Genomic DNA, 143965 nt, shown 5'->3' on the forward strand with positions numbered 1-143965 from the left:
ACCCCTGATACCCATATTAATCTTGTGTTATTATATTATTATATTAATCTTGTACTGTTCTATAATATACCCAGGCATTTATCCTCATTAGACAAAAAATGCTGGAGCAACTCAGCGAGACTGGCAGCATCTCTGGAAAGAAGAAATGTGGGATGTTTTGGGTCAAGACCCTTCTTCAGACTGATGTGAAAACCACATCGGTCTGAAGAAGGGTCTCGACCCAAAACATCACATTAGTCTGAAGAAAAGTCTCGACCCTGAATGTCATCCATTCCTTCTCTCCAGAGATGTTGCCTGTCCCGCTAAGTTACTCCAGCATTTTGTGTCTATCTTCGGTTTAAACCAGCATCTGCAGTGCCTTCCTACACAGTTACCCTCATTGACAGGTAGATGTCAGTGTTGTGTTAGGACTGGACCAGACACAGCTGATTTTGGGAGAGCAGATTTTCAGCTCTACAGCTGGGGTGTGTAAAAGCCCCAAATCCTTTTGCTGTATCTACAGTAGTGCTCTTAGCTGATTCCTAATGTCTTGTAGTGTTAATAGGTCTTTCTGCAAGCAGGTTTCTGTGATGGTGGGGATCTCAGAACCCAAAATAGGAAAATCTCATATTTACTTAAGTTTAGAAAATCTTTAAACATAGATTGATATCAAATTTCTCAACTGCATCCTGACTTTGGAAAACTTTGGATGCCAAACGCAAATTGGAGGAACAGCATCTGATATTTTGCTTGCAATCCAATGGTGTGAATAGAGATTTCTCTAACTTCATGTAACCCTTGCATCCCCTCTATCTCCATCCCCCTCCCCCACAAGTCGTACCAGCTTCAAATTAGGTTTTATTTGTCTCATTATTTGTACTCATTTTCACCTAGCATACAGTTAACAATGGCCTGGATCATTATTTTTTTTTTTGCATATCTTTCATTAATTTGTTCTATATCTCTCTATATCACCATCCACAGTATACCTTGTTTCCTTTTCCCCTGACTCTCACTGAAGAAGGGTCTTGACCCAAAATGTCACCTATTCCTTTTCTCCAGAGATGCTGTCTGACCTGCTGTGTTACTCCAGCTTTTTGTGTCTATCTTTGGAAAACAAGTTTTGCTTAGTTTAGTTTAATTTAGTTTAAAGATATAGCATGGAATAGGTCCTTTCGGCCCACTGAGTCGATGCCAACCAGCGATCACCTGTACACTAGTACTATCCTACACACCAGGGATATTTACAGAAGCCAATTAACCTACAAATCTGCATGTCTTTGTAAAGTGGGAGAAACATGGAGCAATGGGTGAAATCCCACATGGTCATAGGGAGAACATACAAACCCCATGCAGACAACAATTGTAGTCAGGATTGAACCTGATCTCTGGCACTGTAAGGCAGCAACTTTGTCTGAGGAGCTCTGTTCCACCTACAGATATTGTTACATTGAACCACACTAGAGAATCCTTTGATTGTGCTCCCCATCCAAGCGGCTCTTGGGGACTTCAGGGATCTTGTTCAAAGATGTGAGGTTTGACTGGGTGAGTGAAGACGAGACCCAAACCAGAGGTCTCCGTTTGTGAGTCACGGTGCCCCCAATTCACACGCAAGTGAGGAATTTCTTCTCTCAAGAGGATCAGAAATCTCAGGAATGCTCTCTCCCAGAGGGACCGGGTGCTAGAGTTAGAGAATATATTCAAGATGGATACAGATTACTGGAATAACTGAACGGGTCAGGCAGCATCTCTGGAGAACCCGAATTGTCATCTATCCATGTTCTCCTGACCCACTGAGTTACTCCAGTACTTTCTGTCCTTTGTTGTAAACTAGCATCTGCAGTTCCTTGTTTCTACATATTGAAGGTGGAGATTGACAGACTGCTGGTCTATAGGGGAGATCTTGCCTTTCCAAATGTACAAGCAGGAGAATGGGGGTAAGGCTAAGATCAGACCAGCCATGACCTTGCTCACTAGTCAGGGAGTTGTATAGCATAGAAACAGGCCCTTCGCCCACGTGGCTACTGCTAACCATCATGCCTATCTATACTAATTCCACTTGCCTGAGATAATTTCATATCCTTCAATGGCCTGCTCTTTCAAGTACCTGTCCAGATGACTCTTAAATATTGTTACTGATTCATAGATTAAGCTCAAGGAGAGGAATGGCTTATTTCAGTTCCTTGTTTCTATAACATACTACATCCACAGAGGGGGGTTTATGAAAATAAAATCCTGCAGCTGATGGAAATCTGAAATGGAAATGGCAAAGGTGGGATGTTCTGCCTGACAGGTTGAGTATCAGTGGCTCCATCGTCTGCCAAGGAACAGGACGGAAAGAGCAGGAGGCCATTCGGCCCTTTGAGCCTGAACGATCATTCTATGATATCATGACAAGTCTGATCTTCCACTGAAATCTAGGTAGTTGTCCTGTAACATTAACTGTTGGTGTTGTTCTCCTAGGTAGAGAGTTCTAAAACTAGAGGGCATAGACTTAAGGTGAGAGAGAGATTTAAGAGGGACCTCAGGTCCAACTTTTTCACTCAGATGGTTAGTATCTGGGATGAGCTGTCAGAGAAAGCTATAGAGGTGAATAGTATTATGAGATGGGATCTAGGGAGAACTAGCTAACTAAATACCAAATTTGGCTTAATTGTAGGTGGTGATGGAATGTCATTTTCCGGACTGGAGGTTTGGGACCAGAGATGTGCCTCAGGAAGTGGTACTAGACCCATTGCTGTTGTGATTCATTACAATGATTTGGATGAGAATGCACAAAGAATGTTTAGTATGTTTGCAGATGACACTACAATAGGTGGTATAATAATAGTGGGATAATCGGTGATATGGTTATCAGGAATTACAGCAGGATCTTCTCAGCTGGGCAAGTGGGTCGAGCAATGGCAAATGGAGTTTAATTCAGAAAACTGTGGGGAGTTGCATTTTTGGAAGTCAAACCAGGGCCAGGACCTTGATGGTAAATGGTAGGGCTCTGGTAAGTGTTGTAGAGCAGAAGGATCGATGACTAAAAGTTCATAGTTCCTGAAAATGGCATCAGTCAGGGAATTGAGTATAGAAGTTTGGACATTATGTTACAGTTGTACACAACACACGAGACATTGGTGATACCACATTTGGAGCATTGCATTCAGTTTTAGTCATGCTGCTATTGGAAAGATGACATTAAGCTGGAAAGAGTGCAGGAAAAAAATGAGGGTGTTTCCAGGACTTGAGAGATTGAACTGAGGGGGGGAGGTTGACTAGAACTTTATTCCTTGGAGTGTAGGAGGTTGAGAGGTAATCTCATAGAGATGTATAAAATCATGAGAATAGATAGGGTGAATGCAATGTATTTTGTGTTGGATAACGGAATCAAGAACTAGAGGGCATAGGGTTAAGGAGAGAGGGGAAGGATTCAACAGTGGCGCCCTTTTCACACAGAGGTGGTGAGTACATGGAATGAGCTGCCAGAGGGAGGAATTGAGACAAATACAATGACAACATTTAAAATACATTTGGGCAGGTACATGGATAACAAATCTTTTGAGGGATATGGGCAAACAAATGGGGCTAGCTTGGATGGGGTATCATGGTCGGAGAGAGATTGGGCCAGTCTTCCACTCCTCAGGCAGTCCCTCAAGATCCAGGAAGACTTGTTCCACTCCAGTTGCATACCAATTGATGAGGAGCCGCAAACCCATCCACAGATGGGCCAGGACTTTGCTAACGGGCCGAGTGGTTGGGGGGTGTTTAAGGTGGTGTTCTCTTTCCACCATTTATGCAGTGAAACTGGGAGCTCCTGATTCATGGACCAGAGGTTCTCAACCCCATCCAGAATGCTCCTTCTCCACTGGAAACATGAGGCACTGTCTCAGAAGGAGATATCCATCATTATGGATCACCACAATCCTGGCCATTCCCTCTTCTCACTGCTACCGCCAGGAAGAGGGTGCAAAAGACTGAAGTCACATACTGCTACTCACATGCTTCAAGTATTAAAAACAAGAGGTCATAGGCTGAAGGCGAGAGGAAGATGGAGTATTTTTTTTACTCAGAGAATGGTTGATTGCCAGAGGAGATGATGGAGTCAGATACAATCATTAAGTTTAATAGGCATTTAGACAAGCAATTGCGTAAGCATAACAAAGATGGATACGGACTTAATGCAGGCAAATGGCATTAGTGCAGGTAGGCATGCATGCGATGGGCCGAAGGGCCCGTTTTTGTACTGTACACACTATGACATTGACTGATACACTGCACACTGTGTACACATGATCTACATATATAGTTGCACTGTACACACAAAAAAAATCTTTATACACGTATGCTGCATCAACACCAGTGGAATTCCCCAATGTACAGGGTAGACACTAATATACTGTACATAGATAGGTCTGTTTCATACAAACTGGGTGCATGTTCATGTTTATGCACACGCGCATGCACACACACTCCATTGAGAAAGAAAATTGCCAAGGGTACATTCCACCTTCTGTGCTTAAATGAAATAAAAATTTAGTAAAGTACTGAAAGAAATCCCATACAATTCAGCAAGGAAAGGTGGCACGTTCGAAGATATCTCGTATTTATTTTCATCACAAAGAATGACAACAAAGATCAAGAAATGAAAAGTTATAGTACAAGCCAAAAATATAGTACAAGGCAAAATATGGTACAAGGCAAAAATGTAAAAAGTTAGAATTTCTCCAGATACTTAATAAAGAAAACAGAAAGTGATCATGAGGAATTAATAATGGAAAGCAAGGGGGTGGCAGGTTGTCAGCAGGTATTTTGTATGAAAGGAAAGGAAACCCATACAATTTGGCAAGGAAATGTGGCAAGTTCTTCTCTGTAGGAGAGGAAATATGTAACTTTTCAGCTACAGCTGTACATTGGGAATTGGAAAAGAGGGAAGAACTTAGGAATGTTAGGATCGCCAGGATTGAGAGGGTTGTTGGGACTGCAGGCGAACAAATATCAGGGCCCAAAAAGACTTCATTCTGGGGTATGAAAGAAGTGGTTGCTGAGATAGTTGGTGCATTGGTTTTACTTTTCCATAGTTCTCCAGATTCAGGGAAGGATGCACGAGATGGAAATTTGTTGGGTCAGAGCAAATCCAGATGTGCCGACCCAGGTTTGAATTAGATCTGACATTCCGAAAGGGGGAGTCGGGTGCTGTGGGGACCAAGATGATCCGTTGTTACTGAAAGTTTGCAGGTGAGTAACATTAGGCTTCAAAACTTTTATATGCTTTGAAACATTTCACATCTGAAATCAATACAAATACAGCACAGGGTCGGGTACAAGAAGTAGATTGAGACTAACCCAGTTGTACAGCGTCACATTCTGTTTTTACTTCTGTGTGACAAGGAACAGCAGAAAATGGCACTGGATTCTCCGACATTTACCTGATCATTCCAGCAGCCTTTAAAACCAGAAATCTGCAGCCATTTCCAGCTTGATGTCACAAAAATCAAATCCTGCAGATGCTGCACCACCAAAATAAAACCATGGAGATAGTCCTGCGGTGTCAGGCACATCTAATGGAAGGTCATCAACTTGAAACCTTAGCTCTGCTTCTCCCTCCACAGATGCTGCCTTACTTGACAGATCATTTCCAATGAACTCTGTTCTCAGTTATTTTATCTCATGATGCTTGGTCCATTTACCCTGGAGCAGAGAGGTGAAGAGCATACACTATATTGTGGTAAGTGAACTAATGAGTGGTCTAGAGTGGATCGTATAAACGTTTCCCCATACCCAGCTGTGAATAAAATTAGACGACACAAATTTAGGGTGAGGGGGAAGCAATTTAGAGGAAATTTAAGGGAGAACCTCTTCACCTAGAGCGGTGAGTACCTGGAATAAACTGCCTGAGAATTTGGTGGAGAGCATTTTAATCTCCATTTTCTCTTGAATGCTGAAGGTTGAGGGGAGACCTGATAAAATATATAAAATTATGAGAGGCATAGACAGTCAGAATCTCCCCCTCCCCACAAGGTGGAAATATCGGGCATATATTGAAAGTGAGTGGGGCAAAGTTTAAAGGAGATGTGCGGGGCCTTTAACACAGAGGATGGTGGATGGTCCTAAGGGTGAAGGTGGAGGTAGCTACGATAGTGGTGTTTAAGAGGATTTTAGATAGGCATGTGAATGTGCATGGAATGGAGGATTATGGATCATGTGCAGGCGGAGACTAGATTATCTCAGCATCATGTTTCGCATGGACAATACGTGCTGAAGGGCCTATTTCTGTGCTGCACTGTTTTATGTTCTAAAACATGTCTCAATGAACACTGGAATTGCTCAGACAAAGAAGGTAATGCAACAATGCTGAGAGATGTGATTAATAAGGATAGGTGGGCCATTAGTCATCGTGATGCTGCTGGACAAAATTGCCTCTTTCCATGCTGTATGACACTATGATGCTATAGCAGAGAAACAGGGCCTTCTGTCCAACTAATCTTTGTTGATCGTAGCCAACAGAACTGTGGGTGGCCCATATCTATCTAAACCACCCACCTACGTACCTGTCCAAATGTTTTTGAAATTATGTGATTACTATCTTCCTCTTCCGGTAGGCGGCGCGGCTCTGGCCAGAAGCGGCCTCTGCAGCCTGTCCGCGTTTTTATTATTTTTTGTCTGTGTTTTTATGTAGTTTTTGTTATTTATGTTTGGGTGTGTGTGTGTGGGGGCGGGGGGGGGGGTGGGGGGGGGGGGGGGGGGGGAAACTTTGAATCTCTCCCTGCACTGGAGACCCGACTTTTCTCGTCGGGTCTCAGGTGTCGTTGAGGCCGCAACGAGGAGCGGCCTCCAACGGGAAGAAGCCGGGGACTCTGGCGCCGACTCACCGTTGCCGTCGCGGAGCTGGCCGAGTCCGGAGCGGGTGGAGCGGTGGAGGAGCGCTGCTGCTGCTGCTGCTGCTGCTGCTGCTGCTGCTACCGGAGAGTCGGAGGCTCCGGCGACAGGTCTGTGGACGGCGGCGCCGGGAGCCCACGGCTCCCTGGAGGGAGACCGCTTTTCGGGGCTTCTGCAACGGCGAATTCGCAGGGTCGAAGAGCTCCTGGAGCGGGGCCTACATCACCGCCCCGCGCGGCTTGGAATGGCCGCGGACTCTGCGAGCGCACACCGGGGGCTCCAACACCAAGACCCGGTGTGCGACCTCGCACCACCCGGCGTGGCTTTAATGGCCGCGGGACAATCGCCATCGCCAGCCGGGGGCTATGACTTTGACATCGGGGGGGGGGGGGGGGGGGGAGTGCAGTGGAGAGGGACGTGGAGAGATAAGTTTATTTTGCCTTCCATCACAGCTATGTGATGGATGTTTATGTAAAATGTAATTATGTTGTGTCTGGGGTCTATTTGTGTGTAATGTATGGCTGCAGAAACGGCATTTCGTTTGGACCTCCAGGGGTCCAAATTACAATTAAATTGACTCTTGACTCTTATAGGTTTTCTGGTAGCTTGGTCCATATACTCAGCACCTTGTGTATGAAAAATCTTCTGTTCCGGTCACCATTAAATCTTATAGGTGTAGATGCACGGAGCTGGTTTATCAAGTCCGTGTCCACATGAAATAATCCACAATGACCGCATACTCCCACCCATCTTTCTCTAGCGCTTCCATCTTACAATGCTCAGCAGGTCACAGAAAGATTAATGTCAGACGCGATAAAGATTACAATGCAGGTGCAGTGTTCCAAAGACGAGAGGACTTGGTCAAACCACACTAAATCGCATCACCCTCACCAGTGTTGGGTCTTGAGTGGTAAATGTAAATAATGGAGGGTACAACTGTAGGAGCTGGAGAGCAGTGAGGAAGGTCGGCTGCTGCTGGGTTTGAAGTATCTGCTGTGTGTGAAGTATCTGCTGTGTGAGATGTTGGGGATGATCACATGAGCAGATGAGCCCTGATGACTTGGTGCTCAGAGGTCATGTCACAAGGCTGAAACGGGGAAGTCCAGAATCACGTCTGGTCACACCAGCTCCGGTCCACAGATCAGGGAGAGTAAGGTGGAAAGAGAACAATTCAAACTCTGGGCCCAGTTATACAACCGGATCCAAGTCCACACACCAACATGATGTATCAGGTGGCTGAGATGTAGATGTTAGATCAATGGCACAGATCACTCCCGTCATGCCGTAGCAGAATTAGGCCATTCAGCCCATCGAATCTACTCTGACATTCAATCATGGCTGATCTATCTTTTCCTCTCAACCCCATTCTCCTGCCTTCTTCTCATAACCTTTGGCACCCTTACTAATCTAGAACCTGCTAATCTTCACTTTTAAAATATTCATTGACTTGGCCTCCACAGTCGTCTGTGACAATAAATTCCACAGATTTTCCTCCTTTCAAAAGATACGTCCTTTTATTCTGAGGCTCCACCTGGACCTAGACTCTCCCACTAGTGGAAACTTCCTCTCTATATCCATTATATCCAGGCCTTTCATTATTCAGTAAGTTTCAATGTGGTCACCCCCCCCCCCCCCCCCCCCGTCCTCCCCACCTCTTCATCCTTTTAATTTCTATTGAGTATAGGCCCAGAGCCGTCAAATGCTCATCATATGTTGACCCAATCATCTCTGGGATTATTCTCCTAAACCTCCTCTAGCCCCTCTCCAATGCCAGCACATCCCTCCTCAGATGTGGGGTCAAAAACTCCTGATTTACTCACCATCCCAGCAGCCCTGAAGTGAATACATTTCTGAATACATTAATTGATAGTTGCTCATCTGCAAGATGAGGTATCTTGCAGCCACCAAGTCTCAGGTCTTCAGCAGTCATCACATCCGTGCTTGGCTTTTGCACTTCTATCTTTATTGGAGAAAGGAAATATCCACAAACTCAACACAAGCCGAGTTTTTTTTTCCCCCAAAATCTTTTTGTGTTGAGAGGTGAGGAATGAATGAGCAAGGCGTGTCACATTCGAGCGAGATACCTGTTGGTGCTTCACCTGCCGTGGTATTTACAAATGCATCCATGATGTTGGGTGAAAGCGCTCAGAGACATTCATTCTGGCCTCGCCAGACAATGCCCGGCATCTCCCGTCTGGCACTTTATGATTAGATATTTCTAGGTGCCTTAGGATTCAAAATGACAACACATCAGGAAACATCTGGCGAAGCGCAGAATCACAGTGTATGGTATCACAGAGAGCTAAATGCCAAACGGGATCAGTTAGATTTAGAAGAACCCTCCACCCTCCAAACACAAGCCGCCAGGTTTGTGTTCAGACAATGCCAGTGTTCCCTTCCCCCTGGGGAGTGCCCCTCGCCCCACGCTCTAGGACTAATCCCATGCAGCTTGGGTTGCGCTCAGGTCCCCTTTCTCCAGGCCTGCAGGCAGTGAGCAGGAGGGCCGCGGTCAGTCGGGGATGGGCTTGGCTTCTCCTGAACGCACACGGGCCTGATCCACAGCATCCAGCAGGTTCTTTGTGTCCACTGCCAGGGTGTGCGCGGCTGTCAACATCTGCTTCTTGCACTCTTCGCTAAGCGAGGTCACCGAGTTCTGCTGGGCCAGCTTCATCTTGCTTATCAGATCAGCCAGGTCCTTGTTTAGGAGCTTCTGAGTCCCCTCGATCTGGAAGAGATGGGAAACTCTCACCCTCAGTCACACAATTGGCAAACGCAGGGCATGGAACTCCCCTGGGGTCTACTCCTGTGGTAACAGTTGCTTTATTTTTAGAGATACAGAGCAGAAACAGGCCATTCGGCCTACCGAGTCCATGCCGACCAGTAATCACTAGCACTATCCTACACACTAGGGATAATTTACAAGTTTTTTTTAATGAAGCCAATTAACCTACAAATCTGCACGTCTCTGTGGAGTGTGGGAGGAAACCAGAGCACCCAGAGAAAACCCACGCAATCACAGGAAGAACGTACAAACTCCACACAGGCAGTACCCATAGTCAGGATCGAACACGGGTTTCTGGCGCTGTAAGGCAGCAACTACCACTGTGCCACTTGCATAGTCCCAGATGGGATGGCCAATCTCTGCGGCAAATGTTGCGGTTGTGAATGGAGGTAAACGTGTTCAATGCTCCTCCTCACCCTCCAACCCAGGGGCTGCCTGAGGGGGCAGTGAAAGTCTCCAGAGATGTGTCTGAAGCTTTGCACAGTTTGTGTCACCCAGTTCTGTCCATAAATCATTCTAAACGCCTAATATCGATCAATCCATCAAATCAGCACAGTGAAGCGGCTGGTAGAGCTGCTGCCTCACAGCCCTGGAGACCCGGGTTTGATCCTGACCTCAGGTGCAGTCTGTTTGGAGTTTTCACATTCTCCATGTCACCATGTGGGTTTCGTCCAGGTGCTCTGGTTTCCTCCCACAACCCAAAGACATGCGGGTTTGTCGGTTAACTGGCTTGTGTGTATTGACCCTAGTGTTTTGTGGGATGGATGCGAAAGTGGGATAAACATAGAACTAATGTGAATGGGTGATCAATGGCCAGTGGGGACACGGTGGGCCAAAGGGCCTGTTTCCATGTTGCGTCTTTCAATGAAATACACTGGCCAGGGAAGCCAAAGAGGGCCCAGTTCTGAGAAGTATTAGGTGATGGATTTGGGGAGGTGAAACAAGGAAAAGGATAGGACCTTGGAGAGGAAACTCAGTGACCTATAAAACATATATAATTCTTAACCGATTGGACAGGCTAGATGCAAGAAAATTGTTCCCGATGTTGGGGGAGTCCAGACCCAAGGGTCACAGTTTAAGAAGAAGGGGTATGCCATTTAGGATAAGGGATAGGCCCTTAGGACTGAGATGAATAACCTTTTTCAGCCAGAGAGTTGTGAATCTGTAGAATTCTCTGCCACAGAAGGCAGTGGAGGCCAATTCTGGATGTTTTCAAGAGAGAGTTAGATCTAGCTCTTAGGGCTAAAGGAATCAATGGATATGGGGAAAAAACCAGAAGGGGGTACTGATTTTGGATGATCAGCCACAATCATAGTGAATGGCTTGAAGGACCGAATGGCCTACTCCTGCACCTATTTTCTATGGAGGCAGGAGGATAGATGGACATGGTGGTGACAGAGGGTACAAGAGCAGGGATTTTACGCTAGAACAGGCCACAGTAAGGGTACTGTGCGCAGCTGTTGGGAGCCCGCAGAGTGGTTGTGACCTGGGTTGAGTTATAGTTAGGACAGTGTCCAACCGGACTGGGGGATGGGGAGAATTAATTAACATGTACAAAATAATGAGAGGCCCAGTCAAGGGGAATAGAAATAACCCATTGACCTTCACAGAGAGAACAGTAACTAGAAATTTCTGTTCTATTTGTAAACGGTTTAAAGGAGAATCGAGGCCAGTATTTACACAGGCTATCACAGACAGAGGTGAGTCACACCTCTGTGGGAGAGGGACGGAGTAGGCAACAGGAGGAGACTGTTTCCTACTCCGTCCCCTGGCGACATTTAAGGAGAACCTGAATGAGCTTATGAGCATCCCCAAGCAAACAGTCACAAAGCTGGGAGGAGGCATGGACCAAACCAGTCCATTTTGGCCAGCATGAGTAGAATGGGCTGAAATGCCTCCCATGCCATGAACTCTGCCACCTTCCCTTTCCACCTGATACACACCAAAATTCTGGAGCAACTCAGCAGGTCAGGAATAGATGTTGTTTTGGGTCGGAACTCTTCTTCAGACCAGGGTCTGACTCTGATCTGAAAAGTCACCTATCCATTTTCTCCACTGATGTTGCCTGACCAACATTTTGTGTCTGTCTTCAGTATATCCCAGCATCTGCAGTTCCTTCCTACTCCGTACCACCCGTCCTCCTGCAGAGCTCAACACAAAGTGCTGGAGGAACTCAGCGGGTCAGGCAACATCTAGTGGGAATGAACAGGCAATGTTTCAGGTCAGGACACTTCTTCAGACTGATTGTAGTTGGAGAAAGCTGGAGGAGAGAGGTGAGGGCAGGACAAAGCCTGGCGAGTGATGGGTGGATACAGGTGAGAGGGTGTAGTTTCAGTGCACAGTTGGAACAGGGTCACTCTAGGTCTGAGATTGGGCCAGAAAACAGAGTGCTGGAGGAACTCAGCGGGTCAGGCAGCATCCGTGGTGGGAAGTGGAAACTAATGTTGTGAGTCAGAACCCCTCTTCAGACTGAGCAGACTGAAAAGAAATTGGGCCATCGGGAGATGAAAGCACACTGACTTCATTTGGAAACGTCTCAGTGCATGGGGATAACGATAACGAACACATCTCTCATGGAGGCCCACCTCAGAGACAGACCGCAATGCTGGGACTGCCATCGGCGAGACTCACCTCTGTCCGTGATGAGGCAGGCAGCTTCGGCAAGAGCTCGTCCACACTGCTGGTCAGGCGCCGAAGATTCATACCCACGGTCTGGGAGCAGGAAGGAAGATGTCAGGAAAACAGAAGGATTCATTGGAAAAGCCACGGCAGCAATGGCCATTCATATTTGCTTCTTTTTACAAGTGGTTTTGCTATTACGTGCTATTATATGATAGTTACGCTCCTAAGAAACCTCACAAAATCCAAATTTGTGTTTTAAACAATATTGTGTCCGTGGAGGAAAAGTGTTTAGGCGCCAGAGACTTGACGTTCAGACTCACAATAACAAAGTTACTTTTCTACCGCAATTTTTGTTACTACAAGCCAAATATTATAAAGGCTGCATGTTACATTGTTCAATAGAGTATCCTTGCACGTGGCACCAGGAGCAATTGCTTGTCAATTGCAATGACCACTCATGGTGAAACTGACAGACTGTGTTCTCAAGAGACAATGGTGTCTGATTTCTGTAGGGAAGTTCCTACACTGTCCAAGACATTTCAATTCTCTGCATTTACAAAGTATCTTTTACCCACTAACCCACTAACATCACCACAGTTAGGCCAGGTTTAGTGGCTGAATGGCCTCCTCCTTTGTTACAGCTAAACCCCGGCCTTGGTTTTACTCTGAGTTGTCCGCTTCAACCCCAAGCTTGAAGAGGCAGTGTGTTGGATGAGACATCAATGCAAAGTTCCCTGAAGCTCTTCATTCAACAGGCTATAACATGGCTGAGTGCTTAGCCTCTGTTCCTGGATACAAGCTCTGTATGAGATGTCAGGCCAGGCCTGGTATCCTCTGCAGGGATAAATGATTCCCTGACACCACCTCAAGAGGAGGCTAGGTCCTCTATGTCCTGGGTGAATTCCACCTTCAAACCATCTCACCATAAGCCGCAGATGGTCTAGGCATTCACCCTGTGAATGCCTCCCAGCCGTGAGGAGCTCCCGATGGTTCAATGGTTCTTTATTGTCACGTATGCACAGCACAGTGAAATTCTTTCACACAACCCACAAATGCGCAGCCGCCACAGTTTTGGCGGCACGATTGTTGGGGATGTGGCGGATCTACACCACACCTGCCGCGCCAACCTCTCACCTTCACCAGGTGGATGTACTCATCCGTCGGCAGCTGGTACACCTGGTTCTTCAGATGCAGCACGGCCTTGACCAGCTCCATGACCAGGGGGTACACCTTGTCGTCCGTGCGGTCCAGGTTGGCTGTGGGAGCTGCCTGAATCGGCTGAGCAAGCAAAGCAGAGAAGGGATGGGAATAAGCGCAAGTCAAGTTGTAGTTCCTCACATTAGTAAAAACAGGCTTTGACACTCTCACTGAGGGGAGAAAACATCAGCGGACAGAGACTGGGCTAGAAGACCTTCACTGGGGAGGATGTCAGACCTTCACTGGGGAGGACACTGGGCTGTGAGACTCTTACTGAGGGGGGACATGAGTGGACCTGAACTGGGATGTGAGACACACACTAAGAGGGGGGAGGACATCAGTGGACATTGGGCAGTAAGACCCTCACTGCGGGTGTGGGACATCAGTAGACATGGTGACTGAGCTGCGAGTCCCTCACTGAGGGGGACATCCATGGACACGGCCACTGAGCTCCAACACCCTCGGGGACTGGGGTTTATCAATAGACATGGTCATTGGGCTTTGACACCCTCTCTGAAGGGGGGCATCAGTAGATACAGAGTCATTGGGCTCTGAGACCCTCAGTGAGGTAGGACTTAGTGGACATGGTCCCTGAGATCTGAGATCCTCATTGAAGGGGACATCGGTGGACGTGGTGACTGAGCTGTGAGACTCTCACTGAGGTTAACAGGATGAACCAATATCTTTTGACCAGATCCATGTCAGTGTTGAAAGTTCACATACAGCTGCGCACAGTGTGGTGCTCGTATCCGAGCACCGCACTGTGCGCAGCTGTATGTGAGCTTTCAACACTGGAGGGACCCATCCAATCGCCACATCCCACACTCTGCGGGGGTCCCGGCGTGCTGAGTTATGAGCGGTGGTCTGGGAGATCCAGGCCGGCTGGCACCCCCTGATGGGTTGGTCTCCAACCTCTTCATTCAACTAGCAGAGCACTGGTGAACAAACGCCAGTGGCACTGTCACACCTTGTGGGCACCGTCCTAACATGGCACAGTCAGGAGGTATTGTGTAAAGCAGGGCAGATACTGGGAGATCATCAGTAGCTGTCTCAGTCCACAGACTGTCTCAGAGTACAGGCCGCGTGAGACAGACTGTGTGTAAAACCAGACAGTGTGGGACAGACTGTTTCAGACCGCAGGTGGACAGTCTGTGTCTCAGACCACAGGCAGACATAGAAATATAGAAACATAGAAATTAGGTGCAGGAGTAGGCCATTCGGCCCTTCGAGCCTGCACCGCCATTCAATATGATCATGGCTGATCATCCAACTCAGTATCCCGTACCTGCCTTCTCTCCATACCCCCTGATCCCCTTAGCCACAAGGGCCACATCTAACTCCCTCTTAAATATATAGCCAATGAACTGGCCTCAACTACCCTCTGTGGCAGAGAGTTCCAGAGATTCACCACTCTCTGTGTGAAAAAAGTTCTTCTCATCTCGGTTTTAAAGGATTTCCCCTTTATCCTTAAGCTGTGACCTCTTGTCCTGGACTTCCCTAACATCGGGAACAATCTTCCTGCATCTAGCCTGTCCAACCCCTTAAGAATTTTGTAAGTTTCTATAAGATCCCCTCTCAATCTCCTAAATTCTAGAGAGCATAAACCAAGTCTATCCAGTCTTTCTTCATAAGACAGTCCTGACATCCCAGGAATCAGTCTGGTGAACCGTCTCTGCACTCCCTCTATGGCAATAATGTCCTTCCTCAGATTTGGAGCCAAAACTGTACGCAATACTCCAGGTGTGGTCTCACCAAGACCCTGTAAAACTGCAGTAGAACCTCCCTGCTCCTATACTCAAATCCTTTTGCAATGAAAGCTAACATACCATTCGCTTTCTTTACTGCCTGCTGCACCTGCATGCCTACCTTCAATGACTGGTGTACCATGACACCCAGGTCTCGCTGCATCTCCCCCTTTCCCAATCGGCCACCATTTAGATAATACAGACTGTATCTCAGGGCCCAGGCAGACGGACTGTGTCTCAGAGCTCAGGTGGACAGTCTGTGCCTCAGACAAAAGGCGGAGAGATAGTTTCAGGGCACAGGTGGATGTATTGCCGTAGACCCGGCTCACTTTGTTCCGAACACTCACCGGCGGATTCTTCCTCGGAGGTTTCTCTGGCGCCACCGTGAACTCAGCTCCAAAGAAAAAGTAATTGACATTAGTCAATGCCAAGAGTAACACACACATTTCTAGACTTTTAGAGACACAGAGTGGAAATGGGCCCTTCAGCCGCCAAACCACAATGACCAACAATCACCCCGTACACTGACACTATCCTACACACTGGGAACAATTTACAATTTTAGTGAAGTCAAGTGACCTACGAACCTGCACATCTTTGGGATGTGGGAAGAAACCAGACCACCTGGAGAAAACCCATGTGGTCACAGGGAGAACGTATCAACTCCGTACAGACAGCACCCATGGTCCGGGTCGAATCTGGGTCTCCAGTGCTGTAAGCCAGCAACTCTACCACTGTGTCATAGTGTCACGTGCACATACACACATACACAGACTGGTAGACACACACAGACACATGCACACACACAGATTTCACCACTGGACACCTGAAACAAACTCAAAGATTGGGGTCCAGAATCTGCCCACAATTCCTAGACACACAACACTGCCTTCAGCGCCCCCCCCCCCCCCCCCCCCCCCCCCCAGTCTGAGAGCATAGAGAAGGTCTGAGCCCTGGCATCCAGACACTGGTGATCCTAAACACACTGTTCCAAACTTGCTGCAGTATTAAATACATTGTCATTGCTATTGCCAAATGAACTGGAGGTTGCATTGGGGAATGTGATTGATTGGGAACAGGAAAGGGTTTAGGAATAGGATTGGAAACAGGATTGTTGGGTGGAAAGGAAAGAGAGATTTGGAAATAGGATATGGATAGGAAACAGTTTATGAATAGATTCGGGAACAGGAAGGAGGTATGGGATTGGGATTGGGATCTGGAAAGGGGTATGGGAATGGGAATGGGAAGAAGAAAGTGAAATGAGAGTAGGATTGGGAACGGGAAGGGGAAGTGAGAATGGGATTGGGAACGGAAAAGGGTAAGGGAATGGGAATGGAAACAGCAAATAAGTCTGGGAATGGTGGTTGGGAGTAGACTGGGAACAGGCTTGTAAGATCCCACATGGTTTCAAAGGCCCTGACTACCCCTTTGCCACACAACCGCTCTGCAGACTGTTCCACAGGAGTAAAACATCTCAAATCATTCCCATGAAGTGGTACTTACTGTAGCACGACTCCGGGTCACTCTCCTGAAAAGAAAAAGGAGAGTTGGGTTATCTCAGCAATGATTAGCTTACTTAACTTCTAAAAGCCCTGAAGTCAAATAGGAAACAGATTTGGCAGCTCAGAACTGGGTCTCTCAATGGACCATAGAAACATAGAAAATAGGTGCAGGAATAGGCCATTCGGCCCTTCGAGCCTGCACCGCCATTCAATATGATCATGGCTGATCATCCAACTCAGTATCCTGTACCTGCCTTCTCTCCATACCCCCTGATCACTTTAGCCACAAGGGCCACATCTAACTCCCTCTTAAATATAGCCAATGAACTGGCCTCAACTACCTTCTGCGGCAGAGAATTCCAGAGATTCACCACTCTCTGTGTGAAAAATGTTTTCCTCATCTCGGTCCTAAAAGATTTCCCCCTTATCCTTAAACTGTGACCCCTTGTTCTGGACTTCCCCAAAATCGGGAACAATCTTCCTTCATCTAGCCTGTCCAACCCCTTAAGAATTTTGTAAGTTAAGCAAAAAATGGTCACCACCCAATCTGTCACCTCATGGCCCTGTGTACACCCACGCACCATTTGAGTCATGGCATGGGATTGACCCTGGGCCAGTTAGGGGTGCAGAGGGCATGCAGGTTTAAAACATATCCCATTACACCAGCAGTACTAGCGGTCAATGCAGACGAGACAGTGGGGAAAGATCATAAGTTAAGTTAAGTGATATGGCCATTTGGCCCATCAAGTCTACTCTGCAATTCAATCATGGCTGATCTATCTCTCCCTCCTAACCCCCATTGTTCTGCCTTCTCCCCATAACCTCTGACACCTGTATTAATCAAGAACCTATCCATCTCGGCCTTAAATATCCACTGACTTGGCCTCCACAGCCTTCTGTGGCAAAGAATTCTACAGATTCACCACCTGAAACTGAATGTGGGTATTGGCATTAGTCCAGATGTTTCACTAATGTTCTTAGTCTAATACTGGGACTTATTTTATGACAAAGGCTGAATGAACATTGAACTTATCTGGTCGGTGCTGTGCAACAAGACGTTAGAGGGGTTGGTTGGCTTTTTACAGGTTAACACCCATTATGTGATATATATTCAGTCACGCACCTCGGCATTGTAGAGAACAGTTAAAAAGTTGAACTGCTGCAATAACAGTGGCAGTCTCTGCAGGCTTACATCTGTCATAATTTGCACATCAATTAACATACTTGACTTTGAAAGTAAATCACATTGAAGAAAGAAGACTTACGTTTTGGGACTGGTTATCATTTGGAGCCTAAGGGAGAGAGAAGAGCAAAAGTGAATTCTAACACGGTCCTAACAAACACATGGAAAAACAATCTGGTTTGAACAAAACAATCAAGAATATCCCTGGATAGACCCAAAATGCTGGAGTAACTCAGCGTGTCAGAGAGCATCTCTGGAGAAAAGGAATAGGCGTTTGGTAAGGGTGTCAAGGGTTATGAGGAGATAGCAGGAGAATGGGGTTGAGAGGGAAAGATAGATCAGCCATGATTGAATGGCAGAGTAGACTTGATAGGTTGAATGGCCTAGTTCTGTTCCTATAACATGAACTAATGAGATGATGTTTCGGGTCAACCTTTCTTTAGACGTCTTTTTAAACATTGTGATGTTATCTGCCTTAACTACCTCCTCCGGCAGATCGTTCCATATACAAGTCAAGTCAAGTCCAGTTTATTTGACACATACACATACGAGATGTGCAGTGAAATGAAAGTGGCAATGCTCGCGGACTTTTGTGCAAAAAGACAAAACAACCAAACAACCAAACAAACTATAAACACAATCATAACACATATATACCTTTACATCATAAATAATGGAAGGAAAAACGTTCAGTAGAGTTAGTCCCTGGTGAGATAGGCGTTTACAGTCCGAATAGCCTCTGGGAAGAAACTCCTTCTCAACCTCTCTGTTCTCACCGCATGGCAACGGAGGTGTTTGCCTGACCGTAGCAGCTGGAACAGTCCGTTGCAGGGGTGGAAGGGGTCTCTCATGATATTGGTGGCTCTGGAGTTGCACCTCCTGATGTATAATTCCTGCAGGGGGGCAAGTGAAGTTCCCATAGTGCGTTCGGCCGAACGCACTACTCTCTGCAGAGCCTTCTTGTCCTTGGCAGAGTAATTCCCAAACCAGATGGTAATGTTCCCGGACAAGATGCTTTCCACCGCCACTGCGTAGAAGCACTGGGGGATCCTCGGAGACACTCTGAATTTCCTCAATTGCCTGAGGTGGTAAAGGCGCTGCCTTGTCTTACTCACGAGTGCTGAGGCGTGTGATGCCCATGTCATATCCTCGGAGATGTGGACTCCCAGATATTTAAAACAGTTCACCCTATCCACAGGATCCCCATTTATCCTCAATGGAGTGTACGTCCTCGGATGATGTGCCCTCCTAAATATAAAGTATACCTACCACCCGTTGTGTAAAAGTGTTTCCCCTTAGGTTCCTATTAAATCTTTTCCTCCTTGCCTTAAATCTATGCACTCTGGTTCTTGATTCCCTGAACCCTTGTCCTATGGTTCTTGATTCCTAAAGAATATGTTCTCTGGTCCTTGATTCCTGTCAACTGTTTTAGAAACATAGAAACATAGAAAATAGGTGCAGGAGGAGGCCATTCGGCCCTTCGAGTCAGCACCGCTATTCATTGTGATCATGGCTGATTGTCCCCTATCAATAACCCATGCCTGCCTTCTCCCCATGTCCCTCGACTCCACTAGCCCCTAGAGCTCTATCTAACTCTCTCTTAAATCCATCCAGTGACTTGGCCTCCACTGCCCTCTGTAGCAGGGAATTCCATAAATTTACAACTTTCTTGGTGAAAAAGTTTTTTCTCACCTCAGTCTTAATGATCTCACCTTTATTCTAAGACTGTGGCCCCTGGTTCTGGACTCGCCCAACATTGGGAACATTTTCCCAGTATCTAGCTTGTCCAGTCCTTCTATAATTTTATATGTTTCTATAAGATATCCCCTCATCCTTCTAAACTCCAGTGAATACAAGAATATATGCTATATTCCCCATCAACATGCAGCAGAATTCTTCCATGAACTGTCTCCATCCTGAGTAAAACCTCGCAAGGTGGTGTAGTCACACATTGCAAGTAATAAAGTGGTGTCAAAGTGCCACAGAAGGCTGTGGAGGCCGTCAATGGATATTTTTAAGGTGGAGATTGATCGATTCTTAATTACTTAGGGTGTCAAGGGTTATGGGGAGAAGGCAGGTTGAGAGGGCAAGATAGATCAGCCATGATTGAATGGCGGAGAAGCCTTGATAGGTTGAATGACCTAATTTGGCTCCTACAACTTATGGACGTGGTGTGACCATGTGGAGCTCCTTACCAGCAGCTTCTCTTCCTTCTCCAGCCACTTCTTATCTTCAGCCATTTCCCGTTGTTGCTGCTTGATCCTCTCCTGGAGCTTGACCTGTTCCATCTCCCAGAGCTTCTGGGCATCTTCTTTGCTGTTAATCTCTCCGATGAGATCCGCTTCCTAACGGCACAGGGAGATGGTCAGACTTTCCCACAAATGTGAGAGAAAATGTTGCTGAGTTTGCGGTCTTGGAGCAGAGGAGGTCATGTGAGAACATGACAGAGGTTTAGTTTTGTTTAGAGATACAGCATGGAAACAGGCCCTTCAGCCCACCAAGACCAAATCAACCATTGATCACCCGTTCACTAGTTAGAGGGCGACATGGTGGCGCAACAGTAGAGTTGTTGCCTTACCGCTCCAAAGGCCCGGGTTTGATCCTAACTATGGGTGCTTGTCTGTCCGAAGTTTGTACGTTCCCCCCATGACCTGCGTGGGTTTTCTCTGGCTTTTCCGGTTTCCTCCCACACTCCAAATACATACAGGTTTGTAGGTTAATTAGCTTGGTATAATTGTAAATTGTCCCTAGTGTGTGTGGGATAATATAAGTGTGCGGGGATCGCTGGACGGCACGGACTCAATGGGCTGAAGTACCTGTCTCCACATTGTGTCTCCACACTAAAGTACAAAACCTGTTTATCTTGGAGTGGAGGAGGCCAAGGGAGGTTCGGTTTAGTTTAGAGATACAACGTGGAAATGGGCCTTTCAGACCACCTAGTCCACAAAACCATTGATCACCCATTCCATCTTATCCCATTTTCTTATTCATTTATTACATTACTATTAACTTGCATCTTTGGGACGCGGGAAGAAACCAGAGCACCCAAATGAAACCTGCGCGGTCAAATTAAGAATGCGCAAACTCCACACAGATAGCACCCACGGTCACGATCGAATCTGGGTCTCTGATGTCATGAGGCAGCTGGTCTACCAGCTGCAGGTGGACAATATTATGAGGGGGAGGGTAATACAGTAGACAATAGGAATCTATTCCTCATGCCAGGTCTAAAGCAGAGGACACACTTGGGGGAAGACATTTTTCGTTTAGTTTAGTTTATTTTGTCGGAGGATGCAACGAGTAGATAATATCCCGTAGCTCTTCTCTATGAAAGGCAACAGGAGGTTACCCCCTGCCCCAGGCCACGTTTTACTGCTCATCAGACTGTCGTAGGATCATTCCAAGTACACATTGCCTACAGTTCAGGGGTACTTGACTGGTGACTGTGGTTGGAAACTATCAAGCCGATAGATAGATAGATAGATAGATAGATAGATAGATAGATAGATAGCCTTTTATTGTCTCTAAGTTACAAGGGGCAGCATACTCTTCCTTTACTAGGAGGTTGGTTCTCCGAGTTGGTCTGACAGTTAACCCAGACAACACACACATGCATGCACGCACACACGCACAGATCACGCACAGATCACACACACACGCACAGATCACGCACAGATCACACACAGATCACACACACACATAGAGATCACGCACAGATCACAAACACACACACGCACGCGCACAGATCACGCACAGATCACGCACAGATCACGCACAGATCACACACAGATCACACACACACAGATCATACACAGATCACACACAGATCACACACAGATCACACACACAACTACATCACCGTAGCACAAGTCAAAATGCAAGCAGGCTGCTCTTACCTGCATACTGAGTCTTCTAAATGGTTTTGTGGGGTGAGTCTGTGTGGAGTCACCCGGTGCCTCACTACTGGGTGAGCAAAGTATGTGTGGTGAGCTGGCACAGAGGGACTCCGGAACCTAAGCAAGGACAGACGGCACACAGAACATAGCAATCAGCGACATGGCAGCGCACACAGGTAAAGCACACGGGACACGCAGAGCCAACACACTGCTGGTTCGGCCACAGTGGACCATAACATCGTCTACCCCTCTCTCTCTGTGATTTCTTGGAGTCCAGCTGGCTGGGACACTCAACGAGCATAGACATCTGGAAGCGAAGACTGGACAAGCGCACACTGAAGATGCAACAAACTGGTGTCATCTCATGTAGCATTGTTGCAATAGGATATGGTGCCGGCTCACCTGTGGGAGATCCAACACCTACTCAACCCCTTATCCACTTCACCATGTCAGGCTTGAACCTGCCTGCATCACCCCTATCCTACCTCAGCCATAGAACACTATGGACCACCTCTTGCACTACCATAGACTTATTTTCTAATTGTGTCAATTTTTACTGTTCTTTTTCTTTTTACTGTTCTTTTTCATTTCACTGTTTTGTTAGCATTTATGTGTAATTTATATATAAATTATGTTTGTATGTGCCTAAGTATATGTGCCTATGATGCTGCTTTCATCGTACCTGTACCTCGCCATACTTGTGCATATGACAACAAACATGGCATGGCTTGAATTGTTCCTTAATTCAACATGGCCCCTCAGAATTAGTGTGACAACTGTCTTCCTCAGCTGAGAGCCAAGAAAATGTTGTGAAATAATCGATGAATCATAAATCCCTGACAGGTTGTCCCCGGGCACAAATAAAGCTTATTTTCTCGACCTGTACGGTTTCTTGTGGACTTATGGTGTGGTGTTCTCTGAATCTGTTATTCTATCTCTGGATCTCTGGTGAAGCTTGCTTCCTCCTGTATAGCCCTCCTGAAATAGGTCAACACCACACCAGGAAGTCAATCCCCATAACATTCGCTGGAGCTGAGATAATGTGGGACTGAGCTTTACGTTATTTTAGCTGCATGCAAAAAAAGAATGGAGAAGACGTTCATAGTATCTAGGAGCAGAATTAGGCCATTCGACCCATCAAGTCCACTCCAGCATTCAATCAGGGCTAATCTATCTCTCCCTATCAACCCCACTCTCCTGCCTTCTCCCCATAATCCCAGACACATTGCCGCTGTTTCAGGTGAAGGAGGGAAACGCATTCATACACATGTTTGACCGACCACAAGCCCTTCATGATCTGGGCTTTCCACTTGCAACGGCCAGTTTAACCAGTGGATACACGCTTCCCCAGGCTGTCACCTACTTGGAACTGAAGTCCTGGGTTCAAGAAATACATTCCACGTGGTTTCATTGAAGATCCTCTCGTTCTTGATGGCTGGAACAGATACCAAATGCAAATAAATTTCATTCTATTCACAAGCAGATGACGGAGTAGGCAAATCTGACCCTCAAACCTGCCCCGCCATTTACTATCCCCATGGTTGATTTATCCCAAGCCTCAACTCCCCTTCTGTGCCAGATCCCAATCGCGCTATATCCTCCACTGATTGACCACTGAACCTGGTCTCTACGAGACAAAATTCACCACTCTGTGTCGTTAGCACGTCCCATCACAGTTGGGACCTCTGTTGTTTGTGATATATATATATAAATGACTTGGAATATAGATGGTAGACAAAAATGCTGGAGAAACTCAGCGGGTGAGGCAGCATCCATGGAGCGAAGGAAATAGGCGACGTTTCGGGTCGAGACCCTTCTTCAGACGGGTAGGTTAGAAAGTTTGCAGATGACACCAAGATTGCTGGGGTCACAGACTTTAAAGAAGGTTGTCAAAGTGTACAGCAGGATATGGATCAGCTGCAGAAATGTGTAGGCAAATGGCAGATGGAGTTCAATTGAGTGAGTGTGAGGTGTTGCACTTTGGGAGTTCGAATGCAAGGGGAAAATATGCAATTAGTAGCAGGACCCTTATCAGCATATATGTACAAAGGGACTTGGGGACCAAATTCATAACTCCCTGAAAAGTAGTAATAGAAGAGTGATAAATAAGGTATATGGTATGTTTGGCTTAATATGGTCGGGGAATTAAGTATACAAATTAGGAAGTCATGAAGCAGCTTTATAGGACTATGGTTAGTCTGCATTTGGAACACTGTTGCCCCAAAACAGGAAAGATATGGAGACTTTGAAAAAGTTGATGTCTGGATTAGGGGGTATTAGCTACATGGAGAGGTTGGACAGACTTGAGATTGCTTTCTCTGGAACACCTGAGATTGAGGTACCAGATAGAAATATATAAAATTATGAGAGGCATAGATATGGTGAGAGGGGCAAAGTTTAAAGGAGATGTACGGGTCATGTTTTTTTCAATGGAGGGTGGTGCGTGCCTGGAACGTGCTACTGGGGTGATGGAGGAGGCAGATATGATGGTGGTATTTAAGAGACGTTTACAAGACAATACAATACAATTTATTTGTTGTCATTTGAACCTCATTGAAGTTCAAACAAAATTTGGTTTCTGCAGTCATACAACAAGAAAAGAACCAAGACACAATACAATTTGCACAAACATCCATCACAGTGAATATCCTCCTCACTTCACTTCGGGTCTTGATGTTGGAGCCCCCGGCGGGCGCTAGCAAGATCTGTGGCCATTAAAGCCGCGCTGGGCAATGTAAGGCCCCGCTCCAGGTCATTTTCAACCCCGCAACTCGGGCGGGAGAAGTTGCCGTTGCAGGTGCTCCGAAAAGCGGTTTCCCACCAGGTACCCGCGAGCTCCCGATGTTACCGTCCACCGGGCCTGCGGCTGGAGCCCCCGAAGCTCCAGAGTCGGGTCGCAGCCGCGCGCCACCACAGCTCTCCACGCTCCGAAGCCGGCCAGCTCCACGAAGGTAAGGCCGCAGGCTCTGCGACTGGAGCCCCCAGGTCGTTCCGGTTGGAGGCCGCTCCACAGTGCTAAGCCCCAACGACAACGGAGACCCGACGGGGAAAAGGTCTGGTCCCCCGTACAGGGAAAATATTTTAAAGTCCCCCTCCCCGCCCCCCACACATACCCAGTTAAAAAAAACACTATAAACTACACTCAACGGGACAAAGAAAATTTAAAAAAAGACAGACGGACTGCAGAGGCCGCTGCGACATGGGTCGCGCCGCCCACCCAACAGATAGGCACATGGAAATGCAGGAAGTGGAGGCATATGGATTATGTGTAAGCAGATAGGAAACAGCACAGACATTGTGGGCCCAACGGCCTGTTCCTGGGCTGTACTGTTCTACGTTCTATGTTCTAGATATATTAGCATAATCTTCTAACAGCCTTTAGTTTTATAGAATTTTGCTTTTTGGAAAGTGGCAAAAGTTACCCCATTGTGTAAAAAAAAGGGAGGAAGAGGGAAAACAGGGTGATTAGCCTGACATCACAAGTAGGAAAGATATTAGGTGAAGATCCTCGACAGAAGATTGTTCCGTCTGATGAAGGGTTCCCACTCGAAGTGTCACCTATTCCTATCTCCAGTGCTGCTGCATGACCTGCTGTGTTACTCCAGCATTTTCTGTCTACCTTAGGAAGGATACTGGAGTCTATAATAAAGGAGATTCGGAAATATCAACAGAATAGCACAGTTAACATTGACTTCTATAAGGGAATGGGGCGGAGGGCCTGTTTCTGTGTGTAATGGCACTACCTTGGGTGGGGGTTCGTTGATGGCCAGCGTGATCTCGGGGTTCCTCGTGGTTATTCTGCGCTCAGTCCAGTACTTGCGCTCCTCCCGCTGCTCCACCTCAATCTGGTGAATGTCACTAAAAGAGAGGACGGAGATGGTGAGACACCGCACCACACACAAACCCAGCGACACACAGACCAGCTCAACACACTGCAACCACAGAACCACTCAGATCAGGTGCAAAGGTGCTTGGGAGTGGTAGTGCAGGATTCCCAAAAGGTTAGTTTGCAAGTCGAATGGTAATAAGCAAGGCAAATACATTTATTTCGAGAAGACTATAAAAACAGGGATGTAATGCTGAGGCTTTATAAGGCACCGGCCAAGACCTTCATAGGCCCCCCTCGGTCATGATTGACCATGGATCATGCATCTTAGTTGTTGGCTACTTGCTCCAAACCTCGGCTAGAGCAGTGTCGCTTGTGGCTGAAGAGACCAATGCGGGAGTGACAAAGGTCACATTTGTGTGTGGTCTCTGGTTTGTTGAAGTTGCTGCGCTCCTTTCTGTGTGCCCGCTTGTCTGCCGCTGCATCAACAGTTTCTCTTCCCCCGTTTTGAGATACTGGTTCAGGGTACCTCTCCACCTCGTGCGGTCAGCTGCAAGGCTCTCCCAGGACTCCACATCGATGTTGAGGACCTTCATATCTCTCTTGCAGGCATCCTTGTAATGTAGCTGGGGGAGGCTGATGGTTCTCCTCCCAGATGTCAGCTCTCCATAGAGGATGTCTTTTGGAATATGGCCATCCTCTATGCGGTGGACATGGCACAGCCACCGCAGTCTGCACTGCCTGACTAGAGTGTACATACTGGGATGGCCAGCGCGAGACAGGATCGCAACGTTGGACACTCTGTCTTGCCAGGATATGCCCAGGATACGGCGGATGCTTCTCAGGTGGAAGGTGTTGAGTCTTCTCTCCTGCCTGGCATATGTAGCCCATGTCTCACTGCCATTGAGCAGCGTGCTGTTGACACAGGCGTTGTAGACTGCTATCTTTGTCTTCACTGTCAGCTTTGGGTTGGTCCACACTCGAGTTTTGAGGCGAGCGAGAGTTGTAGCTGCCTTCCCGATCCTCTTATCAATATTTGTGTCCAAGGAGAGGCTGTCGGTGCTGGTGGAGCCGAGGTACGTGAACTGATGGACGGTATCAAGTTCGTGATGACAGGTGGCGCCTCTGTATCCTGCCCCAAGACGTTCGTCTTCTTCAGGTTGATGGTCAGCCCGAAGTCCTTGCATGCCGGATAGAAGCGGTCCATCAATGACTAGTTCCTGCTGGGTGTGGGACCCAACTGCAGCGCCGTCATCAAACACCATGTCTCTGATGAGAGTTTCACATACTTTTGTCTTTGCTCTGAGGCGGGTGAGGTTGAAGAGCCTGCCATCTGATCTAGTACGCAGGTAGATCCCCTCTGTTGCAGTGCCGAAGGCATGTTTCAGGAGCAGAGTGAAGAAAATCCCAAAGAGTGTGGAATCGAGGACGCAGCCTTGTTTGACGCCACTGCGGATGTCGAAGGGCTCCGAAAAGCTGCCATTGAACTGCAATGTCCCCGTCATCTTTATGTGGAAGGATTCTATCATGCTCTGCAGTTTTGGCGGGCAGCCGATCTTTGGCAGAGCCTTAAATAGGCCACCTCTGCTGACGAGGTCGAACGCCACGATGAGGTCAATGAAAGCAACAAACAGGGGAATCCGTTGTTCTCTGCACTTCTCCTGGGGCTGGCGAAGGGAGAAGACCATGTCTACTGTTGACCTTCCAGCTAAGACCACATTTGGAGTATTATGAGCAGTTTTGGGCCCCATATCTGAGGAGGGATATGCTGGCTTTGGAGAGGGTCCAGAGATTTCTGAGAATGATCCCCGGGATGACTGGGCTGAGAATGGGGTTGAGATCAGCCATGATGGAATGGCCGAGCCAATGATGGGCCAAATGGCCTAATTCTGCTCCTAGTACTGATGAGCATGAATTCAGTACAATACAACCCAGCATCATTCAGACTGCTACTCTGATGAAGGGTGTCCTTTTGACCATGAAAAATAATCTGCCAGATGAACCTAGTGGAGAAGGAGGTATGATTAATGTTTTGAGACCCTGCACCAGGAGCGAGGGTGTGGTGGGGAGATGGCCAAGGTGAGAGGGTGGGATGAGGCAGAAACTGGTGTGTGATAAATGGAACCGGGTGAGGGGGCAATGTGGGCAGATGGAGGCAGGTGAGGGGTGGAAGGTTGGAGGCTAGAAGGTGATAAGTGGAGATGCTGGAATCTGACTTGTGAGGAAGATAAGTGGAATCAAATGAGGGAGGGCTGATGGGCAACTGGTCGCGGGTGGGCAAGGAGATAGGAGTTCTAATAGGCTATGTGTGGGAGAAGGCCACATGGAATCAGGTGTGAGATGGGTAAAGTGGGTAAAGGGGCAGAGACTGGCCGCGAACGGCACTGACCACTGAACTGACTGCTGCTCAAGAGACGTGGGCACTGCACGCTGGACTCAGCACTACCCACGCTGCACAGGCAATACCCAAAGTACACGGGCACCGCTACCCACATCACCTGGGCATTGACCACATCGCATGGACACTGACCGTTACCCACTCTGCACGGGTGGCATCCACAGCATGTGGCAGCTACACTGGCTCCTTACAACATCACCTGGGCAGTGACCACACCATCTGGGCATTGACTACCACCCGCACCAGACAAGGACTGACCGCTGCCCTTGCCACCCGAGCAGTGTCCACGGCCCACAAAGGTATCACCATCTAGCCTCTACCACCTGCCCACAGTACCACACCATGCGGGCACTGGCAACTATCCTTTTCTCATGGGCACTGACCACCCTCGCTAATTTTGAGCTAGCACCAACGTAGCAATGTTTACTGAAGCCCAATGTTGAGTTTCTGATATAATATCGCTCTTTAATTCAACATAAAATTGGGTGTAATTATTTGTACATAAATGTAAACAGAACATTGCAAACCCTCGGTGGGTCAGACGGCATCTGTGGAGAAGGAATGTTGACGGAATGGGGCTCATGGTCACAATGGGTTTCCCACAGAGGAATCTCTGTGTGGAGTATTACTTAGTATACCATACATGTGAGGCCCATCTCCCACTGGCCCCCAAAGAGCAGGAAGTGAAAGAGGACGGAGGAGGACGGTGAGACTGGTGGATGCTGGAGAAAGGGCAGGCAGGTATACTTGGGGAGGGGATGTCTAACCCCCCACGCATTCACGGTCGGCATCAAGTCTGATCATTTACTGTAAAATCAGTACCCCATTCCTTTTTCCCCATATCACCTTGATTCCTTTAGCCCCAAGAGCTAAATCTCACTCTCTCTTGAATACATCCAGTGAATTGACCTCCACTGCCTTCTGTGGCAGAGAATTCCACAACTCTTTGGGTGAAAACTTTTTTCCTCATCTCAGTCCTAGATGGCCCACCTCTTATTCTTAATCTGTGACTCCTGGTTCTGGACTCCCACAACATCGGGAACATTTTTCCTGCATCTAGCCTGTCCAACCCTTTAAGAATTTGATATGTTTCTATAAGATCTCCTCTCACCCTTCTAAATTCCTTGCGGCACCACATTAGTCACTACAGGTGCACAACCTTTTATCCGACGATCCAAATAACGAAAACCTCCGAATAGCGACATTTTTTCAGTCCTTGAAAAAAGGTCCTTGAAAACGTTCACGGAGGGCAGCCCACAGAGGTGACAGCGGAACCTCCGGTCGGTCCTCGAAGAAAGGGGAACTAAATCCCCATTCATAAAAGAGAAGGTGAGGGTATATTGCGCGGGAGGGTTAATAATTGACAATATGCTGCTGTCTGCCCGCTGAGTTAAAAAGTTCCCATGGTAGACTCACGATACACAGTGTATCGTGAGTCTTGCGTGGGAACTTTTAAACTCAGCGTGCAGGCAGCAGCAGATTGTCGCTCCCTTCAGTTTCACCCCACCTACACCCCTCTGCTTCCCGGCCATGTGTGTGACCCCTTCCCTCCCCTCTCCAGCTCCCCGTCCATTGCACCGGCGTGGGGGCTTTGCACTGTCTTCACATCGGCAATGCCAGTCACCGGAGACGTCAGGACCAACGGGACACCGACCCCCAGGCCCACTGCAAGCACGGAGATCCCAGAGACCCACAGCCAGCAGCAGCCCAGCCCCGTTCCAACTCCAGAGGAAAACTGCAAACTAGCGGGAGACATCGGGACCACCAGAAGCCGCTCCCCGATGGGCCGCTACGGCGACAAGTGGCAGTTCGCCCACAGCCCGAGCTGTGCCCCCTCATCAGGACATCGACCCCCAGGCCCACTGCAAGCACGGAGATCCCAGATCAGCAACTCCAGCCTAACCCCGCTCCAACTCCAGAAGGGCAGAAACTGATGGTGCGCAAGGTGCGTCTTGTTCTTGGGGTCGCGCAGCTCGGGCTGCGGGCGAACTGCCACTTGTCGCCCTAGCGGCCCATCGGGGAGCGGATTCCTCTGGAGTTGGGGGTGGGGGGGAGGGGGAGGGGGGTATTGTGCTGTTTGATCGCCCCCTACTATCCCAGGGACAGGGAGACAGGACGTTCACCGAGGGCGGCCCGCAGAGGTGACAGCGGAACCTCCGGTCAGTCCTCGACGAAAGGGGAACTAAATCCCCATTCATAAAAGAGAAGGTGAGGGTACATTGCGTGGGAGAGTAGGAATCCCAAGATAAAGTTGAGTGAGCGTTCACCGAGGGTGGCCCGCAGAGGTGACAGCGGAACCTCGGGTTGGTCCTGGAAGAAAGGGGAACTAAATCACCTTCATAAAAGAGAAGTGGAGGGTATATTGCGGGGGAGGGTATATCGCCTACCTGGAAGAAACTAGACATTTTTTCCAGGATGTCGTCTGCTCACCAAAGCTCACATTTGGCGCCTCTGCTGCACACGGATATAAGAGTGTGAAAATGTCGCCTTAGGCCGCCTTAGGGCATGTAGCCCCGCTAGGGTGACATGAGTGCGGGAGGTGATTCAATGCTGCGGTCACATTTACAAATTCAGGAATTCATTCAACACACTGCATTTCATACAGACATTTATTCTGCAAGAAAAAACTACACTGAAGACTCAAACTCGCGACCGAGGAACTGCCGGGATCAAGGCGCAAACTCGCGACCTTGCGGATATGAGCCGGGCACTCTACCACCGAGCCAGCCATTAAAATCTACGCTAAAAAATTTCCATTCCGAAGACCGACAAATTCCAAATTACGAAAAGTGTCTGGTCCCAAGGCTGTCGGATATAAGGTTGTGCACCTGTACCTGCAATTTTGAAAATAACCCATTAATTCCTACTCTTTGCTTCCTGTTTGCCAACCAATTCTCTATCCATGTCAGTACCATGCCCCCAATACCAGGTGCTCTAATTTTGCATACTAATCTCTTGTGTGGGACCTTGTCAAAAGCTTTTTGAAAGTTCAGATACCACATCCACTGACTCACCATTATTCATTCTGTTGTTCCATCCTCAAAAGATTCCAGATTAGTCAAGCATGATTTCCCCTTCACAAATCCATGTTGAATTTGACTGATCCTGCCACTGCTTTCCAAATGAAACATTGAGGTGGGAATGGCCTGATTCCTGGCTGGTTCTCTGGTGATTCCTGCTGCGAACAATCCCAAGTAGATTGATTTCCCTGCCCCAGAATCTCCTGTGCATCACTCTCCACCCTCCCTCGGGTCCGTCACCAGGTGCCCTGTGCTGACCCTGTGCCTACCTCAGCGAGCAGACGATTTCCGTGAACTTCGGTCTTTCCCGAGGTTCGTAGGTCCAACATCGGGTCATCAGGGTGTAGAGGGTTGGGGGACAAACCTCCGGCTTCGGAAGCCTGTCACCTCTTTCCAACACGCCGATTACATCCCGGTTTTCCAGCCAGAAGAAGGGCTGCTTCCCAAAACTAAGGATCTCCCACATGCACACTCCTGTAGGACAGAGAGGAAGGGTCAACAGAGAGGTCACAGAGTGGTGGGTGCTACCATCAGCCTGGGATGCACCAGGTGGTCAGGCGTGGTCACAGAATATGGTCCCTTGAGGATATTGAGGGAAAATCCTGGCTGGCTGGCACCAGATTCCCCATCCCGTTGTTTAGTTTAGTTTAGAGATACAGTGCAGAAACAGGCCCTACAGCCCAGCGAGTCCACGCCGAGCAGCGATTAACACTACCTTACACACACTAGGGACAATTTTACATTTATACCAAGCCAATTAACCTACAAATCTGTACGGCTTTGGAGCATGGGTGGAATCACGGGGAGAACATACAATCTCTGTACAGACAAGCACTCGTAGTCAGGATCGAACCCGGGTCTCTAGCACTCTAAGGCAGTAGCTCTACCGCTGCGCCACCGGGCTGCCATTCTAAACCCACTGTTCTAAACCCAATGCCTCTACCAGCAAGGACCAGGAAAACTGGTTCATGGAAACACCACTCCTCCAGGACGTCTGAGGGGTGCATTTTTTTTACAGAACGATTGGTCGTTATCTACAACATTGCCGGAGGGGTTCGTGGAACAGATTTGTTCACTGTCTTTAAGATGCCTTTGGGCAAACATTTAACTAGAACAGGCACAGAAGGACATGGACCTAACATGAGCAAATGGGAGTTGTGTAGATGGGCATAAAGGTCGGCAGGTGAGAGGGTCGGTTTCTGTGCTGTCCAGCTATGACTGAGAGGATGACAGGCTGGTGTGTGGGTTAGTGGCTGGGGAGAGTGTTAATGGCTAGAAAGCGGATTAGTGGCTGGGGAGGCGGTTAGTGGATGGGGAGAGGGGACAGGCTGGGGAGAGGGCTAGTGGCTGGGGAGGTTACTGGTTGGTGTGATGGTTATCGGCAGGGGAGAGGGTTACTGGCCGGGGGAGAGGGTGACTAGCTGGGGAGAGAGGTGGGGAGGGGAGTGATCTTGTTTGGCCACACTCACCAAACATCCAGACATCACTAGCGGCTGTGAAACGCCTGAAGTTAATGGATTCCGGTGCCATCCATTTAATCGGCATTCGCGTTACAGATGCTACAGGATAAATGTGGAGAGTTAATTAACAGCAACTGAATGGCATCCAAACTGTGCTAAGGTCCTGCCTTCTTCAAACTTGCATTGTTGGTGGTTACCCGAGTGCACCTTGTTGACTGTTCTGCACCACCCACTTCAGGGCAGGGACAGCACAGGTAGACCAAAAGTGAAGCACCCTCTACACAGTCCCATCACACATTTTCATGGTTAGACTGACCGTGAAGCTCCCTCTACACTGCCCATCACACACTCCCACAGGTCGACACAGACTTCTGCGGCGAGGAAGAGACTGTTTTCCAGATGTACATGGAGTGTGAGAGGTTGCAGCCCTTCTTCGACTATCTGAAGAGGCTGCTCCTCAAGTATTGGGCTACATTTGGCCTCCTGATATTTGGCCACCCGGTACAGGGTGGGGAGGGTCGGGAGGGAAGGGAGGAGATCTCCCTGTCGGTTTGCTCCTGAGCCTGGCCAAGATGGCCATTCGCGGGGCCTATATCCATGCCCGCGTGACCCTGGAGAGGGAACACGCGGTGTCCACGGGCACTCTGGAGGCCTTCCGTGAACGCTGGTCGCCACGGGAGGTCGAGTATAATATTGATAATGTTGACGTTATTTTACTTTGATAACTGTTTGTTTGTAAACTGCCAATAGAGGGAGCTTTTGGTCGTGTTACTTTCTTGGATTTTTGTTTTGTTCTGAATAAAAGCATTTTGTATTTAAAAAAAAGGGCCAGGCACTGAGAAGGGGTGAGGACATGATTGTCAGTGACATGGGGAATGGGGTAGATAGAGCTAGCATCGAGTGCCAAAGGTGAGCAACATCGGAGGCAGATACAATTGCCACCGAATGGCATTTTTGGGGTGTGAGGGCAGCAAGCAGGTACTGGACACTACCTTTATAGTAACTGTCCTCTTCAATGTAACGAGAGAGTCCAAAATCGCCCAGCTTCACGCAATTCGGAGAAGCCACTAGAACATTCCGCACAGCTATGTCCCTGTGGGAGAAATGAGGAGGATTAATGTCTTGGATTGGGAAACAAGGAAGAGGGTAAAAACAATGGGAAGAGGAAGCAGGAGACGGCAGTCATGGATCTGTTACAGCATGGAAACAGACTCGGCAGCATAGGAATAGGTAGCGTACCAGGTCAGAACCCTTCTTCAGACTGAAGCTGAAGAAGGGTCTTGACCCGAAATGTCACCCATTCTTTCTCTCCAGAGATGATGCCTGGCCCACTGAGTTACTCCAGCATATTGGGACCATTTTTGGTATAAACCAGCATCTGCAGTTCCTTCCTACACACACATCTGACGATCCTGACCTTGGACACATCCAATAACTGCCTCCCTGACCCTGTGGGGAAGAGAATTTCAGACATTCCTCACCCTCCTTGGTTCAGTCTGGAATGGCTTGGTTTTCTTTTCCAAGGATACTCTTGTGATGCCCTCCATGCATGATGGAAAATGCAGCAAAGCAAAGAGCAGCCTTTGCAAGGTAACCATTAGCCCGGTAAGATCAATTGTGAAGTATACCAGAGACAATCGCCATTTCCATCGACTTCCACAGTCTACTGAAATGTTTAAAATATTGATGTAGTAATCACTCTGTTTAGTTTAGTTTAGTGATACAGTGCAGAAACAGGCCCTTCAGCCCACCGCGTCCACGCCAACCAGCGATTCCCGCACACTAGCACTGTCTATCCTACACATTAGGGATACAATTTTACCGAACCCACTTTACCTACAAACCTGTACAAATCTTTGGAATGTGGGAGGAAATCGGAGCACCACGTAGTCACGGGGAGAACGTACAAACTCCGTACAGACAGCCCTCGTAGTCGGGATCGAACCCGGGTCTCTAACGCTGTAACACAGCAAATGTACCGCTGCGCAGCCCGCACTTTTTGTGCCCTGTTCCATCCAAGATTGTCCCACCATCTCACACCTGCCTCAGTGCAAGAGTACACAGGGCTACAGAAGCAGTAAGTTGTCTCCTATCAATGATCACCAGCCGCAGTCTTTATTGCACCATTCCCTGCCCGCATTGATCAGGTGCCTTGCTATTGCTATGTGATCGATGGGCTTACCGATGCACAACCTTCACACCCTCCAGGTAGGCGAGGGCTTTGGATATCTGCCAGGAATAATCGCCCAGCGTCACCACTTCCAGGGTGGCTCTGTTGCTGACCAGGTAACTCTCCAGCTGGGGGTGAAACAGAGTACAGGTAGGATGATCACCGAGAGGAATGCACAGTGTTGGGAAAGGAAACTTTGCCCCTGTCTAGGGAGAGGGTTCCTGGGGGCTGACCACAGCCACGAGGCCCTGCCTCCTCATGGCCTCCCTGCCCTTGGCTTTCACTACTGTCGTTGACACCCACAACGTCGTTGGGAGGGCATATAAAGGATCATTCCCTGTCCGACCTGGGGATTCCAGGCACCGCAGGGAGCCAGGCCTCTTGCCGATCCCTGTTCTGGATACCGCAGGACGCTGGTCGCTGGGAATTCTTGCCACCACTGGGATCCAGGAACTTATCAGTCATTCTACCTGTGACCACTTCACACTGCGTGGACAGAGGTTGTCTTCCAAAGTTTAGGTTAGTGTAGTTTAAAGATACAATGTGGAAACATGACCTTCGGCCCACCGAGTCCGTGCCATCAGCCACCATATACACTAGTTCTATCCTGCACACGGGACAATTTACAGAAGCCAATAAACCCTACAAACGTCCATCCATTTCTAACGCACTCTGAGGCTCATGGTTCCCCTGACCATTGGGTTGGATCATCCCATCACACCCCAATCAGTCGGCTGGTTGGAAGAAGGGTCCCGAGCTGAACGGTCCCCCATGCTTTTTCTCCTGGGATGCTGTCTGACCCATTGAGTTACTCCATGACTTTGTTCTATCTTTGATATAAACCAGGATCTGCAGTTCCTTGTTTTTACACCCCAACCACTTGCCCTTGGGGACCATCAGGAGACTAGCACTGATGGTCTCATTCATTTAGTCACTGTATGTTGAGGTTGATGGTGAGGCCAACCTTTGCTGATCATCCCTAATTGACCCCTAGTTGGGGGCACTTCAGAGGGCAGTTAAGAGACTGTGGTTCGAGCCGTATCTCATACAGAGGGGGGGGGGGGGGGGGGGGGGGGGTCAGGGCTGAAGGTTCCACCCTCTCCCCAGGGAGACAGTAGCAGACCAGTGGGTTTGGCACCTCCCTCTCAGACAGAGCTGACCAGTTGGTGCTGGCACCGAGAGAGGGTGGAAACGCAACCAGACCAGCAGCGCAAAGGGAAGGAACAAAGGAGGACCCGGCGTGCGGGGACTGCCGTGAAGGAGGGGAAAAGCAACTGGGACCTGCCATGGGGGGACCACCATGTGGGAGGGGGAAGGGGGGGAAGAACAAAGAGGGATCTGGCGTGGGGGGGGGGGGTGAAGGGGGTATTTGTATCTTTGCAAGCGCCCTTTCTGGCTTGTCACATGGGACAATAAAGTATTCTATTCGATTCTAATATCACACAGCTGGAGACGGGTCAGACAGAGGCAGGGGACCGGCAGACAGTAACTCACTGTTTGACACCCCAAGGTCTCTCCACCATCAAAATAGCACGAGTCGGGGGTGTGATGGACCACTCCCATGGTCTGGGTGAGTGCGGCTCAAACAACTCTCGGGTAGCTCAACGTCCTCCAGCACAAAGTAGCCGTTCGATCGGCTCCCCACCCACTGCCCTAAACAATTCCCTCCCACAGTCACCAGAAGGATCGCAGTGTTCATTATGGTGGCTCACCCCACCTGCTTTCTCAAGAGGCATTTAAATATGAGTGGCAAGCACTGGTTTTGCCCAACATAACCGTATCCGGAAAAATGAATAAGCAGTACTAGCTCAATACTGTAATTAGCTGTCCAGCCTCCCATCAGTACTGCTCCTCCCACTGTGGAGCAGTTCCGGAGTATTGCCACTCCCACAGTGGCACACTCCCTCAGTCCGACCTCTCCCACAGTGTAACAGCCCCTCCCACCGTCCCAGCGGTTGGACGTGACACTTTAAGCTCCTGTTCTATCCTGCCTCTTCCCCTGGACCATCCGGCAGCAGGCTTCCCCACTCACCTCTCCATAAGGATACAATTCCATGATTAGCCAGGCTGGCTCCTCTTCAATGATCCCGATTAGCTTTACGAGATGTGGATGGTCGAGGGGCTCCATGATTGCTGGGGAAAGCGAAGGGCAGGTCACTGAAAACGGGAATTTATACAATGCAGCACCCAACCATCTCAAATCTAAACAGCATATGCTGGAAATTACAGAAACGTGATCTCATGAAGACAACTGGCAGGTAAAGTGTTGAGAGACAGAGGGAGGAAGGAAGGGAAAGGGTGACAGAGGGAGAGAAAAATACTAAGAGAGTGTAGAAACAAGGAATTACAGATGTGTAGGAAGGAACTGCAAATGCTGGTTTAAACCGAAGATAGACACAAAGCTGGAGTAACTCAGCGGGGCAGGCAGCAGTCTGAAAAAGGGTCCCGACCCGAAACGTCACTCTTGTTTCGAAGGGCCGAATGGCCTCCTCCTGCATATATTTTCATTCCTTCTCTCCAGAGATGCTGCCTGTCCCGATAAGCTACTCCACTTTTTGTGTCTATTCAAGGAATTACAGATGCTGGTTTATAAAAAAAAGACACAAGGTGCTGGAGTGCAGCATCTCTGGAGAACACGAATAGGTGATCTTTCCCGACTCAACACATCACCTATCCATGTTCTCCAGAGATGTTGTTTGATGCGCATAGTTATTGCAGCACTGTGTCTCTTTTTGAGAGGGAGTAAGACAGAGAGTGGACTGAGAGAGAGAGAGTCAAGGCAGAGAGAAAGAGAGAGATACACCGTATAAAAGAGGTGTTGAGACAATGTGATGATTCTTTGATGGTTTTGATGATTCTTTACAATGTGAGCAATGATAAGACTGTTCTGAGAGCTCCACCTGTTGGTCCATGCCATGGACAGGGTTTGGGAGATTCCTGAATGAATCTCTTCAATCTACAGATGCGGGAGCCCAGTGTATTGTGTAGATGCTGGTTTCTACCAAAGATGGACGGATCGCTGAAGACGAGGAATAGGTGACGTCTCAGATCAGAACCCTTTTTCCGGCTGAAGTGGCAGAGGTGGTCGACTATGACTGCAGACAACACTCCTACTGCGGTCTCACCAACATACTGGGAGAACCACAGCGTGCAGTTACTCAGACTGCAGACGCATAACTCGAGAGGCAAACTAACATTAAACTGAGCATCAGAGGTCACCTGGAAGAACTTCAGAATACCACGCTGAAGAAGCATCCAAACAAGTAGATCATGTGATAGGAGCAGAATTAGGCCATTCGGCCCATCGAGTCTACTCCGACATTCAATCATGGCTGATCCATCTCTCCCTCCTAACCCCATTCTCCTGCTTTCTCCCCATAATCTCCGACACCTGTACTAATCAAGAATCGGTCTATCTCTGCCTTAAGTATATACACTAACGGCCTCCACAGCCTTCGGTGGAAAATAATTCCACAGATTCACCACCCACTAACTAAATAACTTCTTCCTCATCTCTTTCCCAAGTACTTCCTTAAGCAAGACATAGAAGGATATGGAGCTAATGTGGGGCAAGTTTGATTAGATAGGTAGTGTAAATAGTGTAGGTAGGGTGAGCTTAGGTGGGACATCTTGGTCAGCATGGACAAGTTGGGCCAAAGGGCCTGCTCTGGTGCTGTATGACTCTAGGACACTACAATCGTCAGTACGGATGTATTGGGCTGAAAGGCCTGTTTCTGTGTGTACCGATCTACGACGCTACTCTAAAATCAAGAAACCATAAATGCTGAAAATTCAAGATAAAACCCCAGAATGATGGAGCTACACCGCAGTCAGGCCGCTTGAGTGGAGAGAGAAATCGATGAAAGATCATCCGAATGAAAAACGTTAACCCTGTTTCCCTCGACATGGCTGCTGCCCGACCCGCTGAGATTTTCCATATTGTTATTGTTTCGGAAAGTGTGTTGGGAGTGAGTAATTCCTTACTGCCTTCCAGGAGGAACTTCTCCTTGATGTCAAACGTGCATTCACCCTTGCAGGTCTTCACAGCAACAGCCAGCTGCTCCCCACTCTGTGGACGGGAAGGTACAAAGATCACTTAAAAAACACCAAGGGTGGAGGAAGATTTGAGGCATATTACACGGGTATATTTGTCAAAAGCACATTTTACGCCCGCAAGCATTTGTTACCAGACACTCCCTACCCCCGGTTCTCACTGACTCTGTTGGATTCATATATAATGTTTTCCATTATAACTCAGTACAGTTTAGTTTAGTTTGTTGTCACGTGTACCGGGGCACAGTGAAAAGCTTTGTTTGTTGTTGCATACTAAAAAATCAAGAAAAAGACGGGCCCAACTTGTCCACACTGGCCAACATGTCCCATCTACACTAGTCCCACCTGCCTACATTTGTTCCTCTGAACCTATCCGGTCCATGTACCCGTTTAACTGTTTCTTAAACATTGCGATAGTACCTGCCTCAACCACCTCCTCTGGAAGCTCGGTCCATACAGCCACCAACGTTTGCATGAAAATGTTTACACCTCAGGTTCCTATTAAATCTTTCCCTCCTTACCTTAAACCCATGTCCTCTGGTACTCGATTTCTCTGCTCTGGGTATGAGACTGTACGTCTACCTGATCTATTCCTCTCATGATTTTGTACACCTCTAAAAGATCAACCTCATCCTCCTGTGCTCAAAGGAATAGCGTTCTAGCCTGCTCAACCTGATTACAACACATGATTACAATCAAACTGTCCACAGGATAAAGGCAATCTGTTGGAGTAGAGGTTTAAAAGAGTGGAGTGATTGTAATAAATAATTGCAGATTCATTTCTAGGATTAGAGAGTCACCTGGCTTCGGCACCATATTTGGCACAGGCCTCAATTGTATTTTAAATAGAAACTCACAAGAAGCAGAGTGTTTATTTTATGAGACAGCAACATTTTGTGGTAAGTGAAAAGCAGACCAGAATATTTATTCACGCCAGCATTTATTATCCACACTAACTGTCCCAGAGAAAGAGTGGATGAACTGCATTCTTGAACCATTGTCTCTCTGATGAAGACACTCCCAAAGTGCTATCGGGGAGGGTTCCAGATTTAAACCCAGTGATGAAAGAGCAGTGACGCATTTCCAACTCGGGATGGCGTGTGACTTGGCGGGGAAGCTGCAGGCGGTGGTGTTCCCCTGCATCTGCTGGTGGTTGAGGGGATGGGTTTGGAAGGTGCAGTTGAAGAGGCCTGGGTGGGTAACCACAGTGCATTCTGTAGATGGTGCTTTAGGCTGAAGGAGGGTCCCGACCAGAAACGTCACCCTTCCTTTTCCAGAAGAGATGCTGCCTGACCCGCTGAGTTACTCCAGCACTTTGTGTCTACCTTTTATACTAAATGGGCATTTGGTGAAGGATTGTGATGTACAGAGGGATCTTGGAGTTCAAGTTCCCTGAAAGTGACAACACAGAAACATAGTTGGGGTGTTATGTTGCAACTTTATAAAACACTAGTTATACTGCACATGGAATATTGTGAGCAGTTCTGGCCACCACACAACTGGAAATATGTGATTGCACTGGAGAGAGTGCAGAGGAGATTCACCATGGTGGATCAGAGGACATTAGTTATGGGGAGAGATTGGATAGGCTGGACTTGTTCTCAGGCGTGAAGGAGAGTGAGGTGACCTGATGGAGGGATATAAGAATATAAAAAGCATACGTTAGCAAGATAGTCAGAATCATTTCCCAAGGTATCAAAATGCGTGCTTATGTTTAGCCTGAGAAGAAGAATTTTTAATGGGGATCTGAGAGGTAAGTTTTATTTTACCCAGAGAGTGACTGATATCTTGAATGTGATGCCAGAAGGTGGTGATGAAATCAGATACAATCGTTATATTTGAGGCACATAGACAGACTATTATTTAGGCAAGGCATAGGTGGATACAGTGCTAATGCTGGAAAATGGGAGAAGTGCAGATGGACAAAATTGTTGGCAGGGATGTGGGTCAAAGGGCTTTTTCTGTGCTGTATTGCACACTATGGATCCATCACAAGATATCCCAGACATGAATCACCAGGACCCTGGGTCTAAGGGACAAGAAAATCTCCAGTTCGGTGATCAGTAAACACATAGTATTTTAGTTGGGAACATCACCCCATTGACATTAAAGCAACATTTCACAATATGATTTGAAGAATGAAAACTCACACTTGTTTTGTAAAGTCCTTCATAAACCTGACCGAAAAATCCTTCTCCCAGAATCCGGCCCAGAACCACAGAGTCTCGAGAGATATTATTGTGAGGAACTGCAAAAAGAATCATGATAAATGAGAAAGCCGGCATGAAATACTGGAGAGCTATCTGTTGGATTGTGGTCGCGTGTCCATGTGCTGTTTGAGGTGACTGGATATTGTCTGCAGATGGGCCAAAAAAGCTGGAGTAACTCAGCGGGACAGGCAGCATCTTTGGAGAGAAGGAATGGGTCGAGACCCTTCTTCAGACTGGCTAGGGATAAGGGAAGTGAGAGATATTGGCGGTGATGTAGAGAGATAAAGAACAATGAGTGAAAGATGTGCAAAAAAGTAACATTGGTCTTTATCTCGATATATCATCGCCTATATCTCTCATTCATCTGTGACAGAGATTTCCACAGATTCACAACTCTCTGGGTGAAAACATTTTTCCTCATTTCAGTCCTAAATTGCCTATCCCTTATTCTTAAACTGTGACCCCTGTTTCTGGACTCCCCCAATATCGGGAACATTTTTCCAGCATCTAGCCTGTCCAATCCTTTAAGAATTTTATATGTTTCCATATGATGCCCTCTCATCCTTCTAATTCCAGTGAATACAAGCCTAGTCGACGTATTATTTCATCATATGTCAGTCCTACCATCCCGGGAATTAACCTGGTGAACCTACGATGCACTCCCTCAATAGCAATAATGTTTTTCCTCAAATTAGGAGACCCTAATTGTACACAACCCTCCAGGTGCAGTCTCACCTGTACAACTGCAGTAGGGCACCCTTGCTTCTAAATTCAACTCCTCTCGCAATGAAGGCCAACATGCCATTAGCTTTCTTCACTGCCTGCTGTACCTGCATGCTTGCTTTCAGTGACTGATGTACAAGCACACCCAGGTCTCGTTGCATCCCCCTTTTCCTAATCTCACACCATACAGATAATAATCTGCCTTCTTGTTCTTGCCCCCAAAGTGGATAATCTCACATTTATCCACATTATATTGCATCTGCCCACTCACCAAACCTATCAAAGTCACCCTGCAGCTTCATAGCATCCTCATCTCAGCTCACACTGCCACCCAGCTTTGTATCATCCGCAAACATGGAAATGTCACATTTAATTCCCTTATCTAAATCGTTAAGATATATTGTAATTAACGGTCCCAGCACCGAGCCTTGCGGCACCCCACTAGTCACTGCCTGCCATTCTGAAAAAGACACGTAAATTTCTACTCTTTGCTTCCTGTCTGTCCTCCAGTTCTCTATCCATGTCAATACCCTGCTCCTAATACAATGTGCTCTAATTTTGCACACTAGTTTCTTGTGTGAGACATTATCAAGGGCTTTTTGAAAGTCCATATACACATCCACTAGCTCTCCCTTATCCATTCTATTTGTTACATCCTCAAAAAATTCCAGAAGATTAGTCAAGCATGATTTCCCCTTCATAAATCCATGTTGACTGACCGATCCAGTCACTGCTTTCCAAATGCGTTGCTATAACATCTTTAATAATCGACAAGCATCGTCCCCACTAACTGGTCTATAATTCCCCGTTTTCTCTCTCCCTCCTTTCTTAAAAAGTGGAGTGGCTACCCTCCAGTCCACAGGAACTGATCCAGATTCGAGAGAACATTAGAAAATGATCACCAACGCATCCACAATTTCTTGGGCCACCTCCTTGAGTACTCTGGGATACAGACCATCAGGCCCTGGGGATTTATCTGCCTTCTGTTCCAACAGTTTACATAACACCATTTCCTGACTTATGCGGATTCCCTTCAGTTCCCCCCAACCACTAGATCCTTGGTTCCCTAGTATTTCTGGTAGATTGTTTGTGTCTTCCTCAGTGAAGGCAGAACCAAAGTATTTGTTTAACTGTTCTGCCATTTCTTTGTTTCCCCATTACAAATTCACTTGTCTCTGAGTTTAAGGGACCTACATTTGTCTTCACTAATCTTTTCCTTTCTACATTCTTTAGAATCTTTTAGAGTCAGCTTTTATATTCCCCACAAGTTTTCTTTCATGCTCTTTTTTCCTGCTCTTAATTAACCCCTTGGTCCTCCTCTGTTGAGTTCTAAATTTTTTCCCAGTCCTCCGGTTTGCAGCTTCCTCTGGCCAATTTATATGCCTTTTCCTTGGATTTAGCACTATCCTTGATTTCCCTCATTAGCCACAGTTGAGCCGCCTTCCCTGTATTATTTTATCGCCAGACAGGAATGAACAATTTTTGGAGTTCATCCATGCAGTCTTTAAATCATTCACTCTCGACCCGAAACGTCACCCATTCCTTCTCTCCAGAGATGCTGCCTGTCCCGTTGAGTTACTCTAGCTTTTTGTGTCTATCTTCGGTTTAAACCAGCATCTGCAGTTTCTCCAACACATCCTGTCTGTGGATACTGGCTGCAGCTTCCTCTGTTAAAACAATGGCCACAGTTTTGAAGCAGTTCCACAGCTGGGGCGGACTCGGGGATGGTGTGATTTGCCGCAAGAGTCTCTCTCTCTCTCCGTCGGTCTCAGCTCACACTCACCTGCAGATCTTGGCGTGTCCGGGATTTCGGCGTAGATGTCGGAATCTGCAAAATGTTCAGAGCAAAGTGGGTCAGCCAGGAGGAGAACAGAAGGGAGAGTGGACCCTGGGGTGCAGGGATACACAGAAAAGGGGTGGGGAGCCTGCACTCCACTGGACAGAGATGTTCCCTAGTTACCAGGGACGAATGATCGGCCCAGCTCCCAAGGTAGATCCCCCCACAGTACTGAGCTACTCCAGGACAAAAAAATGCTGCCGGAGTAACTCATCGGGTCTGGCAACATCCCTGGAGGAAAGGAATATGTGACGTTTCGGGTCGTGACCATTCTTCAGACTGAGAGTCAGGGGAGGGAGAAACTAGAGGTTGGAGAAATTTACAGAACAAATCACAGCAGGCATCAATGGCTCAAGAAAGGTGCAGTCCACAATGATCCATTGTTGGCCGTGGAAGAGGTGATAATGAAGAGATACAAACAGTGAAATTAGCAAGATGACTAAGGTGAGGGAGGGAAGAGAGTGAGAGAGCATCAATGCAAGGATTACTTGAAATAAGAGGAATCAAATTTCATACCACTGGGTTGTAAGCTGCCCAAGCCAAATATGAGGTGCTGTTCCTCCAATTTGCGTGTGGCATCACTCGGACACTGGACGTGTCCCAGGACGGAATGGTCAGTATGGGAATGTGAAGGGAAGTTGAAATGTTTGGCAACTGGGTGATCGCGTAGGCCTTGGCAGGCTGAGAGCAGGTGTTCGAGGTTTGTAGAACTGCTCCAGGTTTGTAGGTGGCTCAGCAAATAATTAGCGTAGGCTGGCTCTTAAGCACCAGATAGAAACACAGAATGATCCCAAGACAAGAGATGTACTGAGAGCACTGTAATCAATTGTTCTACTGCACTAGGGGTGGCGGGGTGGGGCAGGTGTAGTGGGTTTGTTGCTCCTTCGGATTCCTGACTCTTCCAGCTTCACGTTCACACAGGAACAGTGAGGCTTAGTATTGCCAGGAGATTTCTGGATCGGGTAGCTGCTCTGATGATCTCAGAGAAATGAAGACCTCAAGAAAACTCCAGGGCAATAAGGAGAGGGTGAATGGGACTTAGTTTAATTTAGCTTAGTTTAGTTTAGTTAAACAATGCTGAACCCGGTCCTTTGGCCCACCAGCCCGCGCCGACCAGCGATCCCAGTGCGATAGCACTATCCTGCACACTAGGGACAATTTACGATTTATACCAAAGCCATTTAACCCACAAATCTGTACGTCTTTGGAATGTTGGAGGAAACCGGAGCATCCAGGGAAAACCCACGTGGCCATGGGGGGAATGTACAAACTCCATACAGACAGCACTCATAGTCAGGATTGAACCCGGGTCTCTGGTGCTGTAAGGCGGTAACTCTACCACTGCACAACCGTGCTGCCCAAACTGAAGGGAGTTTACTCCCCTGGCAGCCAGCATCGTCCCGATGAGCCAAATGGGCTTGTTCCATTATTAAAAGAACCAAGAACTGAAATTGGACTGATCTTCAATGTTTTATAGCAAACAACACCCTCCCCTCGAGCAGGACAGTGCGTAGATTCTGTACTGAGTGGGGTCCACACAGTGGCAGAAAACTCTTGGGGTAATGTATGATGGTGCCCTTCACACGGTCCAATCACTGGGTGGATACCCCTCAGGTAGGGTGGGGCAGGGTCCACATAGAGAGAGAGTAGGGCTCACAGAGTTATTTAGCAGCTGGGAGATGCAGAGTGTGAGACTCAGATCATGTTCAAAGGTTCCGGGAGCAGAATTAGGTCATTCGGCCCATCAACTTTTCTCTGCCATACAGTGATGGCCAATCTATCTTTCCCTCTCAACCCAATTCTCCTGCCTTCTCCCCATAATCCCAGACACCCTTACTAATCAAGAATCTGTCAATCTCTGCCTTAAAAATATCCATCGACTTGGCCTCCACAACGGTCTGTGGCAATGAACTCCACAGTTCCACTCGTACTCAGTTCCACATCTCACCTCTTCCCAAAACCTTCCAGCAAACGATCCTTGCACAGGACTTCTCCAAGCCCACATTTCCCTTGGTCCCCTTCTATCAGTCCCTTGTACCACTGCGTCCGGAGCCCTGATCCCAGCTCCCAATGCCGGTCCATCCCCTCACTCCCCAGAGTCCACTCGCCATGACTCACCCATGCTTCTCCGTGACAAGATGGATCTTGGCTCATCGGTTATCTTCACTTCTGGTCTTGGCCTAAAGTTAAAACAGAAGGGAGTCACCACAACCATCTTTAATCAGCAGGGTCTGTATAACACAGAGCTGTGTAATGGCACAACAGGACCTGTATAGCTAAGGGGAAGTACAACGGGAATACAAGGGAAAAGGAAAAGTACAACGGGATCTGGGAGTCCTTGTTCATCAGTCAATGAAAGTAAACATGCAGGTACAGCAGGCAGTGAAGAAAGTGAATGGCATGTCGGCTGTCATAACAAGAGGAGTTGAGTATTGGAGCAAAGAGATCCTTCTGCAGTTGTACAGGGTCCTAGTGAGACTACACCTGGGGTATTGTGTGCAGTTTTGGTCCCCTAATTTGAGGAAGGACATTCTTGCTATTGAGGGAGTGCAGCTTAGGTTCACAAGGTTTTAAGTATTTGGACATGCTAGAAGCAGGAAACATGCTCCCGATGTTGGGGGAGTCCAGAACCAGGGGCCACAGTTTAAGAATAAGGGGTAGGGCATTTAGAACGGAGATGAAGAAACACCTTTTCACACAGAGAGTTGTGAGTCTGTGGAATTCTCTGCCTCGCGGGGGAGGCCGGTGGAGGCCGGTTCTCTATATACTTTCAAGAGAGAGCTTGATAGGGCTCTTAAAGATGGCAGAGTCAAGGGATATGGGGAGAAGGCAGGAACGGGGTATTGATCGTGGATGATCAGCCATGATCACATTGAATGGCGGTGCTGGCTCAAAGGGCCGATTGGCCCACTCCTGAATCTATTGTCTATTGGCAGTGTAATTCTACAGCAGGGCCTGTATAACACCGGACAGTGTCATCTCACATAGGGTCTGTATATCCCAGGGCAGTGTTATCGGGCAACTGAACCATCCTACCACAACTAGAGAGCCGTCCTGAGATACTATAAACTTCATTGGAGACCCTCAGACTATATTTCATCAGACTTTACTGGCTTTATCTTGCACTAAACTTTATTCATGTTATTCTTTATCATGTATCTATACACTGTAAAGGGATCGATTGTAATCATGTATTGCCTTTCCGCTGTTTTGTTAGCATGCAACAAAAGCTTTTCACTGTACCTCGGTACACGTGACAGTAAATAAACTAAACTAAACAAACACAGAGCTGCATAAACCCACAACTTTTTTTTTGTTTCTCTGCAGCTGTAAAGCTATAATGCTGTATTTTCTGCATGCTGGTAATTTTCATTTTTCACTACCTGTGCTTCTTGTGTATAGCTTGATTGTACTCTTGTATGGTATCTTTTTCTTCTTGCGTATGGCTTGCACAGCCTAAAGTTGTAACACAACTTGTTTTATTTGATCTTATTTGATTGTGCACGCCAGGTTGATTGCATTTGTCGAAATAGGGCAGATCACGTGAAAGTTGCAATCTCCCACTACAGCATGATTTGACTGGATAGCACATGAACAAAGTATTTCACTGCATCTTGGGTCTCGTGATAACAATAAACCAAGACCAACATACCGGGCAGGAAGGTCAGGAAGCTTGTCTTTTGATTCTTGATCTGTGGGAACAGAAGAATCACAACAGGGTTAATAAACAAAATAACTCACGGTCTCACAAAACCAGGATGCTGATTCAAGGCTCCCCGGCTGGGTGAAGTCAAGAGGCTTCCCACCACACTAGTCAGCCCGGTTAGGGATCAGAGTCTTTGACGGCAAGAAGGAAACATACCCCACCTCTCCATCAGGTGTGGGAGAATCTCATCAGGAATTGGCAAGTTACACAATGATAAAGAGTCTTTATTTCTGTTCTATGGTCAAACTGACCTCTGCGCACATACAGAAAGCCGTAGTGGGAAGAGCGGTGATGTGTTTGGTCACCCTTCCCCAGGTGTGTGACTCTGGACAGTTCACTGACCTCTCCTGAAACTCGTGATGAGGGAGACTGCATCGCCACGCTCCAGTTGGCAGCAGCCATCGATGAGATTGGCCATGTTCTCCGCCATTGCCAGCGACGAGGCTGTTATTGTCAGCGGCTGCAAAGTAAAGAAGGCGGCGTGCAGTAACTATGAACGGTGATCAATAGGACAGCGCCTGACAAGGGAAGATCCGAAGGAGCCCGGTCAGACAGAGCAATGATTACTTAAGGAGGAAGCCAGGATTCCTAATGTAGAATCTCAACGGAGCAAAGCCCTTCACATTCCCGCTCACTAAGCACTGCCCCAACAGAACAACCCCATCACATACCCACTCACCAAATCCAAGCCTAACAGAACAATTTATTTGTGTTCCCACTAAATAAATCCAATCCCAAAAGAACAACCCCTTCATGTTGCTGCTCACTAAACCCTGTTCACTCAGACCAACCCCCTCACATTCCTACTTACTAAACCCTATCCCAAAAGACCAACCCCTCCACAATCCCACTCACTAAATAGGAAATGCTTGAATCATCTCAATGATACGATACGATAAACCTTTTTAATCCCAGGAGGGAAATTGATCTGCCAGCAGTCATAGAAACATAGAAACATAGAAACATAGAAATTAAAGCGACAAGTGGAAAAGATTGGGGACGGGATGGGGAAACGGGGGGGGGGGGGGGGGGGGGGGGGGGGGGGGGGGGGTCAGTCTACTCTGCGACAGACGGGGGAGGAGTTGTACCTTGTGGTGACATCAGTTGAGAACTTGCAACTTAAAAGTTTGAATTGTAACTATTCCCAGTTTCTAATAAAGGGTCTCTGGCCCAAACCGGGAATTCCATTTCTCTCTCCGCTGATGGATTTTCCACCTTGATTTCGGATTTCGAACATCTGCAGGTTTTTTTACCAAACCTTTCACATTTGTTAAACCCAACTCCAAAGGCCGGAACTCCTTTCTAATAATCCCCTTGGGTAGGAAATCTGCAGCAAAATCCTGCAGTTGATGGTAATCTGAAATATTAGCTGCAGCACAGAGCAGTACAGCACAGGAACAGGCCCTTCGGCCCACGATATCCATGCTGAACATGATGCCATGTTAAATTAATCTCTTCTGCCCGCCTGTACTCCATATCTCTCTATTCCCTGCATATTCATGTGCCTATCTAAAAGCCTCTTAAACGTTACTATCATATTTGTTCCAGAGATGCTCTATAATAATTGCGATTATGAGGGAGCTTCACTGCACCATTGCAGAGATGTGTAATAATTGCAATTGTGTGTGGGTTGAGACTACAAGGATGCAAAGATGCTCTGTTTTAATTGCAGTTGTGCAAGGATCGCATTTGTTTTGGTGCAGAGCTGGCCTGGAATAATTGCAATTGCTCTTACCTGTGAAGCCCCACTGATTTCCAGTTGAAGCAGAGCTTTCGTATTGCCCTCTGAATGAACAGATTTGATGGATTTAATATGCTTGAACTCTGCCAAGCTGATGGGCTGTTCAAAATGAAAAACAAAACAATATTTAATTTACTTCTTGGATTAGTAGTAAATTTAAAACTTCAAACATAGAATGTCGTTATTTACCAAATATTTGCCCTCAAATTAAATCCATTTGTATCTTTATATTATGAGTTTTTTAAAAATGAAATCCTCCTTCAGGGTTGCAGCAATAGAGTTGCTACCTTACCATGCCAGAGACCCGGGTTTGATCCCGAATACAGGTGCTATCTGTACGTATGTTCTCTCTGTTTTCTCCCGATGCTCTGCTTTCCTCCCACACTCCACAGATGTGCAGGTTTGTAGGCTAATTGGCTTCTATAAATTGTAACTTTTCCCTAGTGTGTAGGATTGTGGTCATGTGCGGAATGATCACTGGTCAGTGCGGACTCGGTGGGCCGAAGGGCCTGTTTCCACGCTGTATCTCTAAAGTAAAGTCTAACATAAAGAAGCTTCAGCTCACCATGATCTACCTGGGCGATTTGCACTAGGATCTCTCCAGGTGAAATTCATGGAAATTGGCGGGGACTGAGCAATGTGAGATAAACCTTGGCGTGACTGACATTTTCCCGGCACTAATCATACATCCATCAATGTCACAAGTCAGTCAGCACATGTTACTTTCAATGTTACCAATAGCCAGAGCTTTAGTGTGCAACCTACCAACCTTGTAAACAACTCACAGAAAACTGAGTTGCACATGGTGCGAGGTTTCAGAATGGCGATGAGAATCATGGAGCCATACTGCATCGAAGCAGCCGCTCTTCCCAGCTCGTCCATACCAACCAAGATGCCCAAACCAAGCTGGTCCCATTTGTCCTCTATCCGTCTAAACAGTTTCAATCCATGTACCTATCTAAATGTATTTTAAATGTTGTTATTAAACTACTTCCTCTGGCACTTTGTTCCATATACACACCACCTTCTGTGTGAAATAGCTGCCTCTCAGGTACTCATAGAATTTTTCCCCTCGCACCATAAATCTATGCCCTCTGGTTCTTTAGAAAAAGACTATGTGTAATCATCCTATTTATGCACCCCCTCCAATGATTTTATACACTTTAGGATCACCTCTCAGTCTCTTGAGCTCCCCCTCCCTCCGAGCCTCTCCCTCCCTCTCCCTCACTGCCTCTCCCTCACTCCCTCTCCCTCACTGACTCACTCTCTCTCACTCCCTCCCACACCCTTCCTCACTCCCTCTCTCTCTCTCCATCATTCACTCAATTCCTCCCCCTCCATCACTCTCACTCCCTCTCCCTCCATCACTGCCTACCTGACTCACTCCCACAATGTCGATCTCAGGGTGTTTGCATCTTTAACCTCCCAGGCACCTGTCTAGTCCACGCCCATTCCTCACTCCTGTCCCAGTATGAAGCCCTGTCCCTGCCTGTGCTCCCCAACCCTGTCCTTACCCCTTGCCCGTGACCCTGGCTGTAGCCCCTCCCCCCACCTCTGCCACCGTCATTGACCCCTCTGGTACTCACCCGCCCTTGCCCTGTAGATCCGACCCCTGGCCCCATTCTAGTCCCCCATGCGTCCCTCTATCTCCCGCCCCAGCTTCTGTCACCTGGACCAGCCCCTGTCACCTGCTGTTCCCACTATCATCACTTCCGTCACCCTCGCCCTGCCTCTGTTACTTCCCCCTGCCTGTCACCACCCCCTTCCTCTGTAATCCATCTCTGAATCTGATGTCCATTCCCATCTCTGTCACCCACCCCAGCCTCTGAGACTCTTGACCACCTCTGTCACCCACCTCTGATAGCCATCCCTGCACCAGCATTGAACCTTCAGGTCTCCACCCCTACTTCTGACCCTCACTTCTGCCCATGGCTGCTGCCACTGGCCCCCACTCCTGCCACAGATCCCCCCCATCCTGGCCCCCCACCCCTGGCCCCAGTCCCAGCCACCAGCGTTGAGCCCCCTGTCCTCACCTCACCCGAGCTGATCACTTGGCCGATGCCCTGCCATCCAATCACCAGGTCCACTGCCACCGTCCAGCCTTGCTGCAAGACAGAGTGCGGAGTCACTATCTTGTAACCCAGAGAACACGCAGAGTGTTACATGCGTCGCGGTACATGGAGCGCAGTACATGGAGTGTGGAACACGTAGTGCGGTATATGTAGCGTGGTACATAGATCGCGGTACACAGAATGTGGAATACGCAGCACAGTACATGGAGCAAGGAACATGCAGCATGGTATACGGAGTGTGGAACACGCAGTGTGGTACACGGAGTGTGGAATACGCAGCACTGTACACGGAGCGTGGAATACGCAGAGCAGTACATGGTGCACAGAACTGACAGCACTGAGCAGGGAATGTGGAATGTGTAGCACTGTACAGGGAGTGTGAAACACGTAGCGCTGTACAGGTAGCTCGGTACATAGATCGCGGTACGCGGAGCATGAAATGTGCAGCACGGTACATGGAGCATGGTACACACAACGAGGTGCATTGAGTGTGGAACACATAGCACGGTACATGGAGCATGGTACACACAACGTGCGAGTGTGGACACACATGGAGCGCTGTACACGCAGTGCGGTACAGAGTGTGGAACACGGAGTGTGGAACACGGAGCGGGGTACACGGAGTGTGGAACACGGAGGTGGAACACGGAGCGGGGTACACGGAGTGTGGAACACGGAGTGGGGTACACGGAGCGGGGTACACGGAGTGTGGAACACGGAGTGTGGAACACGGAGCGGGGTACACGGAGTGTGGAACACGGAGTGTGGAACACGGAGCGGGGTACACGGAGTGTGGAACACGGAGCGGGGTACACGGAGCGGGGTACACGGAGCGTGGAACACGGAGTGTGGAACACGGAGCGGGGTACACGGAGCGGGGTACACGGAGTGTGGAACACGGAGTGTGGAACACGGAGCGGGGTACACGGAGCGGGGTACACGGAGCGGGGTACACGGAGTGTGGAACACGGAGCGGGGTACACGGAGTGTGGAACACGGAGCGAGGTACACGGAGTGCATGGCATGGAGTGTGGAACAAACATAGAGTAAACACAGCAGCCAGTGTGAGAAATGGATATGCAGAGAATAGATGGATATGGATCACATGCAGACAGAGAAGATTAGATTACTTGCCAGCACAGATATTGCCATCTGAGTGGGTTTACAATGGTTGGCTACGCCAGATGCACCAAGACTACTTGAGTGAAACTAGAAATGAGGAAAGTTCTCGACCACATTACACACCCAGAGGGGAATTGGTTGCTGTGTCTGATCATTTGTGATCGGTTCATCAATGGGATGAAGTGATTAAATTAGTAACCGACTGGAAGTCCTTGAAACAGAGTATTTGAGCTCATACATGAAGGATAAAAAAACAAGCAGCTACCACAGGCTCAAAGATGGATCCTCTGTGTTGGGCTTGCTGGGTTTGACACCCTGACCCATGGAGAAGAAGGAGACGGTGGTTCCTGTACAGCTGACTAACCAAACATAAAGGCATTGCCACATATGTCACAGGCCGTCTGGCTGGTTGGTGTCATCATAGCAGGGTAATTACATTAACTACCTTCAATTTGGGAACCAATATACCTGCCCTGCATAGCGTTTTTAAACTTTCCCTCTTTGTTGCAAACACCATGGGCGATTCACAAACGCGAAGATACACCACCCAGTAAAAGTGATGCCAACACAATTGTCTATTGTCACTCCAACTATGGAGTGACAATAAGCCAAGCGATTGAATGGTAGAAAGAACCAGACAATTCAGCGTGACTGCAGAGAATGAGAACACATAATATAGAAAAGTGCAGCACAGTAACAGGCTCTCCACAGCAAACAATGTCTGCACCAAACATGATGCCGTTAAACTAATCTCCTCTGCCTGCATGTGATCCAAATCACTACTCCTTGCACATTTGTGCCTATCTAAATGCCTCTTAATCATCTATACTTTCAGCTTTCATTATTACCCCTGGCATTGTGTTCCAGGTACCTAACTTTCTGTGTAAATATACCTGCCCTGCGTAGCTCTTTTAAACATTCCCTCTCTGTTGTTAAAGCACCCTGGTAAAATGATTCTGACCATCTTTCCTATCGGTAAGGATGTTGTCAGTACTTGTGGGCAGAGCTACTGGGAGAGGGTGGGCAAACTAGGACTTTATTCTTTGGAATGCAGGAGAATGAAGGATGATCATACAGTGGTGTATAAAATCATGCTTAAATAGGATGACTGCACAGACTCTTGTTCCCAGGGTTCTGGAATCAAGAACTAGAAGGCTAGCTTTAAGGTGGGAAGGGAATGTTTTAGTCAGAACCCAAGGAGCAATGTTTTCATCCAGACAGCAGTGGGTATGTGGAACAAGCTGCTGGAAGAAGTAGTCAAGGCTAGTTGAAGCAGGTAGAATAACAACATTTAAAAGACATTTGGATAGGTACATGGTTATCAAAGGTTTTGAGGGATAGGGGCCAAATAGCAGTAAATGGCTCTGGGTTTAATGGACTATCTTGATGGGTATGGATGGATGGGCCGAAGGGCCTGTTTCCGTGCTGTATCACTCTATAACTACAACCTGTCACTGATGATCCTCAAGCCTAATGAGCAATGAGACAAACAGACAAGATTGGTCCAACCTGGGATGTCCTGGATCTGTACTGAGTGTTTCCCTCAACTTAGGTACAACAAGCATTGGCGTCAGTGCCAAGAGCAGACAACAGGTTGGAGGTTGTGTAGATAAATCTGGTTAGTTCAGGCTTTGAACAGTTAATGTTTGCATTACTCTACAGAGCTGCTGCTGCTGACGCTGGAGTGTTGTGGAGTAAGACGCTTGGAAGAACATGGTTAAGTTCCGCAGTTAAAATTAAGTGGAGATGCACTTACTCCAAGTTCACATTTGTAATGTTCCTGTTCAAAGTCAGTGACACAGCTGAGAATCTGGAAAAACTGTCTGATACATTCATCCTCCTTGAAATGGGCAAACTGCTGAAAGGTCTGCTGGATGAGTTTACGGAGGTGTTTCATCTGGAAGAAGAGAGAGGAGAGTAGGCTGCTGAGTCCACAGTGACAAACAATTTACATTAGATTTTTGACATTAGATGCAGTGTAGAAATAGGCTTTCGCCCCTGGCCGACCAGCGATCACCCCGCACACCAGCACTATCCTACACACAATAGGGAACATTTTACAACTTACCAAAGCCAATTTACCTACAAACCTGCTCGTCTTTGGAGTGCGGGAGGAAACCGGAGCACCGGGGAAAAGCCCACGCGGTCACTGGGAGAATGCACAAACTCCGTACGAACAGCACCTGTGGTCAGGATCGTACCCGGGTCTCTGGCGCAGTAAGGCAGCAGCTCTACTGCTGTGCACCGCTAATTAATTTACGGTGTCATCACAGTTCTCTAAACCCAAGCTCCCCCCAGTGTCACGACACGGAAATGCATGGCAGGACTCCCCACAGGCCGTGAGGTATTAGTATTAACACATCCTAACACTGACAGACTCACCAGCTGAGAAAAGTGTGGAACATGGAAATCTGGCCCTCATGGCAGAGGGATTGATCTTTAGGGGTGAAGTGGGGGAAGGGGAGGTAAATCAGATTCCAATGAGTTTCCATCACTAGACGCCCTCTCCACTCCCATCATTACCATTAGAACATCCCCTCCACAATTCCTGGACCGCCCCTCCATTCCAATCAACTAGCACAGTGGTACAGCAGTAGAGTTGCTGCCTTATAGCGCCAGAGACCTGGGTTTGATCCTGACTACGGTGCTGTCTGTAGCGACTCTGATCATTCTTTCTGCAACCGCAAGGGTTTTCTCCAGGTGCTCCGGTTTCGTCCCACACTCCAAAGACATACAGGTTTGCAGGTTGGAGAAACTCAGCGGGTGAGGCTCCATCCCGCTGAGTTTCTCCAGCATTTATTTCTACCTTTAATTTTCCAGCATTTGCAGTTCCTTCTTAAACAGGTTTGTAGGTTAATTGGCTTCAGTAAATTGTCCCTAGTATGTAGGATAGAACTAGTGCATGGGTAATCGTTGGTTGGCATGGACTTGGTGGGCCGAAGGGGCTGTTTCCATGCTGTATCTCTAAACTAAGCTAAAGTAAACTAAACCACCTCTAATGACACTTCCCAAGTGAACCACAGGCGATGTGACGCTTGATCCTATAGACAATAGGTGCAGGAGTAGGCTACTCAGCCCTTCGATCCAGGGCCACCACTCAATGCGATCATGGCTGATCATCCACAATCAGTACCTCATTCCTGCCTTCTCCCTATATCCCCTGATTCTGCTGCCCTTAAGAGCCCTATCTAGCTATCCTTGAAAATATCCAGAGAACCGCCCTGGATTGATCTTTAGGGGTGAAGTGGGGGAAGGCAGAGGCAGAGGCAGAAGCCCTGAGGCAGAGAATTCCACTCTCACAACTCTCTGTGTGAAAAAATGTTTCCTCATCTAAATGGCTTACCCCTTATTCTTAAACTGTGGCCCCTGGTTCTGGACTCCTCCAACACCGGGAACATGTTTCCTGCCTCGAGCATGTTCAAATACTTAAAATCGTATATGTTTCAATAAGATATCCTCTCATCCTTCTAAATTCCAGAGTATACAAGCCCCGCCGCTCCATTCTTTCAGCATATGACAGTCCTGCCATCCCAGGAATTAACCTTGTAAACCTACCTCAATAGTAAGAATGTCGTTTCTCAAGCTCAGAGACCAAAACTGCACACAATATTCAAGGTGTGGTCTCACTAGGGCCCTGTACAACTGCAGAAGGATCTCTTTGCTCCTCTACTCAACTCTTCTTGTTATAAACGCCAACATGCCATTTGCTTTCTTCACTGCCTGCTATACCTGCATGCTTACTTTTATTGCCTTTTTTGTACCTTTTCATACCTCTAGTCAGTGGCATAGGGTGGGTTTTGAGCGCCCGGGGCAGTTTAAAGTTTTGCGCCTCCTGATTAGCAGGAGGGGGGGGGAGAGGGGGGGGAGGGGGGGGGGGAGGGGGGGGGGGGGGGGGGAGGGGGGGGGGGAAGAGGGGGGGGGGGGGGGGGGGGGGGGGGGGGGGGGGGGGGGGGGGGGGGGGGGGGGGGGGGGGAGAGGGGGGGGAGGGGGGGGGGGAGGGGGAAGAGGGAGAGGGGGGGGGGGGGAGAGGGGGGGGGGGAGGGAGGGAGGGGGGGAGGGGGGGGGGGGAGAGGGGGGGGGGGGAGAGGAGGGGGAGGGGGGGGGAAGAGGAGGAAGTGGGAGGGGGGGGGGGAGAGAGGGGGGGAAGAGAGGGGAGGGAGGGAGAGAGGGGGGGGGAGAGGGAGAGGGGAAGGAAACACGTTTTTGGTCTCATCCTTCGGGGGATGCAACTTCTTTAGTAGTATCCCCCGTCTCCGCCGAGGCCTAATGGTGGAGCTGGGGCAGAGGCAGCGGCGGCTGGGACCGCGGCAGCGGCGACCAGAACTCGGAGCGGGGACAGCGACAGCAGCGGCCTGGCCTCGGAGCTGGGACGGCGGGCAGCAGCTGGGACGGCGGCGGCTGGGACGGCGAGCAGCGGCGACCTGGCCTCGGAGCTGGGACAGCGGCAGCGCAGCCGCCCGGGCATCAGAGCTGGGACGGCGCGCATCGGAGCGGAGCGGCGGGGGACGGCGGGCGGGCCGCCCGGCATCAGAGCTGGGACGGCGGCAGGAGCGGCTGGGACGGCGGCGGTAGCGGCTGGGACGGCGGCAGCAGCAGCGACAGCGGCGGCCTGGCCTCGGAGCGGGGACAGCAACAGCGGCCACACGGCATCGGAGCTGGAGCAGCGGCAGCGGCGACCTGGCCTCGGAGTTGGGGCAACGGCGACCAGAACTCGGAGCTGGTCTGGCCTTTGTAGAAGCAAGCCCCGCGCTGTTTTTTTACTCACAGCTCCAGGTAACCCCTCCTCGCTCCAATGGCTCCCCGGGCCTCTGTAGAAGCAGGCCCCGCGCTGTTTTTATACTCACAGCTCCAGGTAACTCCTCCTCGCTCCAACGGCTCCCCGGGCCTCTTAATTTTTATAAAAAATTTTATCCAACAATTTTTTTCGGCCCTTAAAAATTTAGCGCCTGGGGCAACCGCCCCTCTGGCCCCCCCCCTCCACGCTACGCCACTGCCTCTAGTTTCCCTCTCCTCTGACTCGCAGTCAGAAGGGTCATGACCTGAAAGGTCAACTATTCCTTTTCTCCTGAGACGCTGCCTGAGCCTCTGAGTTACTCCAGCATGTTGTGATTTTGATCACAAGGTGACCCCTTACCTTCATACTATCTTGCAACTGCTTAGGGAAGAACAAATCGAGACCGACATCCTTCCTGTAAAAACAGATGACAGAAAGATGTCAGAGAGGCCACTGAGTTTGAACTCGTTAAATAATTGTTGGCTCAGTACCCGAGATCAAACTCATGATGATTAAGAGGTCAACAGTTTATTTGTTCACTTCTGCTGTGATCTCCCACCTGAATCTTTCTCCTTTCTGCTCAGACTTTGCCAACATCTCCGTGGGGATGGAGCTGTGGAGAGGAGGGATGGCCCTTTAGAAAGGGAAGGAGGAAAGGGCTCGTCTAGGGAGGCTGTTTGGGTGGAATTGAGAAGTGGGAAAGGTGTAGCAACACTTATGGGGGTGTATTATAGACCGCCGAGTGGAGAACGAGAATTGGAAGAGCAAATATGTAAGGAGATAGCAGATATTAGTAGTAAGCACAAGGTGGTGATTGTGGGAGATTTCAACTTTCCACACATAGACTGGGAAACACATTCTGTAAATGGGCTGGATGGTTTGGAGTTTGTAAAATGTGTGCAGGATAGTTTTTTGCAGCAATACATAGAGGTACCTACTAGAGGAGGGGCAGTGCTGGACCTCCTGTTAGGAAATGAGACTGGACAGGTGGCGGAGGTATGCGTTGGGGAGCACTTCGGGTCCAGTGATCACAATACCATTAGTTTCAACATAATTATGGAGAAGGTCAGAACTGGACCTAGGGTTGAGATTTTTGATTGGAGAAAGGCTAACTTTGATGAGATGCGAGATGATTTAAAAGGAGTGAACTGGGACATTTTGTTTTATGGGAAAGATGTAGAAGAGAAATGGAGGACATTTAAAGGGGAAATTTTAAGAGTACAGAATCTTTATGTTCCTGTTTGGTTGAAAGAAAACAGTAAAAATTGGAAAGAGCCCTGGTTTTCAAGGTAAATTGGACATCTTGTTCGGAAAAAGAGGGAGATCTACAATAATTATAGGCAGCATGAAGTAAATGAGGTGCTTGAGGAGTATAAGGAATGTAAAAAGAATCTTAAGAAAGAAATTAGAAAAGCTAAAAGATGATATGAGGTTGCTTTGGCAAGTAAGGTGAAAGTAAATCCAAAGAGTTTCTACAGCTATATTAATAGCAAAAGGATAACGAGGGATAAAATTGGTCCATTGGAGAGACAGAGTGGGAAGCTATCTGCAGAGCCAAAAGAGATGGGGGAGATATTGAACAATTCTTCGGTATTCACCAAGGAGAAGGATATTGAATTATGTGAGGTAAGGGAAACGAGTAGAGTAGCTATGGATACTATGAGTTTCAAAGTAAAAGAAGTACTGACACTTTTGAAAAATATAAAAGTGGATAAGTCTCCAGGTCCTGACAGGATATTCCCTAGGACATTGAGGGAAGTTAGTGTAGAAATAGCCGTGGCTATGACAGAAATATTTCAAATGTCATTAGAAACGGGAATAGTCCCCGAGGATTGGCGTACTGCACATTGTTTAAAAAGGGTTCTAAGACTAAACCTAGCAATTATAGACCTGTTAGTTTGACTTCAGTGGTGGGCAAATTAATGGAAAAGATACTTAGAGATAATATATATAAGCATCTGGATAAACAGGGTCTGATTAGGAACAGTCAACATGGATTTGTGCCTGGCAGGTCATGTTTGACTAATCTTCTTGAATTTTTTGAAGAGGTTACTAGGGAAATTGACGAGGGTAAAGCAGTGGATGTTGTCTATATGGACTTTAGTAAGGCCTTTGACAAGGTTCCTCATGGAAGGTTGGTTAAGAAGGTTAAACTGTTGGGTATAAATGACGGAATAGCAAGATGGATTCAACAGTGGCTGAATGGGAGAAGCCAGAGGGTAATGGTGGATGGCTGTTTGTCGGATTGGAGGCAGGTGACTAGTGGGGTGCCTCAGGGATCTGTGTTGGGTCCTTTGTTGTTTGTCATGTACATCAATGATCTGGATGAAGGGGTGGTAAATTGGATTAGTAAGTATGCAGATGATACCAAGATAGGGGGTGTTGTGGATAATGAAGAGGATTTCCAAAGTCTACAGAGTGATTTAGGCCATTTGGAAAAATGGGCTGAAAAATGGCAGATGGAGTTTAATGCTGATAAATGTGAGGTGCTACACCTTGGCAGGACAAATCAAAATAGGACGTACATGGTAAATGGTAGGGAATTGAAGAATACAGTTGAACAGAGGGATCTGGGAATAACCGTGCATAGTTCCTTGAAGGTGGAATCTCATATAGATAGGGTGGTAAAGAAAGCTTTTGGTATGCTAGCCTTTATAAATCAGAGCATTGAGTATAGAAGCTGGGATGTAATTTTAAAATTGTACAAGGCATTGGTGAGACCAAATCTGGAGTATGGTGTACAATTTTGGTTGCCCAATTATAGGAAGGATGTCAACAAAATAGAGAGTACAGAGGAGATTTACTCGAATGTTGCCTGGGTTTCAACAACTAAGTTACAGAGATAGGTTGAATAAGTTAGGTCTTTATTCTCTGGAGCACAGAAGGTTAAAGGGGGACTTGATAGAGGTCTTTAAAATGATGAGAGGGAAAGACAGAGTTGATGTGGACCAGCTTTTCCCTTTGAGAATAGGGAAGATTCAAACAAGAGGACACGACTTGAGAATTAAGGGACAGAAGTTTAGGGGCAACATGAGGGGGAACTTCTTTACTCAGAGAGTGGTAGCGGTGTGGAATGAGCTTCCAGTGGAAGTGGTGGAGGCAGGTTCATTGGTATCATTTAAAAATAAATTGGATAGGCATATGGATGAGAAGGGAATGGAGGGTTATGGTATGAGTGCAGGCAGGTGGGACTAAGGGGAAAAAAGTTGTTCGGCACGGACTTGTAGGGCCGAGATGGCCTGTTTCCGTGCTGTAATTGTTATATGGTTGTTATATGGTTAACAGTTCAGGCACTGAACCCGTGCGAATTATGCTGAATTAATCAGCACCTCTCCCCTGCAAGCAGTGATAGTGGGAAACATTTACTGGTAAGTCTCTAGTGGTATTGATGCAGTAAATATGTGTGATACATACACAAACACATACTGCAGTGGTGTTCAGTGTTGCTTTCACACCTTACATTCTCTTTGTACACTTCCATATCTCCAGTTTCCATCTCCCCTGCCTCTCAGTCTAAAGAAGGGACCCGACCCGAAACACCACCCTCTCCAGAGATGCTGCCTGACCTGTTGAGTTACTCCAGCATTTTGTGTCTATCTTCAGTGTAGACTAGCATCTGCAGTCCCTTCCTGCACAATTCAGTGGTATCCTCTAGGGACCCAGTTCAGCCATTTCACAGGGCACATCCAAGTGTGTGGTTGACTGAACATGGTTGGTGGGTTGGGACTGACACAAACAACAGGCCTGCTGTGGCACCTTAGTGGAGAATTTAGGGTGGCACGGTGACACAGCGGTAGAGTTGCTGCCAGATGCCCGGGTTTGATCCTGACTACTGGTTCTGTCTGTACGGAGTTTATACGTTCTCCTTGTGACTGTGTGGGGTTTTCCAGGTGCTCTAGTTTTCTCCCACACTCCAAAGACGTACAGGTTTGTATAGGTTATGCCCCTGTCCCACTTAGGAAACCTGAACGGAAACCTCTGGAGACTTTCCGCAGGTTTCCTAAGTGGGACAAGGGCATAAGGACGTATAGGTTAATTGGCTTCAGTAAAATTGTAATTTGTCTCTAGAGTGCTAATGTACGGACTGATCACTGGTCACCGCACTCGGTGGGTTGAAGGGCCTGCTTCCGCGCTGTATCTCTAAAGTCCAAAGTGCATCATCTCTCAGCTGTAAAAAGGATCACCTTTTGGGATTTTGTGGAGTGCTTCAGATTAACCAGCATTTTGCATTGTTGGAGCCTTGTCAGATTGACCCTTCCACAGCCTGCACTCTATTAACCATTTCCTTCTGGGGATACAATGAACTATCTAACTCGCCTGAAGGTTGCACCATTCACCTTTAAGTAAGTAAAAACAAGGAACTGCAGAGCTGGTTTACAAAAAAAAGACAAACTGCTGGAGTAACTCAGCGGGTCAGGTAGCATCTCTGGAGAACATGGATAGGTGACGTTTCGGGTCGGGACTCTTCTTCAGACATACGTTTCGGTTCAGGACCCTTCTTTAGATTCAAGTCTGATGTTTGTATGTTCTCCCCATGACCACTTGGTTTTCCCCGGGTGATCGGTTTCCTCCAGCACTACAAAGATCTACAGGATTGTAGGTTAATTGGCTTCATTAAAATTGTACATTGTCCCTACTTTGTAAGATAGTGCTAATGTATAGGGTGATCGCTGGCCAGCGCAGACTTGGTGGAATAAAGGGCATGTCTCCTTACTGTATCTCTACAGTTTTAAGTCTTTCATCTTAAAATTGGCATCTTCTCGGCACCCCGTACAGGGTGTTTCCTGAAATCAGCACTTCTGAAGTTATGGGCATAGGGAGGGGCTTTCCAGAATGTTCCTTCAGTATCATAACATTGCAAGGTACACAATATACTCCAATTACATTACCAGAGGAATAGCAAACTGAGATAACTCACTCCAGCAGCTCAAAGTTGGATTTTTTCTCCAGGGCCTTTGGAGGCAGGTCTTTATAAAACCGCCTAACAGGGAAAGAATATAATGTGAGGCAGTCACTCAACTCATTCAAAAACAGGTCACAAAAGTTTCATCTTATTCATTTATTTTACAAAACCTATCATTGTACTTAAATATTATTTGACCAATAGTGGTTATTGTCTTGGAAATGTTACCAATGCAATATGAGGGAACTTGATTAAAATTAGTGGGGAGATACAGTCAGTAACATAGGATAGGGTGCTGTGGGGAGAAGGGTTACTGTTGGACAGTATGAGTCATAAGGTCATGAGGAATAAGTCGAATTAGGCCATTCGGACCATCGTCTATGTATTCATGGCTGATCTATTTCTCCCTTCTAATCCCATTCTCCTGCTTTCTCCCCATAACATCTGACACCCGTACTAATCAAGAATCTATCTATCTCTGCCTAAAAAATATCCACTGATTTGGTCCTCCACAGCCTTCTGTGGCAAAGAATTCCACAGATTCAGACTCTTTGACGAAATACATTTCTCCCCATCTCCTTCCTGAAAGAATGTCCTTTAATTCTGAGGCTATGACCTCTCGTTCTAGACTCTCCCACTGTGAGGGAGTTGGACAAACATCAATGGCGATTCAGTCAGTCATACAGGGTGCTGAGGGATAGAGGGTGTATTGAGAGACAGTGTGAGGGAGCTGGGCCATCATCAATAGAGATACAGTCAGTGACAGGGTGCAGGAGGGAAGAGAGGTTAATGAGAGTCAGTATGAGAGATGGACACAAAGTACTGCAGTAAATCAGCGGGTCATGCAGCATCTTTGAAGTAAAACGATGGGTGACGTTTAGAGTTCAGAAGTAATCCGCTGAGTTATTCCAGCACTTTGTGTCTATTTTTTGGCATAAACTGGCATCTGCAGTTTCTCTGTTTCTACACAGTGTGAGAGAGCTGGATTCATGTCAGTGGAGATACAACCGGTAACACGAGGTGGCGGAGAGAGGTGTTACTGAGGGAGTGTGCGGGAGCTGGAAAATCATTCATGGCACAGAGTGCGGAGGGGAAAGTGGGCATTGACGGACAGTCCATCGTGGACACAGCACCTCCCACCATCGTAAGCATCTACATGAGGTGCCACCTCAAAAATCCCATATTCCATGCCATGCCCTCATCTCACTGCTACCATCGGGCTCAAGGTACAGAAGTCTGAGGTCCTACACCACCATCAGGTTCTTGATCCGTATTACACAACCCTAATACCACCTTCACAACAGAAAAACACAGCCCACCTCTTGCACTACTATTCGCATATATTTTTTATAATTATGTCTTTTGGACTATTATTCTTTTGCACACAGAGAATTTTATTTGTAATGTGTGTATAATTCGTGTTTTGCGTGTTGTCCGAGTCCCTTGATGCTGCTGCGAGCAAGATGTTCATTGTACCTGTACCTCACCATACTGGTGCCTACGACAATAAACACGAAATTGTACTTGTACCCAGTGAGGATTTTCCCCGGCAGATGCTGGTACGTTTACCTTATCTCCAGGCAGCCAAGCTTCAAAGCAATGTCCTGGTCCACCTGGTTTGCGGTGTCCTGCATGTAGTCACTGCGTACCTGGGGGAAAGTGTCTACAGGTTACTCTCTCCAAGAACCGCGTGACGGAAACCCCCACGGTCACAGGGAAGGGCTGCAAACTCCACTCAGACAGTTTGCGAGATCAGATTTGAACACGGGTCTCTGTACGCATTATGAGTCAGCAGAACTAACTGCAGCCTCACCATGACGATGGAGCTGAAAAATGCCAGCGCTGCCGATAGGTGCTCGGGACTTGATGTCTCCAACTAGGACTTAGTCCTCCCACTGAGCTAACATTGCCCTTCTTCTCCTGATTTCATGTTATGTAGTCTAAACTCCAACAGAAAGCTGCATCAGAAAATTAGAAGGATGGAGTCATACAATGAATTCAGACTCCTTCACTTCCTCCACATTTTGTTACGTTACAGCTTTATTCTAAAATTGATTAAATTCTTTATTTTTATCATCAATCTACCACAATACCCCATAATAAAAAAGCAAAAACAGGTGTATAGACAAATTTGCAAAGTAGTTAAAAAGAAATAACTGAAATATCACATTTACATAAGTATTCAGACCCTTTACGCAGTACTTTGTTGAGGCACCTTTGGCAGCGATTACAGTCTCGTCTTCTTGGGTATGACGCTACAAGCTTGGCACACCTCTATTTGGGTAAATTCTACCATTCTTCTCTGCAGATCCTCTCAAGCTCTAACGGTTGGATGGGGAGCGTCGATGCACAGATATTATCAGGTCCCTCCAGAGATGTTCGATCGGGTTCATGTCCGGGCTCTGGCTGGGCCACTCAAGGACATTATCAGACTTGTCACAAAGCCACTCCTGCGTTGTCTTGGCTGTGTGCTTAGGCTCGTTGTCCTGGTGGATGGTGAACCTTCCCCTCAATCTGAGGTCCAGAACGCTCTGGAGCAGGTTTTCATCAAGGATCACTCTGTACTTTCCTCCGTTCATCTGTCCCTCGGTCCTGACTAGTCTCCCAGTTCCTGCCGCTGAAAAACATCCCCACAGCATGATGCTGCCACCACCATGCTTCACCATAGGTATGGTATTGGTCAGGTGATGAACGGTGCCTACTTTCCTCCAGACGTGACACTTGGCATTCAGGCCAAAGAGTTCAATCTTGGTTTCATCAGACCTGTTTCTCATGGTCAGAGAGCGGGCTGTCATGTGCCTTTTACTAAGGAGTGGCTTCCGTTTGGCCACTCTACCAGAAAGGCCTGATTGGTGGAGTGCTGCAGATATAGTTGTCCTTCTGGAAGTTTCTCCCATCTCCACAGAAGAACTCTGGAGTTCTGTCAGGGTGACCATCAGGTTCTTGGTTACCTCCCTGACCAAGGCCCTTCTACCCCGATTGCTCAGTTTGGTCGGGCGACCAGCTCTATGAAGAGTCCTGGTGGTTTCCAAAGTTCTTCCATCTAAGAATGATAGAGGCCACTGTGCTCTTTGGGACTTGCAATGCTGCAGAAATTGTTTTATGCCCTTGCCCAGATGTGTGGCTCGACACAATCCTGTCTCGGAGGTCTACGGACAATTCCTTCGTCTTCATAGCTTGGTTTTTGCTCTGACATGCACTGTCAACTGTGGGACCTTATATAGACAGGTGTGTGCCTTTCCAAATCATGTCCAATCAATTTAATTTACCACTGGTGGACTCCAGTAAAGTTGTAGAAACATCTCAAGGATAATCAATGGAAACACGGTGAACCTAAGCTCAATTTTGAGTGTCATAGCAAAGGATCTGAATTATTTTATTTATTTCTAATTACTTTGTAAAAAACACCTGTTTTTGTTTCTTCATTCTGGGGTATTGTGTGTAGATTGATAATTTAAAAAAATGAATTTAATCTATTTTAAAATAAGGCTGTAAAGTAACAAAATGTGGAAAAGGTGAAGGGGTCTGAATACTTTCTGAATGCACTATAGTTTTACAGCATAGAAACACGCCCTTCTTCCCGACTTGTCCATGCTCTGAATTAGTCCCGTTTGATTGTACTTGGCCCACAGCTTCTAAAACTTTCCTATCCATGTTCATGTCCAAATGGCTTTGAATTGTTAATCACGGTAACCCCCCGTCCTCCTCAACCATCACTTATAGAAGCTGGACACAAAATGCTGGAGAAACTCAGCAGGTCAAGCAGCATCTCTGGAGAAAAGGAATACATGATGTTTTGGGTCGAAACCCTTCTTCAGTCTCTAGAGAAGTGATGAAGAAGGGTTCCGACCCAAAAAGTAACCCATTCCTTTTTCTCTGGAGATGCTGCCTGTCCCCTGTGTTACTCTAGCATTTTACATCTATCTTCAGTATAAACCAACATATGCAGTTCCTTCCTATACCTCTTGAGGCTTGTTCTATCTATGCTCAGTGTGAATAACATGCCCCTCGGGTCTTTTTTAAATCTCTCCCCTCTCATCTTAAACCTATGTTTTTTAATTTTAGACCCCTACACCCAGGGAAAAAAGACTGTGACCTTCTCTATGCGTAAGATGGAGCAGTTACTGACCTGTTGATAATAACATAACAGTGTTGTTCTGTCTTGTTGAAAACTCTCCATGAAATTCTTGGGGAGGAATCGAATCCGTAGATCATACCTGTTAGAAATTTCAAAGTCAAGTTTATTGTGAACTCATCTCATAAAGTAGAAAGTTTATGTTTATTTAGTTTAGAGGCACAGTGCGGAAACAGGCCCTTTGGCCCACCGGGTCCGCGCCGACCAGCGATCACCCCATACACTAGCACTGGAGGCAATTTACAATTTTAATCCAAACCAAATTAACCTGCACACCTGTACGTCTTTGGACTGTGGGAGGAAACCGGAGCACCCGGAGGAAACCAATAAGGGCACGGTGAGAATGTACAAACTCCATACAGACAGCACCCGTAGTCAGGATTAAACCCGAGTCTCTGGCTCTGTAACGCAGCAACACCCAGCACTGCACCACCATGCCATTTAGTTATTAAATAGGGTTGTAGCTTATTTACCAGTACCCAAGACAAACAAAAGCCAACCACCATGTAAATACTGCTATGGGGGGGTTAGCTTGGAGAATAAACCATAAATGGAAACAGGAGTATCCATGGATTACTACATGAGCCATATTCAAATTGATCAAGTAGATCAGAGTTGTATCAGTGGTTCAAGTCTAGCATGGGAGAAGAGGGAAAAACTCAAAGTGTTGGAGAAACTCAGTGGGTCAGGCACTCTGGAGACTCCAGGCCTCTGGACAACTTGGATGGGCAACTTTTCGATTTGGGAGACTGACTGATTGAGGGGCAAAAAAGAGAAAGCTTAGTTTAGGTAACCTACAAATGCCCCCCTTTCCCCTCCTCTTTCTCACCCAACAACCGCCCCCATTTTATTTTACCATTCTCATTCACCCCCACTGAACCCTGGTTGATACTGCACCAGTTTCTCCCCTCCTCCTAGCTCTCACTTGAAAGCATCCAGCTCTCTCCTGAAAGCACCCAGAGAACCTGCCTCCACCGCCCTCTGCGGCAGAGAATTCCACAGACTCACCACTCTCTCTGAGAAAAAGCATTTCCTCGTCTCCGTTCTAAATGGCTTACTCCTTATTCTTAAACTGTGGCCCCTGGTTCTGGACTCCCACAACATCGGGAACATGTTTCCTGCCTCTAGCGTGTCCAAGCCCTTAACAATCTTATATGTTTCAATGAGATACCCTCTCATCCTTCTAAACTCCAGAGTGTACAAGCCCAGCTGCTCCATTCTCTCAGCATATGATAGTTCCGCCATCCCGGGAATTAACCTTGTAAACCTACGCAGCACTCCCTCAATAGCAAGAATGTTCTTCCTCAAATTAGGGGACCAAAACTGCACACAATACTCCAGGTGTGGTCTCACTAGGGCTCCGTACTACTGCAGAAGGACCTCTTTGCTCCTATATTCGATTGCTCTTGTTTTAAAGGCCAACATGTCATTCGCTTTCTTCACAGCCTGCTGTACCTGCATGCTTACTTTCATAGACTGATGTGCAAGGACCCCCAGATCCCGTTGTACTTCCCCTTTTCCCAACTTGACGCCATTTAGATAGTAATCTCCCTTCCTGCTTTTGCTACCAAAGTGGATAACCTCACATTTATCCGCATTAAACTTCATCTGCCATGCATCTGCCCACTCCCCCTACCTGTCCAAGTCACCCTGCATTCTCATAGCATCCTCCTCCCAATTCACACTGCCACCCAGCTTTGTGTCATCTGCAAATTTGCTAATGAACAAAGAAATAGTGGAAGATGACACATTTATTTAGCTGTTATAGGGAACTTTAATTTTCATACAGACTACACAAATAAGATTAGTAGACATACGCCCTTAGAACGGGATTTTATGAAATGCACTCAAGACTCCTGAAGGGTGGCATGGTGATGCAGAGGTAGTGTTGCAGCCTTACAGTGACAGAGATCCAGTTCAATCCTGACCACGGGTGCAGTTTGTACGGAGTTTGTACATTCGCCCTGTGACCTACATAGGTTTTCTCCGGGAAGCCCCAGTTTCCTCTTAACACTCCAAACACGCACAGGTTTGTAGGGTAATTGGCTTTGTATAAATGTAAATTGTCCCTGTTGTGTGCAGATAGTATTAGTGTGTGGGGATCGCTGGTCGGCACCCCCTCGGTGGGTCGATGTTTTCGCGCTGTATCTCTAAACTAAAACTAAACTCTTCTTTAAATGATACCTCGTGGACTCAAGCAGGGAACTGGCTAATTTAAATTGATCACTGGGAATGAGACAGTCACTGTCTTGAATAATTTATGTATAATATGGATCATTTATGTTTTTGTGTATCTGCATCTATGTGCCTGTGATGCTGCTGCAAGCAAGATTTTCATTGAACCTGCACCTCACCTCACCATGCTTGTGGATGTGGAAATAAACGTAACCATTTTGGGCTCCACTTTGTAACGTTGTCGGTGCCCTTTATGCAGTAACTATTTGCATACCCTGTACACAAGCAACGAATTTCACCGTGGCTTGACACATGTGGTAATTAATTAATTAATCAATCAATCGATTAATTAATTAATTAATTGATTGATTAATTAATTGATTAGTTCATTCATCTTGATTACTTGCTCCTGGTCATTTATTTCTGCCACTCATGAATATGGTATCTTATGTATAACGGGATGGGCTGGAGCTTTTTTAATAGTTTCACATTTTAATGATGGGTAGCCGTGGTGATTCATGAGTGAAGAGCAGAAACCTTGTTTATAAAAGATACCTAAATCAGGAGAATGCAGATGATTGGGTAAGCCTTGTAACTCGGACCACCGAATCCGCGCCAATGAGCATTATCCTACACACTGGGGACAATATACAATTATACCAAGCCAATTAACCTACAAACCTGTACATCTTTAGAGTGTGGGAGGAGACCGAAGATCCCGGAGAAAACCCACACAAGACACGGGGAGAATGTACAAATTCCGCACACATAGCACCCGTAATCAGGATCAAACCCGGGTCTCTGACGCTGAAAGGCAGCAACTACCGCTGCTCCACTGTGCCGCCCATTTTTATCCATCAGCCAAACAAGGCAATGGAGACCAAAAGCTTATACAATTAATTAATCAGAAGACCCCTCAATAAGAAGAGATCAAAGTTAAATGGAGTCCATTGCCAATCTCATATTGGAGTGTTATATAGAGGTCATAGTCAAGGGTGGGGATCAGTACCTCCATTCGGCTTCATGATGTTGACTCTCATATTTGGTCTGAACCTCCTCGATCGTGAGGTCGGGGTGGAGCCAGTAGACCTCGTCAGATTTCAAGTGCTTCAATCTGAGTCCATAACAGCTCTTGAAGATGATGCTGGGACCCACTCTCCCACTGTCCAATATTGTGTTGATAATCTCCTGCAGGGCAAGAGGACAGAGAGAATAATTATCAACGACCGCTGCTCACTGTGGATGACCCCGCCGGAGGTTCCGCCCACAAAGATCGACAACTCCATGCAATGTTCATTTCCCCTTTGCCAAATGGTTCCTGTCAATTCCAGGGAACTCTTGGCTTCTGATGATATCATCAAGCTGGCCAGAGGAAGCATCATGATGTTCAAAAGACATTTGGACAGATGCATGGATAGGAAATGTTTAGAGGGATATGGGCAAAACACAATGTCAAGCATATGGGTGCTGAAAAGATGTTTGCCCCAGTGGGGCTACCTGCAACCCCAGGCCACAGTTTCAGGGAAATTAAACCATTTACGATGGTTTAACTTGTATCCTCAGGGCATCAAAAGCATTCAGATTCTGTCTCCACGGACGCTGCCTGATCTGCTGAGATTTTGTAGAGTTTTCTAGTTTAGGTCCCCAGCATCTGATTTTCATTTACAAGGGATAAGTGAAAATAAGTGAAACTGCTGGAAATCCGAAATAGAAAAATCTGAAACATCTCAGCAGGTTGGGCAGCATCTGTGGAGACAGAGATTGAAATCTGTCGCTTCATCAGAGCTGAGGGTCGGGGAACTGTTTCACTCTCCACAGACACTGCCTGCAGTGCCGAGTTTCTTTAGTAGTTTCTGTTCTTCTTTGGAATGCTCTCTCCAAGAGAGCTGTGGTGAAGCTGGAGAAGCTCAGAAAAATGCCGTTTTAGACTGTAGAAGATAGGGGGAACAGACAGGAATGTGCTGAGGCCAAGAACAGATCGGCCATGATTCACATGAATTACAGGGCAGGCTGGATGGGCTTGTAACCCCTTCCTGCTGGAAGGCATTTCCAGAGGTGGTGTCTTAGAGTCATAGAGTGATACAGTGTGGAAACAGGCCCTTCGGCCCAACTCGCCCACACCAGCCAACAATGTCCCAGCTACACTAGCCCCACTTGCCTGAGCTTGGTCCATATTCCTCCAAACCTGTCCTATCCATGTACCTGTCTAATTGATTAATAAATGATGGGATAGTCCTAGCCTCAAATACCTCCTCTGGCAGCTTGTTCCATAATCCCACTACACTATGTGTGAATAATTTACCCCTCAGATTCCTATTAAACCTTTTCCTCTTCAGCTTGAACCTATGTCCTCTGGTTCTCGATTTGCCTACTCTGGGCAAGAGACTCTGTGCATCTACCCGATCTATTCCATTCATGATTTTGTATACCTCTATTAAATCTCCCCTCAGCCTCCTGCACTCCATGGAATAGAAACCGGGTATACTCAACCTCTCCCTATAGCTCACACCCTCTAGTTCTGGTAACATCCTCGTAAATCTTTTCTGAACCCTTTCAAGCTTGACAATATCTTTCCTATAACATGGTGCCCAGAACTGAACACAATATTCTAAATGCGGTCTCACAAACATCTTATACAACTACAACATGACCTCCCAACTTCTATACTCAATACTCTGGCTGATGAAGGCCAAAGTGCCAAATGCCTTTTTGGCCACCTTATCTACCTGTGACTCGACCTTCAAGGAATCATGCATCTGCACTCCTAGATCCCTCTGCTCTACAACACTACCCAGAGGCCTACCATTTACTGTGTAGGTCGTGCCCTTGTTCGACGTCCCAAAATGCAACACCTCACATTTTTCTGTGTTAAATTCCATCAACCATTCCTCTGCCCACTTGGCCAATCGATCCAGATCCTGCTGCAATCTTTCACAACCATCTTCACTATTTGCAAAACCACTAACTTTTGTATCTTCAGCAAACTTGCTAATCTTGCCCTATATGTTCTCATCCAAGTCATTGATGTAGATGACAAACAGTAACGGGACCAGCACCGAACCCTGAGGCATACCACTAGTCACAGGTCTCCAGTCTGAGAAGCAACCTTCCACCATCACCCTCTTCCATGGAGCCAATTTGCTATCCATTCAGGAGGAGTCCGATTTGGCCAGGACTCAAGGGTCTGAGCTATAGGGAGAGGTTGAGCAAGATGGGACTTTATTCCTTGGAGCGCAGGAGGATGAGGGGTGATCTTATACAGGTGTTTAAAATCATGAGAGGAATAGATCAGGTAGAGAATCTTTCCCACTGAGCTGGGAAAATGAGAACCAGTAACATGGGTTTAAGGTGAAGGAGGATAGATTTAATAGGAAACTGTTCAATAGGAATACGTACAAGGGATGGTGGATGTATGGAACAAGCTGCCAGAGCAGGTAGCTGAGGCAAGGATTATTGCAATGTTTACGAAACAATTAGACAGGTACATGGAGAGGACAGCTTTAGAGGGATATAGGCCAAATGCAGGCATGTGGGACTAGTATGGATGGTCGGTGTGGGCAAGTTAAGTCGACTGGCCAGTTTTCACGCTGTATGACTATAGTGGCATTTAAGAGGCTTCTAGGTGAGCTAATAGATATATAGGGAATGGAGAGGTATCGATCACATGCAGGCAGACAAGATTAGTTTAACTTGGCATCCTGTTCAGCACAGACATTGTGGGCCAAAGGGCCTCTTCTTTAAGTTCCATATTGATGCATTCTTTGTCAATGATCTTTAGTTAGATGAGCATAAAACTCATTGCTTCTGCAGATACAAGAGTCACGTCTCACTGGCATGTAATTGTTATATGCTAACAATCACACCACACAGCAGGAAGTTCAGGGTCACAGCTTCCAGACCACACGTTTAATCATCTCTCAGTCTCAAGAAGGGTCTCAACCCAAAAAGTCACCAATCTCTTCCCTCCAGAGATGCTGTCTGTCCTACTGAGTTACTCCAGCATTTTGTGTCTATCTTTGGTGTAAACCGGCATCTTCAGTTCCTTCCTGCACTGTTTAATCAACACAGCTGGTTCCCATCCCAGAGCAAAGCTGTTACTGTAGAGTCTGAGGATGCTACATTAGCTGCACAGGTGCGTGTACAAACCCCTGACCCAACCACACTCTGAGCAGCCACTGGCTGCTAAAACCTCGGAAAGCAGCCTTGACTTCTTCATTCACCTGCTCAAGAGGAAATTTATTCTCTGCAATGTGTACCGTTAGCTGGAGTGGGAAGCCACAGATTCCACAGGAAGTGCTGTGCTTCTGTAAAATAATCTAAACTGATATATTTGATCAAAACTGAGCTCCCCGTTGCAGAGGGCTGCACAGGGCCCTTCAACGCTGAGCAATAAAATCAACTTAGAGACTTGGCCTGCCACCAAAAGAAAAATTCCCAAATAGGGAAAATTTATAGTCACGGACTGACTGTACTTTATCTTGCACAGAATGTTGTACAAATTATCCCTTTATCATGTATCTATGCACTGGGCTCGATTGTAATCATGTATTGCCTTTCCACTGACAGTTTAGCATGCAACAAAAGATTTTCGCTGTACCTTGGAACATGTGACAACAAAATAAACCTAAACTCATACAGTACGAATACAGATCCGTTCTGAGGAAGGGTCTCGACCCAAAACGTCACCCATTTTACTTCTGTCCAGAGATGCTGCCTGTCTCGCTGAGTTACTCCAACATTTTGTCCTCCTTGAGACTAATCCTTTTTTCGACCAAGGTGCCCCGCTGAGCTAATCCCATTTACCTGCATTTGGGCCATGTATCATTAATCCTTTTCTAACCATATACTTGATCAAATGGATTCAGAAAAGATTCATGGGGATGTGGCTGGGACTGGGGGGGGGGGGGGGGGGGGGGGGGGGGGGGGGGGGGGGGGGTGGGTTATGAGACGAGGCTGGAGAAGCCGGGATTTATTCACCCTGGAGCGAAGGAGGTGGGAGTGTTGTGCGTTGGTGTGTCAAACCAGGACAGATCATACAGGGTAAATGCTGGAGCCCTGGAGATATATGGAAGAACAGGTGCCAGGTTCCCTGAAAGCAACGAGAAGAAGGCATTTGGCATTAAAAGACATTTGGATCAGTACATGAATAGGAAAGGATAGGGCCAAAGACAGACAATTGGGACCAGCTCAGGATGGCATCTTGGTTAGCATGGACGAGTTGGGCTGAAGGCCAATAATGTCCCAGCCCCAACTACCTCATCTGGCAGCTGTGCCTTACACCCACCACCCTTTGTTTGAAAAAGTTACCGCTCAGATTCCTATTAAATCTTTTCCGCTTCACATCGAACCTATATCCTCTGGTCCTCAATTCCCCTACTCTGGGCAAAAGACTCTGTGCATCTACCCGATCTATTCCTCTCATGAATTTGTATACCTCTATAAGATCTCCCCTCATCCTCCTGTGCTCCATGGAATAGAGACCCAGCCTACTCACCCTCTCCCTGTAGCTCACACCCTCTGGTCCTGGCAACATCCTCGTAAATCTTTTCTGAACCCAATCAAACTTGACAATATCTTTCCTATAACATGGTGCACAGAACTGAACACAATATTCTAAATGCGGACTCACCAATATCTTATACAACTGCAACATGACCTCCCAACTTCCCCCAATTTAAGACTCTGGTGGTTGTAAAACATTTTGGACTTGAAGGGTACAAGATGGAGCCTGCAATATGGAGACTTGTGTACTGTCACAGTGTGGTCTACTATATTACGCTCTTATACATAGTATGATTGTGCCTAATGTATGGTGTAGGATTGTCACTGAATTGTAAGCAAAAAATATCACTGCACTTAAGTGCACATGACACTAAAGTACCATTGCACAATCGAAGTGGACAAACTGAAGAAGGTTCCTGAATCAAAACAACATCTGTCCATTTCCTGCATAGATGCTGCCTGACCCATGGAGGTCCTCCAACACCTTGTTTAATGCTCAAGATTCCAGCATCTAGTCTCTTGTGTCATAGAACATAGAACAGCATGGCAAAGGAACAAGCCCTTCAGCCCACAATGTCTGTGCCGAACATGATGCCGAGGTAAACTAATCTCCTCTGCCTACACATGATCCATATCCCTCTCGACCCGAAACGTCACCCATTCCTTCTCTCCAGAGATGCTGCCAGTCCTGCCGAGTTACTCCAGCATTTTGTGTTTCAGTGGGTGGAGGGAGTCGAAGACTGGGGGCAGTGTCCGGAGGGTATGTGGGAAAAGCCAGCGATGGGGAAAGAGGCTGTGGATTGTGAGAGGGGATTAAATGGGTGGAAGAAGTCGTCAATGGGGGAAGAGTGTTCATGGGCTGTTGGAAAGGATTCATTGGGTGAGGAGGGTCTGTGGTGGAAGAAAGGGTCTATGATTGGGAGCGGATTCAGTGGGAAGAGTCTGTGGTGGGGGAGAGAACCTGTGGATTGCTGGAGAGGATTCAGTGGGGGGGAAGTGTCGGTGATGTGGATAGTGTGAATGGATTGCAAGAGGGAATTCAGGGGGTAGGGAGACTTGGCAATGAGGGAGATTGTTCATGTGCTGTGGCTGGGGAGAGTGCATGATGAGAGACAAGGGGAGGAGATTCACTGGCTGGGGAGTGGTCGGTGATGGGGGAGGGGGGGGGGGAGACTGGGTGTGGATTGTGGGAGGGGATTCAGTGTCATTGATGGGGGAGAGTGTCCGTGGATAGGGGAGGGGATCCAGTGAGGGAAGAGTGTCATTGACGGGGGAGAGAGAGAGCCTGTGGACAAGGGGAGGGGATTCACTGGCTGGGGAATAGTCGGTGATGGGGGAGGGAATTCACTGCGTGGGGGCAGGTTCAGTGGGTTGGGAACATCGCCAGATGGGCAGAGCGTCTGTAGGCTGTGTTGGTGATGGGGGAAGAGTGTCCTTGGGGAGAGCGAAGGGGATTTACGATGATGGGGGAGAGTGTCTGTGGGGGGGGGGGGGGGGGGGGGGGGGGAGGGGAGAAGATTCACGTGTGGGGAGTGGTCGGTGATGGGGACTATCTTTAATCGGGATTTATTATCCATCAAGAACTTCATCTTGCACTAAACGTTGTTCCCTTTATCATGTATCTGTACACTATGGATGACTCAATTGTCATCATGTATAGTCTTTGCGCTGACGGGTTAGCACGCTACTAAAGCTTTTTAATGTGCTTCGGTATACTTGACAATAAAATAACCCAAACTAAACGGGGGAGATTGTCTGTGGATTGTGGGAGGGGATTGTATGGGGGAGATGGGGGATTGTATGAGGGGATGGGGGAGAGTGTCGGTAGATTGTCGGAGGGGATTCCATGAGTGGCGAGTGGTCGGTGATGGGGGAAGAGTGTTCTTGATCCTTCCCCATCCCACTGAAGAGTTGCACCGGCTGGACTCTGCCCCCGTGGTTGCTTCCTCTGGGTCAGTAATCTCCCGTAACGTGTCCGGGGAGGTGCGTTGCCGCGTTGCCGATCTTACCCTGATTTCAGTCGTGTGGTCACACTTGACCAGCTTGAAGTTCTTGCCCAAGTTGCTGCTGGTGTTGCTGCAGAAGCAGACCTTGAGGATCTTCGTCGCTGTCCCTTCCAACGTCTTGTCCGAGTTAATGCACAGGGCGTGACTGGTTGCATCCACCCACGTCTCCAGGGGGTTAGGGTTGGCGCTCATTTTAACAGCTGGGAACGCACCATCACTCACCTGCGGAAGGAGAAGTGTTCAGTACATGGCTGCACAGTCTCACTATTCCCTTCATTTCAGATCCATCCCCAGCCTACAGACAGCAGGGGCCACGGTCATGGGACCAAAGTCTGCCCTTGACCTCCATACCCAGAACCAACCACTCATCTGAAGAAGGGTCTCGACCCGATAAGTCACCTATTCCTTTTTTCCAGAGATGCTACGTGACTCACTGAGTCAATAAACGGTTTGTCAATTTTGCCGATGACACCATTTGTGGTTAGGCCAAATCATGGGTAATAGTCAGTCAGCATATAGGATTGAGACAGAGCACCAGGTTAGGTGATGCAACAACAATAAGCTCTTGCTCAGCATCAACATAAACCAAGGAACTAAGTGTAGACTTCAGAAAGGGGAAGTCAGCCCACACACCAGGTTTCAATGGTGCGTCGATGGTGAAGTGAGTTAGCAGCTTCAAATTCCTGAGCTTAGTTTAGTTTAGCTTAGAGATACAGCACAGAAACAGGCCCTTTGGCGCACTGAGTCCACGCCGTCCAGCGATCCCCATACAGTAGTACTATCCTACGCACTCGGCACAATTAACAATTTTTACCACAGCCAAATTAACCAACAAAACTGTGCGCCTTTGAAGTGTGAAAGGAAACCAAAGCACCCGGAAAAAACCTATGCAGTCATGGGGAGAATGGACAAACTTTGCATGGACAGCACCCGTAGTCAGGATCGAACCAAGGTCTCTGGTGCAAGAAAGAAGCAACTCTATCGCTGTGCCACCTCACAATGTTAACATCTCAGTTATCGCAGCAAATGTAATCATGAAGAAGACATGCCAGCACCTCCACTTGCTTACAATGTAAAGAGATTCAATGTTCTCTTATACTCTAACAAACATTCTATAGTTGCACTGTAAGAAGAGTCTTGATTGTTTGTATCAGGGCATGGTGCAGCAATTTCAACATACAGGAGTACAAGAGGCTGCGGAGAGAGGGATGGACTCAGCCCAGTCCAACATGGGAACAGCCGACTCCACCATCAAAAGCATCTTCATGAGGCTCTCCTCATGAAGATGGAATCTATCATCAGGGATCCCACTATCTGGGCCATTCCCTCCTCTCACTGTTACTGTTGGGCAGGAGGTACATAAGCCTGAAGTTGCAAACAGCTGGGTTCAGGATCTGCTACTTTCCTTCAACCATCAGGGTCCTGCACCGACCTGCACAATGCTAATCCCACCTTGGCAACAGAAAGCTATGGGACACTTCTTTCACTACCATGGACATGTTTTATTATTGTGTTTTGCATTAATGTCTTGTTTTATTTTTGCATAATATAACCATATAATAACCATATAACAATTACAGCACGGAAACAGGCCATCTCGGCCCTACAAGTCCATGCCGAACAAATTTTTTTCCCCTTAGTCCCACCTGCCTGCACTCGTACCATAACCCTCCATTCCCTTCTCATCCATATGCCTATCCAATTTATTTTTAAATGATACCAATGAAGCTGCCTCCACCACTTCCACTGGGAGCTCATTCCACACCGCCACCACTCTCTGCGTAAAGTTCCCCCTCATATTACCCCTAAATTTCTGTCCCTTAATTCTGATAATTTTTCTCTTTTCACTGTCTTGTACAACGTATGTGTAATGTATGTGGATTCATTTACAATTTATGTTTTGTGTCTTGTCTATGCACCTATGGTTCTTGATTCCCCTACTCTAGGTAAAAGCACCGTATCTATTCTTCTCATGATCTTATACATCTCTATAAGATCACCCCTCACCCTCCTGCGTTCTAAGGAATAAAGTCCTAGCCAGCTCAACCTCTACATATAACTCAGGCCCTCAAGACCTGACAACATCCTCATCAATCTTTTCTGCACGATTTCCAGTTTAACAACATCTTTCATATAACAGGGTGACCAAAACTGAATCTGCCAACGACCCAGTATGTCTCTTACGCAAGTTTGCAGAGATTTGTGACTTGCCCTCCAACCGCATATTGGAGTGGGCTAGATTTTTTACACGGAAGCAGCAGCCTGATGAGCTTGTTGAATGTTTTATCGCTGACCTGCGCTACCTTGCTCAGCGGTGCCGTTTCGAGACCATGCGTGACCAGCTCACCAGAGATATCCTTGTCACCGGCATGCTCGATCAGAAGCTACGTGCTGATCTACTGCAAAGACCAGACCTCACCGTGACTCAGGCAATGCATGCATGCCGTATTGCTGAAGTAGTTGCCCCGCCACATGGGCAGAGGGGATCTGACAACCGAGCTATAAATCTGACTGGCGTTGCTATGCCCCGTCGAAAGCAAGACAACTTTCGCCCTCCGCCGTGGCCCATTCATGCACCTCGGGTCCCGCTTGCCAAGTGCCCCAACTGCAATTATGTCCACTCCATGCAGTCCCAGTGCCCAACATTTGGCAAAGCTTGTAATTTCTGTAGGAAAATGAACCACTTTGCAGCTGCCTGTCGTTCCCGTGGGAACGTTCCCCCAGCTCATAGACAATTCTTAAACAACCTTCAGCAAGTTGATAATGAACTCGATTCCCAGTCTTCTGTCAACACTGCCCCCGACTCTGAGCCCAGCATTTCCATGGGAGATACTAGTGTTTACACTCTCCTTCATAGCCGATCTCGCCTCCCCGATCCTTCTGTGCTCATTACTGTGAACAACAAGTCCTTCTCCGTGAAGCTTGACACGGGGGCAAAAGTGAATGTTATGTCAACATCCCTATTCAACCAGATAAGAAATAATGAGCTGTTGACTGCTGATCGCTCTGTATTGCGTGCTTATGGGGGAGAGGAGCTAAAACCTGTGGGGAGGGCCACCTTCCATTGTGTGCTGCAGAAATCATCCCGTGACCTGTCGTTTTTCATTCTGGACTGTGACTGTGTAACTCTATTGAGCAATCAAGCCTGTCAGGATCTCGGTCTAGTGTCTTTCGACCGTACGGTCCACGAAGTGCGGGTGATGCTGAATCCACTCTCCGAGTACCCTGACCTCTTCGACGATAAGTTGGGGAAGCTGCCACTTGTGTACAAGATCGCAACTGACCCCTCGGTAGTGCCTGTGATCCGTGCCCCACACAGGGTGTCATTTGCCATGAAGGGCAAGGTGGAAGCCATGCTGAAAAACATGGTTGATATGGGAGTGCTGGAAGCCGTCAGCGATCCCACCAAGTGGGTCTCCACCATGGTCGCCACCATGAAGAAGGGTAAGAACGAAATACGGGTGTGCATCAACCCCAAGGATTTGAATCTGGCAATAAAACGTCTCTACTACCCTATGAGGACTGTAGAAGATGTTGCTGCCCAGGTCGGACAGGCCACGGTGTTTTCTGTCTGATGCCAGGAGCTCGTTCTGGCAAATACCCCTAGACAAACGCTCCTCGGATTTAACCACTTTCGGCACACCCTTCGGAAGATTCAAATTTTTGCGGATGCCGTTCTGCATCAACTCCGCTAGCGAAGAGTTTCAGCGCTCCATGGAGCAACTGTTTGCTGGTCTGCCGTGTGCCATTATTGTGGATGACATTCTTGTTTATGGGAGAGATGCTGCTGAGCATGATCGCCACCTCCGACGGATTCTAGACCGCGCTCGCCAGATCAACTTAAAACTTAACCCGTCAAAGTGCAAGTTCCGTGTAGCTGAAGTACCCTATGTTGGCCACATTTTCACGGCCCACGAGCTGAAACCTGATCCGCAAAAGACAAACGCTATCTCCGAGCTGCCTGCTCTGACCGACGTGACCAGCCTGCAGCGTTTCCTGGGCATGGTCAACTATTTGGGCAAGTTTATCCCTGACCTCAGCGAGTTGAGCGCACCCCTGAGGCAACTGACGAAAAAAGACATTGCCTGGTCCTGGTTTCCCCACCACCAGCAGGCTTTCGATTTCCTCAAAACGAAGCTGATCAGCACGCCAATCTCAAATTTTTTCGATCTGCAGCGTCCAATTGTGGTTACGTGCGACGCTTCCCATTTTGGACTAGGTGCTGCCTGCCTGCAGCTCTATGATGATGGCTCGCTGCAGCCCATTTCCTATGCCTCGCGAACCATGACGGACACTGAGCAGCGCTATGCACAAATAGAGAAGGATCTTCTTGTGGTTGTGTTCGCTTGCTCCAAGTTCAAGGACTTCCTTTTCGGCACCAGGTTCACTATCGAGACGGATCGTCAACCCTTGGTGACGATCCTCAACAAGCCTATCCCCATCGCTCCAGCCAGACTGCAGCGAATGATGCTGCAGCTCCAGAGGTTCGACTTCCAGATCGTTTACAAGAGGGGCACTAGGATGCATGTGGCTGACGCGCTGTCCAGAGCCCCCCGGTCCTCCTGCGACAGACATCCCTACGAACAGGAGGATCTGCAGGTACTCAATGTCAACTTTGTTCCTTCTAGGCAGCTGCAGTGCCTGGTTACGCACACCGCCAACGACCCCGACCTGCAACAGCTCGCAGCTGTCATCCGGCACGGGTGGCCAAGCAAACGGACTTCGTTGCCTGCGGGCGCCCACCCTTTCTTTCTGGTTCACGATGAACTGGTGCTCCGGGACGGGATAATCATCAAGGGTCACAAGGTGGTCGTCCCTGCCTCCCTGTACGACTCGTACTACACCGCTGCCCACATGGGGCATCCCAGAGCCGATGCCACCGTCTCACATGCCCAAGAACAATACTATTGGCCCGGCATGGCAAAGTACATTAAGGCCCGAGTATCCTCCTGTCCTGATTGCAATACTCTTGCCCCACATCAGCAGCGCCAGCCGCTTCTGCAGCAGCCTGCCCCTGCCATGCCCTAGTCATCGCTGGCTGCGGACATATTTGAATGGCGTGGCAAGCAATACCTAGTGTTAGTCGATTCCTATTCGAACTAGTTCGAAGTAGACCTTCTCCCTGCTATCACCTCTGAAATGGTCATCAGTAAGCTGCGCCGACACTTCGCCACTTTTGGGTCCCCGGTCCGTTTGCAGACCGACAACGGCCGTCAATTCACCAGTGCAGAATTTAAAGCTTTCGCTGTGAAGTGGAACTTCACTCACTACACCAGCAGCCCTGAATACCCGCAGAGTAATGGCCTGGCTGAACGTGCTGTCCACAGTGCCAAGAACTTGCTCGAGCAGTCTCGTCTCTCCAATGGTGACCTACCAGGGTCTGTTAAACCTTCGTAATATTTCCAGAGACACTACCATGCGATCCCCTGCCCAACATCTGATGTCCCGTGTTCTTCGCCCACCGATGCTGATCGCCCAGCAATCCCTCGTGCCCAAGGTCCTCCAGCCTGCTGCCGTCCAGCAACGGATTGCCCAAAGACACGAAATACAGCGCCGCTCTCACGACAAGTCCTGCCGCCCACTCTCACCACTACTGCCTGGCCAGGTCGTCCGTATGCAGACTGTCACCGGATTCTCCCAACTCACAACCATGGTTGGGGTGGACAATTCACCAAGATCCTACTTGGTGGACTTTGAAGGAACTGTCTACCACCGTAGTCGCCAGCACTTGTTGGCTGTCAAAGAGCCCAATCCTCCTCCTGCGGCCCCATATGCTCCTCCGTTGCGTTTCGAGCCTCCCACTACTAACTAACCCTCAGCTCGCTGCATGCCCCGGTCTGTCCGTTTGTCGAGGTCTCCTCCGTCTGCTCTTCCGGGGTCCTCCTCCCCTGCCCGCTCTCCTCTTTCTCCCCCGATGTCTACTACTCTTTCCCCGTCTCCTTCCCCTGGCTCGCCTGCGCCGGTCGTGTCTCCTTCCGCATTCCAGGCTGGGTCTCCGCCGGCTTTCTCCTTCCCGGCTGTTCCTGCTCCTCCTACTCTTCTTTCGGGTGGGGGGGGAGGGTGAGGGTGCTATGGGCACTCGCTCGGGTCGGATTGTCAAACCTCCTGTCCTTTACGGTGATTTCTTTTAGATTTGCAGGTCTTGTATAACCACCCTGCCACTGTTATGACTTCAAATTTAAATTTCTAAGGGAAAGGATGTAGATGGTTTATGCATGCAACCTATAACGTAGCTACCTCAACACCACTAACCACGCCCAGCCATATCAGTATAACTGTGATATCCTCGCCTTGTTCCTCCCTTTGGTTCCAGTACGCCTGAAGACTAGATGCAGTCAGTGCTGGGACGTGTGTGCCATGTGCTTTAATAAAAGACTCAGTAAAGGTCACAGTGTGTCAGACTTGACTCCTTTACAATCACCCTATCTACTTGTGATATAATTTTCAAGGAACTGTGTACCTGCACTACAAGATCCCTCTGCTCTACAACACTCCCCAGAGCCCTGACATTCACTGTGTATGTCCGGCATTTGTTAGGCTGCCCAAAAAAGCAACAACTCGCACTTCACTGTATTACATTATACCTGCCCAACCAACCAATCAAGATCCAGCTGCAATCTTTGACAACCATCTTCATTATCTACAATACCACCCATGTTAGTGTTATTTGCAAACATGTTAATCATGCCCTGTACATTCTCATCCAAATCATTGACATAGTATGTGTATGGTATATTATTGTCGGGAGATCTGTGCATAAAACATAGATCAGTGGACTTACGACACAGCAGTACTGGGCTATCATAGAACATTGAACACTGGTAAGACTACACTTAGACTAAAGCATGCAGTTCTGGATGCCCAGCTATAAGAAGGATGTAATTATATTTGAAAGGGTGAAGCAGAGAATCACCAGGATGTTACCTGAACCTGGGGCTTAAATATTAGAGCAAGATTGGTTAGATTGGCAATTTTTTCCTTTGGTGTCTAGGAGTTTGAGGGTCACCTTCTTGAGGTGTATATGAGGAGAATGGATAAAATGACCATTCAGAGTCGTTTTCCCAGGATTCGAAAACTAGAGGGATATGCTTGAGGTAAAAGGGGAGCGGTACAAGTGGAACCTCAAGGACAACTTTTCACTCAAAGGGTTGTCCATATCTCGAATAAACTGCCAGAGGAAGCTGTAGAAACTGATACAATTATGACTTTCAAAAGACATTTGGACAGTTATGCAGATAGGAAGAGTATAGAGGGATATGGGTCAAAAGCATGCAATGCATGGGCAGGAAGGTCCTGTTTCCATGCTGTATACCACCATGAACTGAATGAATGAGTGGTTAACATATGAAGAGTGTTTGAGCGGGGACCTCATTGAAAAGTACCGAATAGTGAAAGATTTGGGTAGAGTAGAAAGGATGTTTCCACTAGTGGGAGAGTCCAGGACTAGATGGCATAACCCCAGAATCAAAGAATGGTCAATTAGGAAGGAATATCTTCAGCTAGAAGGTGATGAATCTGTGGAAATCTTTGCCATAGAAGGCTGCAGAGGCCGTCAATGGATATTTTTAAGGCAGAGATAGATTGATTCTTGATTAGTACGTGTGTCAAGGGTTATGGGGAGAAGGCCGGAGAATGGGGTTAGGAAGGAGAGATAGATCAGTCATGATTGAATGGCGGAGTAGAATTGATGGGCCAAATGGCCCAATTCTGCTCCGATAACTTATGACCTTATGACTGTGGTTAAAGTTTGTTTAATGATGCAAAGCAACTCAGCTGTAGAATTTCTCAAAAGGCATTCAGACCATTGAATCTGCCCTCCTAGGCGAAACTGTGAAAGGGGTGCATTGAGGACGAGAACAACAGTTATAGAGTCACGCAGCAAAAGCCCTTGAGCCCACCATGTCCACATCGGCCATCAAATATCTATCTATACTAATCCCCTCTCCCAAAAGATGGTCCGTCAGATCCAAGTACCCATCCCAGACTCTTCCAAAATAGCTGTGAGAATATTTACTTTGAGACTAATGCTAACTTTCTCCTCTTTCAAACATGTTCACAGTATGCACAAATTGCATATCCCACCTCTTCCAGCTTTCTTCTCTCCCCCCCTCCTACAATCAGTCTGAAGAAGGGACTCGACCCAATACATCAATTATCCATGGCCTTCAGGCATGCTGCCTGACCATGCTGAGCTACTACAGCATTTTGTGCTGTGGTGTCTCCTGGAGTCTGCGTGTCTTCACGATTCACGGACACTCCCTTTCTTCCCTCTTCACTTCCCCTTTATCTGCAGCTTGATTTTTCGCTCTCCCAGTTCAGTCTTTGACCTGAAACATAAGCCGTGTTTCTCCCTCCACAGATGCTGTCCGAACAGCTGTGTGTTTCTGGCATGCATTGGTTTTATTCTCAGTCCACCCCTCGTGCTTCTCCACCCCTGGGAATCCCCACAGAGGCATTGCTGCCCTTGAAAGGACAGAATCAGCTTCACTCACCTACGCAGAGATCAACTGCTCCAGAATAGCTTCTTCGCTTCAACTTTGAGTTAGATAGAGCTCTATGGGCTAATGGAATCAAGGGATATGGGGAGAAGGCAGGCATGGGTTATTGATTGGAGACGATGAGCCATGATCACAATGAATGGCGGTGCTGGCTTGAAGGGCCAAATGGCTTCCTCCTGTACTTATTTTCTATGTTTCTATTTTTCTAACCCAAAAATATTCATAGCCACTATGAATTCAGTCATTCAGTGAAGAGGGAGAGCAACAGGGGCCTTGACCATTCGATGTCCTCCAACGAGCAGCAGTGCACATCGGCCCGGATACTGTGGTCTACACAATATAGACGAGTTCAAGAACTGGCCTGGGTGTTTAAAGCCTATCTAACCTCAAGTGTGTAGGAAGAAACTGCAGATGCTGGTGTAAACCAAAGATACACCTAAAAAGCATCAGTAACTAGCAGGTCAGGCAGCATCTCTGGAGAAAATGAATAGGTGACGTTTTGGGTCGAGACCCTTCTTCGGACTGAGAGTCAAGGGGAAAGGGAAACAAGAGATATACTGTGGACAGCAATATAGATAGATTTAGAACAAATGAATGGAAGTTATGCAAACAATTAACAATGCTAAAGGAAACAGGCCATTGGTAGCTGTGGGCAAGGTGAAAACGAGATACAATGAAACTCAACAAGATGACTTTGAAGTTAGTACACGAGTTGAGTGGGGGAGAGACTTGTTAGTTCTGCTTACTTGTGGTCTAGAGGACAATTTAAAATATATCTCATTTATGTTTAACAGTCGTAGAGCCAGAAAACCATTCGACCCACCAATTCTATGCTGAGCAGTGAGCACCCATTCATACTGGTCCCAGTTCCCAGCACATGGCTCCTACTCTTCTAAGACGAGGTGATGCAAGTACTTGTTCAGACACTTCCTAAATGCTGTCAGTGTTCCCCCACGAGCTTCTGCCTCCCTCTCTGGCAGAGTGTTCCAGGTACAAGAAAGGTCCCACCCCAAAATTTTTCAATATAACTATGGAGAGGGTCAGAACTGGACCTAGGGTTGAGATTTTTGATTGGAGAAAGGCTAACTTTGATGCGATGCGAGATGATTTAAAAGGAGTGAACTGGGACATTTTGTTTTATGGGAAAGATGTAGAAGAGAAATGGAGGACATTTAAAGGGGAAATTTTAAGAGTACAGAATCTTTATGTTCCTGTTCGGTTGAAAGGAAACAGTAAAAATTGGAAAGAGCCCTGGTTTTCAAGGGAAATGGGACATCTTGTTCGGAAAAAGAGGGAGATCTACAATAATTATAGGCAGCATGAAGTAAATGAGGTGCTTGAGGAGTATAAGAAATGTAAAAAGAATCTTAAGAAAGAAATTAGAAAAGCTAAAAGAAGATATGAGGTTGCTTTGGCAAGTAAGGTGAAAGTCAATCCAAAGGGTTTCTACAGCTATATTAATAGCAAAAGGATAAGGAGGGATAAACTTGGTCCATTGGAGAGACAGAGTGGACAGCTATCTGCAGAGCCAAAAGAGATGGGGGAGATATTGAACAATTTATTTTCTTCGGTATTCACCAAGGAGAAGGATATTGAATTATGTGAGGTAAGGGAAAACTAGTATAGTAGCTATGGATACTATGAGGTTCAAAGTAAAAAAGGTACTGACACTTTTGAAAATATAAAAAGTGGATAAGTCTCCAGGTCCTGACAGGATATTCCCTAGGACATTGAGGGAAGTTAGTGTAGAAATAGCCGGGGGGGCGACAGAAATATTTCAAATGTCATTAGAAACGGGGATTGGCGTACTGCGCATGTTGTTCCATTGTTTAAAAAGGGTTCTAAGAGTAAACCTAGCAATTATAGACCTGTTAGTTTGACTTCAGTGGTGGGAAAATTAATGGAAAAGATACTTAGAGACAATATATATAAGCATCTAGATAAACAGGGTCTGATTAGGAACAGTCAACATGGATTTGTGCCTGGAAGGTCATGTTTGACTAATCTTCTTGAATTTTTTGAAGCGGTTACTAGGGAAATTGACGAGGGTAAAGCAGTGGATGTTGTCTATATGGACTTCAGTAAGACCTTTGACAAGGTTCCTCATGGAAGGTTGGTTAAGAAGGTTCAACTGTTGGGTATAAATGCAGGAATAGCAAGATGGATTCAACAGTGGCTGAATGGGAGAAGCCAGAGGGTAATGGTGGATGGCTGTTTATCCGGTTGGAGGCAGGTGACTAGTGGGGTGCCTCAGGGATCTGTGTTGGGTCCTTTGTTGTTTGTCATGTACATTAATGATCTGGATGAAGGTGTGGTCAATTGGATTAGTAAGTATGCAGATGATACCAAGATAGGGGGTGTTATGGATAATGAAGAGGATTTCCAAAGTCTACAGAGTGATTTAGGCCATTTGGAAAAAATGGGCTGAAAGATGGCAGATGGAGTTTAATGCTGATAAATGTGAGGTGCTACACCTTGGCAGGACAAATCAAAATAGGACGTACATGGTAAATGGTAGGGAATTGAAGAATACAGTTGAACAGAGGGATCTGGGTATAACCGTGCATAGTTCCTTGAAGGTGGAATCTCATATAGATAGGGTGGTAAAGAAAGCTTTTGGTATGCTAGCCTTTATAAATCAGAGCATTGAGTATAGAAGCTGGGATGTAATGTTAAAATTGTACAAGGCATTGGTGAGGCCAAATCTGGAGTATGGTGTACAATTTTGGTCGCCAAATTATAGGAAGGATGTCAACAAAATAGAGAGAGTACAGAGGAGATTTACTAGAATGTTGCCTGGGTTTCAACAACTAAGTTACAGAGATAGGTTGAATAAGTTAGGTCTTTATTCTCTGGAGCGCAGAAGGTTAAGGGGGGACCTGATAGAGGTCTTTAAAATGATGAGAGGGATAGACAGAGTTGATGTGGACAAGCTTTTCCCTTTGAGAATAGGGAAGATTCAAACAAGAGGACACGACTTCAGAATTAAGGGACAGAAGTTTAGGGGCAATATGAGGGGGAACTTCTTTACGCAGAGAGTGGTGGCGGTGTGGAATGAGCTCCCAGTGGAAGTGGTGGAGGCAGGTTCATTGGTATCATTTAAAAATAAATTGGATAGGCATATGGATGAGAAGGGAATGGAGGGTTATGGTACGAGTGCAGGCAGGTGGGACTAAGGGGAAAAAAAATTTGTTCGGCATGGACTTGTAGGGCCGAGATGGCCTGTTTCCGTGCTGTAATTGTTATATGGTTATATGGTTAAAACATCACATCCTTTTTCTCCAGAGATGGTGCCTTGACCCGCTGAGTTACTCCAGCACTTGCGCCTATCTTTGTTATAAACCAGTATCTGCAGTTTCTTCCTATCACTTACTTACCATATGTGTCATAAACTCATAGTCATGCATCGTGGAAACAGGCCCTTCAATACAACTTGCCCATGCTGACCAATGTGCCCCATCTACACTAGTCCCACCTGCCTTCACTTTGCCTATAACCCTCTCATCCTATCCTATACATGCACTTGTCCACATGTCTCTTAAGTGTACCTGCCTCAACTACTTCCTTTGGCAGCTCATTCCGTATACCCACCACCCTTTGTGCAAAAATGTTATCCTATTAAATCTTTCCCCCCTCACCTAAAACCTATGTCCTCTGGTTCTCGATTCCCCCAACTCTGGGCAAAAGCCTCTGTGCATTTACCCAATCTCTGCCTCTCATAATTTTTCTACACTTTTGAAGAAAGGTTGCCCTCAAATCCCCCCGGAATCTCACTTCCCTTATCCTAATCAGGCCAGAGTTCCTCTTCCCTCAGAAAATTGTTTCCACTGCACTAATGATTTCACAAAAAATAACGAGATCAAGAATGCACAACAGGGTGACTCCAATTGACGCTGGTCAGATTGCCATCGTGCCCAACCCTGGGGGGTTCAGGACTGATGGGTTAACATGAGGGTGCAGCCTAGGACATGTCGAGAGCAGTGCGGTGTTTCAAAAGGCATTTGGCAATGCGCCACAGAGGAGCCTCATGCATTAATTGATAACCCATTGCACTCAGAATTAAAGGACATTCTTTTGGGAAGGAGGTGAGGAGAAATGTATTTAGTCAGAGGCTGATGAATCTGTGGGAATCTTTGCCACAGTAGGCTGTGGAGGCCGTCAGTGGATATTTTTAAGGTTGAGATAGATAGATTCTTAATTAGTATTGGTGTCAGAGGTTATGGAGAGAAGGCAGGAGAATGGGGTTAGGAGGTAGAGATAGATCAGTCATGATTGAACAGTAGAGTACACTTGATGGGCCGAATGGCCTAATTATACTTCTATTCCTTATGAGCTTATGAGCTTATGATCTGAGGAAATGTGTCCGGGGGGATTTGAGGACAACTGTTTTTCGAAAGTGTAGAAAATTATGAGAGGCAGAGATTGGGTAAATGCACAGAGGATTTTGCCCAGAGTAGGGGAATCGAGAACCAGAGGACATAGGTTTAAGGTGAAGAGGGTGGAAAAGATTTAATAGGAACATGAGGAGTAACCTTTTCACACAAAGGGTGGTGGGTGTATGGAGCGAGCTGCCAGAGGGGGTAGTTGAAGCAGGTACTATCGCAACGTTCAAGAAATATTTAGATAGATACATGGGCAGGACAGACTTAGAGGGATATAGGCCAAATGCAGACAAGTGGAGACATGACATGTTGGTCAGTAAACTAAGCACAATTTTGGTCCCAGTACATTGGGCAGCACGGTGGTGCAGCGGCAGAGTTGCTGCCTTACAGCACCTTACAGGGATTATTTCAAAAAATTCAAAACCGGCCGCGACTAAAAATAGGTTGCCGTTTTAAAAATGCTAGTTGAAGGTGGTTGCCGGAGGTTGCAGGTAGTGGAAGGTCTTACCTTCAACTAGCAATCGGCTTCGACTAAAGAATTACTGATATTTAAAACGGCAACCTATTTTTAGTTGTGGCCGGATTTGAATTTTTGAAATAATCACCAGAACATAGAAGAAGCGGAAACCACTTTCGACCTTTAGGTTTCCAGAGGTTTCTGTTCAGGTTTCCCAAGTGGGACAGGGGCATTAGGATCCCACAACTATCATGTTCTTGAACCTACTGGAACAACCCTAATCCTACCTCAACAATGGTACACTACTGGCAGCTTGTTCGAGACACCCACCACAGCTTGTGGAATTGGCATCTCTTTCTCAGTAGATGGAGAGCCTTACTGCTGAGTTCCATGTTCTGTAATCCAAGTATGTATTCCTGATCGCCCAATCTTTGCAGTCCATGAACATTGGTCTTTGCACTTTCTCTGTAGTTGTAACACCATGTTCTGCAGTCTTGTTTATGTTCTCCTTTGCACTACCTGATGTATGTTATGACCTGTCCGGATAGCATGCAAAGCAACGTTTTTCACTGTATCGCAGTACACAAATGAATAACAAACCTATATCAATACCAGATCTCCAAAATACATTAAACAAAGGCACTCGTTCGCCCCACCCACTCAGTGTGAGGTCTTGTGCAGACAACTTCACCTGTACCTGGTACAGACAGGTAAAGGAAGTGCACCCAGGTATGTCACTGTGTGTATGATTGTCACCGTCAGTTCCTGTCCCTCACACACCTGGCTTGTCCTCAACTTATATAGTTGTAGAACTATGCAGCACGGAAAAAGGCCCTTCAGCCCAACTTATCCTTGTTGACCAAGGTTAGTAAACAAGCTAGTCCCATTCGCCTGCGTTTAGATTTTTTTTTAGAATTTAGAGAACAGGAAACAGGCCCTTCAGCCCACTCGGACCAGCGATCCCCGCAGATTAACACTATCCTACACACACTTGGCACAATTTGCATTTATACCAAGCCAATTAACCTACAAACCTGTACTTCTTTGGAGTGTGGGAGGAAACTGAAGATCTCGTAGAAAATCCATGCTGGTCACGGGGAGAACGTACAAAGTCCGTACAGCCAAACAGACGTGGTGAGAATAGAATAGGTCTCTGGCACTGTAAGACCGCAACTCTACCACTGCACCATCATATCCCTCTCAAGCTTTCCTATCCATGTACCTGTCCAAATATCTTTTAAATGCCTCTGCCACTTCCTGTGGCAGCTCATTCCGTATACCCACCACCTGCTGTGTGTGAAAAAACCTGCTTCACAAGTCTCCATTAAATTGTTCCCTCCTTAGTTTTAATCTACGTCCTGCAGTTTCCACTGGGGTTTCTTTTAAATCTTTTCGTTCGCATCTTAAACCTACGCCCTCTAATTTTAGACTCTCCTGCCCTGGGACAAAAGCAAATGACCATCGCCCTGATCTATGTCCCCTGTTTTTATAAACCCCTATAAGGTCACTCCACAGTCAAGATATTGAACACTACAAACTAAACTCACTGAAGAAGTCTGAAGAAGGGTTCTGACCCGAAACATCATCCTTCCTCTTTCTCCAGAGATGCTGCCTGACTCTGTGTCTATCTCCCAACTAAACTGAACTACAAACTGGCTTGATTGCACTAGAGTATTGGGGCTTTGTTTTTGTCTTTGTAATATTGTTTGGTTGTTTTTAGAAATTGAACTCTTTGTTGTTTATTAATGGTGTCAATTGAGTACTGTGCTTACATATCTGTTGCGCCGCTAAGTAATGGCCCTGTCCCATTGTACGAGTTCATTCAAGTGCCCTCCCGAGTTAAAAAAAAATCGAACTCGTGGTAAGCACGGAGAATTAACGTAACGGGTACGTCGGAGCTCGGCGGCGGGTCCTCATAGCAGCTCGTAACGCTAACGGCAGGTACTCGGGAAACGCAGTAAGCTCGGGAAGACTCGTGAAGATTTTTCAACGTGTTGAAAAATGTCCACGAGAGCTCCGAGTGCCGGCGAGCGGCCATTACCGTAAATCTCCGCGTTCGAATCAGGGCAAACTCGGGAGGACTCTTTGAATGAACTCGTACTGTGGGACAGGGCTTTAAGAATCTCATTTTTCTGTTCATAGATTCTAGGAGCAGAATTAGGCCATTCAGTCCAAGAAGTCTAGTCCGCCATTTAAACATGCTTTCATGAGTAACAAAGTTGGAGGTCATGTTACAGTTATATAAGACATTGGTGAGGCCAGTATCGTGTTCAGTTTTGGGCACCATGTTACAGGAGAAATGTTGTCAGGCTAGAAAGAGTACAGCGAAAAGTTATGAGGATGTTGCCAAGACTCGATGGTCTGAGCTATAGGGAGAGATTATGCTGGCGAGGAACCTATTCCATGGAGCGCAAGAGTATGAGATCTTATAGAGGTCCATATAATCATGAAAGGAATTGATTAGTACAGGTATGTGAGAGGTTATGTGGAGAAGGCAGGAAAATCGGGTTAGGAGGGAGAGATAGATCTGCCATGATTGAATGGTGCAGTAGACTTGATAAGCCAAATGGCCTAATACTACTCTTATCCCTTTTGACCTTATGACATTATGATCGGGTAGATGCACAGAGTCTCTAGCCCAGAATAGTGGCATCAAAAACCAGAGGACATAGGTTTAAAGTGAAGGGGGAATCTGAGAGGTAACTTTTTCATGCAAAGAATGGTAGGTGTATGGAACGAGCTGCTAGAGGAGGTAGTTGAGGCAGGGAATATTGTGATGTTTAAGAAGCAATTAGACCGGTACATGGATAGGTCAGGTTTGGAGGGATATGGCCAAAAGCTGGCAGTTGGGACTAGTGTAGATGGGACATGTTGGTCAGTGTGGGCGAGTTGGGCTGAAGGGCCTGTTTCCACACTGTATGACAATCTAGTCTCGGGACATATGGCAATAACATGCTCTTGATTCTTGACTTGCGTCTCGTGTAGGGAGGCCATCTCTCAAACAGCACACTGCCTGGCCGGGTTGGCCCACATAGGCAGGTCTGAACCGCTGCGAGGTGTGGCCCTGGTTTCCATGCAGGGAGATGGGTCGATGTGTCCAAGCCTGCTGCACATTCCAGCGGGCGGGGAAGTATGGGAGCCTGCATGGAAACAAGCAGCCCAGCCTCACATTCCTGAAGAGGCTGTGGGCCCAGCCCTGCCTTCCTTTCAGAGACACCGCTGATGCAGGCCTGGGCATACTAGAGATAAGGGAACCTGACAGAGGAGGTGCATGTTCAGCTTTTCCGTTCCCCTGCTCCCAGCCGGCACACCGAGAGTTAAACCAGTCACCCCAGCCGCAGGGTACGAGTCTGCCGTTCTACGGCTCAAGAGAGTGTTTCTGTTGAACCAAAACAAGTGAAGCATTGCGAAGTCGGAGCACATAGCAAACATAGTGAGAGGTGATTAAAGGTGTTTGGCAACAGCAGCGGGAGTAACAGAGGCAAACACTTCCCTGATACGGATAGGAATGCGCTCGCTCGCTGCAAGGACAAAGTCGTTCCTGGCTCTCCCAAGGGAACAGATTAAACCCTCAGGGCACGTGCTGGAGAAGGACACTGGCCGGATCGCTGGCCCGGGATCAGTGGGACAAGTGGCCTCCCCGTGGTGCTGTGCCAACCCCCACTTGCCCCCCCATCACCGCTGCACCCCCACCCCAGTATGGCACACACCCCACCCCACATTATGGCACACACCCTAGACCCACCCACAGTCACCAACTCCCCCCCTGCAAGAGAAACAGGTCGAACATAGAACAGCGCTGCACAGGAACAAGCCCTTCAGCCCCACACTGTGCTGAACATGATACCAAGTTAAACTAATCTCATCTGCCTGCATGTTATCTATGTCCTTCCATTCCCTGCATATCCATGTGCCCATCCAAAAGCCTCTTAAATTAGAGTTATGGCGAGTTACCATAATGTCACAGTCATAGTCATACAGCATGGAAACAGGCCCTTCAGCCCAACTCGCCCACACTGACCAACATGTCCCATCTACAATAGCCCCGCCTGCCTGTGTTTGGCCCATATCCCTCAAAACTTGTCCTATCCATGTACATATCTGTTTCTTAAACGTTGCGATAGTCCTTGCCTCAACTACTCAACTCCAGCAGCTCATTGCATGTACCCAATACCCTGTATGTGAAAAAGCTACGCCCGGGTTCCTATTAAATCTTTCCCCCTCACCTTAAAGCTATGTGCCCTACTCTGCGCACGAGACTCTGTGCATCTGCCCGATCTATTCATCTCATGATTTTGTACACGATGTATGTGATGTATACTAACATGCAAACATGGCGAGTTCAAAGTGCGCTAATTCTCCCATGACATGAACAGACTTTCAAAGAGCAACCTCGCCATGCAGATGACATCCTTTCAATCCTCGACTTGCTAGGTCCCCCACTCACTGCTGAGAGGGATGTCTCCACGAAGAAGCTGATGGTGACGGCCATTTGGCCCTTGGTGATTGTCCTACTATTGTATAAGATTGGGGCTAATTTACTACCGACACCACCCACTATATCCCCTGCCAATGTATGTTGGGCTAATTTACTATCCGCACCACTTTCCTTCACCACCCACATATACTCCCGACCATTCTATAAAGTGATAGCCATATTGCCCTGGTATGTACCCTACCATTCTATAAGGTTGAGACTAATTTACTACCTCAGCACCACTTTTCTGCACCACCCACAAATAATACCTACCATTCTATAAGGTCAGGGCTAATTTACCACCTCAGCTGTACTTTCCCACACCACCCACATATACCCCCATTTCCTGTTCATCTCTGCCTTGAATATACTGTGACTGAACCACCACTCTTCTCAGCGCAATTATAGATGAGATCCTGTTGAGATCAGGGTCTCATGGGATAGATGAGACTTCTGGACCCAGGAATTAGCATCTCTCAAAAGAGAGTTAGATATAGCTCTTAGGGCTAATGGAATCAAGGGATATGGGGAAAAAGCAAGAACAGGGTACTGATTCTGGATGATCAGCCATGATCATATTGAAGGGCCGAATGGTCTACTCCTGCACCTACTTTATATGTTTCCATGTTTCTATATTCATCCCTCTGCCACTGGATCCTCCACGTCCCGACCATAGACAACAATCAGTAAAGTTATGGCCCTGTCTCACGGTGCAAGTCCACCCACGAGTGAAAGAAAAAATCAGACTCGTGGTTGTGTACGAGATTCCCAGTTTATGTTCAAGAGTTTAACCGAGTTCCCACGGGTATGACTAAGTTTGCCGTTTACTTGTCATTTCTGCGATGTTCCAAGTTCGTCTCCCAAGTTACCAAGTTCCTCTCCCAAGTTACACTTGAGCCAACAACGTCTATCGACGTGTGGAAAAATCATCACATGGTAAAAATGTTGTCACACAGTTTATTTTTCCCTATAAAAAGACCTAGCCTGAAGAACAATCTCGACCCGAAACATCACCTATTTCTTTTCTCCAGAGATGCTGCCTGACTAGCTGAGTTGGTCCATCATTTTGTGTCTATCTTTGGTTTAAACTAGTTTCTGCAATTCTGCAACAGGATCGAACCCGGGTCTCTGGTGCTGCCAGGATGATAAAAAATTATCAATTAAAAGAATTGAAAGCAAAAGTTACTGATGATAATTTTTTATCAGTTAATTAACAGCAAAAGCAACTTGAGAACGTTTAATTGATAAAAGATTTCCTGTCTGAATTGGTTTAAATCTGGTATTTTTACCCATCTTTGGTATTTGCATAATGAGGTGTGGAAGGGACAGCTCTGACCTTTAGTCGTTCTTGTTATGCAGGACTAGTTGGTTATTTTTTTATCTTTATTCTGAGATAGACGAAATAAAGAAAAAGATAGCTATTGACATGCTCTGAGTCGTCATCTATTCATGCAGAAATTTCCATGCGGTTAATATAATTGTTAGCAGCAGCTTTTTAAATTCTTCTTCCCCATTTCGTCACAATAACCATTTTAATTTTGCGCATTGTTATTCTTGTTACCCTGGTTAAAAGATTTTTTTCTCATGAATAAGAACCAATAATAGTGAGGTGCTTATTTCTAATTCTTCTGCTGCTCTGATTCTCTCTCCTGTCCTCCTCTCTCTCTCTCTCCCTTCTCCCCGCCCTCTCTCCCACAAAGTTAGTACACCTATCATACACTTGTCTACCGTACTATGTCACCCCAACTCCCCCCCCCCCGTGACAATCAACTGCCATGGATAAAAATAATGTTTCACACAAGAAAGGGCAGATGCTGGTTGACAAAAAGTGAACACACAGTGCTGGAGTAACATAAAGACGCAGCAGAATTTTGGAAACGTCATCCGGTCACCCATTCCTTCTCTCCAGAGATGCTGCCTGTCCGATGAGTCAAAGAGTGCCCACGGTAGACTCACGAGTCACTACGGTAAACTCACGGGCCACTACGTTCTTACAACGAGTTTAAATGTTTCAAATTTTAACTTCATGAGTACATTTGACTCGTGGAAATCTTTAAACATGTTTAAAATTTTTCTAGAGTTAACAAGTTTCCCGGGTACCTGCCGTTAGCGCCACGAGTCTCTAAGTTGCGTCCACGAGTTCTGACGTTCCCGCTACGTTAATTGTACGTATGTGATTACCATGGGTTTAATTTGTTTTAAACTCGGGGTCACTCGTGGGTCGACTCGCATCGTGAGACAGGGGTTTAAGTCGTCAAAACATGCTCCACGATAATTCTCAACAGCGGTGTCCCGCAAGGATGCATTCTCAGCCCCTTTTTATACTCCTGATGCACTTCTGTGGGGCCAAGTACTGCTCTACTCCATTTACAAGTTTGCATGTGACACCATTAGTCACAAAGCAAAACAAAGATAAGACAGAGTACAGGAAAGAGAGAGATCATCGTAACAAGACAATAACCTCCCACAATGTCAGTAAGATGAAGGAACTAGTTATAAACCTAGAAATGAGACTGTGTGCATGCCCCAGTTAGTGCTAAATTGGAGCTGATTGAGGGCTTCAAGTTCCTAGGCAAAGATTTCACCAACAATTTGTCCAGGTCCAACCATATTGAAGCTATGACCAAGAAAATACACCAACGCCTCTACTTCTTCAGAAGATAGGAAGTTCAATATGTCTCAAAATATGCTTATCAACTTATACAAATACATCACAATTTAATTTAATACATCACAATTTAATTTGGCAATAGCTCAGCCTAAGACTACATGAAATTGCAGAGAATGGTAGATATCGCCTATTCCATGCCCTAGTTTCATGTACACCACACTACCTCGGGAAAGCAACCATCATAATCAGGAACTATTTTCACCTTGATCATTCTCTCTTCTCCCCTCTCACACTGGATAGAAGATTTTAAAAAAAGCTTAAAAGCAGATAATACAAGATTCGGGAACACTCCCTCTCAGCTATTATTAAACTACTGAATGGTCCTCTCATAAGCTAATTTGCATAGTCCCCATTCTCTCAACCTACCTCACTGTGGCCCTTGAACTTTTTCATCTGAACTTTGTCTGTGGCAGTAACGCTATAATGCAGTAACACTATATTCTGCACTCTGGTATTTTTCTCTTTGCACCACTTGCGTATGACTTGATTGTACTCATGCACATTATGATTTGACTGGATAGCACGCAAACAAAGTTTATCACTTTATTTGGGGACACGGGACAATAATAGGCCAATACCAATACATGACAGAATCTCCCAGACAGCCTTCTACCCTCTTTGACCTAACTCACTTCAGTGAAAAAAACGTCCTGACCCAAAATAACATCTTCCTCTTTTGGGAAACGAACCTGGCCAGGTGACTGGTGTTTCAGTGGAAGAGCATTTGAAACAATTGCCACAACTCCATTAATTGTAAGGTAGACACAAAAGGTGGACTGAAGGGCCTGTTTCTGTGTTGTAAACTATGACTCTATGTTCTGAATTTTATCTTGTTTCTGTGTTCTTTCGATGTGTTCCTGCACCTGGATCTGTTGGTCTTGTACACATACACAGTTCCTCTCTGCTCCCTATAGCACCATGACCCGGTATGGCAATTGCAACACACAGGAGGCAACACACAATAGACTGCAGAGAATGGTGGACTCACCCCAGTCCATCACAACGGCGCAGTCCTCGTTACTAACTAAAGCATCCACATCTGGTGCTGCCTCAAGATGGCAACAGCTATCATCAAGAATCCCCAACATCTGGGCCAAGCCCACTTCACACTGCTATCATCAGGCAGGAGATAGACACAAAAAGCTGGAGTAACTCAGCGGGACAAGCAGCATCTCTGGATAGAAGGGATGAGTGATGTCTTGGGTCAAGACCCTTCTTCAGACAGGTTCATCAGGTATCTCCACCATCAGGCAAGAGATACAGAAGTCCAGTCTAACACCACAAGATTCAGGAAGTTACTTTCTTATAAACATCAGATTCTCGAATCCACCAGCTGAACGCTATTCCTACCTCGTGAATGAAACGCCACGGATACCTGTTGCACTACCATGGACTATAGACTTTGGAGATACAGTTCTTGACTAGTACGGGTGTCAAGAGTTATGGGGAAAAGACAGCAGAATGGGGTTAAGAGCAAGAGCCATGATTGAGTGGCAGAGTAGACTTGGTGAGATGAATGACCTAATTCTACTCCTATCACTTATGACATTATGAGTCGACTCAACTCTATTTTAAAACTGCACTAATCTAGGCAGTACAAGCACTCTATTCCTTCACATGCAAGTTCAGACTCGAGACGTTAGTTCTGTCCCGCTCTCTCTGCAGATACTGCCTGACCTGCTAAGTGTACAGATATCCAGCGCATTAGTTTTTCTCTTCCAGATCTCCGGAATGCTATTTTAAGGTCCAACCTTCTGATATGCTGTACATTAGGTCATAAGATCATTTGGTCATTAGGCTGGGCACATGTGGCAAATATAAACATAAACCCCCATCAAATCTCTTGCCTCTCACCTTAAGCCCATGCCTTCTACTTTTAGAATCCTCTACTCTAGAAAAATGATTGTGAGTGTTCAATTTATCCATGCCCCTCATGATTTTGTATAGATCAATAAGGTCACCTCTCTACTTGTTGTGACACAGTGTTCTCCCAAGAACAGCTCATGAACCAGCAGCTCATCCTATGGCAAATTGCGTAACAGCTCTCTGGACTCAGTGCTGAAATCAATTATCTCAATGGCCAGCCTTTGCATTTTGTTACAGAAAAGCCCAGTCCTGAGAAAAGGACATGCATCAGAGAGGGATAACTTTTAATGAAGATTTTGAGTTATAAAGAGAGATTGGACGTGCAGGGACTTTTTTCTCTGGAGTGAAGGAGAATGAGTGGTGCCCGAAGGATGCTCATATAATCACGGGGATGTAGACATGGGGGATGGTCACAGACATTTTCCCCTGGGATATGGAGTCTAAAATGAGAAGACATAGATTTAGGTGAGAGGGGAAAGATTTAAAGGGGAACTGAGGGGCAACGTTTTCCACACAGTGGGTATAAGTGGGTATAAGGTCACCTCTCTACTTGTTGTGACACAGTGTTCTCCCAAGAACAGCTCATGAACCAGCAGCTCATCCTATGGCAAATTGCGTAACAGCTCTCTGGACTCAGTGCTGAAATCAATTATCTCAATGGCCAGCCTTTGCATAAGTGGGTATAAACGGCATTTCGTTTGGACCTCTAGGGGTCCAAATGACAATTAAATTGACTCTCTTGACTCTTAAGGAACGAGCTGCCAGAGGAAGTTCCCAATTACAATGTTTAAGGGACATTTAGACAGCTACATGGATAGGAACAGTTTAAAGGGATATGGATCAAGTGCAGTGAAATGGAATTAGCCCAGATCAGTACCTTGGTTGGCACAGAGGAGTTGGGCACAGGATGATAGGTGGTATGGAAGAGCACAACATATTTACCTTCATCAAGAAGTCACATTGCAACTGTATAAAACTTTAATTAGACCACATTTGGAGTACTACGTATCTTGTTTCCCCATTACATGAAGGATGTTGAGTTTTTGGAAGGGGTGCAGAAGAGTTTCACCGTGATGTTGACTGGACAATATATGATGAAAGAAGTTGGGTTGTTTCCCCTGGAGTATTGGAAACTGAGGGGAGATAAGAGAAGCGTATCTAACCACGAGAGGGTAAACAACCAAAATCTTTTTCGATGGGTAGAAATGTCAAATTCCAGAGGACAGCTTTGACGTGAGAGGGGGTACGTTTGAAGGAGATTTACATGCAACTTTTAAGTGACATTTAGACGGACCCACGGACATGCAGCGAATGGGGGGTTATGGACGATGTGCAGGCAGATAGGATGTTTAAATTAGCATTGTGGTCAGTATAGACATGGTGGGCAAAAGAATCTGTTCCTCTGTTCTATCACTATGGCTGTTTACATTCACACCGCCGTCACTTCCTCCTCTGTTGGTGTGAAGTGCTCCGGCCTGCTCGCTGCTCGCCACCCCCCCCCCACCCACCCAATTCCCTCCTCCTCCACCACCCCTTAACACTCGCCTCAGTAACAATGAGCCCAAACTTGCTGCAGAATCAACACATCACTCCGTAGCCAGGCTTGTAGCAGCAAGTCCACCTAGCCACCCTGCACGGGGAGCGAGCCTGCAGCCGCATTTGCAATTAGTTTTAGTTTAGTTCAGAGATTCAGCGCAGAAACAGGCCTTTCTGATCACTGAGTCCGTGCCGACCAGCGATCCCTGCACGCTAGCGCTATCCTAAAAAATGGGGACAATTTACAACTTTTCCCGGCCAATTGACCGACAAACCTGTACGTCTTTGAAATGTGGGAAGAAACCGGAGCAGCTGATGAAAACCCATGCAGTCACATGGAGAACATACAAACTCCGTATAGACAGCACCCGTAGTCAGGATTGAACCCTGGTCTCTAGCGCTGTGAGGCAGGAACTCTGCCACTACGCCACTGTGCTTCCCTATTGACAAGTGTTTCGATAGAGCTCGGACAAAATGTCACACCACCGTGTCACAAGGCGTTGATCTCGCCCTGACTAAGCAGAACTTTTCCCCTCACACATCACAGTGCTTCCTGCCTAAAGCATAGGCCTCTATTTATAGAGCTTTTCTTTTCACAACCATCTCAAAACTGTTGGTAAACGTGTATTATAGATCACCTGGATGTTACCTGGCCTTGCAGGCGAGTTCTAGCAAGAGATTGGATGGGCAGGGACTTTAATCTTCGGAGCGTAAGAGGCTGGGGTGGCGAGACCTTACTGAGGTATCCAGAATCACGAGGGGCATGGATAAAGTGAATGTTCACAGTCTTTTACCCAGCCTGGATGATTCTAATACTAGAGGAAAAAGCTTTAGAGAGAGGCGAGAGATTTAACGGGGACCTTAGGAGCAACCTTCACTCAGGCGGTAGTCCATATCTGGAATGAGCTGCCAGAGGAAGCTATAGATGCGGATACAATTACAACTTTCAAAAGATCTTTCGACAGATATATGGATTAGAAGGGTTCAGGGTTAAGGAGAAAATTCAGGAAAATAGGACAAACTCCAAACGCCATCTTGGCCGGCACGGTCAAGTTTGGCCGATGGCTATTTCCTTATGGTATAGCTCTATGACTGTTAAGCGAGTTCAGTTCCAAGGAATTATCTGCACAGTTCACGCCTCTTTACTTTACTTTAAAGAACAACACGGAAACATGCCATTTGGCCCACCGGATCCGCGCCGACCAGCGGTCACCCCGTACACTAACACTGTCCTAAACAATAGAGACAATGTACAATTTTTACTGAAGCAAATTAACTTACTAACCTGTATGCCTTTGAAGTGCGGGAAGAACCGGAGCACCCAGAGAAAACTCACGCGGTCACAGGGAGAACGTACAATCTCTATACAGACAGCACCCGTAGTCAGGATCGAACCCTGGATGGGACATTGCTCCGATCACACTAATACATTTGATCTCAACAGAAGCCCCCCAATATTTTGTCAGGTCATTGAAGCTTTGCTCTGCTCACTCAGAATCTCAAGTAGCTTTAAGTAGCTCTCAGTGCAGCACAGGGATGCAGCGGTATAGTTGTTGCGGTATATAGTACAGCACAGAGAACCCTGGTTCGATCCTGACCTCGGGTGCTGCTGTACGGTGTTTGCACGTTCTCCATGGCACCACGTGGATTTTCTCCGGGTGCTCCGGTTTCCTTCGACATTCCAAAGACATGCAGGTTTGTAGGCTAATTGGCGCTCTCTAAATTGTCCTTACTGTGTTGGATAGAACGAGTGCACAAGGTGCTAGCCGACTTGGACTCCGTGGGCTGAAGGGCTTGTTTCCATGCTGCATCTCTAAACTAAACTCTCCTGTACAATGAAGTAAGAGTCATCCCATCGCGCACATTCACCATTTAACACTGACAGCAGACTATCCCCATGTTATGGACCTCCCTACCTCAGGAGATGTCTCCATAACTTCCCTCACCCCAGTCCACATCCTGCCAAAGATCCACTAACAGGACTGCCCTGGAAGATCCATTGCTTCATCCTACACTTGCCCCCATCAAACCAATTACTTCCTAATTGATGAAGGGTCCTGGATTGAAAGGTTGACTTACTTATTTTCACAGATGCTGCCTGTGCTGTTGAGTGTAGTTAACTTTCGCATGCATTCCCTACATGCTAAGGGCAATATACAGAGACCAATTAATCCACAAACCCACATGTCTTTGGGATGTGGGAGGAAACTAGAGCACCCAGAGGAAACCCACGTGGTCACAGAGAGAAGATGCAAATTCCAAACAGACAGCACCCGAGACCAGGATTGAACTGGGGTCTCTGGCGCTGTGGGACAGTTGCTCTACCAGCTCTGCCACTAAACCGCCCTTGGAAATTTTACAACATTTTTCTCTTTTTACCTCAGACTTCCATCATCTGCACAACTTTTGGTGTTTGTGTTGATAAATGATTGTCTGCTGAGGACAATAGCGATATCTGGAGCACCCTCTCAGCACCAAGGTTTACATCTGTCTTACTTTGCAATGTGCTAATTGATGTGTACGTGTCAGCTCTACCTCATGTTTCACATTGTTTAGTTTCTCGCAACAGTTGAGGTCGGCTATGGTGCGAGCCTTTCGATTTCCTTCCTTCTCCTCAGAACAGTGAAATGATCTTAAAACCCACATCCTGCACCTGTATCGTACCACCGCATATTCCAGTCTAATAGTTTCACAAACCTGGTCATCCCTACGAAGAAATGTCAAACTGAGGACTTGCCATTTCTCTCAACTGCACATTTATCCCTCCACTCAAGTTAATCAGTTTTCCTTCAGTGATATTTATCCAGCAATTATTTATTAATTATTTTGGAATCTGGGCGTGACTGCAAATCTCAGCATTTAGCATCCACCATAATTGGCCTTGAGAAGCCGGTGGTGAGTGGCAATTTAGTTTAGATTAGAGATGCAGTATCGAAACCGGTCATTCAGCCCACCTAGTCCCCGCCGACCAACAATCACCCCGTGGGTGGAAACTGGAGCACCCGGAGAAAACCAGCCACAGGGAGAATGTGCAAATTCCATACAGACAGCACCCCGTGGTCAGGATCGAACCCGCGTCTCTAGCACTGTGATGCCACTGTCCCACTTAGGAAACCTGAACGGAAACCTCTGGAGACTTTGCACCCCACCCAAGGTTTCCTTGCGGTTCCAGGATGTTCGTGTCAGTCTTCTTACCTGCTTCCACTACCTGCAACCTCTGGCAACCACCTGCAACATCCGGGAACCGCACGGAAACCTTGGGTGGGGTGCAAAGTCTCCAGAGGTTTCCGTTCAGGCTTCCTAATTGGGGCAGGGGCACAAGGCAGCAACTCTACCCGCTGCGCCTCCGTGCCAGCTGAAATCTTTGAACTTTTTCATGTCATCGCAGAAAGCTCATCGTAGAAGAAATTTAGTAATTCATCCCATTGCAAAGATTGCAAATTTTGTAGCCTGAGCAGCCATGTGCAAAGCTAATTCCATTTTCAAATTTGCAGACGACACCACCATTGTGGGTCGAATAACAAATAATGATGAGACCAACCTTTCACTCAATGTCAATAATACAAAGGAGACAGTGATCGACTTCAGGAAGCAACGTGGTACAAAAATCCCAGTTTGCGTTGTCGGGACCGAAGTAGAGATGAGACAAAACTTCAAATTCCTACGAGCGGAATTGCAGAGAATTGTGGACGCAACCCACACCATCACACAAACCAACCCCTCTTCTATTGACTACATTTATTCCTCACACTTTCTCGGCAAGGCCAGCAGCATAATCAAGAAGAATTCGCACCATGGCCACTCCCTCTTCTCCCCTCTCCCATCAAGTAAAAAGTATAGAAGTGTGAAAACGCACACCACCATATTCGGGGACAGTTTATTCCCAGCTATTATCAGGCAAATGAATCATCCTACCACAGCCAGAGAGCAGTGCTAAACTACTCTCTACCTCTTTGGTGACCCTCGGACTACCCTTAATCGCTTTGCTGGCTTTACCTTGCACTAAACGTTATTCCCTTATCTTGTATCAATGCAGTGTAAATGGATCAATTGTAATCATGTATTGTCTTTCTGCTGACTGGTTAGCATGCACCAATAAATGGTTTTACCATACCTAGGTACAAGTGACAATAAACTAAACTCAACTGAACTTCAATGACTCCTCATTTCTGCTGCTCTTGTATATCCTCACCCCTCAGACTCCTCCTTCCCAGTCACAATCCTTGCCATGTTTTTACTGGCCCGATTCAAGCTGAAGAAGGGTTCTGACCTGAAATGTCACCTATTCACATCCTCCAGAGATGCTGCCAGATCCGCTGAGTTCTGTCTTTTTAAAAAAAATAAACCAGCAGCTGCAGTTCCTTAGTCATAGAGTGATACAGTGTGGAAACAGGCCCTTCAGTTCAACTTGTCCACGCTGGCCAACATGTTCCAGCTACAATCGTCCCACCTGCCCACTTTTGGCCCATACTCTTCCAAACCTGTCCTATCTATGTACCTGTCTGATTGTTTCTTAAAGGTTGTATCAACTTGTCTTGACGAATAGATGCAGGAATAGTTGATTCAGCCCTCTGAGCATGCTCCAGTATTCAGCATGGGACAACTGTCTTTTCCTCAACTCCACGTTCCTGTCACCCACAGCAGCACCACATCTAAATGTGTTCAAGGCTGAAGCAGACAGTAGCACCAGTTCCATGGCTCTCAGGAGGAGAGAATTCCATAGCTGGCAGAGAAGAAGTTCCTCCCCATCTCCACCTTGAATGAGCAAAGCACTTATCCTAAAACATTGTCCCGGGTTCCAGATATCCTCACTGGGGAAATCCTCTCTACACTCACTGCCACCGCTTTCAGAATCTGATGCTGTCCAGAAACATAGAAACATAGAAATTAGGTGCAGGAGTAGGCCATTCGGCCCTTCGAGCCTGCACCGCCATTCAATATGATCATGGCTGATCATCCAACTCAGTATCCCGTACCTGCCTTCTCTCCATACCCCCTGATCCCCTTAGCCACAAGGACCACATCTAACTCCCTCTTAAATATAGCCAATGAACTGGCCTCAACTACCCTCTGTGGCAGAGAGTTCCAGAGATTCACCACAGAGAAGGCCCTCTCTCATTCTTCAAAGCTTCTAATCTGCCCAACCTCTCTTTGCGTATCAATTACTTCGTCAGGGATCAACTCAGCGAACCTTCCCTGCATTGCCTCCAAATAGAGGCTCATCCCTGCCTTATCCAGGGTGGTTAGGACTGCATGAAGCCCTCCTAGTTGGGTCAAAGATTTCTCAATTTTACCCTCATTGCTGCTTGTGATATAGGCCAACATTCCATCATGTTTCAAATTACGTCCACTACCGTTTTTCAGGCACTCTTGGTTCCAGAGCCTTTCTGGATTGCCTGTTTTGCCGCCCCAATAGAGGTCACAGCCTGGGGTGGGAGAGGGGGGGTAGTGGAAGCAGGTAGAGAGACTGACAAAAACCTCTGGGATCCTCCGGGAACCACACGGAAACCTTGAGTGGGGCACAAAGTCTTCAGAGGTTTCCGTTCAGGTTTCCTAAGTGGGACAGGGGCATTAGGGAAAGGATCTGCTGGTTCCGGCCGGGCCAGAGTTGCAAAGTGCAAATGGCAAATTCGACCCAGCAATCGGAACGGAAGTCTTGATGTGGTCAAGATCGGCCGCCTCTTATTTGGGTGAGACTAGGGGAAAGATTTTGTCTGGTTTATGGAGGGGTGGGGGGGGGGGAGAGATCACCCATATTCCAGCATTCCACAGCCTCTCTCCATCGAGACAAAACTACACTTTTACCTTTCATTCAGGCGGAAAAGATTGCAAACTACAGCAGATCCTGAATTCTGCTGCTCTTCTAGATCCTCCTCCCCCGACGTTTCTTCAGACACCTTTCCAGTCCCAATCCTGCCAATTTATCACCGCCCCTTCTGATTTTGACTTCCTAAATCCATAACAATCAGTCCTCAGCAGAGACCTCACATTCATCCTTATGTCCCATCTCAATGAATCCAGATATCCAGAAGAATTTCATCTCTTCTCCGCTCCCATTTTTGTGCGCGGGACTCTTCATGTGGAATCTTTCCCCTGTTTGCAGAATCCTGATCCTCCTCCATGGACACCTCACTCACTTTAACTCGTCACCTGTAGAACGTGCAGCGGTCCGTTCGCTAGGAACCAACTTTGATATCATCCCCAAACCTACCAACAAGACGGTGCCGCTGTGGTCTGTACTGACCTCTATCTCGTATCAGCTCTGATACCTCCTCCCTCCCCCCATCTCCCTCTGGACCACAACCCCTCTACCGAATACCATCTCGCACACGTTCACAGACATTGGGTGATCTATTCCCTCCACAGCCATCAATCTTTACAGTGCTCCAGCCCCGCATTGCTCTCTTCCACTTGCCCACATCCCTGGCAGACCCATTGGTTCAGCCTGCTCTTGCCCCACCAAACTTCCTGAAGAAGGGTCTCAACCCAAAACGTCACCTATTCCTTTCCTCCAGAGATGCTGCCTGACCCGCTGAGCTACTCCAGCTCCTTGTGTCTCTCTTCGTTCTTCTAACCATGATTTGAACTCATCCCCGATCGCGAGCCAGCCCACTTTCATCTGTTGACCCTTCAGATGTCCTCAGGCACTTCACCAGTTTTCAGTTCCATGGTCCTGACCAGGTCATCTTCGTACAATCCCTCTGTATCATTATCCAATCCATGATAGTCTAAGCCCACTTCTTCCTTGGGCAGAGAGACCCAACCAGTTTCCTTTGACCCTTGACAAATCCATACTGCCGTCTATGATAAGACCCTGTCGCATCTTATTACACCTCACATCCCACACACTGTACACACAAACACCACACCCACTGTACATACATACCCTACACAAACCATATACACACCATTGTACACACCCCACACTGTACACACACAACCCACACAATACTCACACGGTACACACACACTGCGCACACACACCCCACACTGCGCACACGCTCCACACTGTACACACACTCCACACACACTCCACTGTACATACAATGTACACACACTCCACACTGTACATACACACTCCACACAGTACACACAGTCCACACAGTACACACATTACACACACATCACACACTGTACACACACTTCAGTCTACATATCTCATACAGCGCACGTGCATACACACACAATGCACACACACCACTCACTGTACACACACCTCACAATGTACACACATGCCCTGGACTGTACACACACCACACTGTACACACATATACACACCCCCCCCACCAAACATACTTCCAACACTGCAAACACACTACATGCCTGGTCATGCATACTCCCACGCTTCATGCATACTGCACATGCAACACCCCACATTAAGGATGGTTGGAAGGTTTGTAGCAAGTTGTTGTCTGCAACTTCAGTCCCAGAGCTGAAGACCTCATGACTGAGAGACATGAACACCTCTCTGAAGACAGCAAAAAAACTGGTCCCATCTTCCAGGTAAAGCCATGCCTTCTCCCTGTGGATGTACAAGTTCCACGGTCCAGCAAAGAACTCCCCCTGCTATCCTGCCCAGTACTCAGTGATTAAACAGGCTTGGCTGACAATCTGAGTTTCGAAGAGTGAGAGGTGATCCTACTGAAACATAAATATCTTACACAGCTTGGCAGTGTAGAGTCAGAGAGGATATCTTCTCCTGGCTAAAGTCTGGATCCACAGTCTCAGAGTAAGGGCCATGTACTCAGGATTATGGTCAAAATAAATTGTTTCACCCAAAGGATGGTGAATTCTCTCCTTGAGAGGGGACTGACAAGGCATGGTGGCTAGGATGAGTATACTACCGAAAGAGATTTGGAGATTTTTGGATATCAAGTCGTCAAGTCGTGTCGAGTCAAGTTTATCGTCATAAACACAAGCAGGGTGAAATGCAGGTACAATTGAATATTTTGCTTGCAGCAGCTTCACAAGCACATAGACTCACATAACACACAAGAACAAGTTATACACATGTTACACATACATTTTACAAACTCAGTAAGAAGAAAATGACTGTGCAACATATAAGTTACTAAGAAATGGAAAATAAGTCCATGGTAGTGCAAGAGGTGGTCCATATTGTTCCGGTTGATGTTGGATTAGGGTTGGGTAGGTCAGTTCAGGAATGTAATGATTGTAGGAAGGTAGCTGTTTAGTTTTGGGATACAGTGCGGAAACAGCCCTTCGATTCCACGCCGACCCGTGATCCCCGTACACTAACACTATCCCACACACATTAGGGACAATTTACAATTTTATTAAAGCCAATTAGCCTTTAAACCTGTATGTCTTTGGAGTGTGGGAGGAAACTGGAACTCCAGGAGAAAACCCACATAAGTCATGTGGAGAACCTACAAACTCCGTACAGACAGCACCTATAGTCAGGATTGAACCTGGGTCTCTGGCGCTGTAAGGCAGCAACTCCACCGATGCACCACCGTGCCGCCCCAAAAGCTGTTGCAACACTTGATGGTGTGAGACTTCAGGCTTTACCTCCTGCCCAATGGTGGCAGTGAGAAGAAGACATGACCCGGATGGTGGGGAAGATAAGGGAATCATCAAATTTACTGTAATGCAGTAAGGTGACAATGGAATAAAAGATAATGATGATTTTATTGAAAGGCAGAACAGGTTCAGAGGGCCAAATGGCCAGTTCTTAGGCCTTTTGCCCATGTCCTGGTGTTACATGCATCAGTGCCATTTAGGTTTAGTTTAGAGATACAGTGCAGGAACAGGCCCTTCAGCCCACCGATTCCAATGCAACCAGTGGTCCACATACACTAACATTATCCTACACACACTAAGCACCTTATACAATTTTACCTAAGCCAATTAGCCTAAAAACCTGCACGTCTTTAAAGTGTGGGAGGAAACTGGTGCTCCCAGAGAAAACCCACATAGGTCACGGGGAGAATGTACAAACTCCGTACAGACAGCACCCGTAGTCAGGATCGAACTCGGGTCTCTGGCGCTGTGAGGCAGCAACTCTATTGCTGCGCCACCGTGCCGCCCTATCCATCCGCCCCAGGTTTGTGACCAGTGGTGTATTATAGGGATGGGTGCTGGGACACTGGTCATATAGCAAGGGCCCAGCCTGCCATTGCTGTATTGGCAAAGTTTGACAATATCCTCAGTGGTGATGGCACTGGGCTCCATCGTCAGGGCAGTAGGTTCACTCCAGTTGCACCTTCCCCCTGCTCCGAGCACTCTGGTGACCTTTACAAGGTTATGGGGAGAAGGCAGGAGAATTGGATTAGGAAGGAGAGAAAGATCAGCCATGATTGAATGGCGGAGGAGACTTGATGGGCTGAATGGTCTAATTCTGCTCCTATCACTTATGAACAACCACAACTCTCCTTGTAGCTCTGTCAGTATTGTACTGTGGAGAGTACACCAGCCCATTCATACACTACCAACTCCCTCTAACAGTGCAATAATCACAGAGCTATGCAGCCCTTTGCCCCATCTCGTCTATGCTGACTATGTCTGGTCTGGTCCTATTTGAATGTGCTTTGATCCATATCCCTCTAAACCTTTTCTATTGGAATACAGATTGGAAGTCTGTAGACATTTAGGCTTTGGAGACACAGCATCAAAACCGATTGGAAGTCTGTAGACATTTAGGCTTTGGAGACACAGCATCAAAACAGGCCCTTCGACCGATCACTGACCAGCGATCCCCGTACCTCAACACTATGCTACACACACTAGGGACATTTTGCAATGATACCAAGCCAATTAACCTACAAACCTGTACATCTTTGGATTGTGGGGGATTACCAGGGCACCTGGAGAAAACCCACATGGTCACTGGGAGAACGTATAAACTCCATACAGAAAGCGCCATAGTCAGGAACGAGCCTGGGCCCCTAGGCTGTAACTCTACCGCTGCGCCACTTGCCACTCCATCCATCCATAACTCCGCCCCAAGTCTGTGACCAGTGGTGTATTACTGGGATTAGTGCTGTGACACTGAGTGTCTATGATATGCACCAACAGCTTGGATGCAAATGCAGGTGGTTTGATTAGTAAGTCTACGGATGTTGCCGATGTTGTGGTTCGGGAGCATGACCAAGGCTACAGCGAGATATGAGTCAGATAGAATGTTGGGTGGAATGTTGTCAGATGGAATTTATTCCTAGTACGTGTGAGGTGATGCATTTTAGGAAGTCAAATGGTGGTAGCACATCACATTGTGGTAACAGTGGGACGGGCAAGGTGGTGCAATACTAGAGTTGCTGCCTTACAGTGCCTTACAGTGCCAGGACCCAGGTTCGATTCTGACCATGTGTGCTTGTCTGTACGGAATTTGTACGTTCTCCCAGTGACCTGCATGGGTTTTCTCCGGCTGCTCCAGTTTCCTCCCACACTCCAAAGATGTACAAGTTTGTAGACTAATTGGCTTGGTAAATTGTAAATTGTCCCAGGTGTGTGTAGCATAGTATTAATATACGGGGATCGCTGGTGGGCCGAAGGGCCTGTTTCCACGCTGTATCTCTAAACTAAACTAACTTTGCAGTAGATGTTGGTGAACGGAGAGACCTTGGGGTGCAAGTCCATTGCTCCCTGAAAGTGGTGACACAGGTCGATGGCGTGGTGTTGAAGGTAGATGGCATGCCTGTCTTCATAGTTCAGGGCATAAAATATAAAAGTTTGAGCGTTGCGTTGCATACGTTTAAAATAGTGGTTAGGTCACACGGGAAGCATTTTTTTGGTTCTGTTCACCACCCTTTAGGAATGATGAGGTTGTCTATAGTTGCATGGAAAGTGTAGTTATGGATGGATGGATTGATGGATGGGGTTATGGGCAGAGATTGAATCAATTTGGCTTGTTTTCACTGGAGCAGTGGAGACTGAGGGGGACCTGACCAAGGTGTGGAAAATTACAATGTGCATAGTTCCAGTAAAATTGCCAAAACCATTTCCTCTTAGTAGAAGTTTATAAACTAAATAAAAGAACAGAGGTTTAACCTGAGAGGAAGGAGTTTGAAAGGGGATATGAGAGGAAGTTTTTTTTTCACAAACTCAGTCTTATCCACTTAGGTGTTTCCTTAAATCCAGGATTCATAATGTGGTGCAGCAGAGAATGTTTCAAGGTGGTTGATATCAAGAGCGTGCTGTCAGAGGTGGTAATCGAATTCAGATACATTTAGACAGGCATTCAAATAGGTAAGGCGTAGGATACGTGCTAATGTGGGTGATTGGGATTAGTGTAGACGGCACCACACTATGAATCCATTGCTTACGGAGTCACCAAATAAAACTGAGGTGGATACGATTGTGAAACTTTGGCCTTCCTCGCCCCGTAGATCTGTTGAGGCTGCATCCATGAATATAGCGTTGAGATTCTTAATCCAAAAAAGTCCCAACTTCTCACTGGAGTTCATGACCATAACACACCAGCACCATCAATTCCCTCAATCCAAGCCAGTCCACTCAACCCCTGCCTTTCGAGTTGAGCACCTATGTCCCTACACACTGCCCTCCCTGCTGTATAACGGCCCTTTCTCCACCTCTGGTGAAGGTCTGATCTCGACCCGTAATGTCACCTATTCCTTTTCCCCGGAGGTGCTGCTTGACGCACTGAGTTGCTGCGGCATTTTGTGTCCACCACACCGCACTCCACTTATGTTGCCCTGCATTAGACCAAGGCTTTCAAACTCCCTTGGCACCCGTGGGCTCAGCCCTTGAGGGCAGAAGCAGCCCAAGCCAGTTTCACATACAACTCCATTTCCTGATTCACGCCTTCAGTGGAGAGAGAGAGAAACAGAGAGAGGGAAGACACCTACCTGGCTCGTGTACTCCACTCCCCTGCCACAGAAGTGTCACACCATCCTTAATAACCCCTGGCCCAGAAGAGTACTCACCAAGTTTCAAGGTGGGCCCTTACTGCCAGGCTACAGGTGACCAACCTCACTCAGGCACTCTGAAGAACATTAAGAAAATTGGCTATACCACATGGCCCCTCCCCTTGAGAAACACAAGCTACTTCCTGAAACTTCAGTCTAACATACCTTAAAGCTCAGAAAAGAAGCCCACCTCCTAAAAAAAACATTTTTAAAGCCAATTTCTGTGTGACTGCCCAGAACTTCATAGGCCACGTTCTGCAGCAGAAATGCCCTACACCCCTCGTGTGGGTCGATGCAGATGTGAATCTGCTGTATATCTTTCTCCAGTGCCCACTACCAGGGTCAGGACATGTCTTTTAAATGCCCTGTCCCACTTTCCCGAGTTACACACAAACTCTCCAGAGTATTCCCCTTGATTTGAACTCAGGGAATGTCGGTAGCAAGCTCGTGGGAGGTCGTAGGAGTCCGTAGATGTTTCCTAGCGGCTCGTAATGCCAGCCATAGGAACATCAGGGCATCAGGTAAGTCGGTACGTTTTTTCAATGTTGAAAAATGTCCACGAGTTAAAAAAATAGCCCCGAGTACCTACGAACGGCTATTACCGTAATTCTCCGAGTTCGAATCAAGGGGAAAACTCGGGAGAGTTCGTGAGTAACTCGGGAAAGTGGCACAGGGCCGTCAGCGGTCTTAAGACCGCACACTGAAACATAGAACAGTACAGCACAGGAACGGGTCCTTCAGCCAACAATGTCTGTGCCGAACATGATGCCAAGTTTAATTACTCTACCTGCATATGATCCATAGCCCTCCATGTCCCTGCATATCCACATGCCTATCTAAAAGTCTGTTAAACACCATTATCTTATCTGCAAACGTTCACCTCTGACCAAAGGTTTTGTTAGGGTGGACCAGACTCAGGTAAACCTTCAAACAGCAGGGGGAGCAAGCAGGCAAAATTCCCATCCAGGTCTTTCAGAAACGGGGTTACTTGACCTGCGGTGGTATGGGGCTCACTCAATATTCCCAGTGAATCCTGATTTCTGGATGCTGATTTCATACAAACATAAAAATTAAGCGCAGGAAAAGGCCACCCAGCCCATGCACCTGCTCCTCCAATTCACTGAAATCATGGCCGACGGGGCACTGCCACAAGAAGTGGCATTTATCTTCAGGATTTCCATCACTTGGGTAGGGCCCTCTTTTTGCTGCTACTGTCGGGCAGGAGGTAAAGAAGCCTCCAGATTCAGGAACAATTACTTTCCTAGAGCCATCATGCTCTTGGGATAACTTACACATGCTTAATCATAACCAATGGGTGGTGAATCTGTGGAATTATTTGTCACAGTAGGCTGAAGAGGCCAAGTCAGTGAATATTTTTAAGGCAGAAAGATTTTTGAATAGACAATAGACATAGGTGCAGGAGTAGGCCATGCGGCCCTTCGAGCCAGCACCGTCATTCAATGTGATCATTCAATTCAATTCAATTCAACTTTATTGTCATTGCACAAATACGAGTACAGGTACGACAAAATGCAGTTTAGCGTCTGGTCATAGTACAAGATAGTAGAAATAAAAATAAAAGTTCAAAATAAAAATACAAATAAAAATACTGGTTAACAATGTGTGAACTGTGGATGAATTAAACTGGTACATAGGCAAATAAATGTATACAAATGGGAGTCTAAAGATAGCTAACGACAGGACTGTTCAGCAGTGTAATGGTGTTATTGAAAAAGCTGTTCCTCAGCCTGCTTGTGCGAGACCTGAGGCTCCTGTACCGCCTCCCTGATGGGAGGAGGGCAAATAGTTAGGGTAGGGTGAGAGGGGTCCTTGATGATTTTCCCGGCCCGTCTCAGACACCGTTTTCGGTGAGGGGCATCCATGGCAGGGAGCGGGGCACCGATGATGTGCTGAGCGGTTTTCACCACCCGTTGCAGTGCCTTCCTGTCAGCTGTGGTGCAGCTGCTGTACCATACCGTGAAGCAGGTGGTCAGGATGCTTTCGATGGTACAGCAGTAGAAATTGGACAGAATCTGGGGGGACAGGTGAGCTTTCTTAAGCCTCCTCAGAAAGTAAAGGCGCTACTATGCCTTTTTGATCAGTTTGGTGGTATTGAGGGACCAGGACAGATCCTCTGAGGTGTGTACCCCAAGGAATTTGTAATTGGAGACGCGCTCCACCTCAGTCCCGTTTATGTGCATGGGGGTATGTCTGCCACCTCTGGTCTTCCTGAAGTCAACGATGATTTCCTTCGTCTTCTTAGAGTTGAGGACGAGGTTATTATTGGCACACCAGGCTGACAGGTTCTGGACCTTCTACCTATAAGCTGATTCGTTGTTGTCGCTGATTAGTCCTACCATCGTGGTGTCATCGGCAAATTTTATGATGGCGTTGGAGCCACACTTAGGGACGCAGTCATGGGTGAAGAGGGAGTAGAGGAGAGGGCTGAGCACACAGCCCTGTGGCACGCCGGTGTTCAGTGTTATAGTGGAGGAGGTGAGGTTGTTGATCCTAACAGACTGTGGTCTGTTGGTGAAGAAATCCAGTGTCCAATTGCAGAGGGAGGTGGTGATGCCAAGTCCGCTGAATTTGGTGATCAAGCTGGCGGGGATGACAGTATTAAATGTGGAACTGAAGTCGATGAACAACAACCTGATGTAGGAGTTGTTGTTGTCCAGGTGGGTCAGGGCAGAGTGTAGGGCCGCCGATATGGCGTCCTCTGTAGACCTGTTGGGCCAGTAGGCAAACTGATGGGGGTCCAGTGTGGAGGGGAGGCTGGCTTTGAGGTGAGCCAAGATCAGCCGCTCAAAGCACTTTGCGATGACGGGGGTGAGTGCCACTGGGCGGAAGTCGTTGAGACTCCCTGAAGCTGACTGTTTGGGCACTGGCACAATGGTTGAGGTCTTGAGGCAAGTGGGGACGACACCCTGGGCCAGTGACAGATTGAAAATGTCAGTGAAGACCAGGGATAGTTGTCCAGTACATGCCCTGAGCACCCGCCCGGGGATGCCATCAGGGCCGGCAGCTTTGTGCTCATTCACTTTGCTCAGTGTGCCTTGTACAGTAGAGGTGGAGAGACTGAGGGGTTGTTCGTTCGGGGGTGGGGCAGCTTTGATGGCTGGTGTTTTGTTGTCCCGGTCAAAACGAGCATAGGAACGATCATGGCTGATCATCCACAATCAGCACCCCGTTCCAGCCTTCTCCTCATATCCCTGACTCCGCTATCTTTAAGAGCCCTATCTAGCTCTCCTGAAAGTATCTGGAGAACCGGCCTCCACCGTCCACTGAGGCAGAGAATTCCACAAACTCACAACTCTCTGTGTGAAAAAGTGTTTCCTCGTCTCCGTTCTAAATGGCTTACCCCTTATTCTTAAACTGTGGCCCCTGGTTCTGCACTCCCCAAACATCGGGAACATGTTTCCTGCCTCTAGCTTGTCCAAACCCTTTATAATCGTACATGTTTCAATAAGATTCCCTCTCATCCTTCTAAATGCCAGAGTATAAAAGCCCAGCTGCTCCATTCTCTCGGACAGTTCCGCCATCCCGGGAATTAACCTTGTGAACCTACGCTGCACTCCCTCAATAGCAAGAATGTTCTTCCACAAATTTAGAGACCAAAACTGCACACAATACCCCAGGTGTGGTCTCACTAGGGGCCTGTACAGCTGCAGAAGGACCTCTTTCCTCCAATACTCAATTCCTCTTGTTATGAAGGCCAACATGCCATTCGCTTTCATCACTGCCTGCTGTACCTGCATGCTTACTTTCATAGACTGATGAACAAGGACCCCCAGATCCCATTGAACTTCCCCTTTTCCCAACTTTACACCATTTAGATAGTAATCTGCCTTCCTGGTTTTGATACCAAGGTGCATAACCTCACATTTATCCACATTAAACTTCATCTGCCATGCATCTGTCCACTCCCCCAACCTGTCCAAGTCACCCTGCATTTTCATAGCATCCACCTCAACGATCGCACTGCCACCCAGCTTTGTGTCATCTGCAAATTTGCTAATGTTATTTTGAATCCCTTCATCCAAATCATTGATGTATATTGTAAATAGCTGCGGTCCCAGCACCGAGCCTTGCGGTACCCCACTCGTCACTGAGTGCCATTCTGAAAGGGACCCGTTAATCCCTACTCTTTGTTTCCTGTCTGCCAACCAAGTTTCTATCCATGTCAGTACTCTACCGCCAATACTAAGTGCCCACAAATCTCCTATGTGGGACCTTTACAATGAACATAGAAAATAGGTGCAGGAGTAGGTTATTCGGCCCTAAGAGCCAGCACCACCATTCAAAATGATCATGGCTGATCATCCAAAATCAGTACCCAGTTCCTGCTTTCTCCCCATATCTCTTGATTCCGTTAGCCCTAAGAGCTATATCTAACACTCTCTTGAAAACATCCAGTGAATTGGCCTACACTGCCTTCTGCGGCAGAGAATTCCACAGATCCACACCTCTCTGGGTGAAAAAGCTTTTCCTCATCTCAATCCTAAATGGCCTACCTCTTACTCCTAAACTGTGACCCCTGTTGCCAGATTCCCCAACATCGGCAACATTTTTCCTGCATCTGGCCTGTCCAATCCCTTCAGAATTGTATGTGTTTCTATAAAATCTCCTCTAATCCTAAATTCCAGTGAATATAAGCCTAGTCTATCCATTCTTTCATCATATGTCTGTCCCGCCATCCCGGGAATTAACTTGGTGAACCTACGCTGTACACCCTCAATAGCAAGAATGTCCTTCCTCAAATTAGGAGACCAAAACTGCACACAATCACGGAAATACCCCATTCATTCCTAGTCTTTAAATAGGCAACCAGCAGCGCTAATCCTTGCCTCTCTAACACATGAGCCTTTATTTTAAGTGAGTTCCTTATCGAAGATCTAGCTGTTACCAGTACTTCCCCCCTATCAAGCCCGTTCATTGCATCCTCAGAACACTCCCTGCGACTTATCTCCCTTCCACAGTGACTAAGTCTAATAATATTTCCCAAGTTCCCTGTGACAGATGTTTTTTTCCTCTCCATTTTGCTATTTTCCGCTCCCTCTTTCACAGCCATTTGTTTGCAAATACCTCGACCTATCCCAAATTTTCAGTGAATGTTTGTAGACATTCCCTCACACTTCAATTGTGCGTGCATCTGCCTAGCTTCCCCCCTGGGGACTTGCCAGCAGGTCCCTGATATTTGTTCCCTCAAATCTTTCTGGTGATGCTGAGGCTAGAGTTCTGGGCACTTGGATTCCCTTCATCTCTCCCACGTTTATTGTCCTGGAAATTCATTCACAGAGCTCCCAAAAATCCTGCACTGTTCCATGGAAGTCTATTCAAACCAGACATTTCCAACTCTGCCAGTATTCCTGAGGCTTACCGTGCATTGGGAAAGTCCACACTTAACTTTCTGGTGGGATTTTGTTTTGCCACAGCAGGTCATCCTCCAGTGTAAGCCCTTCCCACCGTGATTTTTTTTTCAGTGATCCCCAAGCTTAATCTGCGGTGAGATTTTCAGCACTGATTTTACTTTAGATTGTAGAGATACAATGTGGAAACAGACCACCGAGTCCGCGCCATCCATCGATTATCCGATCACACCAGCACTATCTTACACACTAGAGGCAATTTACAATTTTACCAAAGCCAATTAACAACACAAAATACAGGCAAATAGTATTAGATGGAGCATCTTAGTCAACATTGACAAGTTGGGTCGAAAGACCCCCATTCTGTGCTGTATAATGCTATGACTAGCCATCCTGTCAATGCACTACAGACCCCAATCACACACTTATAAAATATGTCCTGGGTGCTGCTTTAGTTTCATTTAAAGTCCACTGATTTTGAACACTGCACTTGTGGGAAAAGTTTCTTTCAATAATGGCTGCACCCTTGCTGATTATAAACACCTCCATCGGTCCTCTTCACAACATCAAGGAGAACAGCTCCAGCTCCAGGGGTGGCATGGTGGTGCAGCAGTAGAGTTGCTGCCTTTAGAGCACCAGAAACCCAGTTAAATCCTGACTATAGGTGCTGTCTGTATGGAGTTTGTACATTCTCCCTGTGACTGCATGGGTTTTCCCCGGGTGCCACGGTTTCCTACCCCCTCCAAAGACGTTCAGGTTTGCAGGTCACTTGGCTTCGGTAAAGATTGTAAATGGTCCTGAGCGTAGGATAGTGCTAGTGAATGGGGATCGCTGGTTAGCATGGACTCAGTGGGCTGAAGGGCCTGTTTTCAAACTGTATCCCTCAACTAAACTAAAGCTCTGCATGTCCATCTAAAATCCCTCCTCCGGTGCAATAGTAATTTAAAATATAAATGGTACTAGGATTTGGTAACGGGGTAATAAAATTTAAAAACAAAAAAAAACACGGTTGGTATATCCTTTTTTGCGGAGTTTTGTGTTATAAAAGAGCGATTGTTTTTCCTTTTTTTTCTTTTCTTTCTAGGGTCTATTTTCTTTCTTTACTTCCTTCTCTAACTTTTCCCTAAGGGGCTTTCTTCTCCCAACACTTTCCTGCACTTTCACGATTCTTGCTCACTTTCCTTACTTATTTTATTTCTACCTTTTTTTAAAGCTCGAAAAACGAAGTAGTACAACAAATGTAATAAGATATATGTGATGTGTTTTACTGTAATTTACTGTACTTCTAATAAAAAATATATGTTAAAAAAAATTAAAAATAAATAAATAAAATAATAAATAAAATCCCTCCTCCCTGCAACGCTCAGTAAATCTCTCCCACGGCCTTTCGACATTCTAAAGCCTTCCCGTCTTAGTCAAGATTGGATCTTAATTTATTGTCTTGTTTAGTTTATCTCAAGATACAGTGCGGCAACAGGCCCTTCGGCCCACCGGGTCCGCGCTGACCATCGAACTCTGCACATTAACACTATCCTACACACACTAGGGACAATTTACAATTATACCCAGCCAATCAACCTACAAACCTATACTTCTTTGAGGTGTGGGAGGAAACCGGAGATCCCAGAAAAAACCGAAGCAGCAGGTCACGGGGAGAACGTCCAAACTTCGTACAGAGTGTACCTGTAGTCAGGATCGAACCTGGGTCCCTGGTGGAGGCAGCGACTCTACCGACACTCCGCCGTACCGCTGTATAGTAATTCTATTACTATCATTTGTAAAACTGCTAAAAGTAAGTACAATTACAACCTTTTAAAGACATTTGGGCAGGTCCATAGATTGGAAGGGTTTCAGGGGCTACGGGCCAAACATAGGCACCAACATGGTAGCAGCTCGGACAAACATAATGGTCAGCATGCATGTGAAATACAAAATTAGACTCTGATATTTTTAGATGTGTACGGGAAGACACAGAAGATTATTTGAAAATCTTGTTTTCGCTTTCGACCAGCCAGCACTCAAAATATACTAGTTCTTTATTTATAATTCAGAGAAACATGACAAATATTTATACATGTTAGAGACGTGATTTACTTAAGAATATTTTAGAACATATAAATCTTGGAAACTCAGAATCCATCCGGGTTTTAACATCACTGGGCCTCAACTATTCTCTGGAGGAAGGAAAAGCTGGAAGAGAGGTGGGAGCAGGAAAAAGCCTGCAAAGGTGTAGGAAGGAACTCCAGGTTTACACCGAAGATAGATACAATATGGTGGAGTAACTCAGCGGGTCAGGCAGCAACTCTGGAGAAAAGGAATAGATGACGTTTCAGGTCAAACCCCTTCAGGGAGGAGGAAAACTAGAGATAGTTTCTGAGCAAATTGAGTGTATGTTCAGCAAAACAATCGGCAAGCCTTGGCTTGGTCTCGACATTGTAAAGGAGGTTGCATCGGAATATTTGAATGCAGTAGATGAGGTTAGAAGAGGTGCATATGAACCTCTGGCACATGGAAGGACTGCTAGGATCCTTGGACGGATGTGCAGGTGGAGATACAGACAGGTGTCTCTTTTCTAAACCCCATTCACTAACAAAAGGAAACATTGCAGATGACCTAGAATGGAAATGTCCTCTTGCTTCAGTAAATTTGGTTTATCCCTGCTACCATAGATGAATCTCTCAACAGCATCTCTTCGATGTCTTGTACATCTCCTCCCCCCAGGGACCCCAATAGTTCCCTTCCTCCTACCCACACCAATCAGTCTGAAGAAGGATCTCGTCCCTAAAGGTCACGTCCACGTTCTCCATAGATGTCTACTCCAGCATTTTGCCTCTTTTCTTTTGTAAACCAGAATCTGTAGTTCCTTGTGTTTTCAAATATTCCTGGTTTACATCACCTTCTCGGGGCAATTCATAAACACTGACCTCGCAATGAGAACCAGATCCAGAGAATGAATCAGTGAATGGATAGGAAAGGTTTAGAGCCATATGTTTCGGACTGTATATGCTCCTGCTTGGTGCCTCAGGTCAGCTGATCAGGTCCAAGCGGAAGCTCAGAGGGGATAGAGCCTTCTCTGTTGCTGCTCCAACATTATGGAACACTCTACCTTTGCACATTCGACAGGCCATTTTCAAAACTATTCTTAAAACCCTTTTCTATTCCTTGGCTTTCGCCCCTACATGAGACTTTGCTCTTGTTTTAGTGTTTCTATTATTGTTTTTTATTGTTTTTACTGTCTTTTAATGTTTTTATTGTTTTGTTTTATGTTTATGATTAGTCATGTACAGCACTTTGTTGCAACAGTGGTTGTTTTTAAAGTGCTCTATAAATAAAGTTCAGTTCAGTTCAGTTCAGTATAACCCTATGACTGTGACTATAGACTCTGATGTAAAACTCGAATAGCGACCAAGATATACAACGTGTGCTGGGCTCAGTGCAGCGTTCATTTCATGAAGGGAAATAAATCCTGCTAGTTAGCCACAACACGAAATTTGTTAACAAAGTTTCTAGGCGTAGCTGTAGTTTCTGGGACTTTGGTTAGGCCACATCTATAATATTGTGTGTATTTCTAGTCTCCTCGTCATAGGAAGGATGTAGAGGATTTGTTGAGAGTGCAGAGCTGCGTTTTCCAATGTATGTTTCAATGCCCAGTGCCATGAAACGCTCATCATATCTTAACCTACAAATTCCTGAGATCATTCTTGTAAACCTCCTCTGGACCCTCTCCAGAGCCAGCACATCCTTCTTCAGATATGGTGCCCAAAATTGCTCACGATTTTCAAAATGCTGCCTGACCAGTGCCATATAGAGCCTCAGCATTACATCCCTGTTTTACTTCGGAGTCACGTGAGTGACTACGTGAAGAACCCGCTCAGTGCGCAGGCGCGGCATTACGCCAGCAGTGCGCTTTAAAACGGACCGTCAGGTAAGTAAACGGTGCGTTGGGACTTAACGGAGGAGAGTCGCGTTTAGTGTTTTGCAGGGTGCAAGAATGTCTCAACGCAGAAAGCTCTCGAACAGAACTGCCCGCGCTTTAACTCCACCAGAGGAGCGTTCAATTCCAGCGGGGCAGCAACCGGCGGCAGCGTCGCTCTCAGAGCGGTTCGCTATCCCCGAGACCGAGCCTGACCCAGTCACGCCAGAGCCTGCACGGCGGACTGGGAAAGCGGCCAGAAAGACCAATCGGCCGGTCAAATCCGATTTGTCGGAGGGGGACATGTCTCCCCCAAAACGGAGGAGAGACAGCCGCCTGAGCTGCATTCAGCAGGTCCTGGGGGAGATGGTCCACCGGGAACAGCAGCGCTCCCGGGGAGACAGGACAGGTACCTCCTCCATAGTGTCGTGTCAGGCACTGCCCTTTGCTACCTCATACCAGGAGGCTAGCATTGGTGACCAGGGCAGGGCTGGTCTGGAACAGGGGCAGGCGGACAAAATCGGGAGTATGCATGGGGTGCAGGAACAGGAATGGCTGTTGGGTGTGGTGGACCGCTTCGTAGCAACCCCATGGGCTGGAGCACCTCTGGAGCCAAAAATGGCAGCCAGTATTAACCACCTATTCAACAAGCCTCTACTGGAAAAGGTGCTCGCCGAGGTGCTGGAAGAACACAGCACCAGAGAACTGTGAGGCCCTTAAGGTAAAAAGCCTCAACAGCCAAATCTGGGGAAATGTGGGGGCCCCTATTCGGGCACAAGAACTTAAGCTACAGCGGATCCTAAGGCTCCTGACGTCAGCTATCACAGCCTTTGCTCGTTCTGTGGAGACAACGGAGATGAGTACACACCAGCAGGATGTGCTGGCATTGATGTGTACCACACAATTCGAACTGAACAATCTCCGGAGGGAAAATATAAGACCTGCCCTCAATCCCAAATTTGCTGGCTTGTGCAAAGCCCCAGCTGCGGAGGCTGACTCATTGCTGTTTGGGAAAGATCTGAACAAAAAGCTGAAGGACATGGAAGAGGCATCCAAAACCTTCGGCCTCATGAGGGCAGGCCCCGGGACGAGCAAACCACGACCTCCGATACCCAAGCGGCAGCACCCCACGGCATCCACCAGTCGACGTCTGGAATATGGGACTGGTGAACACTTGGGGCCGCATTATCCCCAAAGATCTTTTTTAGATCAGGGCCCGCCGCGGACCCCCTGGAAAATGCGCCTCCCCCCAACATCGCCAGCACGTCGTCAGAACAAAGCACTCAGAAAACAGAAAAGACACAACCGCCAATAACCATGGAGGTAGGTGGGTCTGGTTCCTACCAGCATATAGAGAATAAGGGTGCTTTACTAACAGGAGGGAGATTACACTTGTTTAAGAAAGCATGGGGAATGATCACCAGTGACAAGTATATACTCAACAGCATTAGAGGATATAAAATTCAGTTTATATCAGAAACAACACCGCCAGTTCAACATTGGCCCGAAAGGGTATTTTCTCCCTCCAAAAAAGAGCAACGGGAGGGACAAGCTGAACTGGTGAGACTTATAAATAAGGGGGTCATAGAAAAGACCAAACATGAACCCTTGGAATTTGTATCCAATATATTTACCAAAACCAAAAAAGATGGTGGATGTCGCATCATCATTGACTTAACATCCCTAAACAAGTTTGTTAAGTATATACATTTCAAAATGGAAACATTTGTGACTGCTAGACAACTGATTTCCAAAGGATACTACATGGCAAGCATTGACCTCAAGGATGCTTACTATCTAGTACCCATACATAAGGATCATAGCAGATACCTAAAATTTATCTGGATGGGGCAGCTGTGGCAGTACAAAGCATTGCCTAATGGGCTCACGTCAGCCCCAAGATTGTTCACAAAAATATTAAAGCCAGCCATGGCAATATTAAGGAAACAAAAACATATAGTCATGGCATATTTGGATGATATCCTCATAGTAGGGAAAACTATGGAATTAGCTGTGGCAGCAGTCTCAGCTACAAAACAGCTCCTTGAAACTCTGGGATTCGTCCTACATCCAGATAAATCCAAGTTAAATCCATCCTCTATTATGGACTACCTGGGGTTCACAATTAACTCAGTCCAAATGACTATTACCCTGCCAAGGGAAAAGATGATTGCATTAGCACAATCATGCAATAATTTAATAGTCAACAAAGGACCAACTATTCGACAAGTAGCAACAGTAATTGGTAAAATGGTAGCAGCATTTCCGGCTATACAATTTGGACCTTTGCATTATCAAAATTTACAAAGAGCAAAGGTGCAGGCACTAAAACAACATAAAGATCACTATGATCGGGTCATGATGTTACCCACGGAAGCAATATCAGAGCTACAGTGGTGGACACAAAATATTTGGCATAGTTTTAGTCCTATTATCATTACTAATCCTATTTTAGTTCTTCAAACAGATGCCAGTGCTCAAGGCTGGGGAGCAACTAACTCCATATCCAGCACAGGTGGTAGATGGACTAACTCAGAATCATCATTACTATCTACACTGGGCATTAACTATTTAGAAATGTTGGGCGCCTTTTATGGTTTAAAAGCATATGCATCAAATATGCAGCACTTGCATGTTCGATTACAAATAGAAAATACTACGGTGGTGGCTTATATTAACCATATGGGCGGCATAAAATCTTTATCGTGCGACAAATTGGTCAATATGATTTGGCAATGGTGTGGCGAAAGACATATTTGGCTTTCAGCTACCTATCTACCAGGTAAGCTAAACACAGTGGCAGACACCAGGTCACGCAAAATCAATGACAACATCGAATGGATGTTAAATCCTAAAGCATTTGCTAAAATTGTCAAGCAATATGGAACGCCAGATATCGATTTATTTGCATCAAGACTAAATCACCAGTTAACTATGTATGTCGCTTGGGAACCAGATCCAGAGGCAGCAGCGGTAGATGCCTTCACGCTGGATTGGGGAAAGTTCTTTTTCTATGCCTTTCCTCCCTTCTGCCTCATCAGTCGGGTATTTTGCAAAATCCAGATGGACTCGGCTTCTGGTATTTTGGTGGTACCCGACTGGCCTACACAGCCATGGTTCCCAGTACTACATGACATGGTGGTGGAATCACCAATGGTGTTTCCCAGTCATCCAGGACTATTGATTCACCCAGTGTCAGGCATAAGCCACCCATGCCATCAAGACATTAAACTCCTGGGTTGCAGATTCTGAACAGACCCTATCTGGACTTGGGATTATCCGAACAAACCATCACCACCATGTCAGCATCCCTGCGAACATCTACCAAGAGGCAGTACTTAACCAGCATCAAAAAATGGGAGAAGTACTGCCAGGAAACAGGGACATCATATGAAACAGCCACAGTAACCAACGTATTGGAGTTCCTGGCCTATCTACACCATCATGAAGGGATCAGCTACAGTGCCATTAATACGGCACGCAGTGCTCTTTCCGCGTACCTCAAACCAGCAGGACATCAGGCCATGGGATCCCATCCACTGGTGGTTAAACTGATGAGGGGCATTTACAACATCAAGCCCCCTAAGCCCAGGTATACCCATATTTGGGACATCAGTGTCGTCCTGACATACCTCCGCGAATGGCCACCAGCTAGATCCCTCAGCCTCGAGCAATCAACACTGAAGACGCTCATGCTGATGGCACTGGTATCTGCTCAGAGGGTCCAGTCGCTACACAAATTGAGACTGGACAACATGAAAACAACTCCAGACCAGATAACATTCATTCTACAAAGTCTGGTGAAACAAAGCAGGCCAGGAACATCCAATTCACTAGTGGTATTCCAGGCCTACCCACCAGAGCCACGGTTGTGTGTGGTGACCCACCTAATACAATATATCGACACAACCCACAACATCAGAGGGAGTGAACAAGCCTTATGGGTCAGCCACAAAAAACCTCATGGCCGGGTAACAAGTCAAACCATCTCAAGATGGCTAAAACAGGTATTGGAAGCTGCTGGGATAGATATTAACACCTTTAAATCTCATTCCACTAGGGCAGCCTCCACATCAACGGCAGCTAGGATGGATGTGCCTATTGACCTCATCCTGAGTACAGCAGGATGGTCGAGGGAGTCCACATTCCGAACATTCTACAATAAGCCATTGATGAAGCCTGATTTGTTTGCAGCAAAGATATTAGAAGCTGCAAATATTTAATTTAAGCCCGGGGGAGCAATTTTATTTTTGTTATTGTTAATAAATACCTTTTTGTTTTCTTGAAAAACAGATTCATTGGTTAATTACGATAACACTTCCTTCCTCAAGAGCTTTCGGCAGTGAGTGAGTAAAACTGTTACACGGTTTGAAATCACAGAGCTTTGAAATCTTCACGTAGTCACTCACGTGACTCCGAAGTAAAATAGTAAGATTAAACGAGAACTTACCAGTTTGAAGTTTGATCTGTATTTTATGAGGAGTTACGATGAGGGATTACGTGCCCTCCGCCCCCACCCTCATTATATGGATCAAACTGATAAATTGATGTCTCTTTTTCTTTACTATGTTACTTCAAATACTTGTGTCTATCTGTGATTCCACACCGCTGCTTGGAAGTATGCCGCACCTGCGCACTGAGCGGGTTCTTCACGTAATCCTTCATCGTAACTCCTCATAAAATACAGATCAAACTTCAAACTGGTAATTCTCGTTTAATCTTACTATTTTGTATACAAGCCCTCTCAAAATAGCGTTCGCTTTCTATACCCCGATCCCATTTGCAGATTGACCTTATAGTCCTGCACCAGCACTCCCAAATCCTTTTGCACCTCCAATTTCTGGATTCTCTCCCCATTTAAAAAATAGACTATGCCTTTATTCTTACTACTAAAATGCATGATCACATTTTGCTACACTATATATCAATCTGCCATTTCTCCCAACCTATCCAAATTCTTCTATAGATTCCCTGCTTTCTCTACACTACCTGCCCCTCCACCAATTTTCATATCATCCACAAACTTGGCCACAAAGCCTTCAATTCCCTCATCCAAATCATTAATATATAATGTGGAGCAGCAGCCCCAGCACCGAACCCTGTGGAACTCCACTAGTTTGGCAGCCGACCAGAAAAAGCCCCCTTTATTGCCACCCTTTTTGCCTTCTGCCATCCAGCCAACCTGGTATCCGTTAGATGCAGGGAATGGAGGGATCATAGGCTGGCAGATGAGGTTTGTTTATTGGTATTATACCAGTAAATAGAGAATTGGGGGAATTGTCCATTTACTGGTGCCCTCCCCTAATACCCCATTTACTGGTGCCCTCCTCTAATTGTCCTTTTACTGGTGCCCTCCCCCAATTCTCTATTTACTGGTATGATACCAATGGAATCAGTGAATATGAAATCAGGGGAGGGCACCAGTAAATGGACAATTAGGGGAGGGCACCAGTAAATGGACAATTAGGGGAGGGCACCCGTAAATGAACAATTAGGGGAGGGCACCCGTAAATGGACAATTAGGGGAGGGCACCAGTAAAAGGAGTGAGTGTCAGTTACAATGTCAGTGGGCGAGAGAGTGTGCCAGTGAGAGAGAGAGAGATGGTGAATGTCAGAGAAAGAGGGTGTTAACGACAGTCTCTCTCACTTACAACTGCATATCGCTCGCACTGCACATTTCACCTATATTTCTCCCTGACACACAGTGTCACTAACATGCTCCATCTGTTTCTCTCTTACTGACTGTCTCCCTGACATAATCCATCTCTCTCTCTCCCTCTCCCTCTCCCATGGACACACTCCACTCTCTCACTAAAACATCTCTCCCACTCCCTCTTCCTCTCCCATCTCACTGACATTCTACCTCTCTCTCTCTCTCCTTTAGCTTGTTTTGTATGGGGGGGGAGAGGGGGGAAAATGTTCTAATCGCTTACCTCGATGGAGATGTGATTTTTTTCCGTATCATATCTCCGTCCGCACTGCGGCCTAACATCGAGGAGTTGGCAGCCTTTGCTGGAGACCGATTCCGAAAGCTCCACCGCGGGGGGACTACGGGACTTTAACATCGCGGAGCCCGCGATCCCTTTGCCAGGAATCGACCTCGGAACTGCAACCATGGGTGCTTGCAGCCAACACTACGAAGCCTGTGGTCTCGTCAGAGAACGACATTGGGAACCCCAAGCCGCGGGAGTTACGCTCGCTCCTACGCGGCAGTTTTGATTGCCCCGACGGAGTTTCGACCGCCAGCTGCGGGAGATTTGATCACTCCGATCAATGGTTCGACTGTCCCGATCGCGGGAGGAATAAAGAGGAAGAAGTTTGGACTTTTTTGCCTTCCATCACAGTGAGGAATGCAGGGAATCTGCTGTGGTGGATGGTTATGTTAACTTCTATGTATTAGTGTGTATTGTTGCTTTTTTTCTGTATTGTTGTATGGTAATTCGCATATCACTGTACCTTAATTGGTACATGTGACAATAAAAGACATTTGAAACCTTTGAAACTTTTCCACATGATGTTCCATAAGCGCCTACTCGCCCAGCCTGTCATTATCCCTTGAAGCCTCTCTCCATACCTTCATCACAGCCCACACTGCCACCTAGCTTTGTAGCATCAGGTTGACAATGGCTGGGGCTCCAATTACAACACAGAAGGAGCCCATTTGGACTATTGTGGCCTAATGTGGCCCAGAAGGGTAATCCAATCAATTACATATGCTCCTTATTTCCAACCATCTCTCCAATCTATTTCTCTTACTTGCTCCTTGGTTCTTATCTCACAGTACTCGGGAGTATCTGCAGCAATCATTGGGAAATGGGAGGAGACTGGAGCAGCTGAGGGAAACACACCTAGTCAAAGGGAGACGCAATCACAGCACAGACAGCGCTGGAGGACAGGATTGAACCCGGGTCACTGGGGAAGAGACAGCAGCAACTATGCCCTCTAGTGTTTATAGACTACAGCTCGGAGTTCAATGCCATCATCACCAAGATAGTTATTATGGTACGCGGATCCCGATGGTGGGCATCAGGCTTGCCGCCCTGCTGGAGATGCCCGGCTTCTACCAGGACTTGTTGAGAGTCTGGAACCTGGTTGCCTTCGACCGGGCCCCCCTCCGCCGGCAGAGGACGACAGCCCGGGCGTGAGAGCAGCCGGGCCTTGTCCCACCCCACCGGGTGTCAGAGGGGCTCAAATATGTGGAGTACTTGCGGCTGAGCAAACCCCCACTTTTGCGGGCTGGAAGAGTCTATGTGCCAAGTGTATATGGAGTGTGTGAGGCTGCAGTCCCTGTTCCATTATCTAAAGGGTCTGCTTCTTGCCTTCTGGCAGCATTTCTCACCCACCATCTTCATCTTTGGACATTCTGTGCGTGGGGAGAAGGTAGGGCCGAAGATGTCCTGGTTGGGTTACTCCTAGGTCTGGCCAAGCTGGCCATCCATGAGTCAAGGCACCAGGTGGAAGAGGGCTCTGCCCGAGCCGGCTGCCTGCCCCTTTTCCGAGATTATGTCCACGTCCGGGTGGTGTTAGAGAGGAACTACACTCAGTCCATGTGCACCCTGCGGGATTTCCAGGACCTCTGGGCACCGCGGGGGGTTTGAATGCATCCTTGACAAGGATTGTTACATTGTTGTATCGTAGTTTATTTAGTATATTTGTTTTTCTTGTATTATGGTGGTGGGTTCTATTTTGTTTTATTGTATTGTAAATATTATTTTTAATAATTGAATAAATGGTTTGATTTTAAAAAAAGCCAGTTGTTAAGCTCTCGGAACAGGGTCTCTGATCATCTCTCTGCAACTGGATCCTCGACCTCCTCATTAACAGACCTCAGTCTGTTTGAATTCCTCAATAACCATCAGTACGGGAGCACTTGAAGGCTGTGTGCTCTACTCACTCTATATTCATGACTGAGTAGCCGGACACAGCGCAAGCTCCATTTTTAATTTTGCCGTTGACGCCACTGTTGTTGGACAAATTACAGATGATGATGGGTCAAGTTTAGAAGTGAGATCGATCGATGATCCTTTCAATTGTACTTTATTGTCACAGGTACCGAGGTGAAGTGAAATTCTTTGTTTTTGCATACAGTACACACAGACTCCCCACGTTTCAAGCACCAACAAAGTTACAAAAGCACTCATTAAAGTTTTCGCACTTGGTGCTCCCCACCCCACACTCGTCAGGTCCTTCTTTGCTCTCAGCGCTCACCCCCTTTCCCCCCCCTCCCCAACCCCCTTCCCCCCCTCCCCAACTGGGTCCCTCTTTGGTCCCGATGGTGCAGCCCGACTCCTTCTCTGCAGCCCCTCGGTCCCACCGCATCTTTGCGACCCAACCACCAGAGTGTGCTGCCTGACAGCCTCTTTCATTGAAGATAGACACAACATGCTGGAGTAACTCACCGGGACATGCGGCATCACTGGAGAGAAGGAATGGGTCAAGGTCAAGGCCCTTCCTCTTTCATTGTTCCGTCTCGCTACACATGACAATTAAACACTCTTGACTCTTGACTCACTTGACATCCTCAGCAAGTTACATCAGCCAGAGAGATGGCTTCTGCCATGGACCTGGGATCATTGTAGGTGGATTGTAGTGGATCAAGGCTTTCTGGGAGATTGGTGTTGACAGACCATGGCCAGCCTCTCAAAGCACTCCATGGTGGTGGATGTCAGAAGATGGTCATTAAGCTTTATTTTGGGACTGGACTGATATCAGTTCTCTCAAAACAAGTGGGAATCTCAGAATGGAAGCGGGACAGGTTAAAGGTGCCCACAAATACACCCACCAGCCGATCAGTGCAGGTTCTGAGTACGGGCTCTCCTTCCCGACCAGTCACTTTCTGTGTATTCATTCAGGAAGGCCAATCTAACATCTCAAAAGTGACCCCAGCTACCTGTGCAAGGGAGGCTGTTGGGGTGTAACCTTCCACCTTAGCATGGATGCGGTGGGCCAAAGGGCCAGGTTCCATGTTATACCACTGGGACTCACACCATTCGTTCCCGAGTTTGCCTGGGTTCAATAATATATAGGACTCCATCTAATCACTCCTTTACTATAAATCTTTTGACGTTGTTGGCGGTGCTGGCTCGAAGGGCTGAATGGCCTACTCCTGCACCTATTGTCTATTGTCTATTGTTGTTCATAAATTAGCACAACATTTATGGTATTAGGCAGCATGGTGGCGAAGCGATAGAATTGCAGCCTTGCAACGCCTGAGACCCAACTACAGGTGCTGCTTGTACAGAGTTTGTACGTTCTCTCCGTGACATGTGTGGGTTTTACCAGGTTTCCTCCCGCACTCCAAGGACGTACAGATTTGTAGGCTAATTGGCTTTGGTAAATTTGTAACTTGTTCCAAGTGGATGTAGGATGTTGTTAGTGTACGGGGATCGCTGGTCGGTGCAGACCTGGTGGGCCGAAGGATCTGTTTCTGTGTTGTATCTCTAAACTAAACTAAATATAATTTGCATCAAAAGGGCCTGTCCCACTTGCCGATTTTTTTCGGCGACTGCCAGCATCATTGACTGATGTATCAGGTCAGCAAAAAATACTCGACGTGATGCGGCGTGACACGGTGTGATGACGTATGACGTGGCGGTGACGCGGTGTGATGACGTATGACGCGCGGTGTTTTTTCAAGTGTCGCAACATTTTTTTGTCACCGCTAGATTTTGAAATCCTCAGAATCTTTTGGCGACACTGATATGAAGCCGGCAAATTCGCCAAGTGGGACAGGCCCTTAAGGGTATTTTACATGTGGTTGGATTTTTGGTCCCAAAACTGCTGCCTGCTGTTTTGCCAGACTCGAGCCCTGCCATTAGATGGAGTCATGTGGTGGAGGGTATTGCACTGAGCAGTTCCCTGCAACCTGTTTCTCTCGCGACTCACAGACTTGCCAGCCTCCTGCCACTTTTGCGGGCTGACAGAATCTGTGTACCACGTGTGTATGGAGTGTGTGAGGCTGAAGCCCCTGCTCCATTATATAAAGAGGCTGCACCTTGCCTTCTGGCTGCATTTTTCACCCACCATTCTCATCTTTGGACATCCTGTGCGTAGGGGAGAGGGTAGGGCCGAAGATGTCCTGGCTGGGTTGCTCCTGGGCCTGGCCAAGCTGGCCATCCGCGAGTCACAGCGCCAGTCTGCCCAAGCCGGCTGCCTGTCCCTTTTCCGGGGTTATGTCAGCTCCCGGGGGTTACTAGAGAGGGATTTTGCGCTGTCCACGAGCACCCTGGGGGATTTCCGGGACCGCTGGGCATCGCGGGGGGTTGAATGCTTCCATGCCAAGGATTGTAACATAGTTGTATAGTAGTTTATTTAGTATATTTGTTTGTCTTTTATTATGGTGGTGGGTTCTGTTTTGGTTTTATTGTATTGTATATAATGGTTTAATATTTGAGTAAATAATTTTGATTAAAAATACATTTCTTTTAAATTAGATGGAGTTATTGACAAAGGCCAGGCCTGTGTGTATGGGTCGGACATCACTCTGCAAACGCATGCACCAATGGGAACACGGAATTCCTGGGTGGGTAGCAGTTTTGTGATTTACTTGCTGGAACTCATTGCACACTACTGCACATCACAGACAGTGCAGGGAAACACACCTGACTGAGTATCTTTTGAAACATGCGCCTTGTTAGATGCTAAGGATGACTGCCATTACCCGTGGTTCTTGTCATCGGCACTGTTCCCATTGCTCTGTGACAATCCAATGCTGCAGTAGACTGGAGAGCTGAACCCTGGGCTGAGCTACTGACCACACGTCACCAAGAAATCCCCTGTAATAGAACATAGAATATAGAACCGCTCAGCACAGAAACAGAACCTTCGGGCCACAATGTCCATGTCAAACGTAACAACTATGTTAAACTAATCTTGTCTGCCTGAATCCATACATATCCATTCCCTGCATATCCATGTGCCCATACAATAACCTCCCAAATGCCATTATTTAAGCCATCACATGAGGCAGCGCATTCTAGGTATCCCCCAGAATGTGTAAAAAAAATTGCCGCACACATCTCCTAGTTTAGTTTAGTGACACAATCTGAAAATAGGCCCTTAAGTCCAGCAAGTCCTCTCCAACCATCGAACACCAATACATTAGTTCTATCATACACACACTTGCCCTTGACCAACGTGGTCACAGGGAGATCATACAAATTCCGTACAGTTGGCACCTTTGGTCAGGATCGAACCCGGTCTCTGACACTGTAAAGGGCCTGTCCCACTTTCACGACCTAACTCACAACCTTTTTCACTCGTGGACATTTTTCATCAGGCTAGAAAAACGCCCCGGCCTACTTGATGCCACGAGTACCTACGACTAGCATCACGACCTACCTACGACCTCCTACGACCTCATGACGACCATGCTGCGAGTATAGGTCAAGGGCAAACTCGGCAGAGGTCATGAATTAGGTCGTGAAAGTGGGACAAGCCATTAAGGCGGCAACTCTACCCTTGCGCAACTGTGCCTCCTTTAAACTTTGCCCCACTTGCTTTCAAGCTATACCTTACAGCACCAGAGACCCAGGTTTAATCTTGACTATGGGTGCTGCCTGTATGAAGTTTGTACATTCTCCCTGTGCTCCGGTTTCCTTCGACACTCCAAAGACGTGCAGGTTTGTAGATTAATTGGCTTCTGTAAAATTGTAAATAGTGTGTAGGATAGTGCTAGTGACCAGTGATTGACATGGGCTTGGTGGGACGAAGAGGCTGTTTCCATGCTAAATCTCTATGCCCTCTAGTCTTTGACATTTCTACTCTGGGATAAAAATCTCCACTCTGGGACCAGATACCCTATCAATGCCCCTCAAATCTTTATATTCTTCTATCAGGTTTCCCATCAGCCCTCGTTGCTCTCGACAAAACAGTCCAAGTAATCTCACCTGACTCCCACCCCACCCCACAACACACTGCCAAATCTTCTCACCTGCCTCTGTTACCCCAAGACATTGGAGGAGTCAGTGTGAAGTGTTTGAAGGTGTCCCTTAAAGAGGTAAGGAGGCCGCGAGGTGTGGAGGGAGAATTCCCGGAGCTTCGGTCAAATCGGGAAAACCAGGAATGGAGCAGGGTCGATTTCTTGGAGAGTTAGCAGTCTGGAAAGGCACGTGGAAACGAGGATGTGAATTTAGAGATTGCGGCTTTGGTTAACGGGTTTCCGTGTGGGTTGGAGAGCTCGGGACTGATGTGAAAGTGAGATGGTGTGCGTTATGGTGGGGCAGGAGCGATTTGGAGAGCTTGGGTGGATGGAGATAGTCTGGAGTGGATGGAGATCCTCGTACCTGCCTCTGTCACCTGCAGGCCGGCTGTTCCAACACACTTCCACTGGCTGACAGGTGGCACAGCGGTAAACAACAGAGTTACAAAGTGTTCAATGTAGTCCCAATGGTCCCTCTTCACTGCTGGCTGCCTCCCCTCACAAGGTCCCTCCTTGTTCTCTTGGCGGCACGTCCTCGGCCGACCTCCGGCACCCACCGCCAGCCTGAATAGAAAGAAATGTTTGCACCGGGAGAGGAGGGCAGTAGGGTGGTAGACGTTGGGTAGATGAGTAGATGAGTAAATGAGTGGGGAAGGGGGGGGGTGAAAGTGGTTAACTGAAATATATTTCAGTTTACCAAAGAGCCGTACCAAGTGAAAAGCAACAAGACACACAGCCACATAAAATAAAATTTAACATAAACATCCACCACAGCAGATTCCCCACATTCCACACTGTGGTGGAAGGTAATAAAGTCCAATCTTCTCCCTCTTTATTCTCCCGTGGTCGGGGCTGTCGAACCATTCGCAGTCGGGGCGATCAAAGCTCCTGCAGCCGGCGATCCGAAGCCCTCGCATCGGGGTGATCGAAACTACCTCGTCGGGACGGTTGAAACTCTCCGCGACTTGGAGCTCCCGAATCGGTCTCCAACCGAGGACTGCAGGCTCCACGATATTAAGGCTATGGCCTCTGGTCCTAGACTCTCCCACTAGTGAAAACATCCTCTCCACATCCAGTTTAAACCTTCTCCCTGTGATACTGTGGGTTTTCCCCAGTTCCCTCAAAAATAGCAAAAAGGTGTGAGTAGGTTAACCTTGGAGTCTTAAAAGGGACCCAAACTGAAATGTCACCTATTCCTTTTCTCCAGGGATGCTGCCTGACCGGCTGAGTTACCCCAGCACTTTGTGTCATAAGGTCATCAGTGATAGGAGCAGAATTTAGACCATTTAGCCTATCATGTCTACTCCACCATTCAATCATGGCTGATCTATCTCTCCCTCCTAACCCCATTCTCCTGCCTTCTCTCCATAACCCCTGACACTCGTACTAATCAAGAATCAATCTCTGCCTTAAAAATATCCATTAACTTGGCCTCCACAGCCTTCTGTGGCAAAGAATTCACAGATTCACCACCTTCTGACTAAAGAAATTCCTAATTTCATTCCTAAAGGAGCATCCTTTAATTCTGGGGCTTTGACCTCTAGTCTTAGACTCTCTCACTAGTAGAAACATCCTCTCTAAATCCACTCTATCCAAGCCTTTCATCATTCGGTATGTTTCAATTAGGTCCCCGTCATTCTTCTAAACTCCAGTGATAATAGGCCCAGTGCCATCAAATGCTCATCATATGTTAACCCACTCATTCCTGGGATCATTCTTGTAAACCGCCTCTGGACCCTCTCCAGGGCCAGCACATCATTCCTGAGATATGGTGCCCAGAATTGCTCACATTACTCCAAATGTTGCCTGACCAGTGCCTAACTGAGCCTCAGCATTACATAGAAACATAGAAACATAGAAATTAGGCGCAGGAGTATGCCATTCGACCATTCGAGCCTGCACCGCCATTCAATATGATCATGGCTGATCATCCAACTCAGTATCCCGTACCTGCCTTCTCTCCATACCCTCTGATCCCCTTAGCCACAAGGGCCACATCCAACTCCCTCTTAAATATAGCCAATGAACTGGACTCAACTACCCTCTGTGGCAGAGAGTTCCAGAGATTCACCACTCTCTGTGTGAAAAAAGTTCTCCTCATCTCGGTTTTTAAGGATTTCCCCCTTATCCTTAAGCTGTGACCCCTTGTCCTGGACTTCCCTAACATCGGGAACAATCTTCCTGCATCTAGCCTGTCCAACCCCTTAAGAATTTTGTAAGTTTCTATAAGATCCCCTCTCAATCTTCTAAATTCTAGAGAGTATAAACCAAGTCTATCCAATCTTTCTTCATAAGACAGTCCTGACATCCCAGGAATCAGTCTGGTGAACCTTCTCTGCACTCCCTCTATGGCAATAATGTCCTTCCTCAGATTTGGAGACCAAAACTGTACGCAATACTCCAGGTGTGGTCTCACCAAGACCCTGTACAACTGCAGTAGAACCTCCCTGCTCCTATACTCAAATCCTTTTGCTATGAAAGCCAACATACCATTCGCTTTCTTTACTGCCTGCTGCACCTGCATGCCTACTTTCAATGACTGGTGTACCATGACACCCAGGTCTCGCTGCATCTCCCCCTTTCTTGGTTTTGGTATTCTGGCCCTCTTGCAATAAATGCCAGCAATGTGTTTGCCTTTTTTTACTACCTTCTTTGTGTCCATCTCATAAAATGAGATGTCTAGGCTCATAAAATGCAGCAAATGCATAAAATGCAGCAAACACACCTTAATTAATCAATTTCAACTATATTGGTGTGGGTACTGGTGGGAGGTGGGGCTTTTGTGCCAACACCTAGAGGTTTGGCTCCTCGAGGTACTGAAACAGCCGGCATGTACTTTACTTTACTTTAGAGATACATTGTGGAAACAGGCCATTGATTCCATGCCGACCAGCGATCATCCCATATACTAACACTATCCTACACACTAGGGACAATTTTATAACCTATCAAGGCCAATTAACCTACCAACATGTATGTTTCTGGAGTGTGGGAGGAAACCGGAGCACCCGGAGAAAACCCAAGCGGTCACACGGAAAACGTACAAACTCCGTACAGACAAGCACCAGTAGTCAGGACTGAACCCAGGTCTCTGGGGCTGTACGACAGCAACTCCACCGCTGCACCATTGTGCCGCCCTAAAGCCGGGCATGAAAGCCGCCAGGAATTGAAACATTAAATGTATTTTTTGTGGCCTGGCCTCAGGCAGCAGTTCGATGACTGAAGAGGGAGTGATGACAGCTGATTCAATTACTGGGCAACTCGCTGCAGTAAGTGACTTGTTCCTCTGTCGCTGCCTTTTACTGGAAACGGGAGAGCAGACTGACTGGAATCCCTGGGCTCTCTCCTGCCAGCAATGAGATCAGCCACATCACCGGGTCTGCTGAAGCGCTGGCGCAGACTGAAGCGGCAGTGGCTGCAAGGCAGCTGATTTATCGCCGTGTGTGAAGCAAATCCACCCTCACATCCCACACATCACAGCCACAGATAGCTCCACGTTTCCTGTTCAGCCAGGAGTCGACAGAGAGTCGTAAATTAAGTTCAAGAGTCCATCGGCACAGGTGGGGGATGGGAGATATACAGTGTATAGGATGAAAAGGCTCTTCCAATTTATCCACACATTTATCTCCTCCCGCCTCGATTACTGCAACTCCCTTTACACTGGCATCAGCCAATCTTCCCTGTCCCGCCTGCAACTGGTCCAAAACGCCGCAGCGAGACTCCTGACGGGCACCCGAAAAAGGGACCACATCACCCCGATTCTGGCCTCTCTCCACTGGCTCCCTGTGCAGTTCCAAATAAATTTCAAGATCCTTCTTTATGTTTACAAAGCCCTTAACGGGCTTGCCCCCACCTATATCAAAAGTCTGCTCACCCACCACACCACCTCCAGGTCCCTCAGATCGGCCGACTTGGGGTTACTGAACATCCTGCGGTCTAGGCATAAGCTCAGGGGCAACCGCACCTTTGTGGTTGCAGCTCCTAGACTGTGGAACACCATCCCTCTTCCCATCAGAACTGCCCCCTCCATCGACTCTTTTAAATCGAGACATAAAACTCATCTTTAATCTCAAGCCTTTCTTGACATCCTCTGAGGGAGGGCTATATGTATATATTTAAGTATGTACATAATCTATGAAACTGTTATATAACGTTAATACCTCCACCAATGTAAAGTTCTTTGGTCTACGCGAGTTGTTTATTAAATGTGCTATAGACTTGACTTGACTTGAAAAAGTGACATAGTCATAGTCATATAGCGTGGAAACAGGCTCTTTGGCCCAAATTGACCACATCGACCAACATGTCCTATCTACACTAGTCCCACCTGCCTGCATTTGGTCCATATTCCTCAAACATGTCCTATCCATGTACCTGTCTAAATGTTCCAGTCTGAAGAAGGGTCTCAACCCGAAACGTCACCCATTCCTTCTCTATAATAGATTACACTGAGGCACTACACAACAGTTCCCACATATCCGACACCTTGTCAAACACTACCTTTGTTTTACAAATGTAAATCTACTTAAGACTGTCATTATGTAACATTGCAAAAAACAATAAGGTATCAATGGTCTCATCACTCAATGATGTGTACAATTTTGTGACAAAGATACCAGCAGAACTAAAACATCTTTCTGATTCAACTGAGCTCGGAGGAATTATCGTGAGTGCTCCATACACGTTGTCAAGAGTGCTTGGGTATTTCAATGGGCTTTCCAGTTTAGTTTATTGTCATGTGTAATGAGGTACAGTGAAAAGTTTTGTTGCGTGCTAACCAGTCAGCGGGAAGACAATACATGATTACAATCAAGTCATTCACAGTATCCAAATACATGATAAAGGGAATAACATTTACTCTAAGATAAAGTTCAGTAAAGTCCAATCAAAAATAGTCCAAGGGTCCCCAATAAGGTAGATTGTAGCTTCAGGACTGCTCTCTAATTGTTGGTAGGACGGTTCAGTTGCTGAAAAACAGCGGGGAATAATCTGTCCCTGAATCTGGAGGTGATTGTTTTCACACTTCTATACCTTTTGCCCGATGGGAGCGGGGAGAAGAGGGAGTGGCCAGGGTGTGGCTCATCCTTGATAATGCTGGTGGCCTTGCCGAGGCAGCGTGAGGTATAAATGGAGTCAATGCAAGGAAGGTTGGTTTGTGTGATGGTCTGAGCTCCGTCCACAATTCTCTGCAATTTCTTGCTGCCTTAGATTGAGCTGTCCCCAAATCATGCTGTGATGCATCCTGCTAAAATGCCTTCTATGACCCATCTGTAGACGTTCGTGAGAGTTGTGTGGGACATGTCGAACGCCCTAACCCTTCTAAGGAACGCCATGTCTTTCTTTAATATCTTGAACATCCACCGGGTGGCACCCGTTCAACGGCAGTCTCGCCAACAGTCTGTGTCGTCCTTTTATTTCTTTGTTGGTTTTTAGTATGTTGTTGTAGATGGTTATGCAGACTCGCCTCCCCGATCCATCGGTGCTAGTCACTGTCAATAACAAGACCTTCACGGCGAAATTGGACACTGGTGCAAAAGTTTCTGTTATCTCAACAAAGCTCTTCCACAAGATAAGGAATAATGAGCAACTGTCTGCTGATCGATCGGTACTGCGTGCTTATGGGGGGGAGGAGCTGACTCCTGTGGGGAGGGTAACTTTCCACTGCAAGCTGCAAAAGACATCTCGTGATTTATCGTTTTTTGTTTTGGACTGTGATTGTGTGCCTCTGCTAAGTAATCAGGCATGCCAGGATCTGGGCCTGGTTGCGTTTGACAGTACTGTTCATGAGGTGAGGGTGCAGTTAGACCCCGTGTCTGAATACCCTGATCTTTTCGATGACAAGTTGGGGAAGCTGCCTCTCGTATACAAAATTGCCATTGACTCATCTGTCCTCCCCTCTCCGCGGGCCAGGTGGTTCGCATGGAGACTTCCACTGGTTTTTCCAAACTTGCTACTGTTGTAGGGCTGGCTGACTCCCCTCGCTCCTATTTGGTGGATTACGAGGGCACTGTATATCGTCGCAGTCGCCAGCATTTGCGTGCTGTCCGTGAGCCTCCTCCACCGGTTTCTTTCCCGTCATCGTCCACTCCCATACCTGTTCCTCCTCCTCGGGCTATCCCATGTGCCCCTGCTGTCATTCCAGCACCTACCCAACCTTCTCCTGTGACACCTGATGTCGGCTCTCCTGTTCTTTCCCCAAGGTCCTCTCCTGCCGGTTCATCTCTTCTGTCCTCCCCTCCTAGTTCGGTGTTGGCCTCGCCGGTCTCTAGTCCCCGGCCTGCATTGCTGCCTATTCCGTCCCCCCGATCTTCGCTGCCTTTGCCTTTGGGAGAGGGGAGTGAGGGTGGTGTACGGACCCGCTCGGGCAGAGTTGTGCGGGCCCCTGATCGGTATGGTGATTATGCTTAGTTTAAGATGTTCTCTGACTATTATTGTTATTATGTGCAGGTCTGTATAATTGCCTGCTGCTGCTGTTTATCTTACGGGAAGGGATGTAGATGGTTATGCATGCAACCATATATGTAACTACCTCATTAGCATATCGTCCCTCCCACATTCTATAGTATAACTGTAGTCTCTGCATGTTCCCTCCCTGTTAGGTTCCAGTACGAGTGTAGACCAGATGTGGTTAGTACTGGAACGTGTGTTATTAGTGTTTAAATAAAGATCTAGTTAAAGGACTACGGACGACGTCTAGATTCCTTTACAGTTGTTAAATGTATGTTTCCGTGTATGTTTAGTTTTGTATTATGTGGGGGGTGGAGGTGGGGGGGGGGGATTGGGGGAAACGTTTTAAAATCTCTTTTTTTCGACGTAGATGCGATTTTTTTCCCGTATTGTATCTCTGGCCTAACATCAAGGAGCTGGCGGCCTCTTGCTGGGGATCGCCTTCGGGAGTTCCAACTGCGGACTTAACATCGTGGTGCTCGCTGGTTAGGGACCGACTTCGGGAGCTCCCCGACGCGGGAGCTTTGATCGCCCCGATCGTGGGAGATTTGATCGCCGACTGCGGGAACTTCGATCGCCCCGTTCGTGGGAGAATAAGGAGGAAAGAAGATAAGACTTTATTGCCTTCCATCACAGTGAGGAATGTGGGGGAGCCGCTGTGGTGGATGCTTATGTTAACTCTTATGTAGTTGTGTGGCTTGGTGCTTTTTTCTGGTATGACTATATAGTAAATCAAATTTTACTTAAACGCCACACGTGTCCATAAATGACCATTGAGCCATTGAAAATGTCTTGCGAGTTTGAATATGACTCCATTGGCTTTGGCTTCTTGCTATTCTTTTTGGAGAGAAGAATGACATTGAGTTCTTCTGATTTAACTTTGCTTTGCAGTGGGCTCAGCTTGATCATTATCTTCTTTACCATTGTCATTAAATAATTCATCGCCTTTGTTTGAGAACATCCGCATGTTAACGTCTCTCGCAATTTTAGCAAGACCATGTGTTGGTGGGAATGCAAGTCGTGAGTTTCAGACAGAGTCATAATCCATTGGACCATCCAAGTCCAGAAATGCCTGGGTTTCTTCAATTCTCAATTCTGGTGTGAGCAGCTTCATACAGTTTTCTGCCGATTTCACCTGGTTGCTGCTCCAGTCTGGTCAGCACGGAATCAAATACTTTGTTAGCTTTGACTAAGTTGCAATCACATCATCCAAGGGCCAGGACTTTCACTTCAATCAAATCCAAACTTCCAGCTATCGGATGCCAGCTACAATTCAATTTTAGACGTGAAAAGAAGGCAGGATAAAAGCTCACTAAGCACTGCTGGTATGACATCTTTCAGTTCAAAAAACCACCTCAGCGTAACCAGCACTGAATTCCAACGTGTTTTGCAGTCAAGGATCAATGCCATCTCATTTCCTTGCAGTAAATCTTTTCTCACGGGTGACTTGTGGGAAAAATTTAGTTCCTGCTTCATTTCTTTTCGGATTTTTGTTCCAAACTTCATGACTATATCACAAATTCTCTCTCATATTTTGGATATTCAGACCTTATGTTTTCCAGCCAAATTTGATGTTAACTCTTTTGGCCAAAGTTGCAAACAGAATTGTGTCTAAAGCTGTCAAATGCACAATAGCAAACACAGGTGTTTTTGTGGATGCCTTCTTGAAACACAAAATAATTGTTCCCTAATTTGTACAGGAAGGAATGCCAACTGACTTGTTTGAAGACAGAGGGTCAAATTTGAAGGCAGGCTTGTGTTCCAGATGATATTTGAATGACGAACGGGATGGCAGATATTTGAAAGCTGTTCCACAGTACTCGCAGTTCACTAAATTCCTATCATTTTTGTTCACAAGAAAGCTGTTACCAAACGTCCGAATACTTTTCTTGAAAATCAATCCAGTTATTTGACATTTTGTTATTAGACATTTTTTGCATGCATTTAACTGATTGATCATGCTTACATTTGTGCTTAGCTTTCCTGGATAAACTGGATGAAAAGTTACCGTACATTTGTTTACAAAACAAAAAGTTTTTGTGCTATCCCATTCTAGTTTAGTTTAGAGGTACAGTGCGGAAACAAGCCCTTCAGTCCACCGAGACCGCACCGACCAGCAACTCCCGCACAATAACACTCCCCTAAACACACTGGGGACAATTTTACATTTATAACAAGCCAATTCATCTACAAACCTATACGTCTTTGGAGTGTGGGAGGAAACTGAAGTTCTTGGAGATAACACGCATAGGTCACGGGGAAAACATATAAACTACGTACAGACAAGCACCCGTAGTCAAGGGTAACTTTTGTCTTCTCCATCTATCACCTCCGGCCTTGGTTACCACCTCCACCCTTCTCTCCCCCACCTGATTCATCTGCTAATCAACACCAGCTCACCTGGATCCACCTATAACATGCCAACCCTTTCCCCACCTCTTCCCCTCACCTCCTTATACCAACCATAGCCCCTCTACTCTGCCAGTCTGAAGAAGAGATCCAACCTAATATGGTCAGGTTTAATCTACAATTGGAGAGGGCGAAGGGTAGATCGAAGGTATCATTTTTACAGTTGAATAAAGGAGAATATGGGGCCATGAGGGAGGAGCTGGCCAAGGTTGACTGGAAAGATACCCAAGCAGGGATGACAGTGGAACAACAATGGCAGGTATTTCTAGGAATAATACAGAAGGTGCAGGATCAGTTCATTCGCAGAAGGAAGAAAGATTTCAAGGGGAGGAAGGGGCAACCGTGGCTGACAGGGACGTCAGGGACAGTATATAAATTAAAGCGAAGAAGTTCAATGAAGCAAAGATGAGCGAGAAGCAAGAGGATTGGGTAATGTTTAAAGAGCAACAGAAGGTAACTAAAAAGACAATATGGGGAGAAAAGATGAGGTACGAAGGTAAGCTAGCCAAAAATATAAAGGAGGATAGTAAAAGCTTCTTTAGGTATGTGAAGAGGAAAAAATTAGTTAAGACCAAAATTGGACCCTTGTACACTGAAAAAGGTGAATTTATTATGGGGAGCAAGGAAATGGCAGATGTTGAACAGGTGCTTTGGATCCGTCTTCACTAAGGAGGACACAAACAATCTTCCTGATATAGCAGGGGCCAGAGGATCTGCGGTGACGGAGGAACTTAAGGAAATCCACATTAGGCAGGAAATGGTGTTGGGTAGACTGATGGGACTGAAGGCTGATAAATCCCCAGGGCCTGATGGTCTGCATCCCAGGGTACTTAAGGAAGTGGCTCTAGAAATTGTGGATGCATTAGTGATCATTTTCCAATGTTCTATAGACTCAGGATCAGTTCCTGTGGATTGGAGGGCAGCTAATGTTATCCCACTTTTTAAGAAAGGCGGGAGAGAGAAAACAGGGAATTATAGACCAGTTAGCCTGACTTTGGTGGTGGGGAAGATGCTGGAGTCAATTATAAAAGATGAAATAGCCGCACATTTAGTAACATTTAGATAGCAGTAACAGGGTCGGTCCGAGTCAGCATGGATTTACGAAGGGAAAATAATGCTTGACTAATCTTCTAGAATTTTTTGAGGATGTAACTAGGAAAATAGACTGGGGAGAGCCAGTGGATGTAGTGTTCTGGACTTCCAGAAAGCTTTTGATGAGGTCCCACATAGGAGATTAGTGGGCAATTTATGGCACATGGTATTGGGGGTAGAGTGCTGATATGGATAGAGAAGTGGTTGGCAGACAGGAAACAAAGAGTAGGGATTAACGGGTCCCTTTCAGAATGGCAGGCAGTGACTAGTGGGCTCGGTGCTGGGACCACAGCTATTTACAATATACAGGTACATCAATGATTTGGATGAAGGGATTCAAAGTAACATTAGCAAATTTGCAGATGACACAAAACTGAGTGGCAGTGTGAACTGCGAGGAGGATGCTATGACAATTCAGGTTGACTTGGACAGGTTGGGGGAGTGGGCAGATGTATGGCAGATGAATTTTAATGTGGATAAATGTGAGGTTATCCACTTTGGTATCAAAAACAGGAAGGCAGATTATTATCTAAATGGCGTTAAGTTGGGAAAAGGGGAAGTTCAATGGGATCTGGGGGTCCTTGTTCATCAGTCTATGAAAGTAAGCATGCAGGTACAGCAGGCAGTGAAGAAAGCGAATGGCATGTTGGCCTTTATAACAAGAGGAGTACAGTATAGGATCAAAGAGATCCTTCTGCAGTTGTACAGGGCCCTAGTGAGACCACACCTGGAGTATTGTGTGCAGTTTTGGTCCCCTAATATGAGGAGGGACTTTCTTGCTATTGAGGGAGTGCAGCGAGGTTTACAAGGTTAATTCCTGGGATGGCGGGACTGTCATATGCTGAGAGAATGAAGCGGCTGGGCTTGTACACTCTGGAATTTAGGATGAGAGGGGATCTTATTGAAACCTATAAGATTGTTAAGGGTTTAGATACGCTAGAGGCAGGGAACATGTTCCCGATGTCGGGGGAGTCCGGAACCAGGGGCCACAGTTTAAGAATAAGGGGTAAGCCATTTAGAACGGAGACGAGGAAACACTTTTTCTCACAGAGAGTTGTGAGTCTGTGGAATTCTCTGCCTCAGACGGCGGTGGAGGCCGGTTCTCTGGATACTTTCAGGAGAGAGATAGATAGGGCTCTTAAAGATAGCGGAGTCAGGGGATATGGGGAGAAGGCAGGAACGGGATACTGATTGGGGATGATAAGCCATGATCACATTGAATGGCGGTGTTGGCTCGAAGGGCCGAATGGTCTACTCCTGTACCTATTGTCTATTGTCCATTGTCTACATCCCAAAACATTGTATATCCATTTTCCTCCACAGATGCTCCCGGACCTGCTGAGTTCCACCAGCTTTTCGTTTTTTTTGCATTTAAATTGGTATAATTAGTTGGCTGTTAATAGATTCATCCAATCAGCTGCCACCTCTGCAGCCTGCAAC

At 47.0% G+C, this 143965-nt stretch overlaps 1 protein-coding gene across 2 annotated transcripts; it reads right to left on the reverse strand.

Annotated features, from left to right (window-relative positions):
- Positions 1–7263: 7263 nt before the first annotated feature.
- On the reverse strand, positions 7264–112939 carry ptk2ba (protein tyrosine kinase 2 beta, a). 2 transcript variants are annotated; one of them, XM_055639061.1, is made up of 31 exons: positions 111394–112939; positions 75604–75822; positions 69102–69280; positions 65912–65999; positions 63352–63431; positions 61798–61860; positions 57240–57294; positions 53862–54002; positions 50945–51016; positions 48906–49010; positions 47513–47630; positions 47117–47156; positions 45583–45644; positions 43411–43455; positions 40845–40942; positions 38626–38710; positions 36674–36774; positions 34654–34769; positions 33464–33564; positions 32481–32570; positions 31281–31485; positions 25511–25625; positions 23131–23202; positions 21768–21884; positions 20067–20216; positions 17954–17980; positions 16690–16714; positions 15534–15580; positions 13379–13522; positions 12254–12334; positions 7264–9565 (listed from the first exon to the last, which is right to left on the reverse strand). In XM_055639061.1, exons 2-31 carry the CDS (start codon positions 75790–75792, stop codon positions 9350–9352), a joined length of 3027 nt encoding a protein of 1008 aa, XP_055495036.1. In that variant the 5' UTR covers positions 75793–75822; positions 111394–112939; the 3' UTR covers positions 7264–9349. The 2 variants fall into 2 exon arrangements, with proteins under 2 accessions (XP_055495036.1, XP_055495037.1); XM_055639062.1 differs by lacking the exon at positions 21768–21884.
- Positions 112940–143965: the final 31026 nt, after the last annotated feature.

Source organism: Leucoraja erinacea, chromosome 8 (assembly GCF_028641065.1).
Source record: "Leucoraja erinacea ecotype New England chromosome 8, Leri_hhj_1, whole genome shotgun sequence".
In the NCBI taxonomy this organism is placed as follows: Eukaryota; Metazoa; Chordata; class Chondrichthyes; order Rajiformes; family Rajidae; genus Leucoraja; species Leucoraja erinaceus.

Coding starts and splice junctions, on each gene's coding strand:
- ptk2ba (XM_055639061.1), bottom strand. CDS start 75,792: ATGAGCGCCAACCCTAACCCCCTGGAGACGTGGGTGGATGCAACCAGT. Junction 61,861..63,351: donor CTTGGCTGCCTGGAGATAAG/GTAAACGTACCA, acceptor TTTCCCTGTTAG/GCGGTTTTATAAAGACCTGC. Junction 13,523..15,533: donor CTCCGAGGAAGAATCCGCCG/GTGAGTGTTCGG, acceptor TTGCTTGCTCAG/CCGATTCAGGCAGCTCCCAC.